This window comes from Scyliorhinus torazame, chromosome 10 (genome assembly GCF_047496885.1).
Source record: "Scyliorhinus torazame isolate Kashiwa2021f chromosome 10, sScyTor2.1, whole genome shotgun sequence".
NCBI classification, from domain to species: domain Eukaryota; kingdom Metazoa; phylum Chordata; class Chondrichthyes; order Carcharhiniformes; family Scyliorhinidae; genus Scyliorhinus; species Scyliorhinus torazame.
The window spans coordinates 196,226,073-196,347,968 of record NC_092716.1 but is presented as its reverse complement, the minus strand read 5'-3'; the positions used below and the strand labels follow the sequence as shown (position 1 = coordinate 196,347,968).

The 121,896-nt window shown below is 49.7% G+C and overlaps 1 protein-coding gene across 1 annotated transcript; it reads right to left on the bottom strand.

Annotated features, from left to right (window-relative positions):
- Positions 1-21,173: 21,173 nt before the first annotated feature.
- On the bottom strand, positions 21,174-82,756 carry LOC140384914 (uncharacterized protein C11orf91 homolog). Its single transcript, XM_072466825.1, has 2 exons — positions 82,385-82,756; positions 21,174-21,780 (listed from the first exon to the last, which is right to left on the bottom strand). The coding sequence occupies exons 1-2, from the start codon at positions 82,692-82,694 to the stop codon at positions 21,680-21,682; spliced, it is 411 nt and encodes a 136-aa protein (XP_072322926.1). The 5' UTR covers positions 82,695-82,756; the 3' UTR covers positions 21,174-21,679.
- Between the last annotated feature and the right edge of the window lie 39,140 nt (positions 82,757-121,896).

Genomic DNA, 121,896 nt, shown 5'->3' with positions numbered 1-121,896 from the left:
TGTATTTGCTAGTCTTTGCCTGTGTTGGCTGAATTTCCCTTCAGCCTTTGCGGTTCTCCATTTTAAGTCGGGAAGTGGCCAACTCAGGTGTCTACACCACACAAACCCCGTTATGCTCCTGTTGACCCGCCTAAAAAAGGCCTTCGGGATAAGAATGGGGAGGCACTGGAACAGGAACAAAAGCCTTGGGAGCACCGTCATCTTAACTGACTGCACCCTACCTGCCAGGGACAGCGGCAACGCATCCCACCTCTTGAACTCCTCCTCCATTTGCTCCACTAGCCTCGTGAAATTAAGTCTATGCAGGGTCCCCCAGCTCCTGGCCACCTGGACCCCCAAATACCTGAAGCTCCTCTCCGCCCTTTTTAGTGGGAGCTCACCAATCCCCCTCTCCTGGTCCCCTGGGTGAACCACGAACAACTCGCTCTTCCCCATGTTGAGCTTGTACCCTGAGAAATCCCCGAACTCCCTGAGGATCCTCATTACCTCCGGCATTCCCCCAACGGGTCCGCCAAATATATCAGCAAGTCGTCCGCATAGAGCGACACCCTCTGCTCTTCGCCACCCCGCACCAACCCCCTCCAGTTCCTCGACTCCCTCAGTGCCATAGCCAGGGGTTTAATCGTCAGTGCGAAGAGCAGGGGGGACAGGGGACACCCCTGCCTCGTCCCACGATGCAACCGAAAGTACCCAGACCTCCTCTTGTTCGTGGCCACACTCGCCATCGGGACCTCGTACAACAGCCTAACCCACCTGACAAACCCCTCCCCAAACCCGAACCTCTTCAGCACCTCCCACAAGTACCCTCACTCTACCCTATCGAAGGCCTTCTCAGCGTCCATCGCCACCACTGTCTACGCCTCCCCCTCCCTCGCCGGCATCATAATAACGTTCAGGAGCCTCCGCATATTCGCGTTCAACTGCCTCCCCTTCACGAACCCCGTCTGGTCTTCGTGGATGACCTGCGGCACACAAGCCTCAATTCTCGTGGCTAAGACCTTCGCCAGCACCTCAGCATCTACGTTTAACAACGAAATCGGCCTGTAAGACCCACACTGCAGGGGACCCTTGTCCCGCTTCAGGATCAAGGAGATCAGTGCCCGGGACATTGTCGGGGGCAAAGCCCCCCCCTCCCTTGCCTCATTGAAGGTCCTAATTAGCAACGGGCCCAACAGGTCCACATATTCTTTGTAGAATTCGACCGGGAAAACGTCCGGCCCCGGTGCCTTCCCCACCTGCATGCTCCCTATCCCTTTGGCCAGCTCCTCCAGCCCAATCAGGGCCCCTAATCCCGCCACCAGTCCCTCCTCCACCTTCGGAAATCTCACTTGGTCCAGAAAGCGGCCCATCCCTCCCTCCTCCAGTGGGGGCTCGGACCGATACAGTTCCTCATAAAAGTCCCTGAAGACCCCATTGATGCCAACCCCACTCCGCACCACACTCCCTCCCCTATCCTTAACTCCCCCGATCACCCTAGCTGCGTCCCGCTTCCGAAGCTGATGCGCCAGCATCCGACTTGCCTTTTCCCCATATTCATAAATCGCCCCCTGGGCCTTCCTCCACTGCGCCTCCGCCTTCCTGGTGGTCAACAGGTCGAATTCGGCCTGGAGGCTGCGCCTCTCCCTCAACAGTCCCTCCTCAGGCACCTCCGCATACCTCCTGTCTACCCTCACCATCTCCCCCACCAGCCTCTCCCTCTCCCGCTGCTCTCTCCTCTCCTTGTGGGCCCCAATGGAGATCAGCTCTCCCCTAACCACCGCCTTCAGCGCCTCCCATATCATCCCCACTCGGACCTCCCCGTTATCGTTGGCCTCCAGGTATCTCTCTATGCTTCCTCGGACCCGCTCACTCACCTCCTCGTCCGCCAACAGCCCCACCTCCAAGCGCCACAACGGGCGCTGGTCCCTCTCTCCCCCCCAGCTCTAGGTCTTCCCAATGCGGGGCGTGATCCGAAATGGCTATCGCCGAGTACTCGGTATCCTCTACTCTCGCTATCAGCGTCCTACTCATAATAAAAAAGTCGATCCGGGAATAAGCCTCATGAACATGCAAGAAGAATGAAAATTCCCTGGCCCCCGGCCTTGCAAATCTCCAAGGGTCCACCCCTCCCATCTGGTCCATAAACCCCCTCAGCACTTGATGCACAATCAATTACTCTCAAGACGAAGTGATTCATAACTGAAGGCTTTAATCTGCTAGAACTCTTCCCCAGCAGCTTCGATACAGAATGTGAAGGCTGCTGGGACGGCACCGGTACTTATACTCCGCCTCTCATGGCGGAGCTATGTACATCAGCCAATGGTAGACTCCTGGGTCTAACCAATGGTCATCCACCTCTCAGGTATCGCAATACCTGGTACTACCACATCCACCCCCTGTTAAAAAGAGCCCGGCGGGGTGATGGCCAGCGTTAATAGTCGCCTTTCGCATGGTATGACAAGGTATGGAGGTGCCGTGATGTTGAGGGTAATAACAAAGTGTTCATAGTGCAGCAATCAGTCGATCGGGTGGCCTGGAGGTCCTTCTGGAGCGTCTGAGCTTCGGCGGTGATTCTGACGGGGGTCCCGGCGGTTGCGACTCCGGGAGAGTGATGTCGCCCTCCCTGGCAGCTTTGTCACCCCTAGGCGGTGCTGTTGGGGCAAAAGGTGGACGGGGGGAAGGCGCCTGTAGGGGGCATCGGTGTGTGTTCGGGCCTAGGCAGGAGCGGCGGGAGTACTGACCCTCCAGTTAGGTGCTGTGGGGAGGGTGGGGTTGGGGGCAATGGTTCGGGTGCGCGTGGGGTTCCGGCGGGCGCCAGGTCCCTATCACTGTGAATGTATGCAGGGAAACCGAACAGTGTAAAGATACCCTGGAGGGCCTTAATGACGGTGGTTGTGGTCATGTCTGGGCAGGGGATGGCGAATGGGAACCGGGAATGCTCGTCAATCATGTTAAGGAAGTACGTGTTGCGGTCGGTGGAGGGGAGGGGGCCTTTGAAATCCATGCTGAGGCGTTCAAAGGGACAGGAAGCCTTTATCAGGTGCGCCCTCTCTGGCTGGTAGAAGTGCGGTTTGCACTCCACGCAGATTTGGCAGTCCCTGGTGACGGTCCTGACCACCTCGATGGAGTAGGGCAGGTTGCGGGTCTTGAGAAAATGAAAAAAATGAATGGCTAGACGGTTGGTGCTAACCACGCATTTATCCTTATTGTATGTCAGGTTAAGGATTTTCGCGGTCTGGAGAAATTTCATAGAATTTTCATAGAATTTACAGTGCAGAAGGAGGCCATTCGGCCCATCGAGTGACCCCCGGGTGGCAGAGGTCCTCGTGGAGGGATCGGAGGCGGTCCACTTGTGCGGTGGCACAAGTGCCGCGGGACAGGGCATCAGGAGGCTCGTTCAGCTTCCCCGGACGGTATAAGATTTCGTAATTGTAGGTGGAGAGTTCTATCCTCCACCGCAAGATCTTGTCGTTCTTAATCTTGCCCAGCTGTGCATTATCGAACATGAAGGCAACCGACCGTTGGTCCGTGAGAAGAGTGAATCTCCTGCTGGCCAGGTAATGCCTCCAGTGTCGCATAGCTTCTACTATGGCCTGGGCCTCCTTTTCAACCGAGGAGTGGCGAATTTCGGAAGCATGGAGAGTGCGGGAGAAGAAAGCCACGGGCCTGCCCGCTTGGTTGAGGGTGGCCGCCAGAGCTACGTCGGACGCATCGCTCTCGACCTGGAAGGGGAGGGACTCGTCGATGGTGCACATCATGGCTTTTGCAATGTCTGCTTTGATGCGGCTGAAAGCCTGGCGGACCTCCGTCGACAGGGGGAAGGTTGTGGACTGGATCAGGGGTCAGGCTTTGTCTGCGTAATTGGGGAACCACTGTGCATAGTAGCTGAAGAACCCAAGGCAGCGCTTTAGGGCCTTGGGGCAGTGAGGGAGGGGGAACTCCATGAGGGGGCGCATGCGCTCAGGGTCGAGGCCTATGACTCCACTTCGCACTACGTAGCCTAGAATGGCTAGACGGTCGGTGCTAACCACGCATTTATCCTTATTGTATGTCAGGTTAAGGATTTTCACGGTCTCGAGAAATTTCATAGAATTTTCATAGAATTTACAGTGCAGAAGGAGGCCATTCGGCCCATCGAGTCTGCACCGGCTCTTGTAAAGACTACCCTATCCCCATAACCCAGTAACCCCACCCAACACTAAGGGCAATTTTGGACATTAAGGGCAATTTTATCATGGCCAATCCACCTAACCTGCACGTCTTTGGAATGTGGGAGGAAACCGGAGCACCCGGAGGAAACCCACGCACACACGGGGAGGAAGTGCAGACTCCGCACAGACAGTGACCCAAACCGGAATCGAAGCTGGGACCCAGAAGCTGTGAAGCAATTGTGCTAACCACAATTCTACCGTGCTACCCAAATTTGCGGAGGTTGGTGTCGTGGTCCTGCTGGTCATGGCCGCAGATGGTGACGTTATCCAGATACGGGAACGTTGCGCGTAAGCCGTACCGGTCAACCATTCGGTCCATCTCTCGCTGGAAGACCGAGACCCTGTTCGTGACACCGAAGGGAACCCTTAAAAGGTGATAGAGCCGCCCATCTGCTTCGAAGGCAATGTACTGGCGGTCACCATTACGGAGGGGTAGCTGGTGGTAGGCAGACTTGAGATCCACCGTGGAGAAAACCTTGTATTGCGCGATCCTGTCACCAGGTCGGCTATACGGGGGAGAGGGTATGCATCCAGCTGCGTAAACCTGTTGATGGTCTGACTGTAGTCAATGACCATCCTATGTTTCTCCCCTGTCTTTACCACCACTACTTGAGCTCTCCAGAGACTGTTGCTTGCTTCGATGACCCCTTCCCTCAGCAGCCTTTGGACCTCCGACCTGATAAAGGTCCGGTCCTGGGCATTGTACCGTCTGCTCCTGGTGGCGATGGGTTTGCAATCCGGGGTGAGGTTCGCAAACAGGGAAGGCGGGTCGACCTTAAGGGTCGCGAGGCCGCAGACAGTAAGGGGGGGTATAGGGCCGCCGAATTTAAAAGTCAGGCTTTGCAAATGGCACTGGAAATCCAGCCCAAGGAGGGTGGCTGCGCAGAGGTGCGGCAGGACGTACAGGCGGAAATTGTGGAATTCCCTGCCTTGGACAGTGCGATTCGTGAGGCAGAATCCCTTTATCTCCACCGAGTGTGAGATCAGGGCGGAGCTATGTACATCAGCCAATGGTAGACTCCTGGGTCTAACCAATGGCCATCCCCCTCTCAGGTACCGCAATACCTGGTACTACCACAGCACTTTAGCCGCCGCCGGCTTCCTACCCATCCTAGACCTGGAGCGATGCAGTGCCGGATCCAACACCGTGTTAAAGTCCCCCCCCAATTATCAGGCCCCCCATTTCCACATCCGGGATCCGACCCAACATGCACCGCATAAAACCCGCATCGTCCCAGTTCGGGGGCGTACACGTTGACTAGCACCACCCTCTCCCCATGCAGCTTACCACTTACCATTACGTGCCTGCCGCCATTGTCTGTTACAATGCTCGACGCCTCGAATGACACCCTCTTTCCCAGCAAGATCGCCACACCCCGATTTTTGGCATCCAGCCCCAAATGAAACACCTGGCCTACCCACCCCTTCCTCAATCTTACCTGGTCTGCCACCTTCAGGTGTGGCTCATGGAGCATGACCACATCCGCCTTCAGCCCCTTCAGGTGCCCGAACACCCGGGCCCACTTGACCGGCCCGAACAGTCCCCTTACATTCCAGGTTATCAGCTGGATCAGGGGGCTACCCGCCCCCCTCCTCCGCCGGCTAGCCATAACTCCTCCTCGGCCAGCCATGCGCCCGCACCCCACGCCCGGCCCGTTACCCACGATGGCAGACCCCCGTCCCAACCCCCTCTACTCGCTCCAGCTCCCCCTTGACCATACCAGCAGCAACCTGGTTCCCCCCCCACCAACCGCCCCATCCCCCACCTCCCCCCTGCTTGGACCCCGCCTAGCTGCATTGCTCCCCCCATTGCACTCCCGCAGGTCAGCTGACTCTTGCTGACCCCGGCCACTCCCGCCTCTCTTTCAACTCCTCCCATTGTGGGACATACCCTCCTCCTCCATTACCCATCAGCAGGCTCTCCGCCTCCCCCTTCCATCCCAAGCGCGGGAAACAACCCTCGCTTCCCCGCCCCGGCCCTGCCCCCTCCAGCCTTCAGCACGTGAAAAAGCCCGCGCTTTCCACCTGCCCGGCCCCCCCCACCTCTGACGCAGCTCCTTTTACAGGCCCAGCCCCTCACCCCCGACTCAGGCCTCCCCCTCCCCCGCGGGGCCCCATCCCCCCTACTGGCCATCCACCCCTACTCCATTTACTTACCCCCCTCCAAGAGCCCACCCGACAGACCCAACCAAAACAGTGCCCTAACCACCCACACCAAACCAAAAAGAAACAAGAGCAAAGAACCCCCCCTCAAAATGTAACACACTAACAGCAATCCCCAACCACCCATCCCGACCCTCAGTTTGTGTCCAGCTTCACGGCCTGAACAAAGGCCCACGCCTCCTCCGGGGACTCAAAATAATGGTGCCGGTCCTTGTAGGTGACCCACAATCGTGCCGGCTGCAGCATGCCAAACTTCACCCCCTTCCTGTGCAGCACCGCCTTCGCCCGGTTGTACCCGGCCCTCTTCTTCGCCACCTCCGCACTCCAGTCCTGATATATTCGAACCTCCGTGTTCTCCCACCTGCTGCTCATCTCTTTCTTGGCCCACCTGAGCACGCACTCCCAATCAGCGAACCGATGAAACCGCACCAGCACCGCCCGCGGCGGCTTGTTAGCCTTGGGCCTCCTCGCCAGCACTCTATGGGCCCCTTCCAGCTCCAGGGGCCCCTGGAAGGACCCCGCTCCCATCAGCGAGTTCAACATGGTGACCACATAGGCCCCCACGTCCGACCCCTCCAGCCCCTCCGGGAGGCCCAGGATCCGCTAATTCTTCCGCCTCGAACGATTCTCCATCTCCTCGAACCATTCGTGCCATTTCTTGTGGAGCGCCTTGTGCGCCTCCACCTTCACCGCAAGGCCTAAGATCTCGTCCTCGTTATCTGAGATCTTTTGTCGGACCTCGCAGGTCGCCACCCCTTGGCCGTGTGGATCTCCAGCAGCTTGTCTATAGAAGCCTTCATCGGCTCCAGCAGGTCCGCTTTGATCTCCCTGAAGCAGTGGTGGATAACTTCCTGCTGCTCCTGCGCCCACTGCACCCACGCTGCCTGGTCCCCGCCCGCCTCCATCTTGCTCTTCTTCCCTCGCACTTTCTTTGGGTTTACCACCACTTTTTTAGTCGCCCCGCTCCTGGTCCAAGCCATACACTGTCGGGGGAATATTGCAATCTTCTTTCCACATCGGGAAATGTTGAAAAAATGGCGTTGGGGGCCCTGAAAAGAGCCCAAAAGTCCGTTCTAAGCGGGAGCGGCCGAACGTGCAACTTAGCTCTGAATAGCCTCAACCGGAAGTTCCACAACCGAAGTGTTGAAGGATGAATATCCTGGGATTTTTCCAGATTGTGTAGTAACAAGGTCGCAAAGTCACAGGTTAAGACAAGAGGAGAAATCAAAGAGTGAAGATGAAGTGGAAGTGAAATTATCAGAAATGATTTTTGATCAAATAGTTGAAAAAGAACAAGAACAGGTAGAGGATGAGGAGGATATTTTTAGTTCAGGAAAATTGGCGGAGTTACAACAGAAAGATGTAGAAATAAAATGGATATATCAGAAAGCATATACAGAAGAGCAATCTGAGAGTATACCACAGTGTTATTACCATAAAAGTGATGTCTTGATGAGAAAATGGAGACCTGTACATATGCAGGCGGATGAAAAGTGGGCAGAAGTTCATCAAATAGTATTGCCAATAGGGTATAGAAAGGAGGTGTTGCGAGTGGCACATGAGGTACGTAATATTACAGCTAAAAAGATTGTGGAGGAGTTACTTAAATTCTTTACTAGATATGGACTACCCACAGAAATTCAATCGGATCAAGGATCAAATTTTACCTCAAATTTATTCAAAGAAGTTATGGCTAGTTTAGGAATAAAACAATTTAAATCAACTGCATGCCATCCAGAATCGCAGGGAATGTTAGAAAGGTGGCATCAGACATTAAAGACAATATTGAGGGCTTATTGTCAAGATTATCCAGAGGATTGGGATAAAAGAGTTCCATTATTACTGTTTGCAATTAGGGATGCACCTAATGAGTCAACCAAATTTTGTCCTTTTGAACTAATTTTTGGTCATGAGGTAAGAGGACCACTTAAATTGATTGAAGAAAAATTGGTGGGTGAGAAATCGGAAATTACACTATTGGATTACGTGTCAAATTTTAGGAAATGATTAACTAGAGCAGGTGAATTGGCTAGACAACATTTGAAAGTTACACATAATGTGATGAAACGGGTAACGGACAAGAAATCCAAAGTTTGTAGTTTTGCCAACGGAGATAAAGTTTTAGTGTTGTTACCAGTGGTAGGGGAGCCTTTAAAAGCTAGGTTTTGTGGACCGTATCAGGTTGAAAGGAAATTAAGTGAGGTGAATTATGTGGTTCAAAACACCAGATAGAAGGAAGACTCACCGAGTGTGTCATGTGAATATGCTTAAAAGGTAGTTCGAAAGGGAAGGAGAGAAAAAGGTGGTTTTAATGATTCTAACTCAAAGTGACGAACCAAATCCAGATGACTGTGAATTTGACATACCTCAAATTAAATCGGAAAATAAGGATGTTCTTAAAAATTGGGATGAATTGTTCAGTTACCTGCCAGAGGAAAAACAAACTGACCTGAAAGAGTTATTGATATCACATGGGCAAGTTTGTAGAGATAAATTGGGAAGTACTAAAATGGCTATACATGATGTAGATGTGGGAAATGCTGTTCCTATCAAACAACATTCATATAGACTTAATCCTTTAAAATTGGCACAGGTTAACAAAGAGATTGAGATTATACTTAAAAATGGCATAATTGAAGTGGGTTGCAGCCAATGGAGCTCACCCATAGTGATGGTACCTAAACCAGGCGGTACCCAACGGTTGTGTGTGGACTATAGAAATGTGAATGCAGTTACAAGAACGGACTCTTGTCCTATCCCACGTTTGGCGAATTGCATTGAGAAAGTGGGACAATCCGCTTTTATTTCCAAGTTGAATTTACTTAAAGGTTACTGGAAGGTATCTTTATCCGAAAGGGCGAAGGAGATTTCAGCTTTTGTGACTCCAGATGGTATATACCAATTCAAAGTTATGCCATTTGGCATGAAAAACACCCCAGCCACATTTCAACGGTTAACTAATACAGTTGTTTCAGGATTACCCAATTGTGCGGTATACATCGACGATCTGGTAGTTTTCAGCCAGACATGGAAAGAACATTTAAAACATCTTATGGAGTTATTCGATCGACTACAGGAGGCGGATTTGGTGATAAACCTAGCCAAAAGTGAATTTGGAAAAGCCCAAGTCACTTTCCTTGGCCATATAATCAGACAGGGTCGATTGGTCCCACGGGATATGAAAACAAAAGTTATTGGGGAGTTTCCGATACCCTCGACATGACAGGAAATAATTCGATTTCTTGGCATGAGTGGATTTGATCGAACATTTGTGTAAGAGTTTTGTACCGTGATTGCTCCACTGATGGACTTGCTGAAGAAATGTAAAAACATTTCAATGGACAGCGGAGTTTCAACAGGCATTTGACTGCCTGGAAGCTGTGGTAACCGATGCTCCTGTATTGGAAAATTGCAAGGGTCTCTGTGATCAGATTGAACTGAAGTATCTAACTTTAAAGAGAAATGCCGAGGCGTAGAGGGATGGATGGATCATGCAGAGACTTTCTTGTTCAAAGGGACTGTCAATCGAGAAGGATTTCGGTTGGAGGAAGAAGGACGAAAAAAAATAAAAATGGACTATATTACTATACCTGTTTGCGTGTGTTGTTTTTTTTGAACCGGTAAAGTGTTTTTACTGTGTGCATTTCTTAATTGATGGTGCAAAGGTGAAAAATGAAACCATCTTGAAGTTGATGGTTTATTTATTTTTTCTTGGGGGGGGGGGGGGGGAGGTGTCATGTGAGAGTACCTTTAATAAATAGATGTTTAAGCAATGTACCTTTAAGAAATGGAGCTGATCATATTACTGAGGTGATGTCAGAGGGTGGGGGGAGCTGAGCCCACTTCTGCTTTTTGAGTTTCAGTTTGAGAACGCAGCTAGGAGTGTCTGTGTGTTTTGCTGTGAGCTGCATGAATAAACACAGAGCTGGTTTGTTGATTTCTGCAATCCAAAGACTATAAATATATTGAATGTAACCTAATGTGCTCCTATTTTTGAAGGTTTGAAGTCTTTTGGATGTTTAAAGGAACAGTTTGAAGGATTATTTAGTGTTGTAGTCTTTTGGGGTTGTCTTTGAAGTAATGGGTGTTAAGATATTCAATGTTTCTTTTTAAAAGGTTAACTTGAGTTCATGGAATAAACATTGTTTTGTTTTAAAAATCACTTGTCCATTTCTGCTGTATCACACCTGGAGAGTACGCCGTGTGCTTCCCACACCACAATCTATTAAAAATTGTGGGTCGGTTGAACTCCATGAAACATTTATGGGTCCGGGTTTACAGAACCCCAAACAGGAGTGGCGAAGGAGTTGCTTGGGTTCATGGAGCAGATGGGAGGTGTGGATCCGTGAAGGTTTAAGCATCCGAGAGGGAAAGAGTTTTCCTTTTTCTCACATGTGCACCGGGTTTAATCCCGCATTGACTTTTTTATAATGGGTTAGGCATTGCACCCTGGGGTGGCCGGGTCAGAATACTGAACAATTGTCATATCTGATCATGCTCCGCACCAAGTGAATTTGTTTCTGGAGAGGAGATGTGCCCAGCGACCACCATAGAGGTTGGATGTGGCATTGTTGGCGGACAAGGGGGTATGTGAGAAGGTAGCTGCGGCCATAAGAGCGTATGAATGGGGTGTGGGGGGGGGGGGGCAGTGGCTCCGGATCAAGGAAAGGTAACGGTTCTTGGATGGGTTAGATTTCCTGGCGGTGAAGGAGGAGAAAATGTAAGGACTGGAGGCTCTGCTCAGGCTGGAGGAAATCATGAGGTCCATCTGCTTGATGCAGTCTGGGAAGGCTCTGGGCCCTGATGGATTCCCAGTGGGATCTTATAAAATGTTTTGTACGGAACTGGGGCCTCATCTAATGGAGAAATTTAATGATTTGTTATCCCAGGCAAAGTTGCCGACCACATTAGCACAAGCTTCTATCTCTCTTATCCTGAAAAAGGATAAGGATCCAGAGTAGTGTGGGTCATATCGGCCCTTATCTCTGTGGATTGCCGATGCAAAATTATTGGCCAGAGGAATGTTTGTCAGCAGTTGAGGATCAGACCAGGTTTGTGAAGGACCGACAATTGTTGGCCAATATAAAGAGACTATTGAATGTGGTGATGTCGCTCTCCATTGGATTCCGAGCTGGAAGTAATAACCTCCGTGGATGCAGAGAAAGTGTTCGACCGGGTAGAACCGGAGTATTTCTTTGAGATACTGGGACAGTTTGGGTTTGGGCACAGGTTCATTTTTTGCATGACACTGTTGTATAAGGCACCACAATAAAGAGAGGTAAGTGCATTCCAATCACTAAGTGCTTTCCAATCACTCAAGTGTGTGATTGCAATGCACCTATCTCTTATTTATGTGGTTGATGTTCGTAAACATTGGGGTTTCGGCACTTGTAGAGTCACTCACCCATAAAGGGAGATGAATGAATCAGTGTTGCAGCTGTTTTGTGGAAGCTGTCAATCACAGCCCACTACTAGAAATGAATGAACGGCTTTCAGCTACAGGATCTGAGGAGTTTAAACACAGGTCACTGCTGTTCTCTTGCCCCCCCCCTCCCCCGCCCCCACAACCTGCCAGGTAAGAGTTATAACTGTAATTTCTGTCATTGCCTATGATTGGACTGCTCTCTAGGTTCCAGACAGAGGGCTTTTTTCTGGGGGTGCTGTGGGAGATCTCTTTAGTTAGGAGGTTCCTGTGGGGTTCTCCCTATTAAGAGGATCTCTGTGCGGGGGAGGTCCCTCTAGTTAAAAGGTCCCTATGGTGGGTGCTTCTAGATAGGGGGTCCCTGTGGGGGGGTCTCCTTATTAAAGTGGTCCCTATGGGTGGATCATCCTTGTTCAGGAACCCCTGGGGGTGGGGGGCTGCTTTACAACGCGGGCGGTGCGGTGGAGGGCTGGGAGTGGCCAGCCGCGGGACTTCGCTATCGGGCCATCCGCTCGAAATGGTGACCCAACAGCGTGACCCTGACACTCCCACCTATTCCTCTCCATGCATAAATTTGCATCGTGAGGAATACTGAATTGCTTCCTGTTTTACACTCCTAGTGGTAACTTAAATCAATAGCGATTCACATCGGGCAGGAGAGTCTCCCAAATGGCAGAATGTCATCCATTATGTCCTTATTTTAATATAACATTTTGAATTTATACCATCATTCAATAAAATCCTTGCACCTTTTTTAAAGCTTCAAAGTAGAGTTGAATGCAGCCAAGGTGTTTCTCGGTGAGACAGTCAAAATGAGGAATTTTAGCACCACCTCTTGGTGGGAGGGTGCAATTGCAATGTATCATTTTACATGTTCACCTGAGGAAGGAACTATGCTCCAAAAGCTAGTGATTTGAAACAAACCTGTTGGACTTTAACCTGGTGTTGTAAGACTTCTTACTTTGTTTACTTAGGCAGTTGTAAATGGAGGCGTTGAGATTTATAATTGGAACAAATGGCACCAAAGTATCATAACAGGAAGTAAAGTTCCATAGAAAAGAAATAGACACAGCTGCGGAATTTTGGAAATATATATTGTTCAAACCAGATGAGGAGTGGTGAACTGACTTTCTCTCTTTTCCCACTCCTGAGTTGGTTACAACAGAGTTTGAATTTAAAAAGGATGTCATATTGCCAATTCAGTGTGCACTTGACAGTGCAGTTTAGTCAGATGTAAGCCCAGACAGGTATTCTTGAAGAAAACAGATACGGAGTTAGTTTTAATGCTAAAACCCACTCAGGTAAAATATTAAGAATGTTAAGAAAATGTATAAATACATCCCTTTTCCACTAATGGAAAAAACACACACATTCCCAAGTAGACAAAATAAAACTTTACAGGGTATTAGATGTTTAAATGTGGCCAAGTAAAAAGGTAAAGAAGTAAAGTCAATAAAAGTTCACTGATTGTCCAGATTTGGGCCAGAATTTTACACCCCACCCCACCCCTGGCGAGTTCCCAAGGCAGGTGGGGAGAACGTGATATTGCTTGACACGGTTTTACAGTGGGGTGGATAGGGCCCTAAAGTAGCCACTTAATGGTCATTTGAGGGTTTTTTCCCACACAGACTCAATTCTTAGGATGGGAGGGCAGCTGCTGACTGAGGAGTGTGAAACAGAAAAAGTTCTCACCCTCGATCTCAGGCAGGTAGGGGGATGGAGGCCTCCATTGGAATGTTCCTTCATGGACTGGAGACCTCAGGCCCTCTCTCCCCATCCCGGCCTACCCCATAATAATGAGATTGCCCCCCCCCCCCGCCCATGCAACCCCCAGGGCATCCCCTAACCTCTTTGCCCCAGGACCCCATGTACCTATCAACACTGCTATTCTGAGGATGTAGTCTCAGTCACAGCGCTGGATGGCCACTGGATAGGCTGGTGAGCTGTCAGCCAATCCGACTGGCTGAAAGCTCTCCAATGCAGGACGTCCTTCCAAGTGCTGCCTCCTCCAATTAACACTCATTAGAGCGTGAAATGGCAGCAGGCTTCTTGGTGTGAAAGTGTACAAACTCAGCAATAGCATGATGGGAAAAATAGCCAATTTATGTAACCAAGTGTGAGACAGCTGTGTCAGCTAAGGGCCAAGATCAGACCCTGACAAACTAGACAAAGCTAAGAATCCACATACTTGTATCATACAAGGCCAGAAGAGGGAAGATAGTGCCTGACCTTATTAAAACCTGATAAAAAAGCCACGATCTAGGAATGTCCTAATAACACAACTTCCTCATGACCTAGGTCCATCTGCGTCAAGGCATCATGAGGGCAGAGGTAAAAACAAAATAGGACCACGTCTTAAATCCTCTAAAGACAAACTACTGCAAATAAGCCGAGTCAGGGTCTTTCCATGACAACATGTTTGATCAGAAGTTATGACTGTATTGACATTTTTGAACAAGGTCTGTTTTTGTAAAATGATACAGCTTGTGTATAAATATTGAACGTTTTCTCCATGTCTTTGTGAGCTTGAGAAAGAATGAGCAGGTTTACCTTAACAGCTCTCTCTCTCTCTAACCTGTAGCCATCTGCATGCAGACTTTGGTCAATAAAGACAAAGTTATTTATTTCGAAACAGAGTTGTAAAGTTGTTTTCTTCACAGTCTTGAAGTAGGAAAGATTTTAAAAGACGACATCGGAATTGGTGGGGATGTGTTCACTGCTGACTGCCCAGATGACGGTCACCGAGAGATTGCCATCCTGAAAATACAGGCCATGGTTCTTTACTGAAGCAGTATTGGTTGGTCGATCTCCTTCTTCTGTAATCACTGTTGCTTGGTTGGAGCCTGATATGCCATCAATGAACACACAACGAGTGGTGAACGTAACTGAGGCTTTAATTCACTAAACAGAAAGCCTCCTGGCCTCTGATCCCGAACTGGATCAGAGGCGGAGGCTAGCCACCTTTATACATGAGCCCGAGGGGAGGAGCCACAGGCGGAGCCAGCAGGGACAAGCCCAGGCATGTAACAATACAATACAATACAGTGGTTTACCACATGGACAAGCCCAGGCATGTAACAATACAATATAATGCAGTACAGTGGTTTACCACATTCACCCCCTGTTAAAAAAACAGTCCAGCGGGGGTGAAGTGGGCTTAAAGACCAAGTCTGTCGGGGGCCTTGACCTTCCGCTGTGATCGCCTCAGTCCCGGCTGTGGTGTGGGCACCGGTGTCAAGACCTGCGCGCCCGGGAGCGTGTTGTCCTCTTCTTCACCCATTTATTGAGTCAGTTGGGGGGGGGGCGATGTATGGGCGGGGGTGGTGGTGATGGTCGCCGGTGGGCCTGCGGGTGCCAGTTCTTGAGGTAGGTGGGTAGAAGTAGGAGGGTCGGGGGTGGTGGTGATGGTCGCTGGGGAACCTGCAGGTGCCAAATCCCGAAGGGAGACTGTGTCCTGTCGCCCGTCCAGATGTGCCACGTAGGCATATTGTGGATTGGCATGGAGGAGCAGGACCTTCTCTGATTATTGGCTCCTCGCATGCTTCCGGAGGAGGACGGGCCATGGAACTGTCAGCCAGGACGGGAGCGAGACCCCGGAGGTGGACTTCCTGGGGAAGGCAAACATACGCTCATGAGGAGTCACGTTGGTGGCAGTGCACAGGAGCGACCGGATGGAGTGGAGCACATCGGAGAGGACCTCCTGCCAGCGGGTGACTGGGAGACGTCTAGACCACAGGGCCAGGAGGACGGCCTTCCAGACTGTCGCGTTCTCCGTCTCCACCTGTCTGTTGTCCCGGGGTTGTAGCTGGTCATCCTGCTGGAGGCGATGCTCTTGCTGAGCAGGAACTGACGCAACTCGTCGCTCATGAAGGAGGAACCCCGATCGCTATGGATGTAGGTGGGGAACCCGAACAAGGTGAAAAGACTGTGCAGGGCCTTGATGATGGTGGCAGAGGTCATGTCAGGGCACGGGATGGCAAAGGGGAATCTTGAGTACTCGTCGACAATGTTGAGGAAGTGCACGTTACGATCAGTGGCGGGGAGGGGCCCTTTGAAATCGACGTTGAGGCGCTCAAAGGGGTGAGAGGCCTTTACCAGGTGTGCTCTGAATGGCCGATAGAAGTGTGGTTTGCACTCCGCGCAGACCTGGCTGTCCCTGGTCATGGTCCTGACCTCCTCGATGGAATAAGGCAGGTTGTGAGCCTTGATGAATTGAAACAAGTGGGTGAACCCGGGGTGACAGAGATCATTGTGGAGGGCCCGGAGTCGGTCAACTTGTGCGCTGGCACATGTACCGCGGGATAGAGCATCTGGGGGCTCATTGAGCTTCCCCGGTCGATACAAGATATTGTAGTTGTCGGTGGAGAGCTCGATCCTCCACCTCAGAATCTTGCCATTCTTGATCTTGTGTTATTGAAAATGAAGGCTTCCGACCGTTGGTCAGTGAGGAGAGTGAATCGCCTGCCGGCCAGGTAATGCCTCCAATGTCGCACAGCTTCTACAATGGCTTGGGCTTCCTTTTCGACAGAGAAGTGTCGAATTTCAGAGGCATAGAGGGTACGGGAGAAGAAAGCCATGGGCCTGCCCGCCTGGTTGAGGGTAGCGGCCAGCGCAAAGTCCAACGCATCGCTCTCCACCTGGAACGGAATAGACTCATCCACAGCGTGCATCGCGGCTTTGGCAATATCTGCCTTGATGCAGTTGAAGGCCAGGCGGGCCTCAGCCATCAGGGGAAAAACGGTGCATTTAATAAGTGGACGGGCCTTGTCTGCATAATTAGGGACCCACTGGACATAGTAGGAGAAGAACCCCAGGCATCTCTCCAGGGCCTTGTGCCAGTGGCGGAGGGGGAGTTCCAGGACAGGGCGCATGCAGTCGGGGCCGGGCCCTAGGACTCCGTTTTCCACAACGTAGCCAAGGATGGCTAGGCGGGTTGCGCGGAAAACGCATTTTTCCTTATTGTCGGTGAGGTTCAGGAGTTTAACGGTGTGGGGGAAGTGCCGGATATTTTCGTCATGGTTCTGCTGGTCATGGCCGCAGATGGTGACATTATCTAAGTACGGGAAAGTGGCCCGCAGCCCGTACTGGTCAACCATTCAGTCCATATCCCGTTGGAAGACCGAGACCCTATTGGTGACGACGAAGGCAACCCTGAGGAAGTGGTAGAGGCGGCCATCTGCCTCAAATGCAGTGTATTGGCGGTCCTCCGGGTGGATAGTGAGCTGGTGGTACGCGGACTTCAAGTCAACTGTGGAGAAGACTCGATACTGCGCAATCTGATTGACCATGTCAGAAATGCGGGGGAGGGGATACGCATCGAGCTGCGTGTACCGGTTGATGGTCTGACTGTAGTCGATGACCATCTGGTGCTTCTCCCCAGTCTTGACGACCACCACTTGGGCTCTCCAGGGGCTGTTACTCGCCTCAATGATCCCATCTCGTAGAAGTCACAGGACCTCCGACCTGATAAAGGTCCTGTCCCGGGCACTGTATCGCCTGCTCCTAGTAGCGATGGGTTTACAGTCCGGGGTGAGGTTAGCGAGGGTGGGGCGACCTTAAGGGTCGCGGGGCTACAGACGGTGAGGGGGGGCAGGGGTCTGCCGAACTTTAAAGTAAGGCTCAGGAGATGGCACTGGAAGCCGAGTTCCAGTAATAGGGCAGCGCAGAGATGGGGAAGGACGTAGAGTTTGAAGTTAGTGTACTCTACGCCTTGTACAGTAAGGGTCGCGACACAGTACCCCCGGATTTCTACTGCATGTGATCTGGAAGCCAGGGAGATTTTCTGGCTCACGGGTAAGATTGGGTGGGAGCAGCGCCTTACCATATCTGGGTGTATGAAGCTGTTTGTGCTCCCGGAGGTCGAAAAGGCAGGCCGTCTCGTGTCCGTTGATCTGGACGGTCATCGTTGATTTTGTGAGGTGATGAGGCCGGGACTGGTCGAGCGTGATGGAGGCGAGCTTCAGAAGGTGATGGGTAGGCCGGTCGGAGGTACTGGCGGCCAGCGTACGATTGGGTGAACAGGGCTCCTGGGAGGTTGCGGAGTGGTCCCAAGTTGGCGGCCCCCATGGGTCGCGTGTGGTGGGTGGCATCAGAGATGACGTCAAAGATGGCAGCCCCCATGGGTTGCGCATGGTGGTTGAAGTACAAAATGGCGTTAAACATGGCGGCCCCCACGTGGTGGCCAAAATCGAAGATGGCGGCGAAGATGGCGGCGCCCACGAGTTGCACATGGCAGGTGGCGTGGCAGCAGGGGGTGGCCCCGGCAGGCAGCAGGCAGCGCTGCTGGGCCTAGAAGCTTTAGGGAGAGATCGGGCCTGGCAGTCTTTTGCGAAGTAGCCCTTCCTCCCACACCCGTTGCAAGTCGCGTTCCGTGCAGGGCAGCGTTGTCTGGGATGCTTACCTGGCTGCAAAAGTAGCACTTGGGGCTTGCGGTGTTGGCGGGCTGCTGCGCAGCACAGGCTTGCACCGCACCCGGGTTGGATGTTGGCGGCACCCACGAAGTCCACGGTCGTAGGTGTCGGCCTCCATGTTCTGGTAGGCCACCTGCAGCGAGTTTGAGAGCTGCACTGTCTCTGGGAGACCGAGTGCACCCCCTTCTAGCAATCGCTGGCGGATATAGTTTGATTTCATGCCTGCGACATAAGCATGCCTCACCAACAGCTCCGCGTATTGGGTAGCCGATACCACCAGGCACTTCCGGCAGAGTACCCGCAAAGCACGCAGGAATTCTGCAAGTGATTCCCAGGGCATTGTCGTCTCGTGGCCAGAAGGTGCCTAGCATACACCTCGTTCACAGACTTAACATATTGTCCCTTCAGCAGCATTATCGCCTCCATATACGAGGGGGCGTCCCTGATGAGAAGAAAGACTTGCGGCTCACCAGTGCGTGGAGGATCTGCTTCTTTTGGAGGTCGGTAAAGTCTTTGGTGAAGGATCCGAGGTACGCTTCGAAGCAGCTTAGCCAGTGCTCGAAAGTTGCATTGGCGTCGGCTGCCTGTGGGTCCAGCTCCAGGCGATCAGGCTTGAGTGATGAATTCATATTAGATGTTTAGATTTGCCATCAATGAACACATGACGAGTGGTGAACGTAACTGAGGCTTTAATACACCAAACAGAAACCTCCTGGTCTCTGATCCCGAATTGGATCAGAGGCGGAGACCAGCCACCTTTATACATGAGCCTGAGGGGAGGAGCCACAGGCAGAGCCAGCAGGGTCAAGCCCAGGCATGTAACGATACAATACAATGCAATACAGTGGTTTACCACAGAGCCTTCATTTTAAAATTCTCTGTTTGCAGCAAGAAGGTTTTCTGGCTGATTTTCAATCCACAAACATGGCTCAAATCTTTCTTAAGAGAGTTCAGAGAGGTGTTTTGGGGGGGGTAGGCAGTAACTAGCCTCATTCTGCTTCTGTTCAAGTTTAAATCCAGTATTCACACTCCCAAAAATAAAGGGCTGGCCACATGACTCCTCGCTGGTTTGATCACAGCAGTTCACAGAAACTGACTGTGAATTCCAGAATGTGGTGGTATGTATTAGGGGTAGTACGGTACCTGTGAAGCCGAGAGGTTATTGGCTAACAGGTCCCGGGTCCTGGTTGGATCTGCCGCCTGCTGGCTCCGCCCAGAAGGCGGAGTATAAGAGCTCGAGTTCTCCCAGCAGCCGCATTCTGTAACTGAGCTGCTGGGGAACAAGTCTTGCTTAATAAAGCCTCGATTAATTTAATCTCCTTTGCAGCACATCCAATCCCAAGTGACCAATAACGTCACCGCTAAACATCCCCTTTTCCCCCAGCAGTATTAATAACATCAACTGATAATAATTCTTCTCTATCAATCTAATGCCAGAATTATTTATGCCATAAACAAGGTTGCCACACTCCTTTTACTTTTAGTTGCCAATAAAAAGACTTAAATGTATTTCTAATGCAAACCCAGCGTTTTAACTTCATATAGACTCTTGTAAAGATCACGTGTAGTCATTCAGTTAATTATTGACTTATATCATTTATTATGCTTTTTACAATGCACAGCCTCTCTAAATGCACCATAGTCTTTTATTAATTAACTTTTGATAAACAGAGTAGTTTTGGAAGCAAGCCACTTCCAGATAGTTAACAGCATCAGGTGAGTAATTGTCCAGTTCTCATAATTGTGTGCCTTTTGGGAAAAATCCTCTTTGTCTGTCAAACTTCCAGAAATGTGCAGACATGCATGGTTGCGTTTAGCATCATCTTCTCTGGACAAATGTTGCCATCAGAGACGCATATTAATCATTGTCAAAAGTGCTCACATTACAAACTGACATAGGACATTTTTGGACATGTCCCATCAAGCAGACCCCACATTGATGCCGTGAAACACCTGTCAAATCAAACGTCTGCTACACTGTGTCTCTGTGAGTGTGTCACTGCTGGTACTGGTGAGGGATTTAAATAATTTGATTTTAAGGATTTTTCAATTGCTTAGTAGGCTAATTTGCAATTGGGGGGGAGAAAACAGTTGTGAAATATTTTGACCTCATGAGTGCCTCAACTGTAAAAGCTTCCCCATAAAGGTGAAAGATGGATCTTTTAGCAGCATCCCTGAGCAAAATCTGTGGAAATGCATCATCATAAAATGGATTTAGGTACTGGTAAAAAGTAGCACAAGTGGTTACAAATTGGTAATGTGGCTTGATTTTTAAATAACATCACTCTTGAATGACAGAAGTTGGATTACAGAATTCATATATTATCGAGCAGTTAAAGGATCTAAAAACTATCCAGTTGAGATAAACAAAAGACAAGGTGAATGTATGATGCAGCAAAGAGCATGAAGGTTCCTTGCAACGTCAGTCAATGGGGAACTACCAAATATCAACTGATAATTGTTTGTCTTAAAAATATCTATACTTAAATATTTACTGTAATTTTTCTTATTCATATGCATTTTCAATTCATTTGTCATCAAATAGTCTATGATGAGAACAGGGGAGGTGAGCAATTTAAAATACATAATGGGGAGGTGGTGGGGTTGCTGAAGTTGGAGGAATTTCCATGGCTTGGCTCCGTCTCCCAAGGTTTATCACATAACCAACCCACGTCACGTTGCAGGATAACTATCCCCAGACTTAGGGCAGCCAACTCTTCTAGATTGTCTGGAGTCTTCAGGAATTGAAGATTAACCTCCTGAACACTGGTAAAAACCCGAGGGGAAAATCAGAGGGGCATTTAATAACAAAGTTGTGTTTTTCTCTTTTCATTTTCTTTGACACATTTTCCTTTCTTACTTTTAAAAGAATAATATTGGAGATGGGGGTTTGGGGTGGGGGGGGGGTGGGGGGGGTGGAGGGCGGGGGGGGGTGAGGGGGTGGTGGAGGGTGGGGGGGCAGCGAGGGGGTGGTGAAGGGCGGGGGGGAGGTGGTTGGAGGCGAAAGGCCACCTAATGAAGCCTCTAGAAACATTTCCAGCCAGAGTTGGCATTGCCACCCTGACTGGATGTCAACGAACAAGATGATGGTGAGACAGATCACCTAATATTTTATCCTTAACACACGTCAACTGTGATAAAACGTTTGCTACAGCTGTTAGAGAGGGGTAGACTCCCACAGTGCTAGCACCAAGGCACATCATTCTTCTTGTTAAAAAGAGCAGCTTAGATAGTGTGTAAATAATCTCACTCTGTGGCATAGCAGAGCTGTTGGGCAGAATGGCCACACCTGAAAGGTTTTTTGTTAAGAGAATTTGACAGTTCAAACTGAAGTGAGGTACGTAGTTACAAATCAGAAAAGTAAAACGCGATGAATAATTCAGACCAAGTTGGTGCTTTGTGTGCCAACCTCTGACAGTAAGTATTTTTGATTGTAATTTGGTGGTTGCTCCCACAGGCTGTTGACATTCCCTTGTTACTGCACAAAAGAACAGCTACCATTTCTTTGCTTTCTCCCTGATCATCTGTTTCATCTTCTCCTTAGCTGCCTTGATGTCTTGCATCTTTTCATCCTTTAACATCTTCAGAAATTTATCTGTAGAGAAGCAAACGTATTTGTTATATGTAAAAGTCTTAACCATCAAAGTGAAGTCTTCACTATTGTACTTTGCAGCAACACATCACAGAAAGAACAATACCAAAATGGTGGTAATAGGTTTTTGTGAATGGAGAGAATGTGCTACCATGTGGGGCAGTGAAGGTGAATAATATACGTGCATTTGAGGAGAAGCTAGAAAGGAATAAAAGGATCGAAGTATATGTTGATAGAGTGAGATGAAGTTAAACGGGCTTACATGGAGCATAATCACCAGCAAGGACCTAAATGGCCTATTTCTGTACTGTAAAACTGATGTAATGTGTATGAGCTTCAAGTTAATTATCTTGCATTCCCTCTGATTAAATACCTTGCATGTGGTTTCATTTTACTGATGGTTCGAGGTGACACAATATTATCTTTCCAAAATGTAGCATTGAGACGCGTACTTGACGAGTCAGAAGGTTATGGGTTTAAGCTCCACTCCAGAGACTTGAGTACATAACCTAGTTGACACTTTGAGTGTAGTACTGAGGGGAGTGCTTTACTAATTGGAGGTGTTGGGTTTCAAGATGAGATGTTAAACTGGGAGGCCCTATCTGTCAGCCCTGCAAGGTAAAAGATCACACAACTTGACTCAAAGGAGAGCAGGAGAGATCTGCTGGTAATCCAGCCAACAAAAACAGATCACCCGCTCATCATTTCATTGCTGTTGGTTGTCATTTGTTCCTCCATTACGCCAGTGATTACAATTCGGAAGTATTACATTGGCTGTAAAGTGTGCTGGGACATCCCGAGTTTGTGAAAAGCATTATATAAGTGCATGTAAGTCTTTCTTTCTAAATTATCATGGGCCTATACTGCTGATTTTTTAAACTTGAAATGAATCTATGAATATTTTTCCTTAGCAACGATCCCCCGGTCAAAGTGGCACAGTAGATTGGTGAACTAACAAAATGGAAGTATTTCCAATCTTACTTGCTTGAGGGGCAAGCAGTAGTCAAATTACCCAGAGACGTCCCGTCACCATGTCTGCAAAGCAACATCATAAAGCTTTTCAAAAAGCAATTTCACAAGAGGTAAAACTAGGGTATTGGGGATAATATATTAGTAAGGATTGAGGATTGGTTAATGGACAGAAATTAGAGGGTCGGAATAAATGGATTTTTGGACAAGAAGTTTCACTTTAGTTGTATAGGGCCCTGGCGAAACTAAACCTGGCATACTTTATTTGGTTTTGGTCTCCTTACCTAAAGAAGGACAAACTTGCATTACAGGAGTGCAGCAAAGATCTAGGGATGAGGCGCTTCTCTTGTGAGGGAAGGTTGAGTAGAAAGAGTTTACATTTCTCATAAGAGAATGAGAGGTCATCGCACAGAAATGTTTAAATTGCTTCGAGGGCTTGATAGAGGCAATGATGGAGGAATGTTTTCTCTGTCTGGAGAACCTAGAACTAGGGGTCACAGTGTAGCCATCTGGGGTGGCCACTTCCAGTATACAAAATGGACACTCGCAGAGCTTATAGGGAAAATGGACAATACAAAGCAACAAGCAGGCACAGAGCCTGAATGTATATTTGGAAGGCAGTCTGCAGACGGAACCGAAACTCTGGGTCGATTTACATATTGAGGGCCCATCTCCGGGAAACAAAGAACGAGTGCTCAGGTAGCCGATACTGTCCCAGACATTCCGGCGCCACTACCCCAACCAGAAGACACAAACAAAGCTAGGCCAATGGCCTCCTAGGACATGCCCAGCTATCAAGGCACCCGCCCCTTTATTGGCTTAGATCGATGACAATGATCAAGAAGCTGCCCAATTAATTGGGACCAAGTTTAAGGCCCGCCTAAAAGCACGCAAAGCCCCTCCCAAGTATAAGAAGGAACCCCTGTGAAAGGTTCACTCTCTTGGATTCGGCTCTCAAGCGGAGAGACCCTTCCACCAGCACCACCAGAAGCAAGAAAGTTCAAGTTCAACGCTCGCTACCAGATGAGTACCTTAGCTGTAGTCCTGTTACCTCTTCGAACCCAACAGGCCCAGATCCGAACAACGGCCATTGTTCCTCTGACCTAAGTGGGCACCCGAAGTTAAGTATATGTGTTAGCGATATAGTTTAGCCTGTAGTGTTATTGTCATGAGTAAATCATACTGTGTGTAAATAAATTAGTATTGACTTTGAACTAACTAACTGGTGTATTGGTTCTTTGATCGGTATTCAGGTTGAACCTTGTGGCGGTATTGAGAGATACTGGTGACTCTGAAAGTATACTCATAATTAGGATGAAGAAATACGACCTTATTATCCATCATATTTATAGCAAGTAAACAGAACAATATTTCTGGCGACATCTGACGGGACTCGACCTAGAAGTGGCTTTGTCACGACGAGAGAACCCAAATTTGAATTAGAAACCCAATGGGAAAAAGTAAAAACCACAAGCGTAAGACCAATATCGATCAAATCTCCAAGATTCGGAAGTGAGTTATTTGCATACATACGAACAAGGGATATAAGGTAAACTTGATAGATTTTGTTGCGTAAAACTGTCGGGAGTTTTGTAGACCGGAAAATAGCGTAAGCCGTACCCGTGTTTGCATCACCGTTTTGTTCCCCCCTGTTCCAAATTCGGTAGAAACCCATAGGTAACAGTAGAGATGGCAATGAAGGCAATGGAACGCCTTATGAACCCCCAGGAATTCGAGGTCGCAGCGACTAATAGAGCAGGGCAGTGTCCCATATGGGAAGAGGAAATTCAGAAATATCTAAAAGGGAAAGGATGGCCCCTTTGGAGTGAAATTTGCGCAAATGACGAAACAGGTTCCAGGAGTACAGGACATACTTGGTGGGAGAACCTGACCGAGATTCATAAGAAAAGCTTAGGAAAAGTTCATAAGCCAATAGCAATCGTGTCCTACTTGGCACATTTGCGAGGCACAGAGGAGGTCGTGAGGACGGTCCGCAGAGAGATTGAAGATAGAGAGAAGAATAGTGAGGGAGACGTTAGCGAGTGCGAAAATGTTAACAGGCAACTTAGAGAGCAGTTGACTTCCGGTTGCGGCTATGCGGAGCTAAGTCACACGTTCGGCAGCTCCCACTAGAAACTGACTTTTTGGCTCTTTTTAGGGCCCCCAGAGGCATTTGTTTGACGGTTCCCAGTGTGGGAAGGTGATAGTAACATTTCCCCGGCACTGTATGGATTGGACCAGGAGTGGAGCGGTGAAAAAAGTAGTTTTGGAGCAGCGAAAAGTGCGAGGGAGGAAAATCAAGATGGCGGCGGGTGGAGACCAGGCAGCGTGGGCGCAGTGGTCGCAGGAACAGCAGGAGTTTCTCCAGCGCTGCTTCACGGAATAGAAGGCAGAGCTGTTGGAGCCGATGAAGGCTTTGATAGACAAGCTGCTCGAGACCCAGAAGGCCCAAGCGGCGGCGATCCGGGAGGTGCGGCAAAAGGCCTCGGAGAACGAGGACGAGATATTCGGCCTGGCAGTGAAGGTAGAGGCGCATAAGGCGATGCATAAGAAATGGCAGGAGAAGTTCAAGGACATGGAGAATCGGTCGAGGAGGAAGAATCTGCGGATTCTGGGTCTCCCGGAGGGAGTGGAGGGGTCGGATGTTGGAGCATACGTGGTCACGATGCTGATCACGTTGATGGGCGTGGGGGCCTTCCCAGGGCCCCTGAGGCTGGAGGGGGCTCCCCGAATCCTGGCGAGGAGGCCCAAGCCCAACGAGCAGCCGCGGGCGATGCTGGTGCGGTTCCACCGCTTTGTGGACTAGGTGTGTGTCCTAAGGTGGGCAAAGAAGGAGCGAAGCAGCAGGTGGGAGAACGCAGAGGTCCGGATATACCAGGACTGGAGCGCGGAGGTGGCCAAGAAGAGGGCCGAGTACAATCGGGCTAAGGCGGCTCTGCATCGAAAGGGGTGAAATTTGGAATGTTGCAGCCAACGCGACTGTGGGTCACTTTCAAGGACCGCCACCACTACTTCAAGGAGGCGGTGGACCTTTATCCAGGCCGTAAAGTTGGACTCGGATTGAGGGTCGGTTGTGAGGGGATGTCGAGAGGGGATTGATGTGATTGTTGAGTTTTGGGGGGATGTTCTGTTCTGTTTGGCACTGTTTCTTTTGGGTGCTGGGTAGGGTAGGGTGCTGGGTAGGGGAGATAGACGAGGGTATGTGGGCGGACACCTTGGGTAGGGTAAATTCTTCCTCCTCTTGCGCCAGGCTTAGCCTGATACATATTAAGGTTCTGCACAGGGCGCACATGACTGGGGCAAGGCTGAGTCGTTTTTTTGGAGTGGAGGGCAGGTGTGTGAGGTGTTCGGGGAGCCCAGCAAATCATGCCCACATGTTTTGGGCGTGCCCAGCGCTAGATGGGTTCTGGAGGGGCGTTGCGAGGGCGGTGTCTAAGGTGGTAAACACCCGAGTTAAGCCGATTTGGGGGCTCGCACTATTTGGGGTATTGGACGATCCGGGAGTGCAGGAGGCGAAAGAGGCCAGTATTCTGGCCTTTGCGTCCCTGGTAGCCCGGTGGAGGATTCTGCTACAGTGGAAGGATGCGAGGCCCCCAAGCGTGGAAGCCTGGATCAGCGACATGGCAGTGTTCATTAAATTGGAGAGGGTAAAATTTGCCTTAAGAGGATCTGTGCAAGGGTTCTTCAGGCGGTGGCAACCATTCCTAGACTTTCTAGTGGAGCGTTAGGAGGTGGTCAGCAGCAGCAGCAACCCGGCGGGGGGGGGGGTACTTTGTGTTTACTACTGTGTTTGTTATCGTTTAATGGGGGCTTGTATATTGGGGGAATACGTGACAGAGCTATAAGATGTTTATTTATGTGTTCTTTGTTTTTTCTCATTTCTGTAAGGGGGAGGGTTGTTGAAAATATGTAAAAATTTGAATTAAAATATTTTTTTAAAACTTAGAGAGCAGTTAGCGGCGAGGGACAAGGAGATGGCTGATGTCAAAAGGGCACACCAATCTTGTCTCGCTCACCTAAGCAGCTTTCAGTCACAATATGATAAGGCCTACCAAGACATGCGACGTGCGGCGTTGGTACGAGAAGAGACAGAACACCAAGTCGAGCAATTAAAGAAACAATGGGACGATTTAAAAGCAGCCCTCCGAGCACTCCACAGTTCCACAACGGATCAAAGGCAGAGTTCGGTAGACCACGCCAAATGCCGAAAGCAAATTGCCGACCTGCAATCCCTGCTTTCTGTACAAAATGGTTTCCAGAATACATTTGGACCCCAGTTAGATCAGTAAAATGGCCCCGATTGGCAGGAGTTAAATGAAACTGCCCACCGCTATGTACATGGAACATGTACTCAGGACAAACCTCAGAAAAGAAAAGCACCCACCCCCGACCGCACAGGGAGTGCACAATCCCATGAACCCTGTCACCACACAGCGCAGGGCCATAACAAACGGAGACCCCGATTTTCTGTACACCACCCCATTAACCGTCACCCAATTAAGGGACGCGTGCGACAAAATAACACCGTTCCAACCCACATCAGACCCGCACCATTATTTTGCAAAGGTTAAACAACAGGGGACCATGTACAGCCTGGATGAAAAAGAGGAAGTGAAGCTCACAGTTTTGAGCCTCGACTCCTCAGTCGTGGCAGCCCTTCCCGATCCACAAAATGTAGGAGGAGGCACCCTCCAAGAAATGCATGCAGTGATCCTAGAGGCAATCGGCTACAATAAGGGAAATCCCATAGAAGGCCTCAATAAATGTAGGTAGAAAAAGACCAAGCACCCAACAGCGTTTGCTGGACGCCTTTGGACTCATTTCACAGCAGTATTTGGAGAGTTAGCCCGCGCCCATTTGACACCAGAGAATATGGCCAAATGAACTTGAATCCTAGTCTCCCACGCAACTGAAGCAGGACAGAGAGCTTGCGCTAATTATGACCCCTCAGAAGATACCCACAATGAGAAATGGGTACTAAAGAGATTATCCCGAGCTTGGGAACAGGTCCTTCAGGGAAAGTCAGATTACGGAAAAGCAGATGAAGAGCAGGCAGATGCTAACATGCATCCGGTCAGGACACATCAGAACCACGCATGGGTAAACGAGGGAAGAAACAGCCCACAGCAGCCTAAATCCCAAGAGTGCAACAATTGTGGACAGTTAGGACATTATGCCCGAGAGTGCAATGCGCCCCAGAAACAGCAGCAAAACCAGCAGGCAAATACCCTGAATAAGAATAGAGCCAAGCCCATTCATAGTGTTAGCGCCCGTTCCAAGAACGCAGACATGAGTGTCACTGATTGACGATGTTCGGACTCCCCAACTTGGGTCTGCGACACCCTTTGGGACAAGTTCGGAAGGCCGATAGTAGCAGGCACAGTCCGGGGACACCCCGTAGAATTTCTTTGGGACACAGGAGGGTCCCGCACCACGCTAAATTCCTCCACAATGTTCCAACGAGACACATGGCCCACCACAGACACCATTACCCTCAGCGGTTTCACAGGACACTTGCAGCAGGGACACATTAAGCGACCAAGGCAGGCCAGCAGCATGGTTCAATTCCCATACCAGCCTCCCCGAACAGGCGCCGGAATGTGGCGACTAGGGGCTTTTCACAGTAACTTCATTGAAGCCTACTCGTGACAATAAGCGATTTTCATTTCATTCATTACAGCCCCTGTAGCGATTCAGATAGAAAACATTAAAACCAAACACCCCGTCGTTCTCGTAGATCTATCCCAGAACACATTTTGGGGATAGACTTTATGAGCTCCCACAATCTTTCGTTCGACCCCGTAAATAAATGTGTGTGGAGAATGGCAAAGGCAGCATGAGCCCCCGCCACGCTCACAGTTGGAGACTACGCACACAGGATTAGCGCAGTGGGAGACTTCTGGTTTGATCCATGAGCCATTAGTCAGGACAAAGACGTTAGAGACGTTTTGCAGAGACACAAAGCTTCTTTTGCCCAGCAAAAGCACGACTGCGGCAAGATAGCAGGTTTAGTCAACATTACAGGACCCGACCCCAAACCCCCAAAACAGTACGGTTTTCCCCAACAAACAGAGGGAGAAATTGCAAAGGTCATCCAAAATTTACTTGACCAAGGTGTACTTCATTCAGTAACCTCAACGAACAATGGCCCAATTTGGCCCATCAGGAAACCCAATGGATCATGGCGACTGACCATCGATTATAGGGAACTAAACAAAGTAACCCCATTAGCAGCCCCCACCGTAGCCACAAGTCCCGAGACAATGTTAAAGCAGGGACTTCAGTCAAAATCTTTTGCGGTTTTGGACATCAGCAATGGCCTTTGGTCCATTCCATTGGATAAAGCATGCCAATACAAATTTGCTTTCACCTAACAGGGAAGGCAATACACGTGGATGTGCCTACCACAAGGCTTCCACAACTCCCCCTTCATTTTCCACCGACAGCTGGTGAATGGATTAGCTAAATTTTCCCGACCCGATTGCCTTGTCCAGTATGTAGATGACTTGCTTCTACAGACAGACACTAAGGGAGAGCACATTTCGCTTCTCACCGAATTATTAGGACTCCTTCACAAAATCGGATGTAAGGTTAACCCCAAAAAGGCCCAGATTCTCCAAGAAAAGGTCATTTATTTAGGCACAGTGATCACCCATGGCAAACGCGAGATCGAGCAGAAACGCATTGACTCCATTGTCAAATTACCCTTGCCCCATAATGTCACAGTCCTCCGGTCATTTCTAGGACTGGTTGGCTACTGCAGGAACCACATCGATGGTTTTGCCACAAAGGCAGCCCTTCTTTCCGAACTCTTAAAAAAGCAAGCCCCGTGGGAATGGCTTCCACAGCACACGAATGCCATGGCTGCATTAAAACGAGCCCTCAGCACAGCTCTCGCATTACAGGTCCCAGACCCACTCTCCCCATACACAATTGAGGTTGCAACCATCGACCGAATACTTTCGGCCGTGCTCCTCCAAGAAAGACACGATCGTTTAGGCCCCGTAGCATATGCCTCACGAGTTCTCGATCCAGTAGAGCAAGGATTTTCTGCCTGCGAAAGGCACTTGCTCCCAGTTTTTTGGGCTGTTCAGTACTTTGCGTACATAACAGGACTCAACCCCATCACCATTTTAACAGAGCACATCCCAACCCAACTTCTACTAGACGGTAGACTAAAGGACGGCACAGTCAGCCAAATTCGCGCCGCACGATGGACCCTACTCCTACAAGGACGGGACATTACAGTTAAAAGGACTAAGACACACACTTTTCTAGCAGATAATTTACAGTATGCAGGCACTCACATGAGTGTGAGATCATTACCACCAGGCACAACACAGGACCCTTTGTACCCAAATCAGCTCCCCCGAAACCAGGTACTACACTCCAGAGATCCCAGCCCACAGCCGCAGACGCACCTCTTAAGATTTATGTGGATTGCTCCTCCACAGTTTTAAACGGTAAACGAATCACTGGTTGTGGCATTTATGTAGAGGACACACAGGGACGCGTGTTAGAGAAGATATCATTGGGAAATTGCCTGGACATCTAGGTTCGCAGGCAGCAGAATAAGCAGCCGTAGCGTATATTGTAGAGCACCCCGACTCGTTCCCAACCCCAGCTGACATATACTCCGACAGCCTATATGTCTGTAATAGTTTAACATAATTCCTACCCCTGTGGGAATCTAGAGGTTTTGTTTCCGCGGATGCAAAACCCCTACCCTCAGCCCCATTACTCCAGCATATTCTCAGGTGAACAAAAGATCGTAAATATGGTATCATTAAAGTCTGTAGCCACCATTGTTCTTCCCCCCTGTAATGTTAAGGCAGACGCCCTAGCAAAGGTAAGTTCCAGACACAGTCACTTTTGGAATCCCCATGAGAAGGCCCCAGTACACGCGGTCCAGGTCTCACAGACCAATATCCAAGATTTAGCTCAAGCCCAGAAGGGAGACGAAAAGCTCAGGGAAGTTTTAAAAGGTAACTTCCCAGCCCCCTACGATAAGTACAGATACACTTTCACGACACGCAACAGCATAATTTTAAAGGATGGTATTTATGTGGTCCTCACCCAAGACAGAAACCAAATTATTTGGCAATTCCATGACAACCATGGAGATAGATGCAACCCTTGCCCACCTCAGGCCTCTCTGCTGGTGGCCCGATTTGAAATCCAATGTAATGCATTACATTGAAAATTGTTTAATTTGCGCCCAGAAGAATCCAGACAGGTATGCGAGGAAAGGTCAGCTCAGTCACACCGCCCTGTTAATGGCCCCTGGACGAATTTACAGATTGATTACATAGGTCCCCTACCCCCCTGCAAGAATGGTTTTAAGTATGTGTTGGTAGTAATCGACCCCTTCATGAAATGGGTGGAAGCTTTTCCATCTAGAACTAACACGGCTAAAACGACAGCCAAGATCCTAACGCAGCACATCTTTACAAGATGGGGACTTCCCCGTAGCATAGTCAGACCAAGGCTCACTTTTCACAGGACGCGTCATGAAACATGTCCTCACAATTTTCGGCATCCGACAAAAATTCCATATTGCCTCTCACCCCCAATCAAGTGGAATAGTGGAGCGAATGAATAGAACCCTCAAGGCAACCCTCAGGAAAATGGTGCAACAGCACAATACCACATGGGACACAGTTCTCCCCTTCGCACTAATGTTCATAAGGAACACGGTATCCACTTCGACCAGATACACCCCCCACATCCTCATGACCGGATGACCCATGAAGGGAACAGAATACTTGTTCGGGCTTGATTTGGCCAGCCCCACAGTCACCGCCCTCACCCATGAGAAAGCAGTACAGCAGATTCTCAATAAATTAAAGCAGCCCAGCTCACCGCAGCTGTTAGGCTTGGTACACAAAAGCAGCAAAGTAAAGTATGCTTTGACAAAACAGTACACACCACGGAATTTTCAGTAGGGCAGCAGATCATGCTCTCCCTGTACAACCCAGTTAATTTCTTTCCCCCAAATTCGTAGGACCCTACTTCATTTCAGATAAAGTCAGCCCCTCTGTATATAAGATCACTTATCCTAACGGCAAGTCAGGATGGTTTCACACAAACCAGCTTAAGGCTTATGGCACACAGAGCAACCACTCACACCACATCTCACTCGCAGCAGCAGACGAACACGCCCCACCCATGGACGACCTATTCCTACCCTCCCCCAACCAATCCAGCCCATCATCGGACACCACTTCGACTCCACCCCCAGAGGCACAACTCCGCCTCTCCCTTCATTCGACCAGTACCGACACCGACAGCGACAGCGATAGCACTGAAACATTAGACCCCATGGAACCGCCACACAATTTCAATTCTGCACCAGGCCCCACTCCCAGCGACTCCGAACAAGATTCGTTCGACCCCTTTGAGACCACTTACATAAAAGCCCCTGAACCAGACCCACCGCCCGATGACTATGGATTGCCCCCTACCACCTCCAACCTAGACACTAAACATTGGCACCGTGACAATTCCTACAGACTCATCCGTAATGGTGGCATGGACCCCACATCGCCCCAAGCAGCCTTGGCACAGCTACTCCAGTCACGAGTGTGGCAACCGGGAGAAGATGATGACTCAGAGTCTGACTCCCACCAGACGAGCCCCTTTGCAACTCTTTTCACTATAGAGCAATGAGGTGTCCAGATGATGGTAAAAAGGAACTAATTGAGATCTACGGTGTCCTTCTTTTCTGATGGAGCCTGCCCAATTTTGTTATTTTAGTTTGCTCTTTTTTTAATTGTTGAATGTTGTTTGTGTATGACCCTCTGATAAAGTTTATTCATGGCACCACGCAAAATTTTGATACAGTCATAACTACTCTTCTGATTCGATGGCAATCATAAGAGGCAGTTTTTCCACGATGAACACAAATTCTTTCCGTTCTTGTCCGGTCACCCAGGCAGTGGAGTAACGGCACTGGTCCCCGCCCTGCCTGAGGACCCCCATCTGGTCAGCTACGCTCGGGTAGTGCACCTACGGCACTGGTCACCGTCCTACCCGGGGATTCCACCCATTCTTGCCCTGCCGCGGCCATACGCACCCCATTCGGTGTTTTGGTTCGAAACTCTTTTAGTCTGTGGTTTAAAGAATGCTCTTTGCCACATGTTTTGTTTGTTTTCCGGCAACCCTTAGGTTGCTCTCCCATATGCTATTTACATCCTCAAACACCTGGATGGAACACTTTGCTGCTGGACGGAGAAATTGTCCGCCCACTCACCGCATCGATCCCACAGGCTACGAGACTGCTCGCGCTGTGACAGTATTTTCCTTTTTGGATGTCTTGTCCCACAAAATATTTGGTATTAAATAAAAAAGTGAGGGAGTCACAAATGGTGACAATTCTAGTGGGCAATTGATAATAAAAGGTCAGACAGACAGACATACGAGATCTTAAACAAGGTAATAACAGATATTATGCCTGTGTCCACAGGAAATCCAGGACAACAGAAGACAAAGGAAGACCAAGAAGGAAAAAGAGAACATGAAGACAGACATCATGATCTACATTTGGATCTTCGTGGGATCACTACAGTTGCGTGCGGACGTGACCCCCCTGACCCCTACCCCACAGGCCGTGAATGTTTCCCATCCCTGCCACACACCACACCCAGAGACAGCCACTGATACACCAACCTGTTGTGACAACTTTATAAAATGGTATTCCCTGTCCTACATCGTGGAAGCACTGTTATTCATAGCAATACTCTGCAGTGTCATCCAGACACTGAGACTTTGGAAATGGCGAAGGAAAGCCTCCCGCACTCCAGTACATACACTCAGACCGCCTATTTTCGGACTCCAGCAAACCCACCACTCTCTCTAAGTAAATAAAGTGCATCGACTAATTTTTTGTTTGTTCTAATAAAAGAAAAATGTGAAATTCTGTACTTGACCGCCAAGATACAGAGAAATGTAATGCTGCTATTATATAGTTTATTCTGTTTGTAAATTCTTTTGATTGACTCAGGATAGTTTAGAGAAGGATAGTTAGAGGTTCCCGTGTTTTAAATGATAAAGAAATGTAATGCATGCTTGAAAGTCATAGCGCCCCTTAGGGTTTTATAATAATGTGATGTACATAAAGCAATTTAGGTAAAGGTTCCAATCCATAGGACAGAGTAGGATAGAACCTGTCCTTGATTGCGGGTGCTCGACATAGGCAGAGAACAAAGAAGATCCAGTAATATGATCCTTCACGCTTCGCGTTGAGGATCACAAGGAGGGAGTGTAGCCATCTGGGATGGCCACTTCCAGTATACAAAATGGACACTTGCAGAGCCTATATGGGAAAAATGAACAATACAAAGCAACAAGCAGGCACCGAGCCTGAATGTATATTTGGAAGGCAGTCAGCAGACGGAATCGAAACTCTGGGTCGATTTACATATTGATGGCCCGTCTCTGGGAAACAAAGAACATGTGTTCAGGTAGCCGATACTGTCTCAGACATTCCGGCGCCACTACCCCAACGAGAAGACACAAACAAAGCTAGGCCAATGGCCACCTAGGACACGCCCAGCCATCAAGGCACCTGCCCCTTTATTGGCTTAGATCGATGACAACGATCAAGAAGCTGCCCAATTAATTGGGACCAAGTTTAAGGCCTGCCTAAAAGCGTGCGAAGCCCCTCCAAGTATAAGAAGGAACCCCCGCGAATGGTTCACTCTCTTGGATTCGGCTCTCAAGCGGAGAGACCCTTCCACCAGCATCACCAGAAGCAAGTAAGTTCAAGTTCAACGCTCGCTAGCAGACGGACGACCTTAGCTGTACTCCTGTTACCTCTTCAAACCCAACAGGCCCAGATCCGAACAACGGCCATTGTTCCTCTGACCTAAGTGGGCACCCGAAGTAAAGTATAGGTGTTAGTGATAGATATAGTTTAGCCTGTAGTGTTATTGTGCATGAGTAAATCATACTGTGTGTAAATAAAGTAGTATTGACTTTGAACTAAGTAACTGGTGTATTGGCTCTTTGATCGGTATTCGGGCTGAACCTTGTGCCGGTATCGAGAGATACCTGGCGACTCTGAAAGTATACTCATAATTAGGATTAAGAAAGGCGACCATATTAACGGTCATATTTATAGGAAGTAAACAGAGCAACAACAGTCTTAGATAAAGGGGTTAGTCATGTTGGTCTAAAATCTCAGTTTTAAAATTAATTGTTCTAGCATCAACTGCGGATTACAGATGAGAGTTCTAAACTTCTACCACCTTTTGCGAAAATAAGTTTTTCCTAATTTCACTCATGAAAGATCTGGCTCTAATTTTTAGACTCTGGGCAGAATTCTAAGGAATGTTCATCACCTTGAGAGTAATGCGCAACTCCACCTTTCAGAAGCCCACTGTCATTGAACGCTCATTAGAGCATTTATTGGCAGTGGGCAAGGCTTCCGTGCTGCAGGAGATGAATTTCCACTGCCTGGACTGATCAGGGGGTGCACTGCAATGGCCTCCAGAGTGCATGTTGTTTATCATCATGGTCTGCTGCATCCTGCACAATCTGGCACTGGAAAGGTGGCACCAACTGGGGATGAGGCCTCAGAGGAAGACTCTACTAGGATCTGATGAGGACGAGGAGGCATACTTGAGGAACCTTCAGAGAGGAAGGTACACCAGGGATGCCTTTGTTCAATGAACCTTCAGCTAGGCTGCCAAGGCACAACTTCGATCTCATTGCAAGGGTGCCACCTCCTTCACACACACACATCCCATCACCACAATATCGCATCATAATCTCTGTAATAGTTTGTTGTTAGGTGAACTTTCAACTCTGTTGTCCAGTTCCCCCACAAGAGACCAAACAAAATGTGGAGTTCTCTTCAATATCTTTATTCAAGCTACAGCAGGGTAGCCTATCTTCACAAGTTGGTTACAGAACTCACCGATCGTTTGCATATAGCCATTCAGAATTAAAATTGGTTCTGAGGTAATCGATACCCAATTGAAGTTAATGATTCTGATTCCACAAGGCAAACCACGTATATAAAATTAACCAATTACATTCTCTATTTGTCTACTTAATTATAACATCCAATCATCACACAGGAACATACACACAGTTGGGCTATCCTACGTTGGTCAAACATAACAGGACACATATGCAAGTCCTTGACTTGTTATCATCTATTTATATATACTTGTGATCAGACAAAGTTCCTCTCTTTGCCAGTTGTTCCTGATTTTCTGCAGTTTTGTTTCTGCATTACTTTTAACCCCTTTATTCACCTTTCACCTCTGCCATCTATCATATGGCACTAATGAGGCCTGGACCAATGGAAAACATGAAAAACACTCAGGGCATTGAAACAAAATCTTGATTTATATCTTTACCAGCGTTGTAAACGAGGAACATAATATAATATGGTTGCTACTGTCACACGCAATCAGTACACAACACTGATGAAATGAAAGAATGCCACCCGTGATAATTCCATCCTGTGCTCACAGTGCCAGGCAGCACGATAGCATAGTGGTTAGCACTATGGCTTCACAATGCCAGGGTCGCAGGTTTGATTCCCGGCTTGGGTCACTGTCTGTGCGGAGTCTGCACGTTCTCCCCGTGTCTGCGTGGGTTTCCTCCGGGTACTCCGGTTTCCTTCCACAAGTCCCGAAAGACATTCTGAATTCTCCCTTTGTGTACCCAAACAGGCGCCGGAATGTGACGACTAGGGGCTTTTCACAGTAACTTTAATGTAAGCCTAATTGTGACAATATAGATTATTATTATTACAAAACATAGGCTTGCCAGTGTTACATCTTTGGTGCCTCCCCCGCCCCCCCCCCCCCCCCCCCCTCCCCCCCTCTTGCTGGCAGTGGCATTGGAGGCAGATTGCTGACGTTGTTAGAAGGACGAAGAAGTTTCCGGCCTACTTTGGAGTGCCGTGAAAGGAGTCCACTGATATGACAGGGCGAAGCACATCTAGACCTCCCTGCTCATCGTTGATGGATGGGCACCTAGCAGAGAGACGCGGTGCTTCATCCATCTCTCTCACACTGGCAGTGACCTTAGCAGGACACTTCCGATGTGTGGATTACAGGTCCCAGCGTGACACCAGGAACCCCTGATTCTGTTCCTGGAGCTGCCTCTCCATGTGAATCGCCATTCTACATGGTGTTCAGGGTCAACATCATACTCAAGCTCCTCATGGACCTGTGCATGAAAAAGACCGTGGCACACAGACCCTCAGAAATCTCTGTCAGATTTCCCCATGCATCCCACTGGACACCCAGCTCCTGCCGCATGATAGATGGTTCCAGAGGCTCATCATCGGCCTCGGACTCAACTTTCTCCTGGTGTCCAACAGTCTGCTGATAGTTAACTCCATGGGCACTTACTGCCTTCACTAACTCTCCCCACAGTACACAACCATCAAACTAAAGCCCACCAAAATGCTTGCATCTGAGCTGGTGCCTGGTAGATAAAGAGGGTGCGATGCAGATGGATCTGTATGTGACTCCTCCTCCGGTATCAATGAAGGGTACTCGGGATCCCAGGTTCCTCTGGAGGAGTGCATATTTGAGGGAGGAAGACAATGTGGCATCAATCATTATATTTGGAAAGTGCATGCTAGGGGACCTGGTGAGACTATGGACAACAGCAGTATGGTGGCATCGTCATTGTTGGATCACTGGGGACCCTTGCTTCAAACTTACCTTTTGAGATGAGAGAAGCCGATATTGTTTTCCGTCTCCACCTCTCCCGCATCTGTCCACTGGACTCTTACCTCCCTCTGAGACTCCTGCCTCTCTGCGAACTTATGACTTTGGTGTGTGTTCGCACTTGAGCTCTAGGTCATCCATCTCACATTTTCTCAAGATGAGCAGTTTGACCACCCCACCACCCATTCTTGCGCTCTTACCATCATGGTTTCTGTTTGAACAAAGGTTCATTCATTAGTCCACCCTCTACCTGCAACACCATATCAGGCTCATGTCATCCCACCCTCCCCCACCCGCCATAGAACCATAGAAAGGTTACAGCACAGAAGGCGGCCACTCAGCCCATCTTGTCCATACCAGCCTGAGGACACCCAGATGCCCTTTCTAATCCCACCTTCCTGTACCCGGTACATAGTCCTACAACTTACAGCACTTAAGGTACTTTTAAAAAGAGTTTATGGTCTCTGCCTCCACCACCAACCCGGGCAGCAAATGTCAGACATACCCTCTGCATAAAAAACAGAGGAACCCGCCGCCAGAAACCAGGTTGAAATTCCAGTCATATGTTCACTTCTGACCCTTATATGCAGCCAGAGCTGCCGGTCTGATCTCCCAGTCTCAACAGGCACAGGTATATCTTCCATTTCATATTAATCCTTTTATTATTTTACCCATCCCCATTCCTCTGTGTGTATGTCTTGTGTGGGTTTGGGTAGAGAGTGGGATGGTAAAACAGGGGAGTAGTAGATTAGCTGGCCCTTACTTGTGTTACTCTGAATCTTACAGCCCTGAGCATCATGAAGGACAGCCACCCTTCAAGACTTCCCCACACAATATCATGCCAAATCTGTATTCACCCTTGTTGAATGCAGAAGATCATTAAAGCTTTCTCAGCATTGAATCGAGGTGCATCACACCACACTATGTCCACTGACATGATCTGTCACCTATGCCCAGGCTTTCATTGTTTGCCTCTTCTTGCCATCCCATGGCATCAGAATCTTCTGCCTGGCATTATGCCTCCACGAGAGTGTGTAGGTACTTGTCTGAGAAGTGGGTGCACAGAATGCCTACCTTCAGTGCCCTCCCTGGCAGCCCTTCTCCAATGTGGGGCCGTGTTTCTTGCTGGCTTGCTGTTAATTGGCCAGACAGCATGAAATTGAATTCTTTCTACGTTCACAACTGGAAGCCGAATTCCGGCCCCACTGACCTTGCATGCCCGACAGGCATCAAATTCAGGCCATGGTATCAGAGCTAAAATAGAGATTTGAAATTCTGTACTTGCTGCAGGGAAGGCATTGAGAACCCAGGCAAGTAGAAAGGTTGAAATCTACATTAAAAAGATGCTGAAAAATGACAAAGGAAAAGCAAACAAAGACCGCAATTACATTACTGTGGGAGTAAATTGGCTGCAGTAAATTTTCCAATCCCATCTCCGGTAAAATCAAAAGGTAATACTTGGCAGAATTGGCAGTATTTCCATTTATAGTTGCAAAACTATGAGATTGCAACAGGCTTAATTAACAAGCCTGAACTGATAAGAGTACCAACACTACTAACACTGTTTGACAGGGACTGCTACAATGTGTCTACCAGTTTAAACCTAACCGATGAACAAAGACAAGAGAGATTTTGAAAGCCTTAAACTAATGCTTTGAACCACGAGTGAATGTTATCCGTGAACACTACATATTCAACACTAGAGCACAAGGTGCACAATAAACCATTAAACAGTACGGGACTGCAGTAATACAGCTTGCAGAAGCATGAGGATTTGGACGGTAAGAGATGATCTGATTCATAGATCATAGAATTTACAGTGCAGAAGGAGGCCATTTGGCCCATCGAGTCTGCACCGGCTCTTGGAAAGAGCACCCTACCCAGATCAACACCTCCACCCTATCCCCATAACCCAGTAACCCCACCCAACGCTAAGGGCAATTTTGGACACTAAGGGCAATTTATCATGGCCAATCCACCTAACCTGCACATCTTTGGACTGTGGGCGGAAACCGGAGCACCCGGAGGAAACCCACGCACAGACGAGGAGGATATGCAGACTCCGCACAGACAGTGACTCAAGCCGGAATCGAACCTGGGACCCTGGAGCTGTGAAGCAATTGTGCTATCCACATTGCTACCGATTCAAGATGGATTGATCCTAGATGTGAAAGACCCCTCAGTGAGAGCAAGTCTACTGAAAGATAAGAAACTTGCTTTAAAGAAAGCAATAGATTTGTGTTGAAATGTGTAAGTTGTGAAACATCAGCTGGAGCATATGTATGTTAGATATGACAAATATAATGCTGAGAGACATTACAGGCCGAAAGAGCAGAGCAAACGCAGACAAAGGACAAGATGCAAATACTGGGGGGACAGCGTACGAGTGAAGAGAAGGATTGGCGAGCATGGGGAAGGCAGCATTTTAATGGCAAGAAGCAGATTCATTTCTTGCACAAGAGCTTAGATAGAAAGAAGCAAAACAAACCTATAAAGATGACCACTGGTGAGATATCAGCAGAAGGGTCTGATGAAAAACTAGACATGATACAACAGGTTTGGTTTTGTCAAGTGTATAGTGTAAGGATCCTTCTATTAATCCCTATCTGTCCTATGATTTTTTTTCCTTTTAATTTCTATTATTCTGCTATTTCAATTTTTGTACCTGGACAATTAATGGGACCTATGCCTTTAAAATGAACTGCACCTTTAATTTTAAAACAGTGAACTCCAGCAGGATGAGCTGTTTGGTCTGACATCAGTGATGACATTTCTTGATGGACTCAGCTGACGGCCAATGAGCTGTTTTACAGGCCGGGCCCCAGCTGATACTCAATGCTGATTGGTGCTGACCGCTCTGGCAGTTGCTTCCTCTGTGAAACTGTGTTTCCAATTTTAGTTTAGTTTTGAACTCAGAGCTGAACAAGGCTCTTTGAGTTTATCTCTCCCTGTGGTGGTATGTATTAATAAAGCCTCGATAGACTTCATCACTTCTCGACTTGTGTAAGTCATTGTGCGCTACACTCCCTGAAAGGGTAAATCTCTCTCAAACATCCGGTTGGAGACTCTGTTTTCTCCTCAGTAACTGGAGGACAATCCAGTGAGACTGGAAACTAAGTAACAGTAATACCCAGGCTTAGAACTGTGTTTTAGGGGAGACAAAGAAAATCTTAAGGATATCCAGACAAACCATCAGCTGAAGGCAGGGTTAGTTGTTTAAAAACCTTTTAAAAAATCCCGTGTGGGGAACTCAGTCCCTATCTCAGAAAGGCTATTGTTCATACTGGTGGAGTTGGAAACAAATAAGAATTACGCAGGCATGAGCTGGGATTTCTGACTGAATGACCGCCAGACGATCCTTGTTAACAATCCAACCGGCGTTCTCAGTCACTCTGCGTCCTGTGAGGAAAGTCTGCTGCTGCAATGCCTTTGACATCCGAAGCAAGGATACATATCTTCCATTTCATATTAATCCTTTTATTATTTTACCCATCCCCTTTCCTCTGTGTGTGTGTGTCTTGTGTGTGTTTGGGTCGAGGGTGGGATGGTAAAACGGAGGAGGAGTAGATTAGCTGGACCTTACTTTATTATAATTATTGCATGTTTTAACTCTATTTTTGTTATAAATAAACAGTCGTGGTATTTCACTTACAATCTGGTGCCTGTAAGTCTGGAGCAGTCAAGAGCCAAAGATGTCAGAAACTTCATATGAATTATTGGTTAATTCCTCAGGGCAGAGTCCTAGGCCCAATCATCTTCAGATGCTTCATCAATTACTTCCCTTCCATCATAAGGTCAGAAGTGGGGATGTTTGTGGATGACTGCAGAATGTTCAGCATAATTTGTGACTCCTCAGAAAATGAAGCAGTCCATGTCCAAATACAGCAAGGCCTGGACAATATCCAAGCTTGGGGTGACAAGTTATATTTGCGCCACACAAGTTCCAGACACTGACCATCTCCTACATGAGAGTATCTAACCACCGCCCCTTGACATTCAATGGCATAATCATAGCTGAATCCCCACAATCAACATCTTGGGGGTTACCATTGATCAGAAACTGTACTGGACTAGCCGTATTAATACTGTGGCTACCAGGGCAGGTCAAAGGCTCGGAATCTTACGGCGGGTAACTCACCTCCTGACTCCCCCCCCCCCCCCCACCCCCAAAAAAAAAAAACCTGTCCACCATCTACAAGGCACAGGTCAGGAGTGTAATGGAATACTCTCCACTTGCTCGGATGAGTGCAGCTCCAACAACACTCAAGAAGCTCAACACCATCCAGGACAAAGCAGCCCGCTTGAAATCTTCCCCTTCCACAAACACTCAAACCCGCCATCACCGACGAATAATGGCAGCCATGTTATCATCTACAAGATTGATGCACAATCAATTAATCTCGAGACAAGGTGAGTCATAACTAATAGGCTTTAATCAGCTAGAACTGTACCCAGCAGCTTCGATACAGAAAGTGAAGGCTGCTGGGACGGCATTGGTTCTTATACCTCGCCTCTCAGGGCGGAGCTATGTACGTTAGCCAATGGTAGACTCTTAGGTCTAGCCAATGGGCATCCACCTCTCAGGTACTGCAATACCTGGTATTACCACATTCATCCCCTGTTAAAAAAGAACCCAGCGGGGTGATGGCCAGCATGGTAGGACCAGGTATGGAGGAGGTACCGTGATGTCGAGGGTAACAGAGAAAGTTTTTTTTTTCATTTTATGGTGCAGCAATCAGATGATCGGGTGGCCTGGTCGTCCTTCTGGAGCGTCTGGGCTTCGGCGATGATCCTGGTGAGGGCCCCGGCAGTCGTGGCTCCGGGAACGTGGTGTCTTCCTCCCAGGCAGCTTCGTCACCCCTAGGCGGCGCTGTTGGGGCAAAATATGGGCTGGGGGAGGGGCGCCTGCAGGGGGCGTCGGTGCCTGTTCGGCACTGGGTAGGGGCGGCGGCAGTACTGACCCTCCGGTCAGGTGCTGCGGGGAGGGTGGGGGTGGGGGCATGGTGCGGGTGCGCGTGGGGCTCCGGCGGGCGCCAGGTCCCAAAGGGTGGCCGTGTCTTGGCGGCCGTTGGGGAACGCTACGTAGGCGTACTGGGGGTTTCCATGCAGCAGGTGGACCCTCTCGACCAACGGGTCCGACTTGTGCGCCCTCACATGTTTCCGCAGCAGGACGGGTCCGGGTGTCGCTAGCCAGGTTGGGAGCGAGGTCCCGGAGGAGGACTTCCTGGGGAAAACAAGGAGACGTTCGTGAGGTGTCTGGTTTGTGGTAGTACAGAGCAGCGACCGGATGGAGTGAAGGGCCACTGGGAGGACTTCTTGCCAGCGGGAGACTGGGAGATTCCTGGACCGAAGGGCCAGCAGGACGGTCTTCCAGACCGTTCCGTTCTCCCTTTCTACCTGCCCGTTTCCCCGGGGGTTGTAACTGGTCATCCTGCTGGAGGCGATGCCTTTGCTGAGCAGGAATTGACGCAGTTCGTCGCTCATGAAGGAGGACCCCCTATCACTGTGTATGTATGTGGGGAAACCGAACAGTGTAAAAATACTCTGGAGGGCCTTGATGACGGTGGTCGTGGTCATGTCCGGGCAGGGGATGGCGAATGGGAACCGGGAGTATTCGTCAATCACGTTCAGGAAGTACGTGTTGCGGTCGGTGGAGGGGAGGGGGCCCTTGAAATCCATGCTGAGGCGTTCAAAGGGATGGGATTCCTTTATCAGATGCGCTCTCTCTGGCCGGTAGAAGTGCGGTTTGCACTCCGCGCAGATTCGGCAGTGTCTGGTGACTGTCCTGACCTCCCCGATGGAGTAGGGCACGTTGCGGGTCTTAATGAAATGAAAGAATCGAGTGACCCCCAGGTGGCAGAGTTCCTCGTGGAGGGCTCGGAGGCGGTCCACTTGCGCGGTGGCACAAGTGCTGCGGGACAGGGCATCAGGAGGCTCGTTCAACTTCCCGGGACGGTACAAGACCTCGTAATTGTAGGTGGAGAGTTCTATCCTCCACCGCAAGATCTTGTCGTTCTTAATCTTGCCCCGCTGTGCATTATCGAACATGAAGGCCACCGACAGTTGGTCCGTGAGAAGAGTGAATCTCCTGCCGGCCAGGTAATGCCTCCAGTGTCGCACAGCTTCTACTATGGCCTGGGCCTCCTTTTCGACCGAGGAGTGGCGAATTCCGGAAGCATGGAGAGTGCGGGAGAAGAAAGCCACGGGCCTGCCCGCTTGGTTGAGGGTGGCCGCCAGAGCTACGTCGGACGCGTCGCTCTCGACCTGGAAGGGGAGTGACTCATCGATGGCGCACATCGTGGCCTTTGCGATGTCCGCTTTGATACGGCAGGAGGCCTGGCGGGCCTCCGTCGACAGGGGGAAGTTTGTGGACTGGATCAGGGGTCGAGCCTTGTCTGCGTAATTAGGGACTCATTGTGCATAATAGCTAAAGAAGCCGAGGCAGTTCTTTAGGGCCTTGGGGCAGTGAGGGAGGGGGAACTCCATGAGGGGACGCATGCGTTCAGGGTCGGGGCCTATGACTCCATTTCGCACTACGTAGCCTAGGATGGCTAGACGGTCGGTGCTAAACATGCATTTATCCTTATTGTAGGTCAGATTAAGGACATTCATGGTCTGGAGAAATTTTCGGAGGTTGGTGTCGTGGTCCTGCTGGTCATGGCTGCAGATGGTGACGTTATCAAGATACGCGAACGTTGCGCGTAAGCCTCTCACGTTAGAAGACCGAGACCCTGTTCGCAACACCGAAGGGAACCCTTAAAAAGTGATAGAGCTGCCCATCTGCTTCGAAGGCAGTGTACTGGCGGTCACCATGACGGAGGGGCAGCTGGTGGTAGGCAGACTTGGGATCCACCATGGAGAAAACCTTATACTGCGCAATCCTGTTTACCAGGTCGGCTATACGGGGGAGAGGGTACGCGTCCAGTTGCGTAAACCTGTTGATGGTCTGGCTATAGCCGATGACCATCCTATGTTTCTCCCCGGTCTTTACCACCACTACTTGAGCCCTCCAGGGGCTGTTGCTCGCTTCGATGACCCCTTCCTTCAGCAGCCTTTGGACCTCGGACCTGATGACGGTCCGGTCCTGGGCACTGTACCGTTTGCTCCTGGTGGCGACGGGTTTGCAATCCGGGGTGAGGTTCGAAAACAGGGAAGGCGGGTTGACCTTAAGGGTCGCGAGGCCGCAGACAGTAAGGGGGGTATAGGGCCGCCAAATTTAAAGGTCAGGCTTTGTAGGTGGCACTGGAAATCCAGCCCAAGAAGGGTGGTTGCGCAAAGATGCGGCAGCACGCACAGGCGGAAATTGCGGAATTCCCTGCCTTGGACGGTGAGGTTTGCTAGGCGGAACCCCTTGATCTCCACTGCGTGTGACCCGGAGGCCAGGGAGATCCGTTGGTTTATGGAATGGGTGACAAGAGAACAGCGCCTTACCGTGTCGGGGTGGACAAAGCTTTCTGTGCTCCCGGAGTCGATCAAGCAGGGCGTCACGTGGCCGTTGATGGCGATCGTTGTGGTGGCTTTCGCTCGCGTCCGGGGCCGACTCTGGTCCAGGGTAATGGAGGCCAGCTGCAGCAAGGGGAAGTTCTGGTCGGGCAGCATGGAGTCGGCTGTGCTAGGGGCTTGAGGCCGGTCCCGGGTAACGGAGGCGAGTTGCAGCAAAGGGGAGTTCTGGTCGGGCAGCGTGGAGTCGGCTGTGCTGGGGGCTTGAGGCCCCATCCAAGATGGCATCAACCACGGGTTGCACATGGAGTCCGGGGATGCAGAAGATGGTGGCGGCGAGGGACAAAATGGCGGCGCCCACCCGTCTAGCGTGGTGGCCGGGGGGATAAATGGCCGCGCCTGTGGATCGCACGTGGCCAGGGGATAGGAGGGCGGCGGTGGGCCTTGGACGGCCGGAACCTGAAACAAAGGCTGCCGATAGTCGCTGGAGACCGCGGCCACGGCGCGGGCCTGGCAGACCGCGACATAGTGGCGTTTCTTGCCGCACCCTTTGCAGGTGGCGGTGCGGGCCGGGCAGCGCGCGCGGAGATGATTCGCCTGGCCGCAGAAGAAGCAGCATTGGCCGGCGGTGAACACGGGCCATCTTGCCGCGCAGGCCTGCGGGGTTAGCGGGAAAGTCTGGGGGGCTGCCGCGACGGGGTGCCACGCAGCCCAAGCGGGCGCCGTGCATCTGGGAGCAAAAGCCAGTGCGTTTTTGTACGCAACGTCCATGGACCCTGCCAGGGCCCGTGCCTCAGTGAGGCCCAGTGTGTCCATTTCAAGGAGCCTTCTGCGGATGTCGGGGGAAGTCATACCTGCCACGAAAGCGACCCAAATTAAAAGTTCCGTGTGCTCGTTTCCTGTAACTGCTGGGCAGCCACAGTTTTGGCCCAGCAGTCGTAGAGCCCGATAGTCTTCCAGTGTTTCTTCTGGGCTCTGCCTTCTAGTTGCCAGCAGGTGACGGGCGTAGACCTGGTTCAGAGGACGGATGTAATGTCCTTCTAGCAGCTCGATATCTGCAGCATAATTCTCCGCCTCCTCGATCAGAGGGTAGATTGCAGGGCTGACCCGGGAGCGTAGAAGGTGCATTTTCTGCCTTTCCGTGGCGGTGTCGGCGGCCGTGTCGACGAAGCTCTTAAAACACGCCAGCCAGTGCTTGAAGATAGCAGCGGAGTTGTCTGCGTGGGGGCTGAGCTGAAGGCACATGTGGAGATGTGGAGATCCATCGTTTCAGAAGTAATAGCTGATTAAATTGATGCACAATCAATTACTCTCGAGGCAAGGTGAGTCATAACTAATAGGCTTTAATCAGCTAGTGCCCAGCAGCTTCGATACAGAAAGTGAAGGCTGCTGGGACGGCATTGGTTCTTATACCCCGCCTCTCAGGGCGGAGCTATGTACGTTAGCCAATGGTAGACTCTTAGGTCTAGCCAATGGGCATCCACCTCTCAGGTACTGCAATACCTGGTATTACCACAAAGATGCACTGCAGTAACACACTAAGGTTCCTTAAACAGCACCTTCCAAACCCATGACCACTACAATCTAGAAGGGTAAGAGCAGCAGATACCTGGGAACCCACCACCTGGTGGTTCCCCTCCAAGTCACCACTTGGAACCCACCTGACTTATATCGCTGTACCTTCACTGTTGCAGGGGCAACATCCTGGAGCTCCCTCCCGAACAGCACAGTGGCTGTACCTACACCTCCAGGACTGCAGTGGTTCAAGAAGGCAATTCGCCGCCACCTTCTGAAGGGCAACTATGTATGGGCAATAAATGCTGGCCTAACCAGCGACGCCCACAACCCGTAAATGAATAAAATGAAATTCACTTGTGTTTGGACTCCAGGGACTGTGGGGCTGGAACTGACTGCACACTAGCCCAGGGTCTTGTAACAATAGACAACAAATGGTTTGTGAGTGTTGCAATGATGACTGCAGAGGGAGAGTATGAGGCAAAAAAGAAATGTCAGATAGACAGTGATGCATCATGCAATATTCATGTAATCTTCACAGACTCGTGTGAAGTGGCACAGCACAGTGATCTGAAAATGTTGAGGTTGAGGCTATGTGATGGCAAGATACTCATGCCGAGGGAACAAATTAGTCTGAGGGCCCAATGCAACAGCAGGAAGAAAGGTCTAGAGGTCAAGATCGTAGATGGGACACTATGGCCACTCATCTCAGTTGAAGCAAGTCTAAAGCTTGGGCTGGTAACCTTAAACATGCCAGCAGAGAAAGGGCACTGAAAGACTCCAGGCACATTGACAGCAAAAGACCTAGAGGGAGGACAACAAAGAGCGAATGCCACAGAAAACCCCAGAGATATGGAAACAAAATATTCCAGAGTGAGGGAGACAATATTTAAGTCAAGCGCAATGAAATGCCAAAGGTAAATGAAACAGTTTTACAGAAAAATGTACATATTAGAGATGAACTGGAAGATTGGAAGGGCATGATTCCAGCTGAGCATGGACCTTTGAAAACATTTGGAAATTTGAAGTCTTCAGTGAACCAAGCTGTGCAAGATCTGAACAAACAACTTTCACAGACAACATAAAGGTATCAAGAGTAAAGAAGGACCCTCAATTCCATAGTTGGCAACTCAAAGCGGAAGTTGAAAAAACTCAACCATCCAGCCAAAATGGCAAGCAGAAAAGGCATGCAAAGAAGTTGTAACCTTGAAAGTCTTCCGAGTTGATATGTTGAGTAGCCAGTCAGTCAATCAGTCAATCCCTGAAGACTCTAACCAGGAATCAGCCCACATGTAAACTTGGGACATGTACAGAGGAATTGTCACCTTGATTGTATGTGGTGGAAATAAATGATCAAATATGCCAGCACAATTTCAGGCACATGGAATCAACTAGCTATTCCTTCACTGCAATAGGGCGGTCAGGGAGAAGGAATCACACCAGCTGTACTGAGTACAGATCTACCATAAATCCCAGAGGTCCAGGTATCTGCAACAGCCACAATGCAACAACAAGATTCACCAACAAGGGCCATGTTACCCTTTGGATAAACAAATAGTCAATGCTAAAGCACACCCATGTCAACGTATATCAATTCCATTAAGGACCTTCATGATTTATGGGTGCAATATATGCTTTAGAGGCTGACTAATAAAACAAAAAGCTGTTAATGCATGAGAACAGTGGGTGTATAATGGGTAACCTAGGTAACTCCCAGTCACACAGGATTGTGCATGTAAATGTGTATTTTGTTTGCTGGAAAAAGAGAGATGTTTGTATCTTTTGTCTGTTATGAAAAGGGGTATGTTTGCTGCCCTTAAACTTGAAACAGTACTCCAAAACCAACAGAAATAGTTTCTCCATAAATGTACTCTATCTGTTCCTAATAATATTGTGAAAACGTTGATCAAATCACCCCTTAAATCTCTAAAAGAGAATCTACACAAGCATTTGAGGGCGAAGGGAATTGACTATTATGATGGTAGATTAGATATAATAATAATAATCTTTACTGTCACAAATAGGCTTACATTAACGATGCGCCATCACTGCCAATTTCATCGCAAACGGGGATTCTCCAGCAGATTGCCGAACGCGATTTTGGCGTCAGAGAGTGGAGAATCCCACCCCATATGTATCACATGTAGATTCCAGGAATACAACCTTTTATCTCTCTTTCTAATTTCATCTTTGGAGTCCAGGTATCATTCTATGCTGCACTCCTTCCAAGATGATTTTAGGGGGCAGGATTCTCTGATACTGAGACTAAGTGTTGACGCCGTCGTAAACGCCATAGCGTTTCACGACAACGTCAACATGCCTTCAGGAGCAGTGATTCTGACCCCTACAGGGGGCCAGCACAGCACTGGAGTGACCCATGCCGCGCCAGCTGCCGATACTGGCCTCAAATGTGCGGCGCGGGTCTGCGCATGCGCAGTGCGACCGGCTCAATTGCGCACATGCACGGTGGCTCCCTTTTCCGCACCGGCCCTGATGCAACATGGCATAGGGCTACAGGGGCCGGCACAGAGCAAAAGAGGCCCCCAGCCCGAGAGGCAGACCCGCCAATCGGTAGACCCCGATCGTGGGCCAGGCCACAGTGGAGGCCCCCCCCCCCCCCCGGGGTCGGACCCCCCCCCCCCTCCCCACAACCCCCCCCCCCCCCCAACCACCAGGCTGCCCCCGGATGGATGCACGCTGAGGTCCTGCCAGGTAAGACCACACGTGGACAGCGCCAGCGGGACCCGGATTTTTTTTGCGGCCGCTTGGCCCATCCCGGGTGGAGAATTGCCCCCGACCGGCGCCGCAACGACCGCGCCGGCGATAACGAAGAATCGGTGGACCGGCGTTGGGACGGTATCGCGCGATTCGCGCCCGGCTCGGCAATTCTCCGGCCCGGCGTGGGCTGAGAGAATCTCGCCCAGGATTCCTAAGCACCCTAACTTTCTTTGGGACCTTCTGCACACATGAAAGTTGCCAAATATATGCAAGTCTTTCTTTCCTTAAGTTGGATTTTTTTCTCTTGTTTGCTTCCCACTGAAGCTGGTTGTGTGGGAAATGATAGCAGGGCCATTTGGTTTGCACACGAGAAATAGTATTATGGGGCTGGAGGAGATTAGAGAGATTGGGAGGATGAGGCCATTGAGAGATTTGCAAACAGGGGGATGTCATGATATACACCAGCATATCATGGTGCAATCACACACACACTGACACACTGATGTACATACAGTAGGACCAACCAGCATACACAACATCGCAGCCAATCACCAGTGAGAGCACACGCACTATAAAGACAGGGGACACCAGAGTTCCCGCTCATTCTAGCACCAGCCAGCTCAGAGCACAGAGCTCACAGCTTGCCTCTCAGACATTCACCATGTGCTGAGTGCCTCACCTAGATAGTGATAGGACAGGGTCCACAGATAAGCTGGTAATGCATGTACCCAAGCTTACAGTATGTTATTACAGTTGAGTTGTTAATAAAATAGAGTTACACCATCTCCAGCCGTGTTGACCTGTTTGTAGACCAGAACACCCAACACGACATGTTTCCAGGAGTGGACGCATACTAGCCCCTGTGAGACCTACCTGCAACTTATCAGCAATCTGCCATCCTGCAGCATGGAGAAAATGAAACCGCCACCACCGCTACGCATCGCTGGCAATCTCGGGGTAAATTGGAAGATATTTAAACAGCGCTTCCAGCTCTTCCTAGAGGCCACAGACAGGGAGAATGCATCGGACACCTGGAAGATTGCCCTTCTTCTCTCCACGGCAGGGCAACACGCCATCCACATCTTTAACTCCCTTACATTCGCGGACGGCGAGGACAAAACCAAATACAAGACGCTGGTCCTAATATTTGATGAACACTTCAGCGTTGAAGTTAACGAAAGCTTCGAAAGGTACCTGTTCCAGCAACGCCTGCAGGGTAAGGATGAGCCTTTCCAGTCTTATTTAATGCACCTCCGCATCCTCGTGCAGTCCTGCGGCTATGGGCCCACCTCTGACTCCATGATACGCGAGCAGATAGTTTTCGGGTTCATGTGGGACACCCTGTGCCAGCAGCTCCTTAAAATCAAGCAACTCACACTAGCGACGGCCATCGAGACCCACATCCTGCATGAGAACGCCACGAGCTGGTACTCATACATCCAGGCAGCTGAAACGGCATGGCAGGGGCCCCATGAGGCGGAGCGGGTCCAGACGATCGAGTACCTCCCGGCCCGCGGCCCGGAGGAGGGCGGCCGTTTCGCGTGCTTTCCGAGGCCTCCCGCGCTTGTACGTGCCAAAAGAGGGGACGTTGATGCGGAGGAACGCGATGCGCAGGCGCGCACTATGCAAGACCGCACAGTGCATGCGCGGGGGCACAACAAACACACTGACGTCATGACGTGCGGCAACTGTGGCTCCGCCCATTTAAAGCGGCAATGTCCGGCCAAAGCGCGACAATGCCTACGCTGTGGCAGGCTTGGCCACTATGCTGCCTGCTGTCGAGCACCTCAGCCTGCCAACTCGCAACAGTTTAACCAGCCTCGCAGAAATGTTCGGGCAATTCTACCCACGTTCACCGAGTCCGATCCTGACATCATACAGACCAGTGACACTGAGGACAGGGAGCCTTTCCGCATTGCTGTCATCAACAAGAACAAGCTGTCCCCGAGTCGAAAGCTGTCGGTGCACAGCATTGATCTGGACGACGAGTGGTGTGCCACCCTGACGGTCAACCGATCCCAGATCACATTCCGCCTGGACACGGGTGCTTCTGCAAATCTCCTCGCATGGTCGGCACTTCAAACCCTGAGGGTCAAGCCAGCAATTCTTCCATCCATCTGTCAACTAGTCGACTATAATGGCAACGTCATCCCTGCCACGGGGTCGGGCCAACTCGAAGTGACGCACAACTCGCGTAAAGCCACCCTACCCTTCGAGATCGTGGGCTCATCAAAGGACTCTCTGCTAGGCGCGCAGGTGTGCAAACTCCTCCATCTCATTCAGCGAGTACACTCTCTCCAGAAGGCACGTCTGACTTCCAAGATGCGGAATTCAGGGCGCAACTAAACTCAATCCTCTCTCACAACCAGGGTGCTTTCGAGGGCATGGATACACTGCCCTACACATAGAAAATCCTGCTCAAACAGGATGCCACCCCGGTAGTTCATGCACGTCGCAGAGTCCCAGCACCCCTCAAGGACCGTCTCAAGCAGCTACAGGACCTTCAGGACCAAGGAGTGCTTTCCCGGGTGACGGAGCCAACTGCATGGGTCAGCTCCATGGTGTGCGTCAAGAAGCCTTCCGGCGAGCTCCGGATCTGTATTGACCAGAAAGACTTAAATCGCAAAAGAATGTGGGAACATTACCCTATACCCAAACATGAGGAGATCATGTGCGAGATGGCTCGGGCAAAAATATTCACCAAGCTTGATGCATCAAAGGGCTTCTGGCAGATTCAATTGGATCAGTCCAGCAGGAAGCTGTGTACCTTCAACACTCCATTTGGCAGATACTGCTACAATAGGATGCCATTTGGAATAATATCGGCCTCTGAATTTTTCCATCGCATCATGGAACAGATGATGGAGGGCATCGAAGGCGTGCGCGTCTATGTGGACGATATCATTATTTGGTCTACCACACCGCAGGAGCATATCAGTCGCCTCCAACGCGTCTTTCAACGGATACGGGACCAGGGCCTGCGCCTTAACAGAGTCAAATGTTCTTTTGGCCAAACCGAGCTCAAGTTCTTGGGGGACCACATCTCCCAGTTGGGTGTGCGGCCGGATGCCGACAAAGTGGCAGCCATCACGGCTATGCAGAAGCCGACAGACAAGAAGACGGTGCTACGCTTCCTAGGAATGGTCAACTTCCTGGGAAAAATCATCCTTAACCTCACTTCCAACACCACAGCTCTCCGGCACCTTGTCAGGAAGACAACTGAATTCCAGTGGCTTCCCACCCACCAGCGTGAATGGGAGGAGCTCAAGGTCAAGCTTACCACCGCCCCGGTACTGGCATTCTTCGATCCTGCAAGGGAGACGAAGATCTCGACTGACGCCAGCCAATCCGGCATTGGGGCGGTCCTCCTGCAACGAGATGACGCCTCATCATGGGCCCCTGACGCCTATGCGTCACGTGCCATGACCCCCACAGAGCAGCGCTATGCGCAAATTGAGGAGTGCCTAGGCCTGTTGACTGGTGTTGACAAGTTCCACGACTATGTGTATGGCCTTCCCCAGTTCACTGTGGAGACCGACCATCGCCCATTGGTTGGCATCATCCAAAAGGACCTTAATGACATGACCCCTCGCCTCCAGCGCATTCTGCTCAAACTCTGGAGGTAAGACTTCCAACTTGTATACACCCCGGGTAAGGACCTGATCATAGCAGATGCTCTGTCCAGGGCAGTCGACACTCCGTCCGACCCAGAGGGGTTCGTTGGCCAAGTCGACGCACATGTAGCCTTCACTTTTGCCAATCTGCCGGCCACTGACGAACGCCTTGCCCACATTCGCCGTGAGACTGCGGCTGATCCCCTTCTGCAACGTGTGATGCTCCACATGACGGACAGGTGAGACCCTTCAGCCACATGAGTTGGCCACATCCCCCTGGTCGAAGGTGGGCGTGGACCTGTTCTATGCGCTCGGCAGGGACTACATCATCATCATCGACTACTTTTCCACCTATCCTGAGGTCATACGCCTGCACGACACCACGTCATCGGCTGTTATCCGAGCCTGTAAGGAAACCTTTGCTCGCCACGGCATTCCGCTCACCGTGATGTCAGACAATGGCCCCTGCTTCACGAGTCAGGAATGGTCTTCCTTCGCTAGTGCATACAACTTTGCACATGTGACGTCCAGTCCCCTGCACCCTCAGTCAAATGGCAAAGCAGAGAAGGGCATCCACATTGTAAAAAGGCTCCTCTGCAAGGCTGCTGATGCAGGATCTGACTTCTGCCTCGCCTTGCTGGCCTATCGCTCGGCCCCACTGTCCATGGGCCTATCGCCAGCCCAACTGCTTATGGGTCGCACCCTCAGGACCACTGTGCCGTCCATTCACGTCCCAGACCTCGACCGTGCTCCAGTACTTCGGCGGATGCAACAAGAGCGTGAGCAACACAAGGCGGCTCATGATGCTCGGGCGACTGATCTTCCTGCCCTGGTGCCTGGAGATCATGTCTGCATACGTCTTCCGGAGGGTGGCTGGTCGGCAACCGCTGAGGTTCTTAGACAGGTGGCTCCCCGCTCATTTCTGGTTCGTTTGCCTGATGGCTCCATTCGCCGCTGCAATCGGCATGCCCTTCGTCTGGTTCCACGCTTGCAACGAAATTCTGCACCGGTGCCACGCCCTCCTGTTGTCCCTGACATGGACTTTTGAGCTTCCTGATATGCTGCCTCCTCCTCACTCGACCGTGGCCCGGCCCATTCCTCAGCCGGTGGATCCTGAACCACCCTTGAGGCAGTCAACCCAAATTCGTCGCCCACCCCAAAGACTTGATTTATAAACCTTGCACTATTGAACTCACTGACTTGTTCTGCTGTACTGGTTAAGAGTTTTTCATTGTTTGTTAATAGCATTTGTTTTGTTCTTGGTGTAACATAGTTTTCCTCTGCATCTTGCACCTTCCCGTGCATATAGCATAGCCACATGTACATATTGATGTAAATAATGCACACACATGAGCAGACACACTCACTACACTTTATTTATTCTCATGTAGGCACATATTCTTTGCGAAAAGGGGGGATGTCATGATATATATCAGCATATCATGGTGCAATCACACACACACTGACACACTGATGGACATACAGTAGGACCAACCAGCATACACAGCATCGCAGCCAATCACCAGTGAGAGCACATGCACTATAAAGACAGGGGACACCAGAGTTCCCGCTCATTCTAGCACCAGCCAGCTCAGAGCACAGAGCTCACAGCCTGCCTCGCAGACATTCACCATGTGCTGAGTGCCTCACCATAGCTAGTGATAGGACAGGGTCCACAGATAAGCTGGTAATGCACGTACCCACGCTTACAGTATGTTATTACAGTTGAGTTGTTAATAAAATAGAGTTACACCATCTCCAGCCGTGTTGACCTGTTTGTAGACCAGAACACCCAACGCGACGGGGGAAGGATTCGGTGAAGACTTTTATGGTGAGAACCATGGCTGCTGTGCCACCTAATTATGAGAGAGGCCCCCAGTCAGTCCCACAGTAACAGCAGACCTTCCCCAATTAAATGGGAGGAGGGAAGGGATGTCATTAATGAGCCAATTGATGCTCACAATTCAGTGGTGGCTTCGGGATTGGGGAGCCAAACAGTTTTCCCCAAACTCCCAGATGCCTCCCAGAAATGTAGCAGCACAGAGTGGAGGGGGTTATGTTGTTATCAGGCACTCTGATCAAGGGACTCAACATTGGTCCTGAATCTTGAGGAAAGCCCAACAGTTGCCACTCACTTTTACCATCGGACCTCCCCCATGGAACTGGCAGCAGTTTCACACTGGTTCTCCAACCAGCGAGTGAGACCCCTGTCAGGCCGATTAAATCCAGGCGAGCAGGGATGAGAGTTTGTAAATTGAGGTGTTGCCAGACCGGGTGTCTATGTAGGTCAGTGAACTCAGAAAGACGAATGGTGTAGAGTAAAGGGTTAACTCTGATAGTAGCTGTTGAGCATGTGCACAGAGGGCTATGTCACAGAGATATCACTCACTGAGAGAGGATAACTGAGAAGCATCTCAGAGAGTAGCACCAGCAATGTCTTGGTTTTACTTTACCATTGTAGCTAGTTAGCATGTAAATAACTGTTTTTCAACCAGAGACCATTGCCTCTGGCAAGATCTCTTTGAATAAAAAGTTAACAAATCCAAAAATAAAACCATGATAACAGGGATTTGGTGCAAGTTAGGAAACAGGCTGCATGGTTTTGAACAAGCTCAATTTTAGCATACAATAGAATCATAGAATCTTTACACAGCAGAACGAGGCCACTCGGCTCATCAAGTCTGCACTGGCCTTATGAAAGAGCACCCTGTCCCCACAACATCACTAGGGGCAATTTAGCATGGCCAATCCACCTAAGCTGCACATCTTTGGATTGTGGGAGGAAACTGGAGCACCCGGAGGAAACCCACGTAGACAGGGGGGGAATATGTAAACTCCACAGGCAGTCACCGAAGGTCGGAATTGAACCCGGGTCCCTGGCGCTGTGAGGCGGCAATGCTGATCACTGCGCCGCTCATTATGCAGATATAAAGAAATAGAAGTAGGAAAATTTTGGAACACGTGGATACTGAACGATTGCCATTTAAATAACTACTCTCTGGGGAATTCAGGTGCAATGATTTTTAAAAGCAGCAGCAGAAAGGAATGTCCAACAAAGAGCCAAATTAAAACAAAGAATGAAAAATAAGAACTACTTGTAGATATGAGATAGAAAAATAAGCTAGAAGTAAAAGAGGGTGAATAGAAATATAAAGAGCACATCTGCAAATCAGATAACAATTTACCTCAGAAAATATTGCACTTTCCAGCAAAATGCATCTATTGGACTTTTAAAAATATTTCCTGTAATAGTCTATTCTATAGTTTTAAGATGTCTCTGATGAAAAAGTTCAAACAAATGGATGAGGATTTTTTAAAAATGGTGCTTTGTTGTTGAAAGAACGATCATCATTGAAAAGTCTTCAAGATGCATTTGTTATTCAGTAAACCAAATGAATTTATCAACTCACAAAAATGCGCACAATTTAAGTTGAAAATAAAACTGTCAGGAAAAGAACTTCCACATCCAGTATCTCGATTCAGGAATTTATTTTATTTCTGATTTAATGGATGTAATGCTCCAGTACACCTGGAGAAAGGTGTGCGTGAGTCCCAGTTAAATAATATTCAGTGCCAATCACCTTGCACGAGGAAGTGCTTCATTGTTACTGACTAACCTGTCAAAGTAATTTTTTCGGGAATAACAAGACTCTTTGTCAAGTGGACAGGAATACAAAAAATACCGGGTGGAATTCACCCATGGCCCTGCCAATGGGTTCACTGGTGACATTTTTAAAAATTATTCATTTACGGGATGTGGGCATTGCTGGTTAGGCCAGCATTTGTTGCCCATCCCTAGTTGCTCTTCAGAAGGTCATGGTGGAGATGCCTTCTTGAACGCTGCAGTCCATGAGGTGTAGGTACACCCACTATGCTGTTAGGGAAGGAGTTCCAGGATTTTTTCACAGTGACAGTGAAGGAGCGGCGCTATGTTTCCAAGTCAGGGTGGTGAGTGACTTGTAGGGGAACCTCCAGGTGATGATGTTCCCAGGTATCTGCTGCTCTTGTCCTTCTAGATGGTAGTGGTCATGGGTTTGGAAGGCTCTGTCTGAGGAACCTTGGTGAGTTACTGCAGTGCATCTTGGAGATGGTACACATGGCTGTCACCCACATCGGTGGTGGAGGTTTGAAGGTATCTGGAAGGGGGAGCGATCAAGTGGGCTGCTTTGTCCAGGATGGTGTCGAGCTTCTTGAGTGTTGTTGGAGCTGCACTCATCCAAGCAAGTGGAGAGAATTCCATTACACTCCTGCCTTGTCGATGGTGGCCAGGCTTTGAGTGGTCAGGAGGTGAGTTACTCGTTGTTGGATTCCTAGCCTTTGACCTGCCCTGGTAACCACAGTATTAATATGGCTAGTCCAGTTCAGCTTCTGATAATGGTAACCCCCAGGATGTTGATTCTGGGGATTCAGCGATGGTAATGCCATTGAAAGTCACGGGCATTAGATCCTCTCTTGAAGGAGTTGGCCATTGCCTGACACTTACGTAGCGTGAATGTAACTTGCCACTTGTCAGCCAAGCCTAGATATTATCCAAGTCTTGTTGCATTTGGAAATGGACTGCTTCTTTATCTGAGGAGTTGCGAATGGTGCAGTCATCCGCAAACATCTCTACTTCTGACCTTATGATGGAAGGGAGGTAATTGGTGAAGCAGCTTAAAATGATTGGGCCGAGGACACTACCCTGAGGAACCCTTGCCTGGATTGACGGGCAGCACGGTAGCATAGTGGTTAGCACAGTTGCCTCACAGCTCCAGGGTCCCAGGTTCGATTCCCAGCTGGGTCACTGTCTGTGCGGCGTCTGCACGTTCTCCCCGTGTTTGCGTGGGTTTCCTCCGGGTGCTCCGGTTTCCTCCCACAGTCCAAAGATGTGCGGGTTAGGTGGATTGGCCATGCTAAATTGCCCTTAGTGTCCAAAAAATGTTAAGTGGGGGTTACTGGGTTACGAAGATAGATAGATACCTGGGCTTCAGTAGGGTGCTCTTTGTAAGGGCCGGTGCAGGCTCGATGGGCCGAATGGCCTCCTTCTGCACTGTAAATTCTATGATTCTATGACCTCGGATATCACAGCCATCTTCCTTTGTGCCAGGTATGACTCCAACCAGCAGAGAGTTTTCCCTCTGATTCCCATTGACTCCAGTTTAGCTCGGGCTGCTTGATGCCATATTCAATCAAATGGTACCTTGATGTCAAGGGCAGTCACTCTCAACTCACCTCTGGCATGCAGCTCTTTTGACCATGTTTGAACCAAGGCTGTAATGAGGTCAGGAGCTGGGTGACCCTGGCAGAACCTAAACTGAGCATCCGTGAGCAGGTTATTGCTGAGTAAGTGCCGCCTGACAGCACCGTTGATGACTCCTTCCATCACTTTGCTGATGGTAGAGAGGAGACTGATAGGCCGGTAATTGGCGAGTTGGATTTGTCCTGTTTCTTGTGTACAGGACACACCTGACAATTTCCCACATTGCCGGGTAGATACCAGTGTTGTAGCTGCACTGCAGCAGCTTGGCTAGGGGTGCAGCAAGTTCTGGAGCACAAGTTTTCAGTACTATTGCCAGGATATGTCAAGGCCATAGCCTTTGCAGTATCCAGTGCATTGTGCCGTTTCTTGATATCACATGGAGTGAATCGTATTGGCTGCAGACTGACATCTGTGATGTTGGGGACTTCCGGAGGAGACTGAGGTAGATCATTCACTCGGCACCACTGGCTGAAGATTGTTGCGAATGCCTCAGCCTTGTCTTTTGCATACGTGCTGTGCTCCCCCATCATTGAGGATGGGGCTATTTGTGGAGCCATCTCCTCCAGTGAGTTGTTTAATTGTCCACCACCATTTGCGGCTGGATGTGGCAGGACTACAGAGCTTAGATCAAATGCGTTTGTTGTGGAATCATTTGCTATGTCTATTACTTGCTGCTTATGCTGTTTAGCACATAAGTAGTCCGGTGTTGTAGCTTCACCAGGTTGAAACCTAATTTCTCGGTCTGCCTGATATTGCTCCTGGCATGCTCTCCTGCCCTCGTCATTGAACCAGGTTTGATCCCCTGGCTTGGTGGTAATGTTAGAGTGGGTGCAGGCAGCATGTGGCACAGTGGATAGCACTGGGGCTGCGGCGCTGAGGACCCGGGTTCGAATCCCGGCCCTGGGTCGCTGTCCGTGTGGAGTTTGCATATTCTCCCCATGTCTGCATGGGTTTCACAACCCAAAGATGTGGAGGTTAGGTGGACTGGCCACGCTAAATTTCCACTTAATTGGAAAAAAAAATAATTGGGTACTCTAAATTTATTTTAAAACATTTTTTAAAAAATGTTAGAGTGGGTGATATCCGGGCCATGGGGTTGCAGATTGTGGTTGAATACAATTCTGCTGCTCACAGCGCCTCATGGATGCTCAATCTTGAGTTGCAAGATCTGTTTGAAGTCTAACCAATTTAGCGAGGTGGTAATGCCACACAACACGATGGAGGGTATCTTCAATGTGAAGACGAGACTTTGTCTCCACAAGGAGTGTGCGATGGTCACTTCTACCAATACTCTCATGGGCAGATGCATCGGGCAGAGGAGGCAGTGTGGTGGGAAGCCAAAAATTGTTTTTACGCCGGAGTGAATTTTTGGGGGGATCTTCTGTCTTGGCTGATCGGGAAACCTACTGGAGGCCAACGTGAAACTGAACTGCATACCGCTAATGGGAGGCAGCTGAAAGGCCAACTAGAATCTTACGCCCACACCTGATTCTGCGGGATTCCAGTGGGAAAACACGTCAGTCATGAACATGTCTGGAACAACGTTGCGTGCTGATGTTAGGACTCACTTGAATAATGCCTGAGGCTTCCTCCGAGTTCAGGATGGATGCCGACCCCGGAAAACCACAGCAGTGGGTGAGGGGAGTATCTACAGGTGGATCTTCCGGATTCAGTGACATCAAGACGATCCATCTTCCATCCTCGGAGTGTTCCTGGACATCCATCTTCTTTTTCAGGACCTTTATGTCACTATCAGCACCCTCTTTGGTCCTTCACACCGCTATACTGCTATTTCTTTTTTATTTTAAACATTTTTATTAGGGTATTTGCAAGTTTTTATAATAATAACAATAACAGCGACATAAACATGGTACAATAAACATTTCCACCCCCATCACAGTCTTCACACACCCCAACCATAAAACAACAGTCTGCCCCCCCCCCCCATGCTTCTGCATCTGCTGACATTTTAATTTTCCCCAAGAAAGTCGACCAACGGCTGCCACCTCCGGGTGATCCCAACCGCTCTTAAAGTGAACTTTATTTTCTCAAGACTGAGAAACCCAGACATGTCACTAACCCAGGTCTCTACACTCAAGGGCTTCGAGTCCCTCCACATTAACAAGATCCGTCTCCGGGCTACCAGGAAGGCAAAGGCCAAGATGTCGCCCTCTTTTGTCCCCTGCACTCCCAGCTCGTCCGACACTCCAAAGATCGCCACCTCCGGACTCGGCACTACCCGTGTTTTTAGCACCGTGGACATTGCCTCAGCAAAACCCTGCCAAAACCCTCTATGTTTCGGGCATGCCCAAAACATGTGGACATGATTTGCTGGGCTTCCCGTGCACCTTGCACATCTGTCCTCTACCCCAAAAAACTTGCTCATCCGGGCAACTGTCATGTGTGCCCGCTGGACTACCTTGAATTGTATCAGGCTAAGCCTGGCACATGGTGAAGATGTATTAACCCTGCTTAGGGCATCTGCCCACAGACCCGCCTTTATCTCTCCTCCTAGCCCGTCCTCCCACTTGCCCGTAAGCTCCTCTACCGGGGTTTCCTCCGATTCCAAAAGTTTCTGGTAAATATCTGATACCTTCCCCTCTCCCATTCATGTACTGGTGACTACTCTGTCCTGTATCCCTGTGGCGGCATCAGCGGGAAGGCCAGAACCTGCCTTCTCAAGAAGTCTCGGACCTGCAAATACCTAAACCCGTTCCCTGCTGGCAATTCAAATTTATCAAAGAACAAAGAAATGTACAGCACAGGAACAGGCCCTTCGGCCCTCCAAGCCCGTGCCGACCATACTGCCCGACTAAACTACAATCTTCTACACCTGTAGATACCGAAAGCTCCTTCTACACTCCAAGGCTTTCAAGCTGGGGAAGCTCCCGTCTATAAACAGATCCCCCATCCTTCTAATTCCTGCCCTTTGCCATCCCTGGAACCCACCATCCAGCCTACCCGGTACAAACCGATGATTATTATAAATCGGGGTCCAAATCGATGCTCCCTCCACTCTCTTATATCTCCTCCACTGCCCCCAGATTCTCAGAGCCGCCACCACCACCGGACTTGTGGCGTATCGGGCCAGCGAGAACGGAAGAGGTGCCAATATCGGTGCTCCCAAACTTGTGTCTTTACATGACGCCGCCTCCATCCGCTCCCACACCGACCCTTCCCCCAGTACCCACTTCCTAATCATGGCTATATTAGGCGCCCAGTAGTAATTGCAAAAGTTCAGCAGCGCCAACCCACCCTCTCCCCGACTGCGCTCCAGCAACACTTTCTTCACTTGCGGGGTTTTACCTGCCCACCCAAAGCCCGCAATAATCTTATTCACCAGCATGAAAAAGGCCTTTGGGGTGAAGATGGGCAGGCACTGAAAGACACATAGAGATCTGGGAGGACTGTCGTTTTCACAGTCTGTATCCTCCCCGCCAGTGATAGCAGAAGATGTCCCATCTCTTAAAGTCCTCTTTCATTTGTTCTGAGAGCCGGGATAGGTTTAACTTGTGCAGTGCCTCCCATTCCCGGGCCACCTGGATTCCCAGCTACCGAAAGCTCCTTCATACCATTCTAAACGGCAGCTCTCCCAGTCTCTTCTCCTGTCCTCTTGCCTGGATCGCAAACATCTCGCTTTTCCCCATGGTCAATTTATCCGAAAAATTACCAAATTCCCCAAGGATCCGCATAACTTCCCCCATCCCCTCCAACGGGTCTGAAATATAGACGAGCAGGTCACCTGCGTAAAGCGAGACCCAGTGCTCCACCGCCCCCCCCCCCCCGAACCAGCCCTTTCCAGTTCCTAGAGGCTCTTAACGCCATGGCCAATGGCTCTATGGCCAGAGCAAACAGTAATGGGGAGAGGGGCACCCTCGCCTCGTCCCTCGGTGTAGATTAAAATACCCCAAACTCAGCCGGTTCGTACGCACACTCGCTACTGGTGCCTAATAGAGCAACCGCATCCAGTCAATGAAGCCCTCACCAAACTCAACTTTCCCAGCGCCTCCCACAGGTAATCACACTCCACCCGATCAAAAGCCTTCTACATCGCTGCTACCACCTCCATTTTCCCTCCTTCTGAGGGCATCATAATAACATTTAAAAGTCTTCGAACATTGGCCTTGAGTTGCCTGCCCTTTACAAATCCCGTCTGGTCTTCCCCTATCACCCCCGGGACACAGTCCTCTATCCTTGTGGCCAGCATCTTAACCAGCACTTTGGCATCCACATTGAGTAGAGAAATCGGCCTGTATGGCCCGCATTGCTCTGGATCCTTCTCCCGTTTCAGGATCGATGAAATCGAGGCCTGAGACATTGTTGGGGGAGGACTCCCTTCTCTCTCGCTTCATTAAATGTCCTCACCAGCTTGGGTTCAGTATCTCTGAAAATTTCTTATAGAATTCCACCGGGTAGCCGTCCAGCCCTGAGGCCTTGCCCGACTGCATGCCCTCCAGCCCTCAATTATTTCCTCAATTTCAATTGGGGCTCCCAGCCCTTCCACCAGATCCTCATCCACCCTCGGGAACCTCAACTGACCCAAAAATGACCTCATCCCCTCCACCCCAGCCGGGGGTTCCGATTCATATAATTTGCTGTAAAAGTCCTTAAACACCTCATTCACCCCCACTGGGTCCAGGACCGTATTCCCACCTCTACTCTTTACTCTCCCTATCTCCCTGGCCGCCTCCCTTTTTCTGAACTGGTGCGCTAACATTCTGCTTGCCTTTTCCCCATACTCATAAATCGCCCCCCTTGCCTTCCTCAGCTGTTCCACCACTTTCCCTGTAGTCAACAGCCCAAACTCTGCCTGTAACCTCTGCCACTCCCTCAGTAGCCCCGCGTCTGGGGCCTCCGAGTATCTCCTGTCCACCTGGAGTATCTCCTCAAACAACCTATCTCTCTCAGCCCGTTCCGCCTGTTCTCTGTGGGCCCGTATCGAGATTAATTCCCCTCTGACCACTGCCTTCAAAGCTTCCCAAACCGTTGCTGCAGAGACCTCCCCCGCAACATTTGTTTCCAGGTAGATTTGGATGAATTTGTTCACAGATCGCTTCATCCGTTAACAACCCCACATCCAGCCTCCATAGCGGGCGTTGTCCTCTCTCCAAACTAACCCGTAGATCTAACCCGTAGATCCACCCAATGCGGGGCATGATCCGACACTGCAATTGCCGAGTACTCAGTATCCACCACCCTCCGGTATTAGCGCCCTGCTAAGAAGAAAAAAGTTAATGCAAGAGTATACCTTGTGGACATGGGAGAAAAAAGAAAACTCCTTCGCCCTTGGCCGTGCAAACCTCCCCCATCTGTTCCATAAACCCCTTCAATTCCTTTGCCACGGCTGGCACCCTCCTTGTCCGGGATTTTGACCGGTCCAATTCCGGATCGATGACTGTATTAAAATCTCCCCGCATGATCAAGTTATGTGACGCTAAGTCTTGGATCTTACCTAACACCCGCCTCATAAATTACACATTGTCCCAATTCGGAGCATATATGTTCACGAGTACCACCCGCACCCTCTCCAGTTTCCCACTCACCATTATGTACCTACCCCCCATGTCTGACATGATTCTCCCTGCCTCGAATGCCACATGTTTATTGATCAAGATCGCTACCGCCCTGGTCTTTGAGTCCAGCCCAGAGTGGAATACTTGGCCAACCCACCCCTTTCTCAATCTAGTCTGGTCTATAGCCTTTAGGTGTGTCTCTTGTAACATTGCCACGTCCGCCTTCAGACCCCTCAAATGCGCAAACACGCGAGCCCTCTTGACCGGCCCTTTAACCCTCTAACATTCCATCTAATCAGCCTGGTTGGGCAGCTTCCCGCTCCCCCCCCACCCCCTGTTGACTAGCCATCGCCCTTTTTAGGCCAGCCCCCAGCTCATGCCACTGGCCTCCTCGAGCCCCCCTCAGGCATTCGCTGTCCCCAACCTCCCATTTGTCCCCTAGTTCCTCCCCTGTCAGCAAAGCAGCTCGCCCCGCACCGCTCCCTCCCCCCATGGTAACAGCACTAGAAACCCAACCCCCCATCTCAAGCTCCAGCTTATCACCTGCTCGCCCCCCACTGTGCTTCTGTGAGTCAGCTGACCAAGATGACTTGATAGCTCCCACCCATGGCACCAAACAGTTTGTCTCCCCATTGTTCTCTCCCCTCTCCCCCCACTTGGACAAACATATTCAAAGCATCACATTCCCCAGTAAACAAACATCAGAAAAAAGTGAAAAAGCAACCACAGAAAAAACAACCACAGAAACCATCCCCCCTCCAACCAGCTGCCAGTAAGACAAAGTTAGCCATAAAAACAGCTCCTTATTGCACATAACACTGCTTATTCAAACCAGCACAAAAGTGATTTTCAATAAATCGCCACTACAATACTCTCCAAAGATTCAGTGTCTTTAGTTCACCTCCAGTCTTTTTTCCTTGATGAAAGTCCATACAGCGTCTGGTGTTTCGAAGTAAAAATCCCGTTCCTCATATGTGACCGACAGAGGGGCTGGGTGCAACATCCCGAACTTCACCCCCTTCTTCAAGAGGGCCGTTTTTGCCCGATTGAACCCAGTTCGCCTCGTGGCCAAATCCGCGCCCAGGTCTTGATAAATGAGCAGCTCACAATTCTCCCACTTGCTGCTCCGTTCTTTCTTGGCCCACCGCAGAACGTGTTCTTTGCCCAGGAATTGGTGTAAACGTACCACCATCGCCCTCGGCGGCTCGTTCGCTCGGAGCTTCTTTGCGATGGCTCTGTGCGCTCTATCGACTTCCAGGGGCTGAGGGAATGCCTCAGCCCCCATCAACTTCTCCAGCACGTTCGTCACATAGGCCCTCGCAGCCGATCCCTCACTGCCTTCAGGGAGGCTGACGATTCTCAGATTCTGCCTCCTGGACCTGTTCTCCGGGTCCTCCAGCTTCTCCTGCATTCTTTTCTGGCAGTCATTCATCATCTCCGCCTTTGGTCTCCAGCACGGTTAGGTATTCCTTGTGCTCGGACACCTTTTTTTCCAACTCCTGGATCGCACGTCCGTGGGTTTCTTGATTCTGCACCGCCTGATCAATCGAAGCCTTGATCGGGTCCAGTGTGTCCTTCTTAAGCTTGGCGAAGCAATTTTCAAAAAACTCCACCACCACCAGCTGCCCCGTCGACCACTGTGCCGTCTCTGCCCGGCCCTTGCTCTCCGCCATGCTTCCCCACATTGCCAGCTCTGCTTGCGTCTTCCTTGTAGGACTTTGTCTTCTCACATGGCTACTTCTGGTCCAACTCTCCATACACCGGAGGGGGATTTCTCCTTACTGTCTCACTCTTCACCGATTTATCCAATAAAATCCAGAAAAAAACAGGAGAAAAGGTCCCAAAGACCGTCACAGGCAGGAGCTATCAAATGTGCGACCTACTTCTCCATGGCCACCATCGGAAGTCCCCGCTATACTTCTATTACCACTTCCTCTGTCTTGTACCCTACACATCTTTCTTGCATTTCTCCTAGCTCCCACCTATCACTGACCTATTTTGGTACACCTGCTCCACCCTCCTAAACAGTATTAAATCTGGACTTCTGGTGGCAACATGTAGGTGGAGGTCGCACGTTACGTTGACTTCTGTCAGAGCCTTCGATTTTTTTCGAATTTTTTGCTCAGTCTCAGGGATAGTTTCTGGATGAGCCGGTGTGGGAAGCCATAAGGAGTTGGGGAAATGTTGAAGTCCCAGAAGAAAGGTTTTGGAAAGAAGCAAAAGTCTGTCAGCGAGTGTTGCTGTGAGTCCAGCAGGAGGAAAGATGGCGGGGGCTGGGTCGTCGGGTGGGGATTCTCACATCAAGGTTGAAACTCTGACCGGGTTGGTGTTGGTGGAGTTTGAAAGGCTGTTCTCCAAACATTTAGACGTGCTTCAGAGGGAGATGAAGGCTTCGCTTAAAGAGTGAGTAGAGGAGGCACTTGCCCTGATAAAACTGACAAAGACGTCGGTCAAGGTGAGGGAGCAAGGAGAGAAGTTGAAGAGGGTGGAGGAGGCACTGTCACAACACAGAGACAGTTCACCTCGATGGGTGAGGAACTGTGGAGAGTGGCGGAGATCAATAAAGGGCTCTGAGCCAAGATGGAGGATCTGGACAACATGTCGAGGAGACAGAATTTGAGGATTGTGGGCCTGCTCGAGGAGTTGGAGAGCCCAAGGACTACCGAATATTTTGCAAAGGTGTTCGCTGACTTGATGGGGGAGGGGGACGAAGCCTCTCTCTATGAGCTGAACAGGGCACATCGGTCACTCCACCCGAAGCCGAAAACAAATGAGCAACCAAGGGCCGTCATAGCCTGCTTCCAAAGCTACCATGTGAAGGAGAGGGTTTTGAGCTGGGCGAAGCAGAGACGAGATGTGAAGTGGGAAGGCGTTGGCATACGCATATATCAAGATCTGACGGTGGAGTTGGCAAGAAGGCGGGTGGCCTTTGGACGGGTGAAGGCAGCATTGTATAGCAGCAGAGTGAGGTTCGGAGTGATCTACCCAGTGAAGCTGAGAGTGACTCACAATTCAAAGGACTTTTATTTTGAGAAGGCGGAGGCGGCAGAGGCGTTCGTTCAGGCTGAAGTTCTGGGGCTGAGATGAGAGTTGGGATTTAGACTTTGTAGGTGTGGGCTGGGAATGTTTTTCTTATTGAGTTTTTTCCTTGGATTGAGGTTTTATTTGTGTCTCTTGATGTTTCTTTTTACAAGTGTTCTTGTTTCTCCTTATGGGTGTGTTTTTTTTCTTTTGGTTTGAGGGATGTGGGTGTTGGGCATGAGAGGCTGGGATATTGAGAATGGGATGGGGAGGAGGGGAGAGCTCTGGCAGGGGTCACCGCACTAGCAAATGAAGGTTGGCTAGTGAACGGGCGTGTGGTGGGGGGAGGGACTGCGGTCGTTGGATCCTGCCGAGAAAGTTTCAATGGACATGGGAGGTGTGAATGATTGGGGGAGGGGATTGATACTGGGTGAGGTGTTTGCAAGAGGAGGTGGATGGGGGGGGTTCTGGGAGGGGGGAAGGGGTCGACGGGAACAAAAGGATAGGGCGGGCTTGGCGGAATGAGTGGGGCCTGGGGTAATGATGATGGCGGATAGAAGGGGCGGATGGGTGAGAAACCCCCCGATCAGAATGGTGACATGGAATGTGAGGGGGTTAAGGGGATCGGTGAAGAGAGTGAGAGTTTTGGGGCTTTTGAAGAGTTTAAAAGCTGATGTGGTGATGCTGCAAGAGATCCCATCTGAGGGTGAAGGACCAGATGAGGCTTAGGAAGGGTTGCATGAGCCAGATGTTTCATTTAGGGTTTGATGGGGCGAAGGCGCTGGCTGGGCTCACGAGGGGGTTGGCCCATGGAGATTTCTACACCCGAGGGACCGGGAGTATTTGTTTATTTTCCCCGGTGCGCAGGTTGTTCTCAAGAGTGGCATGGTGGCAGAAAGGTTAGGATTGTTGCTCACAGCGCCACAGACCCGGGTTCGATTCCGACCTTGGGTGACTGTCTGTGTGGAGTTTGTACGTTCTGCCCATGTCTGCATGAGTTTACTCCGGATGCTCCAGTTTCCCCCCATAATCCAAAGAAGTGCAGGTAATAATAATAATCTTTATTGTCACAAGTGGGCTTTACATTAACACTGCAATGAAGTTATTGTGAAAAACCCCTAGCCGCCATATTCTGACGCCTGTTCGGGTACACAGAGGGAGTATTCAAAATGTCCAAATTACATAACAGCATGTCTTTCAGGACTTGTGGGAGTAAACCGGAGCACCCGGAGGAAACCGATGTAGACACAGGGAGAACGTGCAGAGTCCACACAGACAGTGACCCAAACCGGGAATTGAACCTGGAACCCTGGAGCTATGAAGCAACAGTGCTAACCGCTGTGTTACCGTGCCGGTTAGGTGAATTGGCCTTGCTGAATTGCCCCTTAGGATGGGTTTGCAGGAATAGGGTCGGGTATTGGGCCTCGGTGGGGCGGTCTGTCGAAGGACCGAATGGCCTTCTTCTGCACTGTGAGGATTCTATGAGATTTTATTGTAGCCATCTGGGATGGCCACGTTACGATTACAAATGAACACTTGCAAAGAATGCAGGGAAAATTGGACAATACTAAGAAACAAGCAGGTGCAAGCTCTGTCTGTTGATTAGAACCTTAAACTCTCAGACAGGACAGAAACTGCCAAGCAATCTACATACTAATGAGCGATCTCCGGGGACAAAAGGGAAACATTTAGATACACAATGTTAAGGTAGACTCCCCGGCGCCAGAAGAAGCTAAGACAAAGCAGACTAACAGTCACCAGGACACGCCCAGCGATCAGGGAACCACCCCTCTATTGGAGGAAGATCGATACGACTGATTGGGAAAGACCCAATTAGTTGAGGCCAAGTTCAAGGCCCGCCTAAAAGCATGCAAAGCCCTTTTTAGTTTAAAAGATATTGTCCAAGGGAAAATCTTCCTCCTTTGGCTTTGGCTCTCACCGAAGAGAGAGACCAGCCTAGCAGCTACAGCAGACCAAGTAAGTTCCAAGTCAACACACGCTATGAGATAGACGCTCCTAGTTGCTACCCTGTAAACAGCTCAACCCAGCAGCCTCAGAACCGAGCAATGGCCATTGTTCCTCTGACTGAGTGGGCACCCGAAGCTAAGTATAGGCTTTAGTAATAGAGGTAGTTTAGTTTGTAGAGTTTATGCATGAGTAGATTTGACTGTGTGTAAATAAATGAGCATTGCTTTTGAACTTACTAACTGGTGTATCGAGTCATTGATCAGTATTCGGTTCTGAACCTTGTGGTGGTGTCGAAAGATACCTGGCGACTCTTGAGCACATGTAATTAAACAGAGCTAAATTAAGAGCCAACCAAAGAGAGCAACATTTACTGGCGACATCTGACGGGACTCGACTTAGACGTGGCCTAACCACTCCGAGAGAACCCAAATTTGAATTGAGAATCCAATTGGGAACAGAAAGAAAAACCACAAGTGTCAAAACTGTACTGATCAAGCCTCTGAGATTCGGAAGTGTGTTAATGCATGCGTACAAACAGGGATAAAAGGTAAACCTGAGAAATGTTGTTGCGTAAAACTGTCGGGAGTTTTGTTGGCTGGAAATTTGCGTAAGCCGTACCCGTGTTTACATCACCACTTTATCGCCCCCTGTTCCAAATTCAGTAGAGAACCTAGATAGAGAAAATGGCAATGAAGGCAATGGAACGCCTTATGAACCACCAGGAATTCGAGGTCGCAGCGACCAGTAGAGTAGGACAGTGTCCCGTTTGGGAAGATGAGATCAGGAAATATCTCAAAGGGAAAGGATGGCCCCTTTGGAGTGAATTCTGCAATAATGAGGAAACAGGACCCGGGAGTATAGGACTTATTTAGTGGGGGAACCTGTCAGAGATCCACAAGAAGAGCTTGGGGAAAGCTCGCAAGCCGATGGGAATCGTGTCCTGTTTGGCACAATTGCGAGGCACAGAGGAGGTCGTTAGGACGCTCCGTAGAGAGATAGAGGAGAGAGACAGAAGTAGTGAGGTAGACGTGAGTGAGGTAGAGAAGGAGAATCGAGGTTTAAAAGAGCAGTTAGCAGCAAGGGACAGAGAGGTGGATGATGCCAAACGTGCACATCAGTCTTGTCTCGCGCATTTGGACAGTTTCAGGCACAGTATGATAAGGCCTACCAGGACACGCAACGTGCGGTCTTGGTAAGACAAGAGACAGAACAAACAGCAAGTCGAGAAATTGCAGAAACAATGCAATGATTTAAAAGCAGCCCTACGAGCACTCCATACTTCCACAACGGAACAAAGGCAGAGCTCCGTAGACCACGCGAAGTGCCGGAAGCAAATTGCAGAATTGCAATCTCTGCTTTCTGTTCAAAATGGATTTCAAAGTACATTCGGACCCCAATTAGATAAAGAAAACGGCCCGACTGGCAGGAATTGAACGAGACTGCCCATAGATACGTACAAGGGACATGTGCGCAGGAAAAACCCCAGAAAAGCAAAGTGCCCCAACCCTCAACCGAACAGGCAGAACACACCCCCATGAATCCTGTGACCACACACCGCAGGGCCGCAGGAGAAGGAGAAGCAGATTTCCTTTGCACAGCCCCATTAACCGTGACCCAATTACGGGACGTGTGTGGAAAAATTACACCGTTCCTTCCCACATCAGACCCCCACCAATTTTTCGCGAAGGTCAAACAGCAGGCAACCATGTACGGCCTGGACGAAAAGGAGCAAGTGAAGCTCACAGTTTTAAGCCTCGACCCTTCAGTCGCAGCAGCCCTTCCCGACCCACAGAATGTAGAAGGAGGCACACTCCAAGAGATGCACACAGCGATCCTTGATGCGATTGGCTTTAACAGAGGAGACCCCGTAGAAGGCCTAAATAAGTGTAGGCAAAAGAAGACAGAGCACCCCACAGCGTTTGCTGGACATTTGTGGATTCACTTCACCGCAGTTTTTGGAGAGTTAACCTGCGCCTATTTGTCCCCAGATAATATGACCAAATGGACCCGAATTCTAGTCTCCCACGCCACAGAAGCAGGACGAAAAGCTTGCGCAAATTATGACCTCTCAGATGAGGCCCACAATGAAAAATGGGTTTTGAAGAGATTGTCCCGCGCTTGGGAACAATCAATTACAGGTAAAACAGCATTTTCAACACCCGATGAAGAGCAGGCAGAGATGAACCCAGTTAAAGCACACCAGAACCCCGCATGGGTAAATGAAGGCAGGAACAGCCCACCCCAGCCCAAAGCTCAGGAATGTTACAACTGTGGACAGCTAGGACACTTTGCAACGTGCCCCAGAAGCAGCAGAGAAACCAACAGACAGGAACCCTAAACAGGAATAGGGCAAAGCCGATCCATAGCGTTAGCACCCGTTCAGAGAATGCAGACATGAACGGCACCGACTGACGGTGTTCGGGCTCCCCAACTTGGGTCTGCGATACCCTTTGGGACAAGTCCGGTAAACCGGTAGTAGCAGGCAAAGTCCGGGGACAACCCGTAGAATTTCTTTGGGACACAGGAGGGTCCTGCACCACACTCAATTCCTCCACGATGTTTCAGCGAGACACGTGGCCCACAATAGACACCATTACACTCAGCGGTTTTACAGGCCATTTACAACAGGGACACATCACAGCCCCTGTAGCAATACAGATCGGGAACATCACGACTAAGCACCCCATACTTTTAGTTGATCTGCCCCAGACAGCAGAACGTATCCTTGGGATGAATTTCATGAGCTATCATAACCTTTCTTTTGATCCAGTTAACAAGTGTGTTTGGAAAATGGCAAAGGCAGCACGAGCCCCCACCACGCTCATAGTAGGAGAGTACGTAAATAGGATTAGCTCAGTAGGAGACTTCTGGTTCGGCCCTCGAGCCATTAGTGCAGACAAACAGGTTAGGGCAGTCCTGCAGGAACATAAAGAAGCATTTGCACAGTACAAGCACGACTGTGGCAATTTGGCTGGCTTTGTGAACATTACAGGTCCCGACACTAAACCCCAGAAGCAGTACGGATTTCCCCAGGAAGCAGAGGGAGAAATCTCCAAAGTAATAGAGAATTTGTTGGATCAAGGTGTACTCAGATCAGTAGCCTCCACAAACAACACACCAATTTGGCCCATCAGGAAACCGGATGGATCATGGCGACTGACCATTGATTACCGGGAACTGAACAAAGTAACCCCAGCAGCAGCCCCCACTGTAGCCACGAGTCCTGAGACCATGCTCAAACAGGGACTCCAGTCAAATTTTTTTTCGGTTTTGGACATTAGTAATGGCTTTTGGTCCATTCCATTGGCTAAAGCGTGCCAGTACAAATTCGCCTTTACATTCCAAGGGCAAAAATAAACGTGTACGTGCCTTCCACAAGGCTTCCACAACTCCCCCTCCATTTTCCACCGTCAGCTGGCAAATGGATTAGCAAAACTTTCCCGCCCCGATTGTCTGATCCAGTACGTAGACGACTTGTTACTACAGACAGACAGAAAGGGAGAGCACATTTCGCTTCTCGCCGAGCTCCTAGCCTCCTAAAACAAATTGGTTGTAAAGTCAACCCCAAGAAGGCCCAGATTTTGAAAGAAAAAATGATTTACTTAGGAACAGTGATCACTCATGGTAAACGCGAGATCGAGCACAAGAGAATTGACTCAATCGTCAAATTGCCCCTTCCCCACAATGTCTCAGCCCTCCGGTCATTTTTAGGACTGGTTGGCTACTGTCAAAACCATATTGACGGTTTCGCCACTAAAGCAGCTCCCCTTTCCGAACTTCTCAAGAAGCAGGCACGTTGGGAATGGCTTCCACAGCATACAGATGCCGTGGACGCTTTAAAAAGAGCACTCAGCACAGCCCCCGCACTACAGGTCCCAGATCCACTTTCTCCATACGCAATTGAAGTTGCAAGCACCGACCGAACCCTTTCGGCCGTGCTCCTCCAGGAACGCCATGACCAATTACGCCCCATAGCATACTCCTCACTCGTGTTAGACCCCGTAGAGCAAGGATTTTCTGCCTGTGAAAGGCACATGCTCGCAGTTTTTTGGGCAGTACAATACTTCGCCTACATTATAGGACTCAACCCCATCACCATCCTCACAGAACACACCCCGACACAGCTATTGTTAGATGGCCGACTTAAAGATGGCACAGTCAGCCAAATCCGCGCAGCCTGTTGGACCCTTCTTTTGCAGGGATGGGACATCACGGTAAAAAGAACCAAGACCCACACCGTCCTTGCCGATAATTTGCAGTGTGCAGGCACCCCTCATGAATGTGAGATCATCACCACGAAACAGAAAACAGCCCCATTTATTCCCAAGACACCTCCCAGGAAAACAGGTAGTGCACCCCAGAGACCCCAGCCCACAGATACTTGCGCACCCCTGAAGATTTATGTGGATGGCTCCTCCACAATGTTAAACGGAGAGAGAATTACTGGTTGTGGTATATATGTAGCGGACGTGCAGGGACGGGCACTGAATGAAATTTCATTAAAGTTGCCAGGACACTTACGCTCGCAGGCAGCAGAGCTGGCAGCGATTGCATATATTGTAGACCACCCAGACTTGTTCCCGACCCCAGCAGACATCTATTCGGACAGCTTGTATGTCTGTAATAGTTTGACAGAGTTCCTACCACTCTGGGAAACAAGAGGATTTGTTTCCGCGGACGATAAACCCCTACCCTCAGCCCCATTACTCCGCCATATCTTAAAGACAGCAAAGGATAGGAAATACGGAATAATTAAGGTTCGCAGTCATCACCGTTCTTCCCCCCCTGGTAACATTAAAGCAGATGCCCTCGTGAAGGCAGGCTCCAGGCATGGTTATTTTTGGAACCCCCCTGAAAGCACCCCAGTACACGCAGTCCAGGTCTCACAGACCAACATTCAGGATCTAGCGAAGGCACAGAAACAGGATGAGAAACTCAGGGAAGTTTTAAAGGAAACCTTCCCAGCCCCATACAAGTTTAAAAACACAATCACCACACACGACGGTGTGATTTTAAAGGATGACATTTACATAGTTCCCAGCCAGGACAGGAACCAGATCATTTGTCAGTTCCATGACAATCATGAACACCAAGGAATTGAACCCACCCTACCCCACCTCAGACCGCTCTGCTGGTGGCCTGATTTAAAAATCGATGTCACACACTATGTAGAGAATTGCTTAATCTGTGCCCAGAACAATCCGGACAGATATGCTAAAAAGGCTCAACTTAGCCATACCTGCCCCGTTAATGGACCCTGGACAAATCTCCAGATAGATTATATAGGACCCCTACCCCCGTGCAGAAATGGTTACAAGTATGTGTTGGTGGTCATAGACACCTTCACAAAATGGGTGGAAGCATTTCCATCACAAACTAATACGGCCAAGACAACGGCTAATATATTAACACACCACATCTTTACAAGATGGGGCCTCCCACGCAGTATAGAGTCCGATCAAGGCTCCCATTTCACAGGACGTGTAATGAAAAACGTCCTCACGATTTTCGGCATTAGACAAAAGTTCCATATTGCATACCACCCCCAGTCAAGTGGTATTGTAGAACGAATGAATAGGACCTTGAAAGCCACCCTCAGGAAGATGGTACAGCAAAATAACAGCACCTGGGATTCGGTACTCCCATTTGCTTTGATGTTTTTAAGAAACACAGTATCCACGTCCACAGGGTACACCCCCCACACCCTCATGACCGGATGCCCCATGAAAGGCACTGAGTATTTATTACGACTGGATTTGGCCAGCCCCGCAGTTACAGCCCTCATGCATGAAAATGCGATTAAACAACTGATACAGAACATAAAGGCAGCCCAACTCACAGCAGCAGTGAGACTTGGAACCAGGAAGAAACAGAGCAAGGCTTGTTTCGACAAAACAGTACACGCCACTGAGTTTACAGTAAGGCAACAAGTTATGCTTTCCCTTTACAACCCCAGTTAATTCCTTTCCCCAAAATTTTCCGGACTGTACTCCATTTCGGACAAAGTCAGCCCCTCAGTATATAAAATAACCTATCCCAATGGTAAGTCTGCGTGGTTTCATATAAACCAGCTCAAGGCTTACGGCTCGCAGAATAACCACACACACCACATCCTGCTCACCGCAGCAGACGATCACGCCCCGCCCACAGATGACGTATTCCTACCCTCCCCCAACCACTCCAGCCCGCCCTCAGACATGACTTCAACTCCGCCCCCAGAGGCACGACTCCGCCTCTCCCTTCCCTCAACCAGCAGCGACAGTGATAGCGATCACGTTGACGATAGCCACAGCACACCACATTACGACTATACCCATGCACCAGGCCCCACTCCCAGCGAATCTGAGCATGATTCTACTGACCCATTCGAGATCACTTACATCAAAGCCCATGACCCAGACCCACCGCCCGACGATTACGGATTACAACCTAGTAGCTCCAACCTCGACACATGATTCTGGCACCGAGACAATTCGTTCAGGCTCATCCGGAATGATGAGATGGACCCCAATTCGCCCCAAGCAGCTTTAGCATGGTTACTACAGACAAGAGTTTGGCAGCCGGGAGAAGATGATGACTTAGAGTCTGACTCCCACCAAACAAATCCCTTTGCGACCCTGTTCGTTATTGAGCAGTGAGGTGTCCAGGTGATGGAGAAAAAAGGAACCGATGGAGAGATACGGTGTCCTTTCTGATGGAACCTGCACCATGTTTGTTGAATGTTTGTTCGTTAGTGTTAACGTTAAATGTTATTTGTAAACTCAAAAGTTTTCACGGCCCCACGTCACCACTACTTTAACGCCCCCCCCAGCTGTTAATGGAACTAGTTTGTCCCCAGAAACTTGTTAAAGGAACAAGATTGTCCCCAGACAATAGTTCAGTGGAACTAGTTTGTCGACAGAACACGACTCATAGTTGCTCTCCTAATTCGAGAGGCAGCCCCCGTCGACGACCACATTCTTACCCATTCTTGCTGGTTGCTCAGGCAGTGGAGAAATGGCAATGGTCCCCGCCCTGCCTGAGGACACCCACTCTGGTCAGCTAAGCTTGGGTAGAGCACTTACGGCATTGATCACCGTCCTACCCGGGAATCCCACCCATTTCTTATCCGCCGCGGCCCATACGTACCCCATTTTGGCTCATTATGTTTGAAATTCTTTTGTTTGATTTTGGCAACCCTTAGGTTGCTTCTCTATGCTATTTGCATCCTCAAACACTGGGTTTGTTAAATCACACAGGCTGCGAGATGGCTCGCAGTATGGCAGTATTTTTCTTAGATGTCTAGTCCAAATATTTGGTTAAAAAAAAAATGAGGGAGTCACAGATGGTGACCAATTATAAAGTGAATTTGGCAATAAAGGACAGACAGACAGACATACGAGATCTTAAGCAAGATAATAACAGAAATTATGCTTGTGCTCACAGAACTCCAGAAACCCAGGAACCCCAGAGGAAGACAAAGAAGAAAACCGAGAAAGGTGAAGACAGCCTTCGTGTTCACATGGATCTTAGCGGGATCCCTTCAGTTGTGCACGGACGCTACCCCCCTGACCCCTAGCACACAAACCGTAAATGATTCCCACCCCTGCAATACACGGAACCCCGAGATAATGAGCCCAGCGACAGCTCGCAATACCCCGACCTGGTGTGATAGGTTTATCACCTGGTACTCACTCTCATATGTAGTCGAAGCACTCTTAGTGCTGGCGATACTTTGCAGTGTTGTGCAAACGTTTAGAGTTAGGAAATGGCGAAAGAGAGCATATCGCTCTCGCACCCTGGTATACAGGTTTAGGGCCCCCATTTTCAGATTTCACCAGACCCCCGAACCCATTGGGACGGATTAAAGAGCATCCATTTTCTTCATGTATTCTGTGGAATAAAGAGATGTAAGCCTCTGTGTCTGACTGCCAGGCCAGAGAAATTTGTGTGCTGCTATTTTGTACAGTTTAAGATTTATAGATTATTTTTGGATTGTTTGAATGAGGATAGCTTATTGAGAATAGTTAGAAGTTCCAGTTTTTCTATTTTTCTGTAACGCATGTATTAATGTCATAGCACCTCGTAGAGTTTTATGATAATGAATGTATGTAAAATGGTTTAGGTAAAATTGTTTTGCATAGGATAGGACAGTGTAGAGCCTAAGTTTGGGTGCCCCGGTTGGTCAGAGGATGATAATGACATAGTAGTGTGATCCTTCACGCTTCGCGTTGCGGATCACAAGGAGGGTGTGTAGCCATCTGGGATGGCCACGTCCCGATTACAAAATGAACACTTGCAAAGAATGCAGGGAAAATTGGACAATACTAAGAAACAAGCAGGTGCAAGCTCTTTTTGTTGATTAGAACCTTAAACTCTCAGATGGGACAGAAACTGCCAAGCAATCTACATACTAATGAGCGATCTCTGGGGACAAAAGGGAAACATTTAGATACACAATGTTAAGGCAGACCCCCCGGCGCTAGAAAAGACTAAGACAAAGCAGACCAACAGTCACCTAGGACACGCTCAGCGATCAGGGAACCACCCCTCTATTGGAGGAAGATCGATACGACTGATTGGGAAAGACCGAATTAGTTGAAGCCAAGTTCAATGCCCGCCCAAAAGCGCGCAAAGCCCTTTTTAGTATAAAAGATATTCCCAAAGGGGGAATCTTCCTCCTTTGGCTTTGGCTCTCACCAAAGAGAGAGACCAGCCTAGCAGCTACAGCATACCAAGTAAGTTCCAAGTCAACGCACGCTACGAGATAGACGCTCCTAGTTGCTACCCTGTAAACAACTCAACCCAGCAGCCTTAGAACCGAGCAACTCTGACTGAGTGGGCACCCGAAACTAAGTATAGGCTTTAGTAATAGTGGTAGTTTAGTTTGTAGAGTTTATGCATGAATAGATTTGACTGTGTGTAAATAAATGAGCATTGCTTTTGAACTTACTAACTGGTGTATCGAGTCATTGATCAGTATTCGGTTCTGAACCTTATGGCGGTGTAAAAAGATACCTGGCGACTCTTGAGCAACGTAATTAAACAGAGCCAAATTAAGAGCCAACCAAAGAGAGCAACACTATGAGGGATTGAATTTTTTGTGGTGTGGAAGGCGCAGTTGGTTAGAGTTAAGAGGGTAGAGTATTCAGCAATTGTGATCTCGGATCACGCTCAGCACTGGATGAATATCGTCCTGGAGAAGGGGGCGGCCCAGAAGCCGGGCTGGAGGATGGATGTGGGGTTGTTGGTGGATCGAAGCTTATGTAACAAAATGGGGAAGGTGATTGAGGATTATGTGGGGTTCAATTGCATTGGGGAGGTCTCGCCGTCGGTGGTTTGGGAGGCTTTGAAGGCAGTGGTGAGGGAGGAGGTGATTTTGTTTAAGACGAAGGTGGCGAGGGAGGAGAGGGAGGAATGCCAACGATTGTTAGAAGAGATTTTGGAAGTGAATGGGAGGTCTGTGGGGAACTTGGACTCAAGGCTCCTGGTAAAGAGGAGGGAGATGCAGGCGAGGTTTGATCTGTTGTCCACTGGGAAAGTAGTGCATCAGCTGAGAAGGGCGAGGGGGGCTGTCTATGAGTATGGGGAGAAAGTGGGCTGTATGTTACAGGTCAGCTTCACAAGCAGGCTGTGGCAGGGGCGATAGTTCAAGTTTGGGATAGGACAGGGGAGTTGATGGTGGCTTTGGAGCAGATTAAGAGGGTGTTTGACGAGTTTTATAGGGACATATATAAGTCAGAGCCACCAAAGTATGAGCGGTAGATGAGGAAGTCCCTGGGCGGTGGGGGTAGAGGAAGTGAAGGTGGGGAAGGTGGCAGGGCTGGAAGGGTTCCCAGTTGAATTTTATAACCGATTTAGGGATAGGCTGGCGCTGTTGTTCGCAGAAATGTTCGAGGACACGATGGTCAGGGGGGTCTTGCCGAAAATGTTAGCCTCCATCCCCTTGCTGCTTATGAAGGATAAGGATCCGGTGGCGTGTGGGTCAGAGAGGCTCATATCTCTACTGAACGTGGATGCCAAGATATTGGCAAAAGTGCTGACGTGAAGGCTGGAGGGGTGTCTTTCGAGGGTGGTTGGGGAGGGTCAGATGGGGTTCGATAAGGGGAGGCACTTTCTCCGGCAGAGGGAAGAAAGACGGAGGGGTTAGTAGCATTAGGTGCGTAGAAGGCATTTGGTCGGGTGAAGTGGGTTTATTTGATGGGGTTGTTTGAGAAATCTGGGATTGGGCCGAAGTTTGTGGCATGGGTGCAGTTGCTGGATAAGAAGCCGATGGTGAGCGTGCACACGAATAATATGAATTCAGGGTATTTTGTATTGCACCGGGGAATGAGGCAGAGGCGCCCCATGTCCCCCTTTTGTTTGCATTGACGCTAGACCCTTGGCCATTGCGCTGAGAAGCTCCCTGTTGTGGAAGGGGATAGAGAGGAGGGTGGGGTGGAGCATAGTATGCGGATGACTTGTTATATATTCTTCACGGTGAGGGACATAATGGGTTTGCTTCAAGATTTGGGATGTTCGCTGGGTATAAGTTGAATTTGGGGAAAAGTGTGTAGGTTATAGTTTCCTCCCCAAGTGTGGAAGCTGAGCTGCGGGGAAGGCGGGGGGGGGAGGGGGGGGGTTGCCATTCCGTATGGCAATATCTCACTTTAGGTATCCTGGGGTTCAGGTGGCCCTGGATTTGGCAGCTCTCCGGAAGTTCAATTTCACTGGTTTGGTAGGGACTGTGAGGGCTGATTTGTTGAGGTGGGTAATCATCCTCTATTGTTGGCAGGCCAGGTTCAGACAGTGAAGATAAATATTTTACCACAATTCTTTTGTTTCAGTGCCTGCTGGTCTTTTTGCCTAAGGTGTTTTTCAAGGGGGTGGATAGGTTGATCTCTTTGTTTGTCTGGGCAGGGAAGGTGGCCAGGATTAGGAAGGTGATACTGCAGAGTAGATGGCAGGCGGGGGGCGCTTAGCCTCCCAAATTTGATGTATTATTACTGGGCGGCAAATCAGAGAAAGTTATGGGATGAATAGGGAAGTAGGGAATTTGTGGGTTAGGATCAAAGTGGGCTCACATAGGGGGTCGGGATTACAGGTGCTGGCAACGGCACTGCTCCTGATGGCCCCAGGGAAGTACTTGATGAGTCCAGTGATGGCCGTGCTGAAGATTTGGAGGCAGTTTCGGCATCATTTTAGGTTGAGAGCGGTGTCCCGGGTGATGCCGATCAGTGGAAATCATGGGTTTGAGCCGGGAAGAATGGATGCAAGGTTCCGAGGATGTGAAGAGAAGGGGATTAGGAAGATGAACGATCTGTTTCTGGGAGAGTGGTTTGCGGGTTTGGAGGAGTTGAATGAGAAGTTTGGGTTGGCATGGGAGGAGAGTTTCTGGTACATGCAGGTGCAGGTCTTTGCAAGGAAGGTCTTCTCGGCCTTCCCAATAGCATTTGCCTCGTCGTTGTTGCTGTCAGCGTGGGGGTTAGAGGGGGGGGTGTTGCATTGGCGATTTATTGGAGGATGTTGGAGGAGGATAAGGTGTCTGTGGAGGGAGTCAATGCTAAGTGAGAGCAAGAGTTGGGGACGGCGCTAGAGGAGGGATTGTGGTGTGAGGTGCTATGGAGTGTGAATGCCTCAACTTCATGTGCGAGGTTGGGGATGGTACAGCTGAAGGGCGCGTGACAAAGTCAAGGATTGGCTGGCTGTTCAAGGGGGTGGAGGATGTCTGTGAGCAATGTGGGAAGGGCCCTGTGAACCATGAATATATGTTTTGATCCTGCCCGAAGTTGGACGGGTTTGGAGAGTGGTTTTCAGCACCATTTTGTGGGTTCTGCATGTTGATGTGGAGCCCGGTCCCCTGGAGGCCATAGTCGGGGTGTCAGACCAGGCGGAGTTGCAGATGGATGCGAGGGCAGATGTTATAGCCTTTGCCTCGCTGACTGTACGCAGGATGGTCCCCTTCAGCTTCTCCACCCTGTGACTTGATGTGGTAGGGGGACCTGCTGGAGTATTTAACCCTGGAGAAGGTAAAATTTGCTCTAGGGGTGCGAGTGATAGGCTCTACAAAGTTGGGGTTTGTTAATTTTGCATTTTGCAGAGTTGGTCACCATTGACTGCTGAGGGACGGGCGTGGGTGAGGGAGCAAGGATATATCGGTGGGTGAGAGGTTTAATGTGTTGGGTGTTTTTTTTTACCGTGGTAAATTGTAAAAATGTTTAAAATTTGGTTTAAAAAGACTTATAGAAAAATAATATTCAACCCTTCACAATACTCCCTCTCTTTAACTCTGAAGCAGAGTCATTCAGACTTGAAATGTTAACTCTGTTTCTCTCTCCACAGTTGCTGCCAGATCTACTGGGCGGGATTCTCCACTCCCACGCCGAAGTGGCCGCGCCGTCGTGAACGCCGTTGAGGTTCACGCCGGAGCGGAACGGCCCCGGTCCCGACCGATTCAGGCCCTGACAATGGGCCAGTATCGGGGCCGCGTCATCTACACGCGCCAGGCCTTGTCGCCCGCGTAAAAGGGGCGCCGCATAGATGACGCGGCCGGCGCCGCATAACGGACGTCATCCGTGCATGCGTCTAAGTCCGCCCCGCAAGAAGATGGGGGACGGATCTTGCGGGGCCGCGGAAGGAAGGAGGTCTTCCTTCAGAGAGGACCATTCACATTCCAGGTGAAGCCCGGTGCAGGATCCCCCCTCGCCCCCCCACAGGCCGCCCCTCCCCAGCGTTCATGCACCGCCCACGACTGCAGCGAACAGGTGTGGACGGCGCCGGCGGGAACCCGCCGTTTTGGCCTGGCCGCTCGGCCCATCCGGGCCTCAGAATAGCGGGGGTGCCGGAGAATCGCCATTTTCGGTGTCTCCGGCAATTCTCCGGCCTACGGCCTGCGAAACCCGACCGGGCCGTTCCCACCGCTTGGGAGAATCGCAGGAGGGCGTCAGACCGGCGTCCCCGGAAATTTTGGCGGCCCAGGCGATTCTCCCAACCGGCGTGGGAGTGCAGAATCGCGCCCACTGAGTTTTTCCAGATTTTTTGTTTTTATTGCAGATTTCCAGCATCTGACATATTTTGCTTTTTGTTTTCAGGAGGTCCATGCTCTTCGTTCAACGGTGGACCAGTGATATTTGGCACCCTTTCAATGTGGCGCCCAGATATGACAGTAGGATGCGCACCATCACTCCTGCCCCGGCATGGAATACAACGCTAAACCCCCAGGTGTATAATTGATCAGGTTGTGGCCAGAAGCTATGGTGTGTTTTCCCATTGGCCTCCACAGCGGGAAACTCTCCTTTTCCCACCCCTGCCACGGACTTAGTTCCAGATGGGAGAATTCCACCCATCAGTTTTAAAAGGAGGACTTGCCTTTCATTGTGCTGTTCATTACCTCAGCCTGTCCCAAAATGCTTTACAGCCAATGAATTACTTTTGAATTACGATCACTGTTTCATTATTGCGAAAGGTAGTTGCCAATTTGCACGCAATAAACTCCCACCAACAGCAATTTAAAAATTACAAGATTTTGTGTTTTTACTGATGCTGGTTGAGGGATAAATATTCGCCTTGCATACCGAAGAGAAATCCCTTTCGCTTTTATGATAGTGCCCTTAGAGATTTTACATCCACTCGAGAAGGCATATCGGGCCTCGATTTGTTATCACTCATCTGAAAGTTTAAAATATTCCGATGAAATACCACACAAAACTGAAGTCTTTACAAGTGGCTTCAGACTGGACAACAGTTATACTGCAGTGTGAGGAGCCAAGGTGATAGGAGAATGGCATCTGGAAATAGAGTCCGCAAACTCTTTGCCTTGAAGCAATTTGCAATCAGATCGCATGGCCTCCAATTTTGAAAGCGCCCCGACTCCGATGTGCACACAAAAGTGGGAATGAAATTAAAAACTGGGGAAGACAACAGCTTCAAAAAGAGAGGGTTAATGTTAGAACTCACATCTCCTCAAATCAAACCCATCCCCCGTTAATGTGAGGAGCTCCATCTCTTTCAGTCGGATGTCGAGTTCGCAGATCTCGTCCAGCTCGCTCCAGGCAGAGTCTCCTCCCGCCGGCGGGGAAAAGAATTTCAGGGGTTCATAGGGGTTGTCTGCCAGTCCGCGGGGCCACAGGGAAGCCTTCGGGCTCTTGGTTTCCGTGATCTCCTGCGTGGGGAACAGGTTCTTCCAGATGTTGAAGCTGTTCAGAGACGAGGCGCTGCTGTTGGTGTCGTAAAGTGATGGAAAATACTTGGACGCCTTTTTGCTCATTCTTTCTCCGTGGCTGAAAGTGGCTTTGCGTGGATCTCTGACTCCCTTTATGCGACTCACTCCATTAGCGTATTTATCTTTTTTGCATCACTGCATTCCATTTGAAGTTATCTTTCAATTAAAAAGATGCACCTGGAGACTTTGGAATTCAGCGATGGATCTCTGGCCCAGCATTCCAGGAAACAATCACACCTCCTACAGAAACTGGGCCCTGATTGGCTGTCGAGCTTCCATGCCATCATCTTGATTGTTGCACTGTCAAGTGAATGAAAACTGAGCCAGTGGGGGAGGGTCCAGACCAAACTTAGGGGTTGTAAACCGTATGGAGTGTCTGTCATGGCTTGGCAGCCATCCAAATGCACATTGGAGCTGCAGACCTGAGTTATACTGTGCCTGCTGAGTGCTGAAATTTGTATAAAGTTTTTAGTCAGACCCCGCTTAAAGTTCTGCATTCAATTGCTGGTCATGGGAGTAGGGTTGGGGGCAGCCTACCTTCGGCAGGTCGATATCTGGGCTTGAGAGTGCTAAATTAGGAGGACAATTTTTACAAACCTGGTGTGGTGGTATGTATTAGGGGTAATATGGTACCTGTGAAGCCGAGAGGCTATTGGCTGACAGGTCCTGGGTCCTGGTTGGATCTGCCGACTTTTGGCTCCGCCCTGAAGGCGGAGTATAAGAGTTTGCGTTCTCCCAGCAGCCGCATTCTGTAACTGAGCTACTGGGGAACAAGTCTTGCTTAATAAAGCCTCGATAGACTTCATCACTTCTCGACTTGTGTAAGTCATTGTGCGCTACAATTTATTAAGCAAGCTTAAAAGACTATGGAGCTCCGGATCGCCCCGGAGTGTCTGCGGATCAGCCCCCATGCAGCAAACTCGGCGGCCGTGTTTAAACGGTGGCTAGCATGCTTCGAAGGCTACCTTCGAATGGCCCCCGGCCGGACCACAGAAGATCAGAAAATGCAGGTCCTTCATTCCAGGGTGAGCCCGGAGATCTACACGCTCATCGAAGACGTGGAGGATTTTCCGACGGCGCTCGCTATGCTGAAAGGCATCTACATTCGGCCCATACACCAGGTCCATGCACGCCACCAACTCGCGACGAGACGGCAAATTCCTGGAGAATTGCTCGACGAATTCTACAGCGCGCTGCTGATTTGGGGACGAAACTGCAACTGCCTGTCAGTGAGCGTGATCGAGCACACGGACCTGCTAATCAGAGACGCATTTGTGGCAAGTATGACTTCTCCCCAAATTCGTCAAAGACTTTTAGAAAGAGAATCGCTAGGACTCTCAGAGGCACGGGCCCTTGCAGCCTCCCTCGATGTGGCCTCACAAAATGCCCGCACCTACGGCCCCGACCGCGCGGAACCCCTTGGGCTCCTTGGACCCCCGTTGCGACCGACTACCCGGCATGCCCCACCCCCCCCCCCCCCCGCAAGCCTGCGCGGCTAGAGCATCAGACCATCCCGGTGGGCCCGCTGCTATTTTTGCGGACAGGCGAAACACCCTTTTACAACTATTTGTAAAAGCTGCCGCAAAAAGGGCCATTACGCAGCGGTGTGCCGGTCCCGGGGGGTCGCCGCAATCCCCGGGGAAGAACGAGGACAGCAGATTCAAATCCCCCCCCAACCCCCCCAACGATCCATGCGTGACCCGCGGGCGCCGCCATTTTGCGTCCCGGACACCACGAAGGGAGAATGGGCGCCGCCATCTTGTGACCCCCGGCCACGTGCGATTCATGGGGGCGGCCATTTTGTCCACCCCGACCGTGTGCGATCCATGGACGCCGCCATCTTGGCTGACAGGACCCCAGCATAGACGGCTCCACGGGGTCCGAAGAAAACGCCGCGATGCTACTACCACGACTGGCTTCGTGACTCTGGACTAATCGCGGCCCCGGACGCTCCAAACGACACAACAACGGTGCTGGTCAACGGGTACGAGACGCCATGCTTGATCGACTCTGGGAGCACGGAAAGTTTTATTCACCCAGATACGGTAAGACGCTGTTTTCTTTCCATTCGTCTGACAAATCCCAAATTTCTTTACCCGTCAGTCTGGCCTCAATAAAAGTCGAGATGGATTTGCAGGTACAGCATTAGTTATTTTATTTAGCTTGCAAGCTTGTTTCATTTCACAGAAGCATAGGACACATCTAGTCTCCTACATCCCGGAAAGCGAATGAACAAAGAGACAAAGGGATCTCTGCAAATCAATTCAAATGGTATCAAGTTTCACATACACGATTCCCATAGGTCAGCCTATACCCCTCCTGACCTAGTCAGACATTCTGATTGGCTCACTTCCAATCCCTTCCTCTGGCCCCTATTACCCAGCATCCTTTTCTCCTCCTATGGTGGACACACCTCTTCCTGCTTTGCCATGCGGTCTGAAATCCTTTGTCTGTGAACTCACCAGAATGAGACTGGCCTATCTCTACATTACAGTAACTAATATCTCTAAAGTAACTATTTTATATCACATTCGTCATGTCCAAGCGCTCAAAAGATTTCCCTAGCTGCGGGATCCCATTCGGTAGAGATCAAAGGGTTCTGCATCACGAACCTAACGGTGCAAGGGAGGGAGTTTAAGAACTATAGGCTCTACGACCTTCCCCAACTCTGCGTGCCCACATTACTGGGGTTAGATTTCCAGTGTAACCTCCAGAGCCTAACATTCCAATTCGGCGGCCCCATACCCCCACTCACTATCTGCGGCCTCGCAATCCTAAAGGTTGAACCGCCTTCCTTGTTTGCGAACCTCACCCCAGATTGCAAACCCGTCGTCACTAGGAGCAGACGGTACAGCGCCCAGGATCGGACGTTTATCCGATCTGAAGTCCAGCGGCTGCTGAAGGAAGGCATAATCCTGGCCAGCAATAGTCCCTGGAGAGCCCAGGTGGTAGTTGTGAAGACCGGGGAGAAGCAGAGGATGGTTGTAGACTATAGTCAGACCATCAATAGGTACACGCAGCTAGATGCGTGCCCCCTCCCCCGCATATCCGACATGGTCAATCGGATTGCACAGTACAAGGTCTTTTCCACCGTGGACCTCAAGTCCACATACCACCATCTCCCTATCCGCCCAGGTGACCGCAAGTACATAGCCTTCGAGGCAGGCGGGCGGCTCTACCATTTTCTAAGGGTCCCATTTGGCGTCACGAACGGAGTCTCGGTCTTCCAACGGGAGATGGACCGAATGGTTGACCAGCACGGGCTGCAGGCCACGTTCCCAAACCTCGACAACATAACCATCTGCGGCCATGACCAGCAGGACCACGACACCAACCTCCAAAAATTCCTCCAGACCGCTAACGCCCTGAACCTCACATATAACGAGGAAAAATGTGTTTTTAGCACCAACCGTCTGGCCATCCTGGGATACGTAGTGCGCAATGGAGTGATAGGCCCCGACCCCGAACGCATGCGCCTCCTTATGGAATTCCCCCTCCCCCACTGCTCCAAAGCCCTGAAACGCTGCCTGGCCTTCTTTTCATATCACGCCAAGTGGGTTCCCCAGTACGCCGACAAGGCCCGCCCGTTAATCCAGTCCACTACCTTCCCCATCGACAGAGGCCCGTCAGGCCTTCAGCCGCATCAAAGCGGATGTCGCAAAGGCCACCACGATACATGCAATCGACGAGTCCCTCCCCTTCCAGGTCGAGAGCGACGCATCCGATGTAGCTCTGGCGGCCACTCTCAACCAAGCGGGTAGACCCGTGGCCTTTTTCTCCCGTACCCTCCATGCCTCAGAAATCCGCCACTCCTCAGTGAAAAAGGAAGCCCAAGCCATAGTGGAAGCTATGCGACATTGGAGGCATTACCTGGCCGGCAGGTGATTCACTCTCCTCACTGACCAACGGTCGGTAGCCTTTATGTTCGATAATGCACAGCGGGGCAAAATTAAGAATGACACGATCTTGAGGTGGAGGATTGAGCTCTCCACCTATAACTATGAGATCTTGTATCGTCCCGGAAAGCTGAATGAGCCGTCCGATGACCTATCCCGCGGCACATGTGCCATCGTACAAATAGACCGCCTCCAAGCCCTCCACGAGGACCTCTGCCACCCAGGGGTCACTCGATTCTACCATTTCGTAAAGTCCTGCAACCTCCCCTCCTCTGTGGAGGAGGTCTGTACAGTCACCAGGAACTGCCAGATCTGCGCAGACTGCAAACCGCACTTTTTCAGGCCAGATAGAGCGCACCTGATAAAGGCTTCCCGTCCCTTTAAATGCCTCAGTTTGGATTTCAAAGGCCCCCTCCCCTCCACCGACCGCAACGCATACTTCCTGAACATGGTGGACGAGTACTCCCGTTTCCCCTTCGCCATCCCCTGTCCCGACACGACAGGGGCCACAGTCATTAAAGCCCTTGGCACCATCTTTACACTGTTCGGTTTCCCCGCGTACATCCGTAGCGACAGGGGGTCCTCCTTCATGAGCGACAAGCTGCGTCAGTTCCTGCTCAGCAAGGGCATTGCCTCGAGCAGGACGACCAGCTACAACCCCCGGGGGAACGGTCAGGTAGAGAGGGAGAACGGTACGGTCTGCAAGACCGTCCTATTGGCCCTACGGTCCAGAGATCTCCCAGTGTCCCAGTGGCAGGAAGTCCTCCCGGATGCCCTCCACTCCATCCGGTCGCTGCTGTGTACCACCACTAACTAAACGCCTCACGAGCACCTCCTTGTCTTCCCTAGGAAGTCCTCCTCCGGAACGTCGCTGCCGACCTGACTGGCAGCCCCAAGACCCATCTTGCTCCGAAAGCATGTGAGGGCGCACAAATCGGACCCGTTGGTCGAGAGGGTTCACCTTCTCCACGCAAACCCTCAGTACGCCTATGTGGCGTACCCCGACGGCCGACAGGACACGGTCTCCCTGCGGGACCTGACGCCCGCCGGAAACACACACACACTCTCAACACCGATCACCCCCTCCCTGCCACCGGCGCACCCCAAGACCGCCCTATTCCCGGGTGGATCGGTCCTCCTCCCGTGCCCGCCCAGGAGTAAAGAAACAGGAACGAACAGCGCAACGTTCTCGGAGACGACAGTGCCCGAGCCAGCACCTGCACCACCACCGGGGCTGAGGCGATCGACGAGGACGACCAGGGCACCCGTTCGAATCGTGGAATCCGCATGACACCAAGAAAACAAGAATTTTGTTGTAAATAATTCTGACACAAACTTGTACATAGCTAAATGTTGGGCTAAAAATGCATAGCCACTGTTCGAAATTTGTTCCAGGACCAGCCTTGTAAACCCCGACCACCATGCGAACGACCACCCCGCCGGGTTCTTTCTTAACAAGGGGTGAATGTGGTGGTATGTATTAGGGGTAATATGGTACCTGTGAAGCCGAGAGGCTATTGGCTGACAGGTCCCGGGTCCTGGTTGGATCTGCCGACTTCTGGCTCCGCCCTGAAGGCGGAGTATAAGAGCTCGAGTTCTCCCAGCAGCCGCATTCTGTAACTGAGCTGCTGGGGAACAAGTCTTGCTTAATAAAGCCTCGATAGACTTAATCACTTCTCGACTTGTGTAAGTCATTGTGCGCTACACCTGGCTTGGATTACTGTGGTGGCTCGAGATGTACACTATAGGCTTCCAGTAGTTAACAAAGGGATGTATTGATGAAAGGCAAAGGCAGCACACGATATAACAGGACTTAATGCTCGGCTCTGGGGCCCACACTGCTTGGGGCCCTGCTCCCAGAGCCCCATGCAAAGTCCTTATTGACCGGAGTACACACACTCCCGTGTGATTGGCCCTGTGCCAGTTGCCTGGTCCATAGAGCCGGCCCCTTAAAGGGGCAGTGCTAGCACACCACTCCCTCCTTAAATCCCTCATTACAAACGACACAAAAAAACTGTGCACAGAGCCACGAGGGAAAAAGCGCAGGTGAAAGATAGCAGAGGCAGACTGGTAGCCTAACAAAAAAAGGTCAATGAAGCTTTGAGGCCTTCTACTGTGCACCTCCGAGCCCTCCGACAGGCACTCAGGGATGAAACAGTTCCTCGATGGATTGGACACGCCAGTCGTTGGGAACATTAGGAGGAGGGGGCTGGAAGCATCGCTAGGACTGGGGCAGGTCATGGAGAGCATCAGCAGCATGCAGGCGGGGAAGGCGCCGGGACCCAACGGGTTCCCGGCGGATGTCTACAAAATATTTGCAACAGCCTCGTTGGACACACGCAGCACTGACCGGTGACTCCGAGCCGGTGTGTCCTGAGGGTCTTGGCAGCTTGACCACCACAATCGTGTTCACCACCTCGCACTTGTGGGAGATGTTCGCAGACTCACTGGCGAGGGGCATCCTGTCTCCAATGCTAACACAAGCCACCATATCGCTGATACTCAACAAAGACAAAGACCCAATGGAATGCGGAGCATACAAATCCATTTCGCCGCTCATTGTGGCTGTGAAAATACTCGCAAAAGTCCTGACTATGTGGCTGGAGAACTGCATACCAGAGGTGATCACAGAGCACCAGATGGGTTTTGTTAAGTGTAGACAGCTAACAGTGAACATCAGATGACTGCTGAATGTGATAATGATTACATCTGGGGAGAGAATACCAGAGGTGATTGTCACCCTGGAAGCAGAGAAGGCCATCGACAGAGTCAAATGGAGGTGCACATAGAGGTGAAACTCCTGTACAACACCCCCAAGGCGAGTGTGTGGACTAATGCCAAAAAGTTCTGAATTTCCAGCTGCACAGAAGCACAAAGCAGGGATGCCCGCTCTTATTCATCCTGGCAATCGAGCCATTGGCGATCACCCTCAGAGCGACGAGAAGCTGGAAGGGAATCTGAACAGGAGGCAGAGAGCACAGCATCTCACTCTATGCAGGTGACCTGCCCCTCTACAGCTCAGGCCTGTAAAGTGGCATGGAAGGGATCATGAATCTCCTGAGAAAGTTTGGAGCCTTCTCAGGCCACAGACGCAACCTGAGCAAGAGTGAATACCCTGTGAATCCGAGAGGGGGCGGGGCAGAGCTGGCAGGGCTACCCTTCAAACTAGCCCAAAGCAAATTCTGCGACTGGGGATCCAGATTGCCCATGACACGGATCCACAAGTGGAACCTGACCAGTTTGACTTGGGAAGTAAGAAAAGATCTACAAAAATGGGACACACTTCCGCTGTCCCTAACATGGAGGGTACAGATGATCAAGATGAATCTCCTGCCCAGGTTCCACTTCCTGTTTAGATCCTTATCGATCTACATCCCCAAGGGCTTCTTTAATTCGGTCGACAAAATGATCATGGCATTTGTATTGGGGGGGAAACCCAAGGATCCTACAGAGAACCAGAAACATAGGGCCATGGACCTCTCAAACATACAGCACTACCACTGGGCAGCCACAGTGCAAAGAGTGAGGGGATGGTACACCAAATTGGAGTGACTGCTGCTCCCGAATGAGTCGGGATAGTGGGGGTTGGGGGTGGGGATTGGGGGGGGGGGGCAATAAACGATGTGTAGGGTGAATTCAACCTTCTCCTGCGTGAGGATGAGCTTGATTCAGTTCAAGGTGATGTATAGGGTACATATGACCCGGGCGAGGATCAGTGGATTCTTCCAGGGGTGGCCGATGTGTGTGAAAAGTGTGGGAGGAGGCCTGCAAATCATGCCACATATTCTGGGGTTGTGCGAAGTTGGAGAGGTACTGGCAAGCAGTGTTTGGACGTTATCTAAAATTGTGGGGGCGGAGGCCAGGCCGGACCCAATGATGCCGATCTTTGGTGTATCAGAAACGCCGGAGCTGCTGGAGGGGAAGGGGGCAGATAGCAGGGCCTTCGCCTCTCGAATTGCCCGGCGAAGGATCTTGCTAAATTAGAGGTTGGATAGGCTGCCGAGGGTGACGGCCTTGCTGGGGGACCTGTATGGCTCTCTCCAGTCGGAAACGATCAAATTTCAGTTGAGGGTGTTGGAGGAGGACTTCGAGACACAGGGGGAGTGGGGGGGGGGTTGTTCATGACAATGTTTTAAGAACTGTTCGTCGCGGGGGGCGCAGAGGAGATGGGGGAAGGGGAGGGGGTAAAAGATGAAAGATTGTACAAATTGTGGGCTGTGAGGTTGTGGACTGCGTTGTTGTATATGTTACTGTTTTTTTACACATATTTAGAACAAAATACATTTTTTTTTAAAGAATGAGGGGCAGCATGGTGGTGCAGTGGTTGTCATAATATACACCAGTATATCATGGTGCAGACACACACACTGATGGACACACAGCAAGACCAATCAACACACGCAACACCGCAGCCAATCACCAGTTAGAGCACACTTACTATATAGACAGAGAGCATCAGAGTTCCCGCTCATTCGGGATGCAGCTTCTCAGAAGGACAGAGCTTACAACTTACAGCACAGATCTTCACCATGTGCTGAGTGCATAGACTGGTTAGGACAGGCATAGGTCTTTAGTTTAATCTAACATCGTGTTAACCCACAGTGAAAGTATGTTCAACAGTTTCTACCTTAATAAAATAGTGTTGCACTATTTTAAGTGTTGGTGGCCTGTATGTGTTCCACGGATCCAGAGCACCCAAGACATCAGTGGTTAGCAAATAGCACTGCTGCCTCATGGCGCTGAGGACCTGAGTTCGATCCCAACCCCAGGTCACTGTCTGTGTGAACTTTGCACATTCTCCCCGTGTCTGCATGGGTATTACCCCCACAACCCAAAGATGTGCCGGTGGATTGGCTGTGCTAAATTGCCCCTTAATTGGAAAAAAATAATTGGGTACTCTCAATTTATTTTATTAAAAAGAGTGAGGTGATGGATGTAAGAACCAGACATGGAATGGGTGAGGATGGAGAGCTCCTGCACAGGTACATCCTTCAGGCCCTCACTATGGCAGCCCTTCCATCCCCACCAGCAAAACACTCAACAAGCTGAGTGGGGCTGGCCACCCTCCGAACCTGGAACCAGATGTGGTAACACTTCGGCATGACCGAAATGTCCACTGTGGCCGCCATCTGCGGCAACCATGCTAGACGCCACCTTTAACAGGTGGAGACATGAAGGGGGGCACTGACTATTGGGAGCTTTTATACAGAGGACAGGCTAACAACTTTAGAGGAACTGACAGAGAGACTGCAGCTACCTAACGGGAACAAACTCCAACAATTACAGGTTAAGAACTTTCTCCGCAAAGAGATGACAGTATACCCATGGGCCCTGAGAAGCACAATGCCAGAGGAACTACTGGATGTGGGTAATCTTGAAGGGGGGAACTGCGAGGACCTGTCCTGTCAACTCATCCTGACAAATAAAATTGTTCAGATTTCTCATCGTGCCACCCGGTCTGTATCATTCGCTTCACCTTTGGTAGCATTTGGTCTCTCTGGGTACTGTTACCAATGTGTCCGGCAAACACTGGCAGGGTGTCAGGGAAGTTCAAAGCCAATACGATCTCCTGGTGTATTGGTGGCAGTGGTACGCTTTTCAGCAGGGGAGCCGGCTCAATGCATCTGCATTGGCAATCTGCATGCCAGACCGATGCTGGAAAGAATAATTGTAGGCTGCCAACAGCAAGGCACAACCCTGCACCCTAGCCAAGGCTATTGGCAGTATGGGCTTGTCCCAGTCGTGGCTTATGGTCAGTGAATATGTAAAATTGCCATCCATACAGACATTGCTGGAATTTCCTCACACCATATATAACTGATAAGCCTTCCTGCTCGATCTGAGAATAGTTCTGTTCCATGTCTGGAAGGGTCCTCGAGGCAAAGGCGGCAGGGCGCTCAGAACCATCTCCCATCTTGTGGGATAATGCTGCCCTGATACCGTAAAGGGACGCATCACGTGAGCAAAATCGGTTTCTTAGGATCAAAGTAAACCAAGAGGTTTGAGGACTGCAAGGCTTTCTTCACTACTCAAAACGTTTCCTCTTGGGGTCCCTTCATTGACACCTCAGATGCTTCTTTAATAGCTGGTGTAATGTGTCAATGTTGTGGCTGTGTTTGAAATGAATCTTCCAAAATAATTTACCTTACTGAGGAAGGATTTGGGATCACAGATGTTTCTGGGTGATGTGACCTGACCTTTCGCCTCATAGGATGCAATCATATCATACCATCACTTTTTCTTCTTCCAAGTACATTTTGAATTCTCCCTATTGTTAAAAACACAGTAAAAAAAAAAAATCTTATCTTAACACAATGATCATTACCTAACCACACAAATAGTTTGTGTGTTACAACTTTCCATATTTTCAGCAGTTATCACAATTTTAACACTAAAGGATAAAGTACAATATCGACACATCCCTTTGTGGCTCTTACGAGTACTTTATAAGCCAGCACTTGGGACCAATAGTTATAACATACAAAATATGGAGTGTTGACAACATCAATATTATTCGTGATGATGGGTGCAGTTAAATCAAGAAAACACACTAAACAAAAATCCTCACCCTTGGGTGATTGCTGATCAAGTTCTTGAATGGCACACATATCCCCATTATCATACATACTGAAATCCTCGTGCTGGTTCATCTTATGCTATGGCTTGCCTTCTTTCTCAATCTCTATTTAACTCTGTCAGATTCTAATCTGCTGCTTTTGGCTAGAAGCTTATCAATTGTATCTGTAGACCTCACCCTTCTCTTTATCATGAGTTATGGTCCAACAGCACCCAATCCTATCCTAATTGTTTTATTACTCAACTATCTGCCACCTATTTTAATTTAATCTTACTAAAATAAACTACAAAATTCCAGCATTCTTTCCTTATCAATTGGACATCTCTATGCCAAGCCATGTTAAGTCCCTTCCCATTCATATATAACAGTCTCTAATGCAATATTGTTTGCTGCATTGGTTACAAATTTCCTGCCGTGGCATCAAGCTGCAACATTTTTTAAACTATTGTGATTTAGCATGTGGGGGTTCCTCGTCAGTCGCTGCTGTCTGCCGAAACCCTTAATAACTCCACCGTATTGTACGTGCCCCGTGGAGACCGCAGATCATCCATCAGCTGATGGCCAGGACACATGTCCAGTGAGACATGTGTGACCGAAGGTTTCACTGCTCAGTAATAATTTGATATTTTAATTTGTTTCTAACCCATAAAGTTTTCCTCCGGGCTCTGTCATTTAATTCTCTCAAATATGTAGCCAATTGTATCATTTTTCATTCTTTCCGTTGAGTAATTTTATTGAAACATTTGCAACTTAAGTTTTGACTTAATTTTAAAATTACCAATTTAGAGCAATGCAGCGACTATTACTCCTACTTGTGGTTTTGTTTTGGAACGCATCTCCTATCTTAACTTGCCCTTTCTCGGGGTCACATTGAGTATCATTAGTTTTCCCCGAATACTGTCTAAAAATCTTTAATTTATCTGATAAGTTTAGTACGTATCCCAGGCTGTTTGTAAGTGCTCCCCACATTTTAACCCATCTAGCCTACTCCTAGTCCTAGCTTTTTCCCTTTGTTCTTCAAACTTGATCCTTATTTTTCTCTGGCGTGTAGTCCACTTTCTTCGTCCGAACAAGTATGTCTGTATTATTTTTTCCATCTGAAAAATCAAACAAACAGGTCAAGGGTGGAGAGGGCCCTATTCTTTAATCTGTATTTTCTATTTTTGTTTGGATATTCCAGAAGTGCCCTCTCCAGGACTTTTGGATTTCCTTTGCCACCATTTCTTTCTTTTTTCTTTTTTAACTGGTTTGTTTTCCTTATCATTTATGTACATCATACAATTAAGGCCGGTTAAGCCTCCTCCTTCTATCATTGCACCCCGAGTGAGATTCGAAGAATCTCAAACTCCTCCTCCTTTGCTTGCTCAGTGGTCCAATCTGGTTGAAACGCACCCCGATACATTTCGGGTATTGCTACTGCTTTTATTTCAATTTCTTTATTTTTTATTATGACCTAATTTTTATGAAAGGTAAGTTCCGAACATGACATTTTTACTTTATCATCTGTCCTATCAATGCTGCTAACTGGTTTTAATTCACTGTCTTCCCACTCTACTTTATCACATAATACTAGTAAGTGCAGTAATCCCCTGACACTCATAACCAAACATTCCTTTCCCTCTAAAGCCTCTCCATCGTCCGGGGGTTTCAATCTGTCCACAGAACCCCTGTCTCAGGGTTTATTTTGGTTCATATTTTTTCCAAATCCATATCCCGGGTCAATCATTAATCTCGTACTACATTCCTTTTTCCCTTCTCCAATTGGTTTGGGGATATGATCTATCCTGTGACACGGTATCATTGTGGTGATACAGTCTCGAAACATGGTTAAGCTAATTTTATGTCCCCGGGTCATCCCAACATCTTTTAAACTATATACTCCCTCACTAAATGGGACTATAAGTTTGTCATTTCTCCACAATCCAGCACATCCTTTCAGAATTACATCGTTGTTGGCTAGGTTTTCTCTGCAGTAATTACAGTTTGTCATTATCATACCATCCCATATTCAATTACACCTCCCCGGGTCAAAATCTATCTTCTGGTCACAAACTTTAATCATTATTGTTGCCTGATATTTTACAAAACAATCGTGGCAAAACTGAATTCCCCAACTTTTCCTGGGAGACACAGCATTTCCCCATTGTTGTTGTTTTAAATGCAGTATCAAATCGCCTGAATACTCTGTACCTGCCATTCTCCTGGGCTTCATACTCCCTGTCCAAACAATTGGGCTACAAAATGCACTACATCCTTGACATGTTGTTTCCTGATTTCACAACGAATCATTTTAAACTGAGGTCCATTAATAACAACCCTTGATCTATCATCCCATATTCTCAATTCCTTACTGATTACGTTTCTTTGTTTGCTGCCGCTAGGTTGCTTATGGATTATCATAATCCCTCTATTATTATTCAATTGGGTCAGATGTTTTAGTTCTGATACAGTTTATTTTGCTCCAGACGCCATGCTTCTCTAACTCAACTGTATGTTCACCCAAATTCTGAACGATCTTGTCTTTACCTTTTACAGTTTCACTGATTACTTTGCCTGTGGTTTTAGTTGGTAGCTTCACCTAAATTTCCTCTGTGTTATCAATTGGTTTTAATATCCTAATTTTTCCTGCATCTAATTTTATTAAATCTTTCCCTGTCATCAGATTCTCATTTCCTGATACTGCAAGTAATTCTCCTAATCTAACTTCTGATCTAATATCTTTATTTCCTAAAGCTCCTTCTACCATATATTTAACATTCTAAACATCATTTTTCCTGCTAGTGACTTTCTTGTGAGTCATCGGGCACTATGACCCCGGTGGAGCTGTGCTGTGTCAATTTCAACACGTTAGTTTCAAAGTAATTTTCTGCACACAGTTCTGACTGCTCCCGAGTAAAACTTCTTTTTGTGTTTATGCTAAGACCAATTTAGTTCTGAACATACTGATTTACTACCTCATAATACTGATCACAAACTCCCTCGGTTCATCTGCATATTTGTGACCAGAGACTTGTACAGCAGCCGGACCCAGTCCACGAACCCCTGTCCGAACCGAACCGCCCCAACACCTCCAGCCTACCAGCCTTGTCTACCAACCGTGTCATCTCCGCCCGCTCTACTTTCTCCCTCTGCGCCCAAATTGAGATAAACATCCCCGAACCTCAGCCTTGAGTACCTCCCACAGCATGTCAGCCGTGACCTTCCCTGTGTCGTTTAGCTCCACGTACCCCTGAATGGCAGCCCTCGCCCGCTCACACAGCTCCTCATCTGTTAACAATCCCACATCCAGTCTCCAGCAGGCACTGACCCCCCCCCCCACCATCCCTTGGGCCATGCGCAAATCCACTTCGTGGGGTGCGCGGTCAGAGACCACGATCGGTGAATACCCAGAGTCGACCACCCCGCCTGCAATGCCATGTCTAACATGTAAAAATCAATCCAGGAGTACACCCGGAGCACGTGGGAGAAGTATGAATATTCCTTCACCCTTGGCCTCCCAAACCTCCACGCACCCCTCCCCCCCTCCCCAACATGCGCTCCATAAACTCCTTCATCTCCTTCACCACTGCCGACACATTTACCGACTTAGGACTCGATCAGTTCAAGCTTGGTTCTGAAACTATATTAAGATCTACCCCCCACCCCATAATCAGCCGGTGCGAGTCCAAGTCAGGAATCTTCCCTAGCACACACCTCATAAAATCTATGTCATCCCAATTTGGGGCATAAATGTTTACCAGGGCCACCTGTATCCCCTCCAACTTTACACTAACCATCGAGTACATAAGGACAAAAGAACTAGTAGCAGGAGTAGGCCATCTGACCCCTCGAGCCTGCTCTGCCATTCAACAAGATCACGGGTGATCTTTTTGTGGACTCAGCTCCACTTACCCGCCCGCTCACCATAACCCTTAATTCCTTTACTGTTCAAAAATCGATCTGCCTTTACCTTCAAAACATTTAATGAGGTAACCTCAACTGCTTCACTGTGCAGGGATTTCCACAGATTCACGACTCTTGGAGTGAAGAAGTTGCTCCTCAACTCAGTACTAAACCTGCTTCCCCTCTCTCTCCCGAATTGGCCACAATGATCCCCACCTTGAATGCCACCCGCTTATTCACTAACACCGTCACTCAACTCGTCTTCATATCCAGTCCCTAGTGGAACACCTGCCCCACTGTAGGAATCTATAATTGATGGGATCTTAACCTGTCGAACTACGCCAAGTTTAGGGGAAGCTTAGTTGATGAATCAAAGTCCTGACGCAATACGACAAGTTGCAAGATTTGTAATATTTCTGGACTATGCCAAGTTGTTCGATTCCTTGTATTATTCGACTGTGTAAAGTTGAAGGAATTTATATCATTTCTGCTATTCGGTTATGAGTAGCACTTTGCGAATACTGGAACTCAGCAGAAATTTCAGTTAAAACTTCTCAGGTGCCAAAAATAATTGTTTTATTTGTAGTCGCTTGATTACAATTTGAAAGTCATTTAAAAGGCAATTCGTAGACAATTCGAAGCTTTCAGAGAATTACAGACATTATCTTTCTTTGCTTAGGCAGACAGTTCAAAAGTAACTTTTAAATGGTCAAAGTCTGGCAATGAAACATGAAGAGAGAGAGAAAGCTAATCTTCAGCTAAACTCAAACTCAAAGTCAAAAGTGGACTAACATCACTGACACAGACTGGTAGACTGACAGGCTGACAGAACCCCCAAAAGACATCTTCTAAAATGGAGACTATTAAGGACAAAACTGACTAAACTAACAGAAAGACGACACACCAAAGACAACACTAAAATGGCGGGCGGAAACTTTTCAGTTATACACTTTCATATCTGTCTTAAGTCATCTAATCACACCCCAATATAATCCTAATTGGTTGGGGTTAGACTCAAACACATTTGATTTGATGGCAAGCCGTCCATCTTCAATGTGCAACATTAGCTTTTCTGACCCAGCTGTTATCTGCATTGTGAACAATGGTGCCTTCATGTTGCTGTGGTATTCAGTCCCTGTCCTTGACAATTAGCACAAGCAGTGTCAAATTATCTTGCAACTGTGCTGTTTTAATGTCACACTGACTCTGAAAATATGCATTTGCCAGAACAACGGACCTCAGTAAAAGTGAACTATGCTGTATAAATGGGTATTTAAAACTGGGGCCTAATATTTATGCTTAAACAGCTATCTTTTACCAAGACTAGTTGTATTCGAAATACCTGGCTTCTACACCCACCTACTCTTTCCATAACCTCGTCTGGTCCCCTATCTTAGTGCGTCTGCTGCAAGATGGTCATATCCGCCTTCAGACTCCTCAAGTGCGCCAACACACATGACCGTTTGACCGGCTCATTCAGCTTTCTCACGTTCCACGTGACCAGCCTGGTCTGGGGGCACCCATCCCACTCTCCTGTTGATCAGCCCGTGTCATGCGAACTTCCAGGCCCACCCTTGGATGTCCACTGTATCGATCCTTTTCCAACTGCGCCACATCAACCACACTGTTGTCGTAACCCACACCCCCTTGCCCCCACCCTCGAACAAAACGTCGAACCCATTCACCCCTTCACGCCTGCCTCCTGACAACCCGCACTTCACTCCCATTAACTCGCCCATCCAACCAGCATGGTGGCCCCTGCCCAAGGCCTCCAACGTCCCCAGCTCCCTCCCCCCCTAAACATACACCTCTAAAGAGTAACAAAAGGTGCAGTCACATTCGATGTTCCCTCATGAAAAAACTGCCTTCCAAAAAACCCACCATCAAATACTTTTTTAAAAAACACACAAACTCCTCCAAAGTTCAATGTCCTCACTCTCCTCCCAGTCCATTATCTCGCACAAATTCCATCGCCACCTCTGGCATGCTGAAATAGTACTCTTGCTTCTGGAAAGTCACCCACAGGTGGGCCGGGTACAGCACACTGAACTTCACCCCCTTCTTAAAGAGGGCAACCTTGACCCGGTTGAACCTGTCCCCCCTCTTCACCAGTTGGCTCCCAAGTCTTAGTACACCCGCAGCTTGTTTCTTTCCCAGGTACATTTCTTGGTCCATCTGAGAATCTTCTCCTTGTCCAGAAATTGGTGCAACCAAACCATCATTGCCCTCAACGACTCACCTGCCTGCGGCCTCCTCATCAGTGCCCCACTTCAATCTACCTCCAGGTGCCGGTCAAAGGCCTTTTCCCCCATCAGCTTCACCAACATCTTAGTTATGTACACGCCGGCCTCCACGATCCTGAGGTTTTGTCTTTTGGAGCGATTTTCCAGATCCTCTACCTTCTCCTTCAGCCTTTTTTGTGTCTCCCACATCACCCCCACCTCAGCCACCAATGAGGCCATCTGCTCCTCATGCTCACGCACCATGTCCTCCAGTTTCTGGATTGCCTACCCTGGGACTCCAGACTCTGCTCCACTCTCTCGATCCCAGATTTAATCGACGCCATCACCTTGGCTAGGTCTTCCAGGGCCTCCTTCTTCTGCTGGCAAAACTTTACATTGAGGAACTCTGTTAGGGATTTATTGATGAAAGGCAAAGGCAGGTAAATAACAGACACAAAACTCAATTGGTCTCCTCACTTCATCTTCGGGGTTGACACTGCCCAGCATCCTGCTCCCAGGGCCTCACACAAACTCCCTGTTGGCTGGGGTTCACCCACTCCCATGCGATTGGCCCTGAGCCAGTCATGTGGGCTGTTGAGTCTGCCCTCTTAGACGGGCCACATTACCACAATGACCTTGTGCTTAAATGGTTGAGAGGTGATCTGACTGAGATGTTCAAAACCTGGAAAAGGCTCCAGGGTGGATAATGAGAAACTATCTCTTTGATTGAAGATGTTAAGAATGAAGCAATTGCAGGGCACTTGGAAAAGTTCAAGATAAACAGGCAGAGTCAAAATGGTTTTGTGAAAGGGAAATCATGTTTAACCAACTTATTGGACTTCTTTGAGGAATAAAACATGTGTTGTGAATAAAGAGGACCTGGATGGTGTAGTGTACTTTGATTTCAAGAAAGCATTTCGTAAAGTGACATATCAAAGGTTGTTGTGGACAAATTAAAGCTCATAATATAGTGGGCAACATACTGGATAAAAGATTAGCTGGCTAATGAGAAGCAGACAGTAGGTATAAATGGGTCTTTTTCAGGTTATCAAGATGTAATGAGCGGTGTGCCACAGGGATTAGTGCTGGGACCTCATGGATGGGATGGTTACCAAATTTGCTGATCTCACAATGATAGCTAGTAAAGTAAATGTGAAGAGGACATAAGGAGAATAGAAAAATATATAGATAGGTTAAGTGAGTGGGTGAAAAATCTGCCAAATGGAGTATTATATTTTGATTTGATTTGATTTATTCTTACGTGTACCGAGGTACAGTGAAAAGTATTGTTCTGCATACAGTCCAGGCAGATCGTTCAATATATGAAAAACATAGGACATCTGATAAATACACAATGTAAATACATAGACATAGACATTGGTTGAAGCATACGGAGTGTAGTACTACTCAGTAGAGAAGATGCATGGAGAGATCAGTTCAGTCCATAAGAGGGCCATTCAGAAGTCTGGGAACAGTGGGGAAGAAGCTGTTTTACAATCTGTTAGTGCGTGTTCTCAGACTTCTGCATCTCCTGCCCCTCAGAAGAGGTTGAAAGAGAGAATAACCCGGGTTGGAGTTTTTTTAAATTATGCTGCCTAATTTCTCAAGGCAGCGTGAGGTGTAGACATAGTCAATAGATAGTAGGCGGATTTGTGTGATGGACTGGGCTGTGTTCACGACTCTCTGTAGTTTCTTGCAGCTTTAGGCCAAGCAGTTGCCATACCAGGCTGTGATGCAACCAGATAGAATGCTTTCTTTGGTGCATCTGTAAAAATTAGTAAGAGTCAATGTGGATATGCCATGTTTCCTTAGTTTCCTGAGGAAGTATAGGCACTGTAGTGCTTTCTTGGTCGTAGTGTCCAAGGGACCAGGACAGATTGTTGATGATGTGCACACCTAGGAATTTGAAGCTGGCGACCATCTCCATCTCGGCACCATTGATGCAGACAGGGGTGTGTACGATACTTCGCTTCCTGAAGTCAATGACCAGCTCCTTTGTTTTGCTGACATTGAGGGAGAGATTATTTTTGCACCATACCACAAGGTTCTCTATCTTCCCCCTGTACTCTGACTCACCGTTGTTTGAAAACTGACCCACTACGGTCGTGTTAGCAGCAATCTTGCAGATGGAGTTGGAGCCTAATTTTGCCACTCAGTTGTGTGTGTCGTAGGAGTATAGTAGGGGGCTAAGGACTCGCCTTGTAAGGCCGCAGTATTGAGGACTATCACGGAGGAGGTGTTGTTGTTTATCCTTACTGATTGGAGTTTATGTGTCAGGAAGTCGAGGATCCAGTTGCAGAGGGAGGAGCCAATTCCTCGGTTTTGGAGCTGTGGTATGAGTTTGCCTGGGATTATGAGGTTGAAGGCGGAGCTGTAGTCAATAAATAGGAGTCTGATGTCGGAGTCCTTGTTGTCGAGATGCTCCAGGGATGAGTGAAGAGCCAGAGAAATGGTGTCTGCTGTAGACCAGATGTGGCGGTTTACGAATTGCATTGGATCAAGGCATTCTAGGAGTATGGAGTTGATGTATGGGAAAATGTGAAATTGTCTATTTTGATAGCTAGAATAAAAGAGAAACATACTATCTAAATCGGTGATAGATAACCTCGGCTAGTGAGTGGGCTGCAAGAATGGCCCCCTCCATCTCAATCATCCGCAACATTGAAATTGGGCTTGTTCACTAACTGTGACCCCATGAATAAGATTAAATACATATAGTAAACACCAAGGGTGGGATTCTCCATTGGCGGGATCCTCCGTTTTGCCGGCAGCGCACTCACCCCCGTGAATTTCCCGACGGCGTGGGGGTGCCCACAATGGGAAACCCCGTTGGCCGGCTGGCAGGACAGAGGATCCCGCTGCTGGTGGGGGCGCACTGCACCTGAAAACGGGTGTGGTGGGACGGAGAATCCCGCCCCAAATATTTCATAACATGTTTGAAAATGTTTAATTATTTATATATTAATAGAACTGTCGTCAACTTCAAACTGCAAAAGCAAAATACATCTTTCCACTTTGGATGCAGAGGGAGTGCAGATCTCTCACAGTCAATGTTGTGTGCAATCAGTGTGTACCTCACTTCACTTGCCCTTGCTTTACATACATATCACTTCAGTCATATAAAGACAGGGGGAATCAGAGTTCCCGCTCATTCAAGCTGCTGCCTCCTAGTAGGACAGAGCTTACAGCTTGCAGCACAGATCTTCACCATGTGCTGAGTGCATAGACTGGTTAGGACAAGGCATAGGTCTTTAGTTCAATCTAATATCGTGTTAACCCACAGTGAAAGTATGTTCAACAGTTTCTGACTTAATAAAATAGTGTTGCACTATTTTAAGTGTTGGTGACCTGTATGTGTTCCACGGATCCAGAGCACCCAACACATCAGAAGTCAGCTCTCATCTCGGCCAGTGTCTCAATGCTCACGGCTATGCAGCACAGGGACTGGGCCACCTCCCTCTGGGACTGTGCCACATCCCTCTGTGACTGTGCCAGGTCAGCAGCACCTGGGTAATGCTGTCAACGCCCACAGCCATGGCCTGTTGTGACTGGGCTAAGCTCTGTAACCCCGCCACAATCTCCAGGTAGCTTTGGTACATAGCTGCCTGTGACAGGGCAGCCCTGTCTTGTGCCTCAGCCACCGCCCGCACAGAGTGTTCCAGTACATGGACATCTTGACCCATGGCCGATACCTTCGTCTGCAATGCCTCTACCGTGGATGCCACCCAGGTGTTGGCCTGGGTGGCATGCATGGTCAGCACCGCCTCTTGCCCTGCAGGCTTTTGGCCACCTCCAACTGCACTGCAGGCACTGGATGGTTGCTGCCAACTCCTCATGTAGTCCCCGGCTCTGTGTCAGCATCTGTAGCATCATGGGGTCACTGTTTCCAGAAGCTCGAAACCTGACTGGACTCCATGGGGCTGTGCCTCCCCCAACCGTCTGCCTCCTCGGACATTCCTACCCCAGGAGCCTCTTCACTAACATGACAAACTGAGGTGAGTGTCTGTGGGATGATAGATGGTGTTGGAGGAAGCTGTGACATGAAGTGGGTGTCGCCCCAGGCCATGTGCTCTGGGATGATGCGGACTGGCGTTTGGGAGCTTGCGTTGCTGTCCTTTGCCGCCTCCTCTCTGGTCGTGTCCTGGGGTTGTGGCCGTGGGTGGGGGATACCAGAAGGAACCACCTCATCGTCAGGTGATCCTGCAAGACACAAGACGTGACGTATGGTTGGATTGCGTGTTTGGTGGTGGTGTGTAGGAGATGGGGTGCTAGGGTCAGGGTTGTGTGGGGGTGGTGGGATTCTGGGTTTGGGTGCTGTGGGGGAGGTGGGGTGCTGGGGTTGGGGTGCTGTGTGGGAGGTGGGGTGCTGCGGTTAAGGTGGTGTGGGGGAGATGGGGTGCTGGGGTTAGGGTGGTGTGGGCGGGGTACTGGGGTTAGGGAGCTCTGTGGGAGGTGGGGTGCTGTGGTTGGGGTGGTGTGTGGGAGGTGGGGTGCTGTGGTTGGGGTGGTGTGGGGGAGATGGGGTGCTGTGGTTGGGGTGGTGTGTGGGAGGTGGGGTGCTGTGGTTGGGGTGGTGTGGGGGAGGCGGGGTGCTGCGGTTAAGGTGGTGTGGGGGAGATGGGGTGCTGTGTTTGGGGTGGTGTGTGGGAGGTGGGGTGCTGTGGTTGGGGTGGTGTGGGGGAGATGGGGTGCTGCGGTTAAGGTGGTGTGTGGGAGGTGGGGTGCTGTGATTGGGATGCTGTGTGGGAGGTGGGGTGCTGCGGTTGGGGTGGTGTGTGGGTGTTGGGGTGCTGTGGTTGGGGTGGTGTGTGGGAGGTGGGGTGCTGTGGTTGGGGTGGTGTGGGGGAGGTGGGGTGCTGTGGTTGGGGTGGTGTGTGGGAGGTGGGGTGCTGTGGTTGGGATGCTGTGTGGGAGGTGGGGTGCTGTGGTTGGGGTGGTGTGGGGGAGGTGGGGTGCTGCGGTTGGGGTGGTGTGGGGGAGGTGGGGTGCTGCGGTTGGGGTGGTGTGTGGGAGGTGGGGTGCTGTGGTTGGGATGGTGTGGGGGAGATGGGGTGCTGCGGTTAGAGTGGTGTGGGGAGATGGATGCTGTGGTTGGGGTGGTGTGTGGGAGATGGGGTGCTGTGGTTGGGGTGGTGTGTGGGAGGTGGGGTGCAGCGGTTAAGGTGGTGTGGAGGAGATGGATGCTGTGATTGGGGTGGTGTGGGGGACATGGGGTGCAGTGATTGGGGTGGTGTGGGGGAGATGGGGTGCTGTGGTTGGGGTGGTGTGTGGGAGGTGGGGTGCTGCGGTTGGGGTGGTGTGTGGGAGGTGGGGTGCTGTGGTTGGGGAGGTGTGGGGGAATTGGGGTGCTGTGGTTGGGGTGGTGTGTGGGAGGTGGGGTGCTGCGGTTGGGGTGGGGTGTGGGAGGTGGGGTGCTGGGGTTGGGGTGGTGTGGTGGAGGTGGGGTGCTGCGGTTGGGGTGGGGTGGTGGAGGTGGGGTGCTGTGATTGGGGTGGTGTGGGGGACATGGGGTGCAGTGATTGGGGTGGTGTGGGGGAGATGGGGTGCTGTGGTTGGGGTGGTGTGTGGGAGGTGGGGTGCTGCGGTTGGGGTGGTGTGTGGGAGGTGGGGTGCTGTGGTTGGGGAGGTGTGGGGGAATTGGGGTGCTGTGGTTGGGGTGGTGTGTGGGAGGTGGGGTGCTGCGGTTGGGGTGGGGTGTGGGAGGTGGGGTGCTGGGGTTGGGGTGGTGTGGGGGAGGTGGGGTGCTGTGGTTGGGTGGTGTGTGGGAGGTGCGGTGCTGCGGTTAAGGTGGTGTGGGGGAGGTGGGGTGCTGTGGTTAGGAAGGTGTGTGGAAGGTGGGGTGCTGCGGTTGGGGTGGTGTGGGGGAGGTGGGGTGCTGTGGTTGGGGTGGTGTGGGGGAGGTGGGGTGCTGTGGTTGGGGTGGTGTGGGGGAGGTGGGGTGCTGTGGTTGGGGTCGTGTGGGGGAGGTGGATGCTGTGGTTAGGAAGGTGTGTGGAAGGTGGGGTGCTGCGGTTGGGGTGGTTTGTGGGAGGTGGGGTGCTGCGGTTGGGGTGATGTGTGGGAGGTGGGGTGCTGTGGTTGGGGTCGTGTGGGGGAGGTGGATGCTGTGGTTAGGAAGGTGTGTGGAAGGTGGGGTGCTGCGGTTGGGGTGGTTTGTGGGAGGTGGGGTGCTGCGGTTGGGGTGATGTGTGGGAGGTGGGGTGCTGCGGTTGGGGTGGTGTGTGGGAGGTGGGGTGCTGCGGTTGGGGTGATGTGTGGGAGGTGGGGTGCTGTGGTTAGGGTGGTGTGTGGGAGGTGGGGTGCTGCGGTTGGGGTGGTGTGGGGGAGGTGGGGTGCTGCGGTTGGGGTGGTGTGTGGGAGGCGGGGTGCTGTGATTGGGGTGGTGTGGGGGAGGTGGGGTGCTGCGGTTGGGGTGGTGTGGGGGAGGTGGGGTGCTGCGGTTGGGGTGGTGTGTGGGAGGTGGGGTGGTGTGGTTAGGGTGGTGTGGGGGAGGTGTGGTGCTGCAGTTGGGGTCGTGTGTGGGAGGTGGGGTGCTGTGGTTGGGGTGGTGTGTGGGAGGTGAATGCTGTGGTTGGGGTGGTGTGTGGGAGGTGGATGCTGTGGTTGGGGTGGTGTGGGGAAGGTGGGGTGCTGCGGTTGGGGTGGTGTGGGGGAGGTGGGGTGCTGCGGTTGGGGTGGGGTGGTGGAGGTGGGGTGCTGCGGTTGGGGTGGTGTGGGGGAGGTGGGGTGCTGCGGTTGGGGTGGTCTGGGGGAGGTGGGGTGCTGTGGTTGTGGTGGTGTGTGGGAGGTTGGGTGCTGCAGTTGGGGTGGTGTGTGGGAGCTGTGGTGCTGCGGTTGGGGTGGTGTGGGGGAGGTGGGGTGCTGCGGTTGGGGTGGTGTGTGGGAGGTGGGGTGCTGCGGTTGGGGTGGTGTGTGGGAGGTGGGGTGCTGCGGTTGGGGTGGTGTGTGGGAGGTGGGGTACTGGGGTTGGGGTGGTGTGTGGGAGGTGGCGTGCTGCGGTTGGGGTGGTGTGTGGGAGGTGGGGTACTGGGGTTGGGGTGGTGTGTGGAAGGTGGGGTGCTGGGGTTGGGGTGGTGTGTGGGAGGTGGGGTGCTGGGGTTGGGGTGGTGTGTGGGAGGTGGGGTGCTGCGGTTGGGGTGATCTGGGGGAGGTGGGGTGCTGTGGTTGTGGTGGTGTGTGGGAGGTTGGGTGCTGCAGTTGGGGTGGTGTGTAGGAGCTGTGGTGCTGCGGTTGGGGTGGTGTGGTGAGGGGGAGGTGTGAATTGTGGTGGTTGGGGTGATGTGGGGGTTGTGCTACGCGTGTCATAGAGACACCGCAACTCAGCGCGGACTCACTTTCTTCTCCGATGCCGATCTCCACCCTGGTGACTGCCATTTGTGACGAAAAAATTGTCAGACAAATTATTATCTAAATGGAAAACAGATTCAAAATGTGTCTGGGCAGAGGGATCTGAGTGCCTTTGTTCATGAATCACAGAAAGTCTGTCTGCAGGTACAAAATGTAGCAAGAAGGGTAAAAGGAACTACCATTTATTGAAAAAGAACTGGAGTATAAAAGTAGAGAAGTGCTGCAATTTTATAGGGTGCTGGTGAGACCACATCTGGAGTATTGTGTCCAGTTTTGGTCTCCTTATTTGAGCAAGGATGTGTAGCATTGGAGGCAGTTCAGAGGAGGTTCACCAGATTGATTCCTGGGATGAAGGGGTTGACGTATGAGGAAAGTTGAAACAGTTTGGGCTTATACTCGCTGGAGTTCAGAAGGGTGATCGGGGATCTGATTGTGGTGTATAAAATACTAAAAGGGATTGATAAAGTAAATGCAGACCAAATGTTCCCCCTTGTGGGACAATCTAGAACAAGAGGTCACAGACGACATGACATGCAGAGAAGCACATAATGAGATACAGACAGGCAACTAATGAACACAAAGAACAGGACATAACCAATCAGCAAGCAGAACACATGGGGGTGGTTTCCCACTATAAAAGGCACGAGGCATGAGGCACTCACACTCCGCCTCTTTCCACTGGGGACACCTACAGAGTGAGTCCGGGTGTATATATCACGTAACACCTCCAGCACGTGGCTAAGAGCTAGTCTGGTTCAGTCAGACAGAGTAATCACACTTAGGTTAGCAGAGAGTCGAACTCACAGAGAACTGTGCTAACTGTGTGACAGGTTCAATAAATCAGATTGAACTAACTTCAAGGTCTGGAGTATCTTTCAGTTAAAGCTGCATCCAGTTGCAGCCCGTGTTATCTCAGTGTGCTTAACACGACAACAGACATAGGTTGAGAGGCGGTAGATTTAAAACTGAGATGAGGAGGCACTACTTCTCACAGATGGTGGTGAATTTGTGGGACTCGCTGCCCCATGGTGCGGTGGAGAAGTTGCAGTACTTCTCTACTTTTATACTCCAGTCCTTTTTCAATAAATGGTAGTTCCTTTTACCCTTCTTGCTACATTTTGTACCTGCAGACAGACTTTCTGTGATTCATGAACAAAGACACTCAGATCACTCTGCCCAGACACATTTTGAATCTGCTTTCAATTTAGACAATAATTTGTCTGACAATTTTGAATCATTGAATGGTTTCAAGAGGGAGATAGTTTTATTTCTGATTTTAAAAATGGTTTAAAGGGCTATGTGGAACTGGTAGGCATGTGGCTTTGAAACCAGAAAGAGATCGGCCATGATCTGACTGGATGGTGGAGCAGGCTCGAAGGGCTGAATTGCCGACTTCTGCTCCTAATTCCTATGTTCCTATGTTCCCTCTCCCCGGGCCTACATGATCAGGTCCAATGCCCGCTGCTCCACGAAGGTGAGGGGCCACAGGTCTGGCATGCCCCCTCCAGTCTTCTCTCTCTCCCTGCGGTTATTCGCCACTTTCCCCTGGGAGGGAGGAAACAGAAAATGCACAGTGTTAGGCAGTTGGACGCGGGCAGCACAGGGGGTGGGCAGCTAGTATGCTTTGTGGCCAAGGAACCCAGCTAGGGTGGGCGGCATGGGTGCTGGCATGTGGTGCAGGGTGGGGTGCGAGCAGACTGCGGCAGATGGGGTTTGGTCACCCTCCGGGTGGGGTGGCCACGTGTGTGTGGGGCAGGGGATGGTGCCAGGGGCACGGTGCTGGCTATTCACCCAGGCTGCCATGAGGAGGACATGCAACTTCTTGTGCCATTCCTGGCAGTGGAGCCCATGGCACTCATGGCCTCTGGCACCTGCGCCCAGGCCCAGTGTACAGTGGCGGCTGGCAGCCTCCTTCCCACCCCGGGGAACAGAGTGTTCCGTCTCTCCTCCACGGCATCCAGCAGGGTCTCGAGCTCTGCATCTGCAAACTGGGATGCCACTCTTGGGATTGCCATTTTGTTGACTGGAATGTGTGTATGGCTTATACGCGGCTGAAGCTTGTCAACCTCTCAAGTGCCAATCCCGACCAGTGAATTGGAAACCGTTTTTCATTGGAATTGCTCCAGCTCCACGTGGCGGCGGTACTAGCCCATTAATGGAGCCTGACTTGCTCGCGACTGGAGGTCGCTTTCGTGGTCGTAGAATACCACTGATTCAGTCCTGGCGTCAGCACGTCTCTGAAACGGCGAATCCAGCCCACTCTGGCCCAAAAGGCGAGAGGCAAAGGAAAAAAAGATTGATGGAGTTTTATTGGATGAGGGTATCAAGGGGTATGTATGACAGGTGGGTAAATAGCGCTGAGGTACAGATCAGCCATAGTCCAATTAGAATGGTGGAACAGGCTTGAAGGGCTGAATGGTCTCCTGCTGCTTCTTAGTGATTGTAAAGTTCATCATATTCCAGGTTGAAAAATCCAGCATTATATGATTGTAAAATTGACTAGAGTGCAGCCCACGTGTTCACATTGCTTATTGTCTTTAATCTGAGGCTTTCCAGCACTTTATCTCTCATTGCATCAAGTTCTGTCTGTTCAATTTATTGGAATTTGCTTTTAACATTTTTTAAAAACGTGTTGAGATCTGGAGGTTGGAGAGATCACATTGAGTGTGGCGGAGGCAGTGAATAGGCAGGCCAAAGTAATGTGCCAACCAATCACCCAAATCACCATGGCAATGGGATGCTAAACTGGACCTGTAGTAAACGGTGAACAGCCTTTTTCCAGGTTTTTTTTAAACAAATCTGGATGAAATCTCTAAACTGGAATCTGCTGGGGAAAGTAAACTCGGAGAGAGGGAAAAATAATCTTCAGATTGGCAATCACTTCCCGCTTGGAATTTTTTGCCTGAAGCAGGTAAGATTCTGAATCTTTAACCACCTCCATTTGTGAGGAGGTGGGTAGTAGATGGAGTTTTACAAAATGAAACCTGTTTGCTGCTGTTAAGTAGATGAATGCAATGAAGCAATTATTGAACCATGGAGCATTTAAACATTGGGCTCAGCCCCAGGACAAGTGTCCCCAAAATTTATAAATAGTACATGATAGATTGAAGGTATTATGATTTTAGACATTATTATGTCTTTCACGTATGTTTTGACAGAGCCACGGTATTGGATTGAAGTTTGAATACAGCCCCATCCTCTTTAGGAAGCTTGTACAGTGGGGCAGTTCTGATTTGCAGTTTAAGGCGGACACTCAGAAGATGCTGTGGGTGTCTCCATGGTGAAGGTTCGCTGAAAATGATGCTAACGGCGAGGTTCCTGCTCCTTTCTTTCTCACTTGTTCTCCGTAGCTCTGAGCAAATCCCTCAGCAAGGTATGTCAGATATATATAAATGTGAATAATTCAATGTTGTTTTTCAAGCTTAAAAGTAAGATTTAGGACAGACTGAAAGTATTTTGGCCCCTTCTATACTGTATTGATATTTAATGCTGTAGAATGAACAAAGGGGTTGGACAGGAGTTTACAGTATTGGGATAGTAATTGACATTGAGCCAAGGAAGGAAATGTTGGATGCAGCTGAGGTCAAGAAGTTAAAGGAAAGAAAAAATTGCATTTATATAGTGACCTCAAAGCATCAAGCAACTGAGGGACTACTCATCATCTTCTTCGCCCAACTCTGTACCAGTGACTCAGCGTGTTGTGGGAAAGGTCAGCGCTTATTGTCCATCTTTGTAAGATAATGTTAAGCCACCTTTGGTGGCATCCTAGCTGATGTGGCCCAGTTTATTTATTTTTATCTTACTTTTGAGGAGGCTTTGTTATTGTCCTCCCTGATCGCACAACGATACCACAATTGTCCTCTTTCCCAGGCTTCCCACCCCTTCCCCATCTCTCTTGACCACGATCATTGCTGACTTTCTCCTTTTGTCACAGCTACCAGATGTTATTGACCCAAGTCCTCTCCTTTGCTCTAACTGACCCCACTCCCATTAATATCCACTCCTAACTGCTTGCAACATTATTTAACATTACTCGAGGTAAGAAGGAAATACAGTTTAACATTTTTCAAATCAATTGCTGTTAACCCTTTAAGGAAAGCTTTTTAAGCTTAGTTCACAGATATTTAGAGGGCAGCTGGCTGCTATTCAGTCCTTAATGCCTGAGTTGCCTATTAAAAAGATAGAAATTACACTGTAGAATGTCTAAAGGGGTTGGACAGACGTATTTTTTATTAAATATAAATAGCTCCAAGTCCCCCCGACAACAGCCATTATTGTCACAACATTATTAGTATCAGAAGAGCAGAGGGATTCTCAAATAGTGATCTGGACTAATATTTATCTCTCAACTATCAATACTAAAATAGATGATCTGATTGTCATCAGATTGGAGGTTTTGGTCTGTGCGTATTGTCTGCCATATTTCCTACATTACAACATTGACGACATTTCAGAAGTACTTCATTGGCAGTGAAGCACTTGTGCTGTCCCGATGTTGTGGAAGGCACTATATACAAATGCAAGTTCTTACTTTCTTCAACAAACATACACGTGCATCCATTTATAAACAGCTGATGGCGTTTTTAAAAAAACATTGTTTTGCTTTCAAATCAAACAGGAGGAATCTGCTACCACTGTGAACATTTTCCAAGATGGGGTATCTTCCATCCCAGATGTCTCCCGAAGAAAGCTTCAGCCTCTATGTATTGTAGAGATACAAATGTTTACTGTATCTCCATTAGTTACCAAGGCGCCAATGTGGGTAAGAAATCCCAATGGACACGATAGAACAATGCACATCTGATTACTGCCTTGTGTAAAGCATGTCTAGTGCAGGATTGTGATAAGCAGATGTCTGCCCTGAAAATTCATTTGTAATTTTGCTAATGTTCTGTTTTCTCAATCAAGAGATTAGTTTAAACATCCCTGGTTTTGCCCCTCGCCACCGGTCTGCAAGCAGGAAGGTGTTTGTGGATTTCCCCTGATCAGTGGTGGCACATTTTCCCGGCCTTCAGTTTTGGAGTGATCCAATCCTCTAGTAATAACCCCACAACAAACTTGAAAGAAGGTAAAATAGGAGGGTTAGTTTACACGCACGCATGACCCGGGGAGGGGTTCACAACCCATACACCCCACCCCCCCACTCTTTTTTGAATTCATACACTAAAAGAAGGCACAGTAAGAAGTCTTACAACACCAGGTTAAAGTCCAACAGATTTGTTTCAAACACTAGCTTTCGGAGCACGGCTCCTTCCTCAGATGAATTCACCTGAGGAAGGAGCAGTGCTCCGAAAGCTAGTGTTTGAAACAAACCTGTTGGACTTTAACCTGGTGTTGTAAGACTTCTTACTGTGCTCACCCCAATCCAACGCCGACATCTCCACATCATGACTAAAAGGAGGTGAAGAGGAAGAAAGAGATACAGGCCGAAGACCACAGACAAAATAAGAATGATTGTTTCACGTGAGTCCAGGGAAGTCAATGTCCAGTGAAAGGTCTTTCAGGTGGCTTTGTCTGGCAGAATTACTGGTCTTGATCCGAGGAACTTGGTGGCAGCTTAAAGATTCAGCAAAGTATTCTTGTATTCTGGGAATTAGTAGTGAAATACAGGGTTCACTCAGTTTGAAACATAGAAACGTAGAATATAAGATCAGGAGTGGGCCATTCAGCCCTTTGTGCCTGCTCCACCATTCAATATGATAGCTGGTCCTCTATCTCAACACCACACTCCCACACTCTTCCCCATACTACTCAACACCTTTAGAGTCTAGAAATATATCTATTTCCTTCTTTATATATTTAGTGACTTGCCTCCACAGCCTTCTGTGGTAGAGAATTCCACAGGGTCACCACTCACAGAGCGAAGAAGTTTCTCCTCATCTCAATACTACATGGCCTACCCTGTATTCCGAGAGTGTGACCACTTGTTCTATAACCCCCCTGCTAGAGGAAATTACATTCTTGGATCCAGTCCAGATGCGGTCTCAGGAAGAGCGAATTCAGATGGGACACTCATGGAGTCATCTGGGTCAGAGGGCAGCACGGTAGCACAGTGGTTAGCACCGTTGCTTCACAGCTCCAGAATCGCAGGTTCAATTCCCGGCTTGGGTCACTGTCTGTGCTTAGTCTGCACGTTCTCCCCGTGTCTGTGTGGGTTTCCTCTGGCTGCTCCGGTTTCCACCCACAGTCCAAAGATGTGCAGGTTAGGTGGATTGGCCATGCTGAATTGCCCTTAGTGTCCTAAAAGGTTGGGTGAGGTTACTGTGCTACGGGGATAGGGTGGACCTGTGGGCTTAGGTAGGGTGCTCTTTCCAAGGGCTGGTGCAGACTCGATGGGCCGAATGGCCTCCTTCTGCACTGTAAATTCTATCTGGATGAATGACCCTGGCATGCGCGCCAGCTGATCCTCCTCCTTATTGGGCTCAATGCCACGTTCCCTGCCCAAAATCAGACTTGTCGATTTCGGAGACAATTCTGCTCCACGTTTAAGCTACACTTGAGCATAATATCTAGGTTAATGAGAACTGTCTGAGCTGCTGAGATATTAAATCATGGCCCCATCTGAACATAAGAGCTCTCATGGCCCTATTTGAAGAAGAGCAAGGGAGATCTCCTGGGTGTCTTTGCCAGTATTATCAGCCATGTATCAATAAGAGTTGTGAGGCAGGAAGAGGAGATTACAGAGATGGGGAGGGGTGAGGCCATGGATCAGTTTAGAAAAAAGTTTGAGATGTTAATATTGAGGCTTTGTTTATTGGAAGACAATGTAGGTTAGTAAGCCCGCCTTGTTGTGAGTATGGACATTAGTTTTGGATGTGCCACAGTTTACGGTGGGTGGAAAATGAGCAGGGACTGACTAGTAGAGCATTGGAATAGTCAAATCCACAGGAAACAAAGGCACGAGACATTCGTTAGCAGAGGTAGAGTCGGACTATGTTCTGGAGATGGAGACGGAATTAAGTGGTCTAAGTGATGGTGTGGATATGTGGTTGGAAGCTCATCTTAGGGTCAGTTGTGACAAGAGGTTGTGAGCAGCCTGGTTCATGGAACGAGTTAGGATCAAGAACTGGAGAATAGAATAGGGAATAAAGACAACGGGCGGGATTTTCTGCCCGTTCCCATCAGCCGGATCTTCCAGTTCTGCTGAAGGCGACCCCACATGGAGGATTCCCTGGATGGAAGATGGGCGAGTCAAGCAAAATGCTGTAGACATTGGCGGGACTGGAAGATCCCACCAGTGGTCAATGGTGAGCCAGCTCCACCGCTAGAAAACACGCCATGTGGGGGCTGGAAAATCCCACCCATTTAATGACTTTGTTTTTCCCAAAGGTTAATTTTGGGAGATTTCTGCTCATCTAATACAGGGTGTCATTAAACAGTCTGATAATTTAACAACAGTGGAAGAGATTGGTAGGTAGTGCTGAGGTATTGTGGGTGTCACCAGCACAGATGCGGAAATTAACTCTATACTTTCTGATAATGTAGCCAAGGGAAAGTCTGTTGTTAAAAAATGGGCAGGGGCAAAGAAAGGATAGAACCATGCGGTTAGTAGATGTTGTTGCTCGTTTTAGCCTTAGTTTATTTGCTCTAATTCTGTCACCTTTGCTCTTGAGTCGCCAGGTATCTTTCTGATAACGCCACATGGTTCAAGTCCGAGTAATGATTAATAATCCAACACACCGCTGAGTAAGAGTTAAATCAACGCTCATTTATTATATACAGCAATTAATACTTATACAATAATTCTACTTCTAAACTACTTCCTACCACTAACAGGCCAATACGTAACTTTGGAAATGGCCCACCAGGCCAGGGAAATGAATGGCCTTTCGAATGGGTTCTGAGCCTGCGGGATTCAAAAGCTGGTACAGGTCGATAGTCAGGAGTGTCTATCTGGTAGCGATCGTTGGAGTAAAACTTACGTTCTCTTTCAGAAGGGTTTCGAAGGGTGCGGAGAGGAGAAGAAGGGTCGAGTTGAACTTGGCCCCTATTCTTATAGTCCCCAGGGGCTTCCCGCCTCTCGGGGCGGACCTTGTACCTGGTTCCAAGTGATTGGACTTGGTCCCAATCATTTGGTTTGATATTCTCCAACACTGGAGCGATTCCTTGATCGAGGGGTGGTCGTTTACCTCTCTTTGTGTCAGCTCCTGCTGGCGCCGAAAGGTCTGGGTTGGCTTTGTGTGTCTATTTTGTATCGATTGTTCCCGGGGATTGCTGCTTAGTATGCAGATGGCTAGGGTGTTGTTATGTTGATGGCTGCAGGTATCGGTTTGGTCTGGCTTCTCCAGAGATGAATACACTGTTTTACCTGCAGCTGTCTGTTTGAGTCCTGTTGGCTGATTTTCCCATCAGCCTCTTCCATTCGCCATTTTAAATCGGGGTTTGGCCATTCTAATCGGGAGTCAGCCATTTTACATGGCTACAATGTCACAGAGTGAGAAGATGGCACGGTAGCACAGTGGTTAGCACTGTTGCTTCACAGTGCCAAGGACCCGGATTTGATTCCCGGCTTGGATCACTGTCTGTGTGGAGTCTGCACGTTCTCCCTGTGTCTGCGTGGGTTTCCTCCGTGTAATCCGGTTTCCTCCCACAAATCCCAAAAGACGTGCTTGTTAGATGAATTAGACATTCTGAATTCTCCGTCATTGTACCCGAACAGGCGCTGGAGTGTGGCGACGAGGGGATTTTCACAGTAATTTCATTGCAGTGTTGATGTAAGCCTACTTGGGACACAAATCATAATAACGTTTTTCCTCATGTCAATAAAATTTGTGAAGCAAGACCTTCCTTTTACAAATCCATGCTGACTAACCCTGACTAGTCCATGCCTTTCTATGTGACAGTTAAGCCTATCTCTCAGGATTGATTCTACTAATTTGCCCACCACCGATGTAAGACTAACTGGCCTATAGTTGTTTGGCATTTCCTTCAATCACTTTTTAAATTATGGAACCACGTTTGCATTTCTTCAGTCCCCTGGTACCTCCCCTATATCTGGTGAGGATTGGAAAATCATCCTCTGAGTACCTGCTATCTCCAACCTGACCTCCTTCAGTAGCCTCGGAAACAATCCACCTGGCGCTGGCGACTTATCAACTTTCAATGGTTCCAACCCTGCGAGTGCTTCCTCTCTCTTTATGATTATCCTATCCAATATTTCAGTGTTCCTCCTCATCTACTGTAATTACATCATCCATTTCCTTTGTAAACGCAGAGACAAAATATTCATTTAAAACCCTTCCCACAGCCTCTGCATCTGCACACAAGTTCCCTTCTTAATTTCTGATAGCTCCCACCTTTTCCTTAACTAACCGTTTACCATTAATATATTGATAAAACATCTTTGGGTTTTCTTTAACTTTACTTGCTAATCTTTTTTCATGCCCTCTCTTTGATTTCCTTATTTCCTTTTTGACTTCGCCCTTGCACTTCCTATATTCGTCTAGGCTATCTGCAGTGCTTCATTCTTTGTGATTATCATACGCTTTCATTTTCTGTTTGATCTTCCCCTGTAGTCCTTTAGATAACCAGTGGAGTCTAGATTTGGCAGTTTATTTTTGGAGGGGACATGTCCACTTTGTACCTTTAGCATCGCGCTTTTTAGTGTTTCCCACTGGTTTTCCACTGATTTATCCTCTAGCAGTGATGGTCAGTCCACTTCATCCAAGTCCCTTCTCATTTCTGCAAAGTTTCCTCCCTGGAAAAGTTTTCTTCCGGCTTTTTCTCTGTCCTCTTCCATGGTAATACTGAATCTAACTGAGTTGCGATCACTATCTCCGATACGATCGCCAACTGTCACTTCATCCACTTACCCTTCTTCGTTCCCCAAGATTAGGTCTAGAATTCCATCTCCTCTCATTGGGTTTGTCTTAATTGGTTGAAACAATTTCCTGCTGACACTGCATAAATTTCTCTCCCTCAGTTCCCCTTATATTGTTTGAATCCCAGTTGATATTGGGATAGTTAAAGTCTTCTCCTATTATTGCCGTCTTGTTCTTACAGGCAGAAATCAGCCTACCTATCTGATTTTCTATCTCCCTTTCACTATTTTGGGGTCTGTAGTATACTCCCAGTGTTGTGACTGCCCCTTTTCTATATCTAAGCTCAACCCATAAAGCCTTGTTTGTTGACCCATTTAGAATATCATCCCTCTCACAACTGGAGTTGGTTCTTTGACCATTAGGGCTACTTTCCCTCTTTTTGTATTCCCACTCTATCGTCTCTGAAAACTCTATAACCAGGGATGTTGAGCTGCCAATTTTGCCCCTCCTTTAGCCAGGTTTCCATTGTGGCAATGACATCCTGCTGCCATGTGTCTACCTGTGCCCTTTACTCATCTACCTTGTTTGTAACACTCCTTGCATTGATGGAAAACAGTTTAACCCTACCAGTTTCCGTGACATCCCGGACCCTGGCACCAGGGAGGCAACATACCATCCTTGATTCACGTTTACGGCACGGAAGCGTCTGTCTGTGCCCTGAACTATTGAATCCCCTATTACTAGAGCCTTGCCACTCGTTTTTCTCCCAACAGCAGAGCCACCCACAGGGTTGTGAACTTGGCTGCTGCTGCTTTCCCTGAGAGATCATCCACCCAACACTCTATCCAAAACTGCATATCTGTTTGAGAGGGGGATGGCCACAGGGGCCTCCTGTACCACCTTCCTGAGTATTTTTGATGGTCACCCATTTCCTTTCTGCCTGTGCAATCATCACCTGCGTGACCACCTCACTAAACGTGTTATCCACAACTTCCTCAGCATCGTGGATGCTCCATAATGGGTCCACCCGTAACTCCGGCTCCGAAATCCGGTTATCCGAAGCTACACTTGGACATACTTTCTACATACATGATCACCAGGAATGCTGGAAGCCCCATATGTGGTTAACTCGTAACTGTCTTCTGAAGTATCTTAGTAAGGCATTCATGTGGATTAACAAGGATAATTGTGCTGCCCCCACCAGGTTGTCCTTCATCAATAGGAAGGGCTTCCACTACCTGAATGGGCAGTTGGTATGTGACCACCAGCTGCACATCATGCATGTCTGTGTCCGATACCCAGGCAGCACGCAAGGCACATACATCCTGATGCTACTACACATGGCAGCAGGATGTCATTGCCACAATGGAAACCTGGCTAAAGGAGGGGCAAAATTGGCAGCTGAACATCCCTGGTTATAGAGTCGTTGGTGGTGCTACCCTCGTCCGAGCCATGGTCTCGATACCCACCATCAAGGAGCACTGAGACTGGGACACATCCTTCAGCGAGTGAGACATTCCTCTCTGCCTTGGTCATGTCTCTCTGGCACTGTGCAATGTCCCTCTGAGACTGTGCCATGTCCCTCTGCGCCTCTGACATGTCCCCCTGTGATTGGTCAATGTTAGTCAGTGCCTGGCCAGAGCACTCAATGCCCTCAGTCATGGCCCTTTGTGACTGGGCCAAGCTCTGGAGTGCTGCAGCAATATCCATGTGGGCCCACTACATGTTGGCCTGTGATTGGGCTCCCATGTCCTGCGCCTCATCCATAGACCACACAGATTGCACTAAGCCTTGGACATCTTTACCCATGGCTCTGACCTCTTGCCCCAAGGCTTCCAGTCTGGGCCCCACCCATTCAATGTTGGCCTGGGTATCACGCATTGTTGGCAAAATCTCCAGTGCCTCAAGATGGTTGGACTTCTCCAGCTGTACCTGCAACGCTGCAAAGTTGCTCATAAACTGCCCTGTAAATCCTGACTTTGCATCTGAATCTCCGCCAATGATGGGGATTATACCTTCCAGAAGTACGCTACCTGCCCGGACTACAGCTGTTTCCTGGGATCGGGCAGCCCTTCCACTGCCCGCTTCCTTGGGAGTCTCTATCTCCACCTGTTCTGCTGCAACATGTTTGTCATGCGTACTAGAAGGGTGACCCAGAGGCCTCTTCACTAAAGTGGCCCACCGGGTTGATAGTCTGTGCAACGGTAGAGAGTGCAGGTCACAGCAGTCATGTTGGTGTCTTCCCCATCTGGTGCTCTGAGGTGTGTTTGGGCTGTGGCTTGGGGGCAGCGACCTGGCCAGCCCGGCCTCGTCTGATGGTGTTTCTGCAAAACAAAAGACAAGAGAGATGGTGAATTCTTGGGAAGGAGTGGTCTGCGGGAGAGGGATGACTCACTTGCTGCAGGGACATCATTTTGGGATCTCAGTTGGTTGCCACATGCCAACCTCTGCTTCCGAGACAGATCTTTCCTCAACCTTGCCCGCTAGCTCCATCGCCCTCTTCTCTGCGGAAGTTTGTACTCGCAGGTCTGCGATGCACCCTCCAGTTTTCTGACGCTCTCTCTGATTATCGGCCGCCTTGTCCTATGGGACACATAAAGGACATGGTGAGATGCATGGAGGTGGGTTCTACGGTGGGATCTGTAGGTGGTGGCATGTGTGTGCAAGGCACCTGGCCAAAGAGGACAGTACTTGTGTTGGTGTTGGGTGGAGTGTGATGTAGACAGGTGGGTTTTTGTTGCCCTCTCGGGGAGTGGGGAACAGGAGTAATGCCAGGGGCATAGAGGTGGTGGCTCACCCGAACTGCCCTAAGCAGGTTATTCGTTTTCTTCCTGCACTGGGTCCCAGTCTTTCTGGTGAGGCTGGCAGCACTCACCTCCTTTGCCACCTCCTCCCATGCCCTGTTAACAATGGCAGGCTTCAGGCTCCTGCTCAACCTGGGCAAGAGGGTATTCATCCTCTCCTCCAGCATGTCCAGCATGTGAGCAAGCTGTGATTCAGAAAATCTGGGGGAAGGTTTCCTTGGAATCATCTTCTTGACTGGAATGAGAGTGTTTGGGGGGGTGGAATGATTATCAGCCGCTTCAGCTTGTCAGGCTCTCCAGCGGCAACTCTGGCTCTAGTGAATCAGACACAAGCGGGAATGGGAATTGCGATAAATTCATGTGGCAGAATGCTGGCTCAATTGCATGTCCTGACTCACTTCCCGAATAGCGCCTCCAATGGCAACACAAACCACAGGCAATTTAGTCCCGGCATCAACACACTGGGCGGGTTTTTCCGTTCTCCAACGCTGATTTTGTAATCGGAGATCAGGCGACGAATCCCTTTTTACGACTGAATCGGAAGCGGGGCCAGCTTTCGGATGCCCCGCTCACGACAAAACAGCTTCATTGGGGGATACACCGCAAGCCATTGGGACGGTCTCAGGACGTTACCTGAAGGCCCTCCCCCAATGCTCTGCCCCCGATGGACTGAGTTCACAGTGCGGTTCACTTGTGCTCTCAGTTTTCGTGAAGCTGGCGTGGCGGCTGCGGACTGTATCCAGCGCCGCCACAGTCAGGGGGGGGGGGGAGCATTGCCGCTGGCCTGGGGGGTTTCGGCGAAGGCTGGGGGGATTGGTGGGGGTGGTCTGAGTGTGGCGAGTGGGTGTCCAGGGGGGCACTATCTGGCAGTCGGGTCCACCCGCAGCCGGCGCCATGTTGTGCAGCGCGACTGCTGCAGGCCGTTGCTGTGTGCATGAGCGGCCACAGACCCGCCAATTCTCCAGCCATTTATTTCGTAAAGGCCGTGTGCTTTATGTGGCGCGGCTGCTAGCCCCTCACTGGTTGGAGGGTCGGTGCTGGGGCCTCGCTGATTTTATCATCGTAGAGCAAGGCACTTCCTCCGGACATGGCCTCAAAATCAGAGAATCCAGCCCTTAGTCTCCCAAACGGAGAATCTTGGCCGGGATTCTCCGATCCTGTGGCCAAGTTCTGATGCTGGCATCTAAAGCGGCGCGAGCGACTCCAGTGTAAAAGGGCCTCCAGGCCCAGGCATTTCCCCCTTCCAAGGGGGCTAGTACGGCGCCGGAGTGGTGTCCGCTGCTCCGGCACGTCACAGCGGCATGGGCCCGCGCATGCATGCCACGGCCGGCGCGGGTCCGCGCATGCGTGTGGGTTGCCGTCTCCACGCCGGACCCGAGCAATACGGCGGAGCCCTACAGGGGCCTGGCGCGGAGGAACATAGGCCCTCCACGGAATTAGCCCGCCCGGCGATTGGTAGGCCCCGAGCGCGGGCCTGGCCACTGTGGAGGCCCCCCCCCCCCTCCCGGTGTCGGATCCCCCCCGCACCCCCCCCCCCCCCCCCCCCCCCCCCCCCCCCCCCCCGGGCCAGGACGGCCCCCGCAGCCAGAACTCCGAAGTCCTGCCGGTTGGACCATACGTAACCCACACCAGTGGGTCTCAGCCGAACTCGGCGGACACTCGGCCCGTCGAGGTGAGGGGGGCTGCTTTCAATGGCCCCCGACTGCTGCGGCAGTGACTCCGGTGTCGGAATGGCGTGGCGCGATTCTCACCCCCCCCCCCGTTGAATCTCCGGCCCGGCGCGGGATCGGAGAATCCCGGCCAACGTGTCCTTCACATTGAAAGATTACTTAAAGTGCAATAGAATTCAACTTTCCTTCATACAGCATATTCCTCCCTGAGGGTCCTCAATGCAATTTCCAATATTCTTGAAATTCACAAAGTACATTTAATATCAGGCAAAAAACCCTCGGGGTTCTACACGGTTTCCAGCCCCTTGATGCATTATGTACATTAAGAGAATGAAATTAGTGAAGACACATGTAGGTCCCCTACAGTTAGAAACAGGGGAATGTATAAGAGGGGGGAAAAAAATGGCTGAGCAACTGAAGAGATACTTTGGTTCTGTCTTCACAAAAGAGAACACAAATCGGATACCAGAAATTACCAGTTAGGTAATATGGACATTCTGAATTCTCCTTCTGTGTACCCGAATAGGTGCCGGAATGTGGCGACTAGGGGCTTTTCACAGTCACTTCTTTGCAATGTAAGTCTACTTGCGACAATAAAAATTATTATTATTATTATAGCAATGTTGGAGAACGAAATGTTTTGTGAGAGGGAAGAATTGAGGGAGATCAGAGAAATGGTGCTGGGGAAATTGATGGCATTGAAGGCTGATAAATACCCAGGGCCTGATGATCTACATCTGAGAGTACTTAAGAAAATGGCTCTAGAAATAGTGGATGCATTGGTGGTTATCTTCCAGGATTCTATAGACTCTGGAGCAATCCCTGCAGATTGGAAGGTCGCTAATACCACTCCAATATTCAAAATCGGAGGTAGAGAAAAAATGGAATTATAAATCCTTGAATCCATTATCAAGGGCTTTATAGCGGAGCATTTAGAAAACAGTGGCAGGATCGGGCAGAGTCAGCATGGATTTATGAAGGGGAAATCATTCTTTGAAGATGTAATTATTAGAGTTGACAAGGGGGAGCCAGTCGATGTGGTATAATTGGACTTTCAAAAGCCGATTGACAAAGTCCCGCATAAGAGA

Coding starts and splice junctions, on each gene's coding strand:
- LOC140384914 (XM_072466825.1), bottom strand. CDS start 82,694: ATGAGCAAAAAGGCGTCCAAGTATTTTCCATCACTTTACGACACCAAC. Junction 21,781..82,384: donor TGGGTTTGATTTGAGGAGAT/GTGAGTTCTAAC, acceptor GCTTCTCTACAG/ATAAATTTCTGAAGATGTTA.